Here is a 141,987-nt window from a genome sequence, read left to right on the forward strand (position 1 = left end):
TTTTAGTCTAAATGGAGCCATACGCCATGCTTCTTGTATTTTTGAACGTAATCACTATCTGTGACCTTAAATTGAATGGCCACGAAGTTGAGTTGACTACATATTATCAGTGATTTTTTTTTCTAAAGAAATGTTTTGGGGTACTCTCATTTTGACTCAAGAAAATCACCATTTTATAGTTCAAATCCGGAAAAATAAAAGCAGTAAATGGAGAAAAAGGTCGTCATCGGAGGTAGCAACGGGACTGCCGATTCACCGTGCTAGAGAAGAAATTAAATATTTTATTTTTTTTAGTTCTTCTCCCGTTAGATTCACAAAATGTTTAGGGGTATGCCTACCCCTGCGTTCCCCCCAGAAAAAAAGCACTGTATATTATTATTAATATTAATACTATGCTGTTGTAGCCACCCATTTCCCATCAGAGGAAGTATGCCCTAGCAAATCTTACTCCCTTTACAAATAAATACAGTTAAGTCTTTAAATTGCCACAGACCTTCTCATATTTTTATATACAACTTAGATAAAAAGAAGCAATGGCAAACTGATTAAAAGTGTGGGCATGGGAGAGGGTTTTCGCCAGCTAATATAAGCTTGTTCAGTGGGGCAGTTTGAGACAAAATACTACACTTTAATCCTGTGTGGATGTGGTCTATAAATGTCTGTAAATTCTGGATTGCTTGCATTGTTACATCATAAGCAGCAGGTCATCCTTAGATTAGATGTGTCAGGGGAATTAGTAGTGAAAGTACAGGTTTGCCACTGATCATACAAACAAATACAAATGCTGTGGGTTGGGGAGGGGAAGAGGATTAAGGGCAATTGGGGCTAGGGAGGAATACAGAGGTTTGGGGGCATGTGAGGAAGGGGGAGGATTCATAGGGGAGGTGGGGAGACAGGGGGCTGTTTGATTTTGTTGTAAAATTCCAAAAATAAATAACAAAAAGTTGTTTGCATTGCTAATTAAAAGTAAAAGGTTGTGTTTCTGCTGTCTGGATGTCATTTGCTAAAACCAAATGTGTTTTAAAAATTGAACCTATACAGCAGAAATACGCACCACTGTGTTCAATGGTGCTTACTCCCAACCATGCACAGAACTGCAGTCATGTGCCATAAATTTAATCATGAGATTTTATTAGTAATTTGTTTTAAATGTGTTTTTAAGGTGGATGGATTTTTTAAAGCAATGTGTTAGAAAAGCAAGATATTTTAATCCCGGTGGCCTGACTCTGGATTTTATTATGGAGCTGTCATTGATGCACTACACAGGAATTGCCTCAAATGTTGCTGGGAACTGCAAATGGGGAGGAGAGCACTGTAGTACTCAGTTGCTCCTTGAGGGCTTCTCATAGGCATCTGGTTGGCCACAGTGAGAACAGGATGTTGGATAAAATAATAAAATTGCTGTACTTGCATAATCATTACAAGTGACAGTATTCAGTTTGTCATAGTATTATTTATTTAGCTCTGGGAGGGTGAAGTACATCTATAAAGCCATTCCCTTTCACAAACAGGTAGAAAAATACATACATCTGGATGTGCTCTTATTGTCCAGAAGAAATGGAGCAGTAGTTTTCTATGCTAGTGAAACCAGCACACTTCTCCAAACTTTGGCTTGGAGAAGACCTTCAGGAGTTTCAAAGCGGACAGAGGACATGCATTTCAAGACCCGAATTCTTCTCCAGTTTGAATTAAAATGCAAATCAGATACAAGTTCCTTCCTCTTGCCCCTTCCATTCAATGCAATGCAATGGAGAAACATTACTTCACTACTTTGAATAGGAGCATAATTGAGAGGGTGGAGGAACCCAAAACAAAAAATCTGAATACAGAAGAGGAAGACCATTCTTCCTTGGTTAACTTCATAGGTGGACTTCCCCTCACCAATTTTGCCCATGCGGCCTCTGAATTTGTACTAGGGAAACATTTTTCTTTTACACTGAATGGGAACAGGGTTGAAGGAAGGCTGAGAGGAAAGAAATTCTGACAATTCTTTGAAAGTTTTCCCTCTCCAACTCCTCCTGGAGATTTTCAGTCCTCCCTTGGAGAATATTCAGTGAAATGACCTTCCTTATTTTACCACCCACAAAGTAAGTGGAGAATTTGAGGGAGGGCCATTTTGACTCTGTTCTAGATTTTTAAAGACAGTGAGAGCCTCAGTTGGGCTCAGGAGAAAAAAAAATAGTTTTCTCATCCAAGTTCATCCAAGGTGGGCTTGGGAGATCTTGCCCATCTATGCTCTGTGCATAGGCAAAAAGTGAAAGTTATTTTTAGACAGTTTGTTCTAGCACCGGGAGACTCCAAACTGAGTTTATTGGAATATCTCTCCAAATACAATTGTCCGCCTATGCTTTATTTTTAGCATTGACACATCTGCCAATCTCAGTGTACAGATTTATAGAAGGGTTACCAAAAAAGCTTATGTTGTCACTCAGTTAAACAACTTTGCTGTATCTTGGGTAGGACATGCAAGGGAATCAAAAGGTCATCTCAGACAGGGGCCTTGACCCACCCAGCTTCTACAGCCTGCAGCACTTCAACCCACCAAGTCAAGGTTGGAGAATTTGCTGCTGGACTGCAGCTCACATTATCTCCAGCCACCTAGCCAATGAAATGGGATTATGGGAGTTGTCCCAACGGAGCCCTCATGGCAAGAATGGGGAACCTGCAGCCCTTCAGATATTCCTGGACTCCAGCCCCCATCTGCCCCAGCCAACATCAGGGGTGATGGGCGCAAGAGTCCAACCACCATTGAGGGTCACCAGTTCCTCAGTGGTTGACTCAGTTCCTTCCACTCTGATTGGCTTCATTTAGCACAAAGAGTAACAAGACTTCTTCTCACCCATCACTCTCATACAGTGGAGGAGGAAGGTGGGGTGCAGGGGTGCAGTTTGCCTCAGGTGTCATCACTGAGGGTGTGTGTGTGACAAAATGAGTTTTACAAAAATTGTGCTCACGAAACTTTTTAGGAGTGAGGTGGTGGCTTAGGCACCTGCATGTTCCGCGCTGCCTGAAACAGCAGTGTGGGACTTGCGTCTGCCTACTACCTCTCCCTCAGACGCCCTACAGCTGAGGGGGAGGCAGCGAAGAGGCTCCAAGTGTTGGAGAGGCTTGCCCTGCCCACATGGGTGACTCGACACGCCCCCTAGCTACTCCGCTGCACACATATGCACATGAAGAGGCAAGAAAGATAAGAATGGTTTTTTTTGTGTGTGACTAATTTCTAAATCCTGCTATTTGCCCATTGCAATAATGTCTTCAACGTGGAAATCGTTATACAAAATACGGATTAAATATAAAGGAATATTGGAGCCCAAGATACCCCTGTGCTCGTCACCCACAGAAGCCATGGCAGTTAAAAAAGAAATATGAAAGGGGAATGGCCAACATCAGTCTTAGAAGTAGATAAGGATAAGCCAACATTGAAGCAATATGAGGAAATTAAAAACTCGCTACCAGACTGGCTACAATATTTCCAGCTACACCAAAGACTAGCTATAGATTCAAAACAAGAAATTGCAAAGGAAACATCTAGATTTGAAAGAGAATCAATACTTGACAAAAAGAAAATTATTTCACAAGTGTATGATTATCTTAAAATCATAAAACCCACTGACAAATACCCCTTCCTCTTGGTTCATGTGGGAACCAATGACACTGCAAGCAATAGCCTCCAGAAGATCAAAAGAGATTACGAGGCTCTGGGCAGGAAATTGAAGCAATTAAATGCACAAATTGTCATCTCATCTGTCCTCCCAGTTGAACGACGTGGCCCAGGGAGAGAGGGAAAAATAGTGGAAGTGAACAACTGGCTTCGCAAATGGTGTAAACAAGAACGGTTTGGATTCTTAGATCACGGACTGCAGTTTCTTGAAGATGGACTTCTGGCAAGCGATGGGCTGCACCTCACAACGGTTGGGAGGAATGTTTTTGCAAAAAATCTCAGAAACCTCATCAGGAGGGCTTTAAACTGACTAATGTGGGGGAGGGAGACAGTGCTCCTGAAGGTAGGAGTCTATCAATTGATGAAGATCATCATCCAAATGTCATAGACCGAATGGAGCAAACAGCACGCAGACCTAGTGGTGGGAGGAAAAAATCCTTAAATAAGAGACACGGGGGAATGATTAATGGACTTCAATGTCTGTACACTAATGTGCAAAGCATGGGAAATAAACAAGATGAGCTTGAGCTCTTGGTACAGCAAACTAAATATGACATAATAGGCATCACTGAAACCTGGTGGGATAAGTCCCACGATTGGAATGCAATAATGGAGGGATACAATCTATTTCAGAGAAACAGACCAGACAAGAAAGGAGGAGGAGTGGCGTTATATGTCAGGGATGTGTATACCTGTGAAGAGATCCAAGATTTAGAACCTCAAAGCCAAAGTGAGAGCATTTGGGTCAAAATTAAGGGAGAGAAGAATAACAGTGACCTCATTGTGGGAGTTTGCTATAGATCCCCAAGCCAAACAGAGGACATAGATGATGCCTTCCTGGAACAGATGGCCAAGTATGCAAAAGGAAGGGAGATAGTAGTAATGGGGGACTTCAATTACCCGGATATTTGTTGGATGTCAAACTCAGCCAAGAGCATAAGGTCAAACAGATTCCTCACTGGCCTTGCAGACAACTTCATTGTCCAGAAAGTGGGAGAAGCAACAAGAGGAACAGCCATTTTAGATCTGGTCCTAACCAATGTTGATGACCTGGTTAGTGGGGTAGAAGTGGAAGGATCATTAGGCGCGAGTGATCATGCTCTTCTGAAGTTTACTATACAGCGGAAAGGAGCAGCCAAGCATACTAGGACTCAATTTCTTGACTTTAAGAAAGCCGACTTCATAAAGCTTAGGGAAGTGCTGGGTGACATCCCATGGACAGTAATACTAAAAGGAAAGGGAGTTCATGATGGCTGGGAGTTTGTTAAGAGGGAGATAGTAAAAGCCCAACTTCAGGCAATACCAATGAGACGGAAACATGGAAGGTGCCTAAAGAAGCCAGGGTGGCTATCTAAAGAACTTTTAACTGAGTTAAGATTAAAAAAGGATGTGTACAAAAAATGGAAAAGGGGGGAAACCACCAAAGAGGAATTCAAACAAATAGCCAGCACGTGTAGACACAAAGTCAGAAAAGCTAAAGCACAGAATGAACTCAGGCTTGCTAGAGAGGTTAAAAGCAACCAAAAAGGCTTTTATGGGTATGTTCATAGCAAAAGGAAGAACAAAGAAACAGTGGGGTCACTCAGAGGAGAAGATGGTGAAATGCAAACAGGGGACACAGAAAGGGCTGAACTCCTCAATGCCTTCTTTGCCTCAGTCTTCTCTGATAAAGAAAACAATGCCCGACCTGAAGAATTTGGAGCAAATGATTCAGCAGAGGAAACACAGCCCAGAATAACTAAGGAGATAGTACAAGAATACTTGGCTAGTCTAGATGTATTCAAGTCTCCAGGGCCAGATGAACTGCATCCAAGAGTATTAAAAGAACTGGCAGATGTGATTTCAGAACCACTGGCAGTCATCTTTGAGAATTCCTGGAGAACAGGCGAAGTCCTGGCAGACTGGAGGAGGGCAAATGTTGTCCCTATTTTCAAAAAGGGGAAAAGAGAGGAGCCAAATAATTACCGCCCAGTCAGTCTGACATCAATACCAGGGAAGATTCTGGAGCAGATCATTAAGCAAACAGTCTGTGAGCACCTAGAAAGGAATGCTGTGATCACCAATAGTCAGCATGGATTTCTGAAAAATAAGTCATGTCAGACTAACCTGATCTCGTTTTTTGACAGAATTACAAGCCTGGTAGATGAAAGGAACGCAGTGGATGTAGCCTACCTTGATTTCAGCAAGGCATTTGACAAGGTGCCCCATGATATTCTTGTAAAGAAGCTGGTAAAATGCGGTCTTGACTATGCTACCACTCAGTGGATTTGTAACTGGCTGACTGACCGAACCCAAAGGGTGCTCATCAATGGTTCCTCTTCATCCTGGAGAAGAGTGACTAGTGGGGTGCCACAGGGTTCTGTCTTGGGCCCGGTCTTATTCAACATCTTTATCAACGACTTGGATGATGGACTCAAGGGCATCCTGATCAAATTTGCAGATGACACCAAACTGGGAGGGGTGGCTAACACCCCAGAGGACAGGATCACACTTCAAAACGACCTTGACAGATTAGAGAACTGGGCCAAAACAAACAAGATGAATTTTAACAGGGAGAAATGTAAAGTATTGCACTTGGGCAAAAAAAATGAGAGGCACAAATACAAGATGGGTGACACCTGGCTTGAGAGCAGTACATGTGAAAAGGATCTAGGAGTCTTGGTTGACCACAAACTTGACATGAGCCAACAGTGTGACGCGGTAGCTAAAAAAGCCAATGCAATTCTGGGCTGCATCAATAGGAGTATAGCATCTAGATCAAGGGAAGTAATAGTGCCACTGTATTCTGCTCTGGTCAGACCTCACCTGGAGTACTGTGTCCAGTTCTGGGCACCACAGTTCAAGAAGGACACTGACAAACTGGAACGTGTCCAGAGGAGGGCAACCAAAATGGGCCTGGAAACGATGCCTTATGAGGAACGGCTAAGGGAGCTGGGCATGTTTAGCCTGGAGAAGAGGAGGTTAAGGGGTGATATGATAGCCATGTTCAAATATATAAAAGGATGTCACATAGAGGAGGGAGAAAGGTTGTTTTCTGCTGCTCCAGAGAAGCGGACACGGAGCAATGGTTCCAAACTACAAGAAAGAAGATTCCACCTACAAGCCTGGTAGATGAAGGGAACGCAGTGGATGTAGCCTACCTTGATTTCAGCAAGGCATTTGACAAGGTGCCCCATGATATTCTTGTAAAGAAGCTGGTAAAATGCGGTCTTGACTATGCTACCACTCAGTGGATTTGTAACTGGCTGACTGACCGAGGCCTGGAAACGATGCCTTATGAGGAACGGCTAAGGGAGCTGGGCATGTTTAGCCTGGAGAAGAGGAGGTTAAGGGGTGATATGATAGCCATGTTCAAATATATAAAAGGATGTCACATAGAGGAGGGAGAAAGGTTGTTTTCTGCTGCTCCAGAGAAGCGGACACGGAGCAATGGATCCAAACTACAAGAAAGAAGATTCCACCTAAACATTAGGAAGAACTTCCTGACAGTAAGAGCTGTTCGACAGTGGAATTTGCTGCCAAGGAGTGTGGTGGAGTCTCCTTCTTTGGAGGTCTTTAAGCAGAGGCTTGACAACCATATGTCAGGAGTGCTCTGATGGTGTTTCCTGCTTGGCAGGGGGTTGGACTCGATGGCCCTTGTGGTCTCTTCCAACTCTATGATTCTATGATTCTATAAACATTAGGAAGAACTTCCTGACAGTAAGAGCTGTTCGACAGTGGAATTTGCTGCCAAGGAGTGTGGTGGAGTCTCCTTCTTTGGAGGTCTTTAAGCAGAGGCTTGACAACCATATGTCAGGAGTGCTCTGATGGTGTTTCCTGCTTGGCAGGGGGTTGGACTCGATGGCCCTTGTGGTCTCTTCCAACTCTATGATTCTATGATTCCTTTGCGTGAAACCTCTTGCCACTAACCTAGCTTTGTATTGCGGTTCTCCAGCTTCTTAAGACGATAAGCCCATCTGCAACTCACAGCCTGTTTGCCAGCCGGCAAATGTGTGAGGGAGAACACACCCAGAGACTCCATTGAGTTCATCTCCTTCTGCATCACCTCATGCCATTTGCTAGCTTCTTTCTGAGGCAACTTCTGAACATCCTCAAAGGATTCAGGTTCACACCTAGCCAAACCAGCCCACACACTAGTAGCTTCGTACCTGCCAGGTGGCTTTCCCTTGGTTGAGCTCACTGATCTCCTCAGTGTGAACTCTTGCACCCCCTCTGACTCACTAAGTCCAGACAAACCCATCCCCTGTGTCATAGACCTCCCCCTCTGACCTGCTGCGCCTTTTGTGCCTCACAACTGGACCTGTAGGTGAGGATGGCTCACTCTATGGCTCAGACTTAACAGAGACCTGTGGAGGGGTTTTGGGACTTCCCTTCGGAGGGGTTCGGAACCTCTCCCTTGGGCACTCCGGTGGCTGCGGACTGTGTTCCTCAGCAACAGGTTCAGTTTCGTCCTCCTCCTCTTCCTCATCTGAGTCAAACTGTTCTGAAAGAACGTCTGGGTTCCCATGCACGCGTCGCCAACCATTCTGCTCACAGAACTCGGCACTGCAGCTAATAAGCAGCCTAGACTGATTGCCATTGGGATATGCGAAACGCCACGCCTTTGAACCCAGCTCATAGCCTACAAAGATCATCTTCCTGGACCTTGGTTCACCCTTTCTGCGATTGGCCTTTGGGATTAGAACCCAAGCCTCACAGCCAAACACACACAAGAAATCCACCTTGGGCTTCTTAACATGCAGCAGAAAATAAGGTGTGTCCCCTACACTTGAATTGAACACTGTTTTGTCTGAAGCATGCAGTTCGATAGCTCTCCACCCAAAAGCGCTGTGGGAGACCTGAATCAAAAAGCAAAGCATTTGCTGCTTCCTGAAGAGTTCTATTCTTCCTCTCTGCAATCCCATTCTCTTGGGGACTATGTGGTGCTGTCAAACTGTGACAGATACCCTTCTGTTCTGAAGAAATTCTGCTGCGCAGAACCAGTGAATTCCACCCCCCAATCAGACTGAAACGAAACCATCCTGGTGGAAAAACACAGCTCTATCACTGTGATCCAATCCCTGATCAATGCAGCTGCCTCACTCTTGTGTCTAAGCATGAACAACCAGGTGTGTTTCGAAAAATCATCGATCAGCACAAGAATATGCTTCGATCCACTTAAAGAAGCCACCTGCATTGGTCCACATGAATCTGCGTGAACCAGTTCAAAGGGTCTGCTGGTCCTCCTGTCTGACCTGGGATATGTGCATGTGGTTACCTTGGCCTGCTTGCACGCTCTGCAGTCAAGGAACTTATCACAACCCTTAAATTTGCACCCAACTGTGTTCTCAGGGTCCTTCTTAACGTAAGACCATGACACATGTGAAAATCTTCGATGCCAAAGGTGAACACAACTATCATGTGGTGGTACGTTTGCACACTGCACTTGTGCCTCTTCAGGGGGATCAGCAACAGTAGCAATAGGCATCTCCACCACGAACAGTCTATCTTTGCCCTCAACGCTGTATAGCTTCTTCCCATCCCTGTAAAAAGAGCACATGTTATTAGCAAACATCACATTGAAACCGTCAGCAACAAGAGCTGATACACTTAAAAGAGAATTGGCAACCTCAGGCACCACAAAAGCCTGCACTTCAGGATCTATAAAGAAACAGTAAAGCATTCCAGTCTCAGTGAGCTGTCTTTTGGAATCATCAGCCAGTGACACGTAGCATCCATTTTTTAAAGACGTGCAGTTCCGAAGCAGGCCACCAGATGGCACTAGGCAATGTGTAGCTCCAGTATCGACCACAAGTGACAAAGTGGCTCTTTGGCTGTCTTCCAACGTTGCCATAGCGACGCTTTTCCCCCGACTGGGGCCTTTGCTGTTTCCCAGAGAAACCATCGCAGCTGTGAGGTGATAAAAAGACTTGTCCTTGATAGAATCTGGTTTATCTAAAGAAGCTTCAACAGGATAGAATTCATGTAACTCTAAAGGGTGGTCGGAATGTGGCTTATTGCTTGAGCAAATGTTTGAGAGCATAGGAACATTCTTCCTTATTTGGGTAAAGAGAAATGGGATGTTCCAGCGGGGACAGAGAGTTTAATATTTTAATTAGGCAGTTGTGATAGGTGGTGACCTCTGCGCACAGAGGAAGGACTTGCACTTGGAGACAGGTGATATATAATCGTCTTTACCTGAACTGGGTGTGCCTGCTTTGGACACCCATTTTGCAAGTATGTTTTTGTGATAACTAAATAAATTTTTGCTGCTTCACTAACTTTACTCAGAATTTATTTCAAGGGTCCCATTTGGGACCAGTGTTTTTATATCTCACAAGCTGTGTCCAATTCCAGTGAGTTTGGTGTTTCCTGCTTGGCAGGGGGTTGGACTCGATGGCCCTTGTGGTCTCTTCCAGCTCTATGATTCTATGATTCTATGATCTTCTGGAATGGGAAACAAAAGAAGAACAGTCATGGTTAAATGGGCACAGGACTTCGGGCATAATATACTTATGGAACAATGGGTGAGATTATGGACGGCAGACATTGAATTCATAGCATGCTATAATCTCAGGGAATATACCATAAAATGGCATATAGATGGCATCTTACCTGCAAAAAGCTTGCTAAAATGTATAAAGGAAAAACATCAACCTGTTGGAGATGTAAAAAAGAGGAGGGATCATACTCTCATATGTGGTGGACCTGTATAGCCATTGGCAAATACTGGAATGATATTTATAATGAGTTTAAGAAACTATTTAAAATTACTTTTTAAAAAAAAACCCCAGAGATTTTCCTACTTTGTATTTTACCATCAGAAATTTAAAAAGATATAAGATCATTGTTTATGTATGGTATAACAGCAGCTAGGACCCTTATAGCAAGGAATTGGAAAAATGAAATGCTCCCAGAGATTACAGATTGGCAGATGCTCATGTTAGAATATCTATAATTAGCAAAACTGACGGGATGAGTTAGAGGAATATCGAAACAAAAAACAACTAGAGAACGGATAATATTTAAGAATTATGTAAAACTTTATTGTACAAATAATTCCATATTAGCAGAAATTGAGTGATATTTGTAAAGAAAAAAATCAAAGGAATGTATACAAGACAGAAAGAAATGATATTATACAATGTAAACCTATGTAAGAAAGAATGTTATATCAAAGAGTATAATGAGAAGGATGGGAAGGATCGTGCCAATGAGTACTTTTACTATGTAAATAACTCTGTCTTCTTCTTTTTTTGATTTCTTTATTTCTTATCTTTGTTACTTCTTTATTTTTTATTTTTTATTTCTTTATAAATTTTATAAATTTTATATAATTTTCTTTTTTTTACCTGTTAAGAGTATAGACATGCAATTTTTTTAATCAATAAAGAGATAATTTTTTAAAAAAAATGTCTTCAATGTGCAATAGTCTCTAGCAAGATCCCCAAAGTAACAGTACCACAACTAGTCAGGTAAAAAGATAAGACTCCACACATGAAGAGATATTGTGTTATGGGTTTTTTGAACAAAGATTGGCCAGGCTGCAACTTTTCCACATGTGCAGCCCTCCTGAGGCAGGCTTTTCATCGAGGGACAATGCAGAGCTGATAGGGCCGAGGGCAGTTGGTTACGCCGCTCAACACCGGTGTGAGATCGATGTCTTTGGGGTCAATGATGGACTTCAGAGTGCAGTTCTGTAATATGGTGGTCAAAAACAAGAAGATCTCCATACGGGCCAGACCTTCCCCCACACATATCCGCTTCCCTGCAAAGGAAACCCAAAAGAAGATGCATAACAACCACTTTGGCTGTTACAGAGAAAATAACAATCATGCCAAAGGAGCAAAGGTGCTGCTCCTAAACTGCCCTTCCAGTTTAGGCTGCAGGAGGAAGGAGGTTCCCCCTCATTGCCCCGACACCAGCCGATTAGGGAGACGGGAAAGACCTGAGCTGGCCAAGACTGCAGCCTACTGAGGAAGCAGAGATCTTACCTGCTGAGAAAGGCATGAAATAGTCGCTCTTCCTGAAGGTGCCATCTTTGTGCAAGAAATGTCCTGGGTCAAATTCTTTGGGGTTTGGAAATTCTTTGCTGTCATGTAGCACAGATATCAGACTTGGATATATGGTAGTGCCCTGCAGAGAGTGCAAAGAAATGGGCTAGATGGCCATGACAACCAATTAATGGTGTGGGAAGGCACTAACAGGAAGGAAGGTACTTTGTTGATACAGAAGAAGAATGGAGCAGCTTCAGAAGGCAATAGGGTGTTTCAAATGAAGCCCAGGCTTCAAGATGCCCAGCTACGCTTTAGGAGTTGGGCTAAACTACTTCCCTTGCTTGTACATAAGAAGAGAAGAAAAGCTCTGCTGGATCAGTCCAGTGGCCCCATCTGGTCCAGCATCCTGTTTTCATGGTGTCCAACCAAATGCCCATGGGAAGCCCATCAACATAATCTAAACAAGACAGCACTCTCAATTCCTGTGGTTTCCACCCACTGGTATTCAGAAGCATGCTGCCTCTCACCATCGGGGTAGAATATAGCCATCATAGCTAGCAGCCTCCTATTACTACTTAGAGCCTTGAAAAGAGCTGACCTTTGGAATGACATATTGTCTGAATGGTGTATCTTTGAGTACTGCATGAGGGCCGCTCAGTGGGGCAATAGAGATGAACCTCTGGATCTCATGGATGACAGCATCTGTGTAAGGCATTTCCCCATGATCTGCAATGCAAGGACTTCGTGATCGGCCAATAACTCGGTCAATTTCTTCATGCACTTTCTCTGTAATGGGAAGAATGACGTTTAACGCCAGTGCAGGAAACATTACAGAAGAAACTGAAACTCGGTGGGAATGGGTGCAAGGCTCTGCACATTTTGGAGCTTTCAATTGTTTTCTGATGCCAACTTTCTACTAACTCGTCACCACAGGCAATTTATTGTAGCTTACTTTCAGCAATCCATCTGTAAACAGGGAAACATAGTATAACTGCAATTATTTATATATTAATTTAATTTCTATCCCGAAGGAGCCCAGCGGGACAAAAGCTTTAGGGATGTTATAGGAGCAAGTGATGGTCCAGCTTAGAGAGATTCCTATTGGAGGCACTGTCCTGCAGTGATTCTGATCCTACCTGAGGGCCTTTTGACCCCTGGCCCTTGTGGTTGTGCCTTTGTCTAAAGCAGTGGTGTCCAAACTTTTTTCAAAGAGGGCCAGAAAGGATGAAGTAAACCTTTTTTTAGTATTTTACCCCCAGGAAATAACCTGCTGCTGGGGTCGGATAAAACTGACCAGCAGGCCCGATTAGGTCACCAAAATGGACTTTGGACATGCTTGATCTAAAGGATCTGCACTGGCTGCCAGTACACTACTGAGCCAAATTCAAGTTGTTACTGTTTGCATATAAATCCTAGGGTTTGCAATATGGTCAGCTATAAGAGCTCATCCACACTTCTGTTTTTGCTGGAATTTCTAGGCACAGGTCTGTGGTTACTAGGCATGGATCTGAGCATTTTGTCCACCCCCCACCCCCACTGTTGTCTCCAGGAAAGCCTTCTGTTTACTCCTGATGTCAGTCAGCGATGATTAACATTCAGCGATGAACAGTGGGTTTTCCTGGGGAAAGTGGCAGAACAACAACCTCTTGGACCTGTGCCACATAAATCTAGGAGAGAACTAGAATAATAAGTACTAATAATGCATCCGTTTTACCTTGTATCTCTGGGTATTTGAGGAGGATCATGAACCCGTATCGCAGTGTGGTGCTGGTGTTCTCTGTTCCAGCCCCAAACAAGTCAACTGTGCTTATGGCCAAGTTTTCAATGGTGAAATGGGATGCACTATTACCTTTTTCCTGCAGAAACACACAACACAGTCAGTGGAGGCAACTCAATTGCTCTGAGTACAACATAACAAGAATTTAACTGCGCCACTGGGAGCAGCTCGCTTCCAAAGACACATCTTATCTCAAGTCTTTTGATAGCTCGTTCCTCTGGACATTCCTTGCCCAGAGGGCTAATCATTAGAAAGAACTTCCCACTTACTGCAGGAACAAGTCAGCAATGGGAAATGAATCTACTCCAATGGGGTGTGGGCAGGAATCTCTTTCCTTGGCATTCCCCACAAGAAGCTGGATGGAAGTCTGCTGGTTGGGAAGCTTCAGGAGTGGCAGGAGAACCCACGTGGAGAGTTCTGTGAGTTTTCATGATTACCTGATCCATTTTCATAAGGAAGCAGTCAATAAAATCCCGAGGTGAGCTGGGGTCCAGAGCAGGCTTGTGCTCTTCAACCTCCTCCAAAACAAACTCTCTCAGTGCCATGTTGTTTTTCAGCACTTTGTGGTGGGGCCCAGGGATGCATTTCATCAAAGAAGGAAAGATGTTGTAGAGCTAGAAGAAACGCCACAAGAGACCCATTGGCACCAACCTCAGTCAGGGTTTGTCCACATTCAGGCTTCAGTATAATGTTGGCCACTGTTGCCTTGTGTGCATTTCAACTCTGTGGTCCACACACCAGCATTTTCACTACCAATGCCTCCCAAATCTATATAGATGTTCCCCATCAGCTGTCTTATATTATTATTTTATATCTGCGGTTCGTAGACTAAAATCAAAATATAAAACCACAAAATTCATAATCAAAATAAAAACAACAACCCAGATACCCCCCCAAACTCCACATGTTAAAAGTATGTACTGAATGAGACCATTGTTCTCTCAAGGTCAGTACTGCCTATGCAGCAGCTCTGCTGGGTTTCATTCAGAAGTCCCATCCCTAACCAGGGATGCTACTAGGGATTGACTCTGGGACCCTATATAAACAAGCCAAATGCTCTAAAACGGAGCTATGGGATTACATATATATCTATAAATCTAGTCCCATCTGTTTCTCCTACTGAAACCAGTCCGTGTATACATCCCTGGCTTAAAATTCAGCAAGGCGCAACATTTCATAAGAAATGGCAGGTTAGATATGGATTGTGACTAACATCATGTATTCACACCTTCTCAAACCATTAGTGGAAGCACACTGGATGCAGAGGCAATGGCAGTGTGTATACATCCCAAGTGATTAGTTCCAGTTACAGTATTGAGCCTGTGGGTTTTCCTCGTTAAGCTTTACTTCCTATTCCACTGGGCTGCTGTTGAGTTAAGTCAAACCTTGGTTACTAGACCCAGGTATTGGTATTGGCTCTCCAAATTAAAAACAAGAACATAAGAAGAGCCTACTGAATCAGGCCAGTGGCCCATCGTGCTGTCACAGTGGCTAACCAGTTACTCATGGCAAGCCTGCAACTAGGACATTAACAGAAATATTAAGAGGCAGAGGCAGTATGGGCTATGAGAAGCCTGGAAGAAAGACATTTAAACAGCAGGAAAATGGCTACAGCCAGAGGCAGTATCTACATAAAATAAATATTCCACATGCAAGTAAACTTTAGACTTTGTGGAAAAGAATGCATTTAACCAGATGGCACCTACCTGTCCCCAAGGAGAGCTAAAAACCTGAAAGTTTTCACTTATTAAGCTTAGCATGGATAGCAACTTCTTGTCATTATAATCGTATCGTTTCCCAAAGATAATTGCACAAATGACATTGGAGAGAGCGCAACTGAGCAAGTAGGTTGGATCCAAGGGCTTCTCTGGAAGAACAAGAAAAAAATAATTATACCAGGTTTTAGGCAATAATCTAGTCTGGAATTTCTGAGCTGCCATTTCCTGGCTCCTGGCCTCAGTGGTCAGACAGGGAGCTGCCTTTCTCACAACAATTCTGGAGGCATGGGCATCTTCAGTGGCTATGAGTGGTTTCTTCCAAGGACTTTCCAAGGTGCTTTCTTCCAGCTTCAGCCAATATATCCTTAGATAGGAAAGAGTGACCACAGTGGTGCAGGCCTTGGTGAAGTCTAGACTAAAACTAGGGAATCTAAAGCACTTCAGATGCTGCTAGACTCTAACTTCTGGACCACTGTTGACTGTTGGGGCTGAAAGCAGCTGGAATTCAACAATATCTGCGGAGCACTCTTGCAGTTGATAGAGAAGCAGCAGCCGGGCTTTAGATGGAACTGGTCTGTGTCAGCATATTACACCCCTGCTGAAAGCTATGCATTGTTTGCTAGTACATTGACAAGGTAAGTTCAGTGCATTACTGGTGTGTATGAAGCCCTCAGTGACCTAGGACCAGGTGGTGCTTAGTAATCTGATGTAATATACCCCAGAATCTGTTGTGATGTTTAAGGGGGTCTGTTTGATAAGCCTATGTCGATGAAGGGCAGTGGCTACCCACCCTGCGTGTCCTGGAACTTTTCTAGCAGGAACTGTGCTTCCTCCTGGATCCTCTCCTCAATACTTTTCTTTCCCATGCCAAAGTTGCGCAGGGTGGTAAGGGCAAAATGTCGGAGCTGCTTCCACATCTCCCCATTGCTGAATATAATTCCTGGAAAGCAGAAGAGGAAATGGGCATGAAGGAGATGGATGGACTGAAAGGGAGAGCAGAAGAAGCAGGTTGGAAGAGCAGGAGGCTCTTATTCTTGGCTCCAGACCACCTGGAGACTTGGTACTTTGGTGCCTCCTTATTCCATAATCAGTAGCTGGCCAGTCTTCTGATACATGCCCTTACTGTAAAATATATGTGTTTAATGTGCATAAAATGCTATGTTTGTGTGTGTTGTGTATGAAACGTAGTGGAGGTTTACATTTGCAGAATGTCCATTTTTGCAGCTAAAACTTAAAAAGAGGTTTCAATGTTTCGATATTTATGTTAACTGATAATTCATCTCTTGGAGCCTGGGTCTCTCTCTGAAGCTGCCAGTATAATGAAGAAGCAATAGTCCTTGGACTATATTAACCAGAAAGAACTTAAAGAAAACTGGACTACATTGCTAATTGTTTAAGTGCAATGTGTTGATTTGTATTTATTTATTTTCTTGGTAACAAATTTATAGATAGTTTGCAGTAACTTTGAAACTCTTTCTTGGTGTGGAGAGCTTATTGATTCACAAAATCCAGGCCAGGGAATTCTGCTCACATAACTCTCACACTTACTGCCCACACCAGAATTGCCCCAGACCATTATTTTTAAAGGCTAGAGACTCATTCAATCCTGTTTTAATTTTTGGTGCTTCCTCTAAACCAGACGGTGTGGCACATCCCAGGGGGCGCCACCTGTGGCGATATCACTCCCCTCAGGGATTGCACCCAGGGCGGCCAGCACCCACCACACCCACCTTTCTCCGCTACTGCCCTTGATATTCCTTAAGTACTTTTATGAGATGGCTCATTTCTCTCTTAAATGGCAATGCCCAATATATAGCTATGACATTAAAAGGCTGCTAATTATCTATTGCTACTGTCCAGTGGGAACATTAATTAGGAAAGTTTATCTCAAGATGCAATGACTTGTCTTTGCAACATTTTTTGCTTTATTTTCATGAATAGAGGGATTTTCCTGCGTCCCCCCCTCCACTGGTCAACCAGCATAAAATACCTAATCCCTTGTTGACATCATCAGCTAATGGCAGGCGTCCCCTGGCAGCAAATTCATCTCCACGGTCGATCAGCGCTTCTTTCACTGCATCATAGCCATGCAGCACCACAACCCGTTCTGTTCCAAAATACATTGTGAACACAGAGCCATACTTCTCACCAAACTGGAAAAAAGATAGAGAAGGACACACATCTAGGTGGGTTTGCGGATTAGGAGAGAGTCATATAGCTGATGTAGAGCCCCGCTGCCCCCAGACTCACCATGGGCATCTGAACCACATGACTCTTAATAACATACAGAAGAGTTCTGCAGCTAGATCAGGCCGAAGGCCAACTAGTCCACAACTGTTATCACAGTGGCCAACACAGTTCTTCTGGGAAGCTCAAAAACATGGCCTGAGTGCAATAGCACGCTCCCCTCCTGCAGGTCCCTGGAACTGGTGGAGGTTCAGCATCATCACAAGCAGCTATGCGTAGCTTTATCTTCAATGAATTTTGTCTTAACAAAATTCCACAGTGAATTCCACAGTTTCAGTATGCACTGTATGAGGAACTACTATCTTGCGTGTGTTGTAAATCTTCCAACACTCAGCTTTAATTGAAGACTCCAAGTTTTAGCATTACAGACCCTTCAAGTGTCCCTATTTTCCAGGGACATCCCTGATTTAGAGAAGCCATCCCAGTTTGATCACAGAATGTCCTTAGGCTGTCCCTATTTTCATTGGAGAAATGTTGGAGGGTATAGAGTTATCCGACCCCCTCTGAAGGCAATCCTGAATAGGGAAGTGTTTTTTTGTTTAATTTCTAATGTTTTCATTATGTTTTTATATATGTTGGAAGCTGTCCAGAGTGGCTGGGGCAACCCAGTAAGGTGTGTGGGCTATAGTAAAATTATCGTTATGGAATGGGATGTCCCTATTTTCATTGGAGAAGTGTTGGAGGGTATGGCATTATGAGAGGGGGGTAAAAGTGTTTTCCCGTCTACTTTCTCTATACCGTGAATATGATTATACTGCTCTGTTATGTCTCCCTCACACTTATTTTTCTAAGGGAATTCTTAAAGTACCTTCCAACCAAGCACATTCTGGGGAAAATAAAGGAGCAGCTTTTCGAAATACAAGAAGACTATGAACTCCCCACTGTCCAGCAGAGGCTAAGAATGTTCAGAGGGCAAAAATGCCCAAACCATCCATGTGTGGAGGGAGAATTGGACCCGCCCCGCCCCCTGTCTCTAATATAGTATGAAAATTGCACTATTGCTTTTTAAAGTTCGTTACTCAGAAGGGGGCTTTATGCCTTTTATTTTAAGGATAAAACAATAAAATGACAATAAATTAACCCCCTTTGTGGAGTTGTGGGACCTGCTCAAAGTCCACCTCTTTTCTGTGGATCCTTTGGGACAAGTCCCTGCTCCCCATCCCTGCCAATGTAGCCAAGCGCAAGTCTGTGCCACTGAAATCACAGCGATTCTGCTATTCTTTTCCTCTGGTCTGGATGCCTCCCCTCCCTCTTTTGCTTCTCCTCTGTCAAAGTGCAGAGTCTGTTGCCTTATACTCTGCAAATGTGGCCTGCACACAGATGGTACCATCTATAAATAAACAAACTGACAATGGATAGTCCCCTTCCAAAAGAGTCAGACGGAAAGAGGCTTGCAAACAGGTAACGGTCATCAACAGACAGCTGTTGAGGAAGGTGCTCATCTTTGGCTTACCTCCTGGAGAACCTGGGCCAGGTTGTTGGTCTTCAGCTGCAGAGCGTTCCCTACGATGGGCAGTGGAGGTGGGCCAGGTGGCAGCTGCTTTGCATTCTCTGGCGTTCTGCTCCTGACTGCAAGGAAAACAAGGCAAGAGATACATATAATCATCAAAATGGTCACTGTCCCTAGAGGCTCCATGGCACCAGCTAACAGTGACTGAAATGACTCTAGATGAATTAATTTGCTTTCCAATTTTATATACTCTGAGGAGGTCACATATACATGGATTTTCACCAATAGGAATTCTAGGTTTCTCTGAGTAAATGAGATTAGCCATTAAGTAGATCAGGTTGTATAATCAAGAAATGAACTTCTCTGAACTTCTTTTTCTTCATCGATTATTAAGGCAATGATAACGGCATTACTGTACACAAGGTCTGTGATGTAAGACAACCAGGGGTTCAGTTTTTTCTGCAAAACATTGTAATGTGCCAAGAAAGAAGCAAACCAAGAATTCAGACCAATATAAGTTTTAATAATGGGGGTGGTCCCTACTCACAATTCAATAGTCAATAGAAACCAAAACCAATCCATTCAAAAGTATGTCTTCTAATAAAGATTACAAACTCAAATAGAGATTACAAACTCTAACAGAGATTACAAACTCAAACTCAAAGAGATATGCATAAAACAATAATTCGTTACAAAGATTTTCTCCTTTTCACTCGACAATAATGTTGATCCTTATAATTTATCAGCTTGCAGATGGAGACTCAGTTTCAATCGTTAAGCAGAAGTCAGTTATGGATTGGAGACCAGGACAGGGCCCTGTCTCGATGTATTCACCTTCATCAGCTGGATGTATCAAATATTACATGAAAATACATTTAAATTCTTACAGGGCCCTGTTTCGATGTATTCACATTCATCAGCTAGTATATTTAATAACAAGAACTCCAACTTATTAAACATTGTAATGTAGCCTTGTGGCAAATGGTTCTGCTTTTAAGGTTCCTGCAGGAGAGCTTCTTCTACACTCTGAGTGCTTGGTTGGATGTTTCTTGCACCTTAGATGCCCACAAATGTGACAAATTGTGTCAGAAGTGTAGAGAAAACTTGTGTTAATTTTTTTTAAAAAATCAAAGGTATGTATGCCAGCTGCAGTGATCATGGAGCCCAAGAAAGTAAAATCTCTCACTGCCTGACAGCAGCCACAAAATTAAAAGATGCCTGCTTCTTGGGAGAAAGGCAATGACAAACCTAGACAGCATCTTAAAAAGCAGAGACATCACCTTGCCAACAAAAGTTCGTATAGTTAAAGCTATGGTTTTCCCAGTAGTGATCAAACCGATCCATTCTTAAGGAAATCAGCCCTGAGTTCTCACTGGAAGGACAGATCGTGAAGCTGAGGCTCCAATACATTGGCCACCTCATGAGAAGAGAAGACTCCCTGGAAAAGACCCTGATGTTGGGAAAGATGGCGGGCACAAGGAGAAAGGGGACGACAGAGGACGAGATGGTTGGATAGTGTTCTCGAAGCTACCAGCATGAGTTTGACTAAACTGCGGGAGGCAGTGGAAGACAGGGGTGCCTGGCGTGCTCTGGTCCACGGGGTCACGAAGAGTCGGACACGACTAAGTGACTAAACAACAACAACAACAAACAATGTATGCCAGACAGGTAAACAAACAAAAAAAGACAACAGATTTCATGGCTTGGAGCAACACACATTTAAAATAAATTACTGCAATTTTGGACAAGTCTGGACTACTGGAACACACATACTTGAAATAAGCTTGAAGGCAGGTCCATAATGGAGCTCAGCCTCAGCAAAATACATCCCTGTTAGCAGACCTTGAAGCTTGGGTGAAGTAAACTGAGATGTGTATGTACAGTTTCTTTATTTCTACAGCTTTATTCATGCAGGAACAGAATTATCTTGGCAAGAACTATTTACAGGATGAGTAGAGATAAAAAGAGAGAGCAATAGCAGGCGTCTTATCAGGAGAGAACAACAAAAGGTTCAGCTTTTACAAGTGGAGTTAACTTAGAAAAAGACGACGAGCAAATGCTGGCTTGTTGCTACACAAACAGTGCTCTTGTGTGGTTTAAAGTAATACATGCATTAGCTAGAGGTTCAGGAGAAGAAAGTTTGTTTGCTTTCCCCCAACAATCCCATCTAGCACTACCCACTAATGTGGACAGGACACACCAAGATAGATTTTGGAGACATAAACCTGGAAGTGCTTTTGTATTGATAAGACACACTAATGTGCTCATCAAAACAGTGACTCACATGTGCCCTAGTGGGGACAAACCATGGTCACTAGTGTGCATGGTGACACAGAACATTAACTTCTTGTTTTCATTTAGTCTAATTTTTCCATCCACATCTGGAAATCATATTTAGTACAAGAGGGGAGCATGCAGATGATGGAAGCCTGCCAAGTTATTTATTTAAAGTATTGAGCAGTCCCCTTTTAAGGGGTAGCTCCTAAAACAGGAGTGATCATACCCTCAAGCATTTCAAAAAAAGATGTCAAAAAGAAGAGACTAAATATCCCGTTGTGTATATTAGCTGGCCTTTTTACACTGATTCACAGCTTAAACATACTCCTGGTACAGGTTATAGACATCCATAAAATTATTGTCATTAGCGGGGATAATATCTCCCTTATACCAATGTTAAATTTTCTTTCAAATTGACTTGTCAGTTCAGTTTGCATAACCTTATTTGAACTCGTGGTTCAGTTCATAAACCAAAGTGCACCAGGTGTTTTTGCCAACATCTGTTGCTGCTCTGTGTGTTTTGAGTCAAACAGATATAATCTTTGGTCTATCTTCTTAATACCTGCTCCCACCAAACCTAGCAAAAATTCTTCCAGCTTTTTGGGAAAACTATACTTAAACATCTTTTTAAACTCATTATAAATCAATTCCCAAAATTCTTTTATTTTATTTCGTGACCACCACATGTGATAGAAGTCACCGTCCTTTTCCTTGCACTTCCAACAGGTCTTACTACTTGTCCTATATATTTTTGCCAATTTGGTGGGAGTGAGGTACCAACGGTAAACCATCTTCATAACATTCTCTTTTAAGGCAGAGCAAGTGGTAAATTTTAAACTCTCATTCCAGAGTTTAGCCCATGCATCATGGTCTATGTTATGTCCTAAATCAAGAGCCCATTTTATCATGGCCTTTTTTATGAATTCGTCTTTTGTGTTCCATTCTAGTAAGAGATTGTACATTTTTGAAAGTAACTTGGACTTACTTTCTATAATATCTGTTTGGAATTTTGATTTTTTATCTTCGAATCCTAATTTTTTATCATCTTTAAAAACATCATTAACTTGATGGTATTGCAACCATCCTGTCAATTTTCCGGCAATGCAGTTATAGGGCTTCAATTTCCAACCTTTCTCTGATTTCATTAGAATCTCCTCATAAGTGGCGCCTCTCCCTTCTGTGTTCAATTTTTTGACTGTTAACATATCAATTGGTGACACCCACCACGGTGTTTTCCTTTCCAACAAATTCTTATTTCTGTCCCAGACTTCAAATAAAGCACCCCTTAGCACATGGTTTGTAAACCCTTTATGCACTTTTGCCTTACCATACCAGAGGTAGGAGTGCCATCCAAATCTATTGTTGTATCCCTCCAGATCTAACAAGTCTGGGTTCTCCTGGGTTATCCAATCCTTTGTCTAACACAAACACGCTGCTTCGTAATAGAGTTTTAGGTCAGGTACAGAGAATCCCCCTCTTTCCTTCTTATCCGTCAATATTTTGAATTTAATTCTTGGTCTTCTCCCTTGCCATATAAAGCACGAGAGAGTTTTTTGCCGCTCTTTGAATTGTCTTAGACCTTTAATTATCAGGATTGTCTGGAACAAAAATAGCATTTTTGGTAATAAATTCATTTTTATTGCTGACATTTTTCCAATCATTGACAGCTTTAATCTATCTCATATTTCTAAATCTCTTTTAATCTCCTTCCATACTGGTTGATAGTTGTCATTAAATAGATTTATGGTTTTTGCCGTCATCCAAATTCCCAAATATTTTACTTTTTTAACCACCTTAATTTCACTTTCTTGTTCCAATCTTTCTACCTCCCTCACTCTTTTCTAAGTTTTTGCCTAAGATTTTCGTCTTTCTCTTATTTAATTTAAATCCTCCCAGTTGTCCAAATTTTTCCATTTCTTCCAATGCTATTTTGACACTTTCTTGAGGTTCTTCTAAGGTTAGTACCAGATCATCTGCATGGGCCTTGAGCTTGAATTCCTTGGCACCTATTCTGACACCTTTTATCTCTGTCATTCCTCTCAGGCAATTTATTAATACTTCTAATACTATGATAAACAGTAACAGGGACAAAGGGCACCCTTGTCTGGTACCCTTTGTAATATCAAATGAGTCTGTCAAGGTGTTATTCACAATCAATTTCACCTTCTGTTCTGAACAGATTGCCTCGATACCTCTTAAAAAGGTGCCACAGATCCCCATGTTTTCCATACTTTTCTTCATAAATGACCAAGAAACGTTATCGAATGCTTTTTCAGCAATCTTTCCTCTAATCTTCCAAAAAAATCCGCCTTATTATCATTAGGGGCATATATTCCCACAAGGATTATCTTCTCACCCTGCAATGAAATTTGTACCACAATGACTCTCCCCTCATCATCTTTGCTAATCAATTTTGGGTCTAATCTCTCCTTTATATATAGCACCACCCCTCTTTTTTTGTTAACATCGGACATTACAAACTCTTTCCCCAGTCTTTTATTGATCAGTACATGTCTATGTTTTTTAGCAATGTGAGTTTCCTGTAAACAGATTACATCAACATTCTTTTTCTTCAAAACATGTTCAACTTTATTTTGTTTAGATTTTTCATTAAGCCCATGAATATTCCAAGTTAACAATTTCAACGTCATTTCGTTAATCATTTGTTACAGAGAGGGGAAATTAAATTCGGGTGGTTTTGCTAATGTCTTCTTCATCCTCTTCTTCTTCTTCCTCTTCTTCTCCTTCTGCTTCCCCTTCTTCTCCCTCTTCTTCTTCTCCCTCTTCTTCTTTGTTTTGATCTTTCTTTTTCTTCTTTTTGTTTTCCTCTTCCCCATAGAGGTCTGCTCCGATGGTTCTGGGTCCAGTAAGGCTTCCTTCTATCTTACCTAATTCTTTCTCATATCTTCTGGAGAATTTCTTTACCTCTTGTAGATCTGTTAATCTAAATCTTTTATCCTTGTAATAAAAAGAAATTCCTTCAGAGAACTCCCACCTATGTTGGATTCCGTTTTTCTTCAGTAACGTCACCAGTTGTTTGTACCCGTCTCTTTTTCGTAGGAATCTAATAGGAATCTCTTTACATATAATTGGTCTTCCATCAATTAATAACCTGTTATTATAACTCATTCTCAGAATTGCATTTCACATCTCTAGTGAATTAAAGATCATCAAACAATCTCCAGGTAGTTTTTTAGTTTTAGCTTTTACATATCTCACCTTAATTCTAAACACATTCTCAGTTGTGTACTCAATTTCTTCTTCCTTCATATCCATCCATCTTGCCAGTTCTTTAATCATTTTTGTTTTAATATCTTCATTTGGCTCTTCTGCTACCCCTCTGAATTTTAGGTTTTTCTGTTTCTGCCTCATCTCCATCAGAGCCATATTGTCCCAGATCTGCTCTTGTATTTTGCTGACCTCAACCAAGTCCTCTTTTATTCTATCTGACTCTTTTCTATTTTCCTTAACTTCCTTCTGAGTTCGTTTTGCTAGGTCTTCTGTCGTTTTAGATCTAACTGTTAAGTCTTTGATTTTACTTGACAATTCCCCCACCACTCCCTCTATTGTTGTATCCAGGGTTTCCTGCACTTCCACCAATTTTTTCTCCATGTATTGTTCATTTTGTTTGAATTCTTCCTTTATTTTCAACCAAAGAATATCTAAATCTTTAATTTCATCCTGTTTTGACTGTCTTTGGTCACCTGGAGTTCCTCCAATCCCCCCCCCCCATTTTTTCCTGACATTTTTATACAAATAAATCAATATTAACTTCTTTCACCACTGGGGGGGGTAGTTACACCAGAGAGCTGGAAAACATGTTTGTCAGAAATTGTGATTTAGATAATGGCCTCTAGGGGTCTTTCTTTCCCTTTTCCTCACATTGACTTAAAGTTCTTATCTTAACCAAACACTTTGAAATTCACCCCTTTGCACCTATATCAACTCTATGACAACTATATATCAAATATTATTCTGAAGAGAGGGGGAGAGAGATAGGGAATAGTACACATCAAAGATATATAAACATTGTCCCAAATTGTATCACAGTTTAAATGTCACCTTCCCAACTCAGTCCAAAATGTTCATTTCATCATAAAAAGCCCATCTAACAATAACTCAAATACTGTTTAGTTTGAGGGTCCTCTTCTGTCCTCTTCTTTTCTTCCACCTCTTATAAACTCAGTCCAACTTAAAAGTCCAAATAAAAGTCCAAGCAAGTCCATATAAGTCCATAAATCCAAATATAAGTGTAATCAGCTCAGGGAGTTGGAACATAAACTTCTAGCCACTTGGTGGCTTAATCCTCAAAAAATATACATATAAATATAGGATATTCCCCCAGTTAGTCTTCTTTCCTCCTTTCGTACTCCAGGGGGGATGAGGATAGTCACAGTTTAATTTCAAGCCTCTGCTATATCCATTAAATCCAGGGGAAATAAGGAAAATAAGGAACAAAGATACTTCTAACTGCTCCACTTTCCCTTGTCAGTCCCTTACGCTGTTGCAGACCTCCCCCCTTAGCTTTATACAGGGGTCTATACAAAGTAACCAAGTCTCTGGATTGAGGTTTGATCACGTTACTGTTTCTCCGACCAAGTCATCAAGTCTTCTCAGAGAAGAAGGAGATACCAAGTTCTTTTTAAGCTCTGTCCCTCTTCCAACGTTTTAAAATGATACTTGCCTCAGCGCGTTACTTCTGAGATCTTTCAGCTTACACTTACTCAGCAGGAAACTTTCACTTCCATCTTGTTCTCATGTCTTTGTTCTCTGCGCCATCTTTGACACTGCAGCAGGGACGGACTCCCTTTTTACATCTCTCAGCTGACCAAATTCCTTGAATTCCTTACGGTAGTCAGTTTTTAAACGTGTCGTATTTCTAGGAATTCAGTTTCCTCGTGGAAGTTAAGCACTTTCCATCAGAAGCTTGAGACTGCACAGCACGGTGTCCAAGGTGCTTCCCCTTTCGCGCCCGCAGCTCTATCCTGTCCCCGGATTTTTATTTAAAACCTGAGAAACAGGAGAGCACGCCTGGGCGCCCCTGGGTGCTCCACCCCCAAGGTATCCCCCTTGAGGTTTTGAGGCCCGTAGAGTCTTTACGGACCCCTAAAATAACCCCGCGCTGCTCAGAATTACCAGAGCGGTCGTTCCGCGCTTCTCTCTCTTTTTTTTAAATAAATTTTTTATTGGTTTTTCAACACATATTAAAAGACAAAACAACACAATACATAAACAAACAAACATATAAACACGTATAATTTCTTGACCTTTCTTTCCTAAAACCTTCTTTCAGCGACTTCCCCATACCTCCCCTTTCTGCATCCCTGTTTTAAATCCTTCCAGCAACCCCTAATTTCAATTTCTCATAGCACTTTCTTTAACTCTTTTTTTCATATCCAATTGTTTGTCACTGCAATTCTATTTTGCATTACCCAAGACATTTTAACATTCATTAATTTTACAACAATTCTTAAGATAAACTTTAAATTTCTTCCAATCTTCTTCCACCGTCTCTTTCCCTTGGTCACGGATTCTGCCAGTCATCTCTGCCAGTCCCATGTAGTCGATCACCTTGGTCTGCCATTCTTCCAGTGTGGGTAGTTCTTGTGTCTTCCAATACTTTGCTAAAAGTACTCTTGCTGCTGTTGTAGCATACATAAAGAACGTCCTATCTTTCCTTGACACCAATTGACCTACCATGCCCAGGAGGAAAGCTTCTGGTTTCTTCACGAAAGTGCATTTAAGCACCTTTTTCATTTCATTATAAATCATTTCCCAGAAGACCTTAATCCTAGGGCACGTCCACCAAAGGTGGTAAAAGGTACCTTCAGTTTCCTTACATTTCCAACATTTGTTATTGGGCGTATGGTAAATTTTTGCCAGCTTGACTGGGGTCATGTACCACCTATATATCATTTTCATAATGTTCTCTCTTAAGGCATTACATGCCGTGAACTTTATACCGGTGGTCCATAACTGTTCCCAGTCAGCAAACATAATGTTATGACCAATGTCTTGTGCCCATTTAATCATAGCTGATTTAACCGTCTCATCCTGTGTATTCCATTTCAACAGCAAGTTATACATTCTTGACAGATTCTTAGTATTGGGTTCCAATAGCTCTGTTTCTAATTTTGACCTCTCCACCTGGAAGCCAATTTTCCTGTCCAGTTTGAAAACTTCATTTATCTGATAGTAATGAAGCCAATCTCTTACTTTTGACTTCAATTTCTCATAGCTCTGCAATTTCACTTTTCCCTCCTCATGTTCTATAATTTCCCAATATTTTGGCCATTTGGGTTCCATATTAAGTTTTTTCACTTCCTTAGCTTCCATTGGTGACAACCACCTGGGGGTTTTGTTTTCCAACAAATCTTTATACCGAATCCAAACATTATATAATGCTTTCCTAACAATATGGTTTTTGAAACCTTGATGAATTTTAACCTTGTCATACCATATATATGCATGCCAGCCAAATCTGTTATTGAACCCTTCCAAATCCAAAATGTCTGTGTTTTCAAGAAGCAGCCAACTTTTCAGCCAGCAGAAAGCCGCTGATTCATAATATAACTTTAAGTCCGGCAGGGCAAACCCCCCTCTTTCTTTTGCATCAGTTAGTATCTTAAATTTTATTCTGGGCTTTTTGCCCTGCCAGACAAATCTAGATATATCTTTTTGCCACCTCTTGAAACAATCCATTTTGTCCAAAATCTGCAATGTTTGAAACAAAAACAACATTCTCGGCAAGACATTCATCTTAATAACAGCGATTCGGCCTAACAAGGAAAGTCTCAAATTTGACCATACTTCTAAATCTTTCTTAACTTCTGACCAACATTTCTCATAGTTATCTTTGAATAAATTCACATTCTTAGATGTCAAATTAATCCCCAGGTATTTCACCTTCTTTGCTACCATTAAACCAGTTTCACTCTGAAACCTCTCTCTTTCAACCACTGTTAGATTTTTATCCAATACTTTCGTTTTCTGTTTGTTCAACTTAAATCCTGCTACTTGACCAAATACTTGTATTAGCTCTAAAACTCTTCTCGTACTAGTGTCTGGCTCTTGTAAAGTTAATACTAGATCATCTGCAAACGCTCTCAGTTTATATTGTTTAGCTCCGACCTGAATCCCTTTAACCAGCTGGTCCCCTCTGATCATGTTTAATAAGACCTCCAAGACAGATATAAAGAGTAATGGGGATATTGGGCACCCCTGTCGTGTCCCTTTTTCAATAGCAAATTCTTCAGTAACCACATTATTTACAATCAGTTTTGCTTTTTGTTCAGAATAAATTGCACCTATACCATTCTCAAAACCTTGGCCTACCCCCATCCCTTGGAGATTTTTTTTTCATAAAACTCCAAGAAATATTGTCAAAGGCTTTCTCCGCATCCACAAATATTAATACTGCCTTAGTATTAATATTAACTTCCAGCAACTCCATAATATCTATTATGTTTCTCACATTGTCTGACAAATGTCTTCCTGGAAGAAAGCCCGCTTGGTCTTTATGAATCTCCCCCACCAAAACTCTCTTCAATCTTTTTGCCAAAATGTCTGCAAAAATTTTGTAATCCACATTAAGTAATGATATAGGGCGGTAGTTCTTAACCTGGTTCTTCTCAGTCTCTGACTTTGGTATAAGTGTAATATATGCTTCTTTCCACGTTTCAGGTGCCTTCTTCCCCTCTAAGATTTCGTTACAGACCTCCTTCAACGGTTGTATAAGCCAATCTTTCAAAGCTTTATAATATCTGGAGGTCAGTCCATCAGGTCCTGGAGATTTTCCCAATTGCATATTTTGAATGGCTCCCTCAATTTCTTGATCAGTTATCTTCTGGTTCAAAGTCACTTTACTTTGTTCAGAAATTTTTTGTAATCCATATTTTTAAAGAAATTCTTCTATTTCTTTTTCATTCACCGGCCCTTGTGCATAGAGTCTCCTGAAATAACTCTGAAAACAGTTTCTAATCTCATTTGGTTTATAAATGTTCTTTCCTTCCACTTCTAAATTTGTAACCGTATTCTGTTTTTGTCTCTTCTTCAATTGCCATGCCAAAAGTTTCCCACATTTGTCTGCCGATTCAAATATCTTTTGTCTCATTTGTTTTATTTTCCATTCTATCTCTTGATTCATCAGTTCCATATATTGTCTCTGGTAGAACTTGATTTCTCTCAAGATTTCATGTGACTTTGGTTTAGATCTCAATCTTTTTTCTCCTTCTTTTATCTTTTCCAGGATCTTATCCTTCTTCTCATTCTGTCTCTTTCTTTTTATGGCATTCTGTTGTATTAAAAATCCTCGCATGACAGCTTTACTTGCGTCCCAAATTACTCTTTTTTCCACTTCTGTTCTCAGATTTATCTCAAAGTAGTCCTTTACCACTTTCTGGGCCTTTTTATAGACCTCTTCGTCTCTAAATAGGGAGTCATTCATCCTCCATCTAAAGGAGCCAGCTGTTGTTGGGTTCATCTCCATCTTTACAGCATTATGGTCGGAGCAAGTCTTTGGGCAGATTTCCACTTTCTTAATCTTTGATGCCATCCCACTAGTTACCCATATTTGGTCGATTCTAGTCCATGTCATTTTTGCTTCAGAGAAGAAAGTTCCCTCTCTCTCAAGAGGGTTCCTTGTTCTCCAGATGTCAATCAGGTTCATATTGTCAGTCATTTCAAAAAAGGTCTTAGGTAATCTCCCATCCTTGGAGATCACCTGTTTTTGTGCTTTGTCCATATTTGTAGAAACCACTCCATTCATGTCTCCCATTAAAATTACATTATAATCCAAAAAGTCTATTAATGTCTCATGCAATTTCTTGAAAAATTCTGACTTCCCTTCATTTGGTGCATAAACTCCTATTATCAATAATTTTTCTCCTTGAACTTGAATTTCAATTGCCAAATACCTTCCTTGTTCATCTTTAAATATTAATTTAGGGGCCAACTGTTCCTTTGCATAAATCACCACTCCTCTTTTCTTCACTTTGTCCGATGAAATGAATTCTTGTCCTAATCTTTTGTTAATAAGTAATTTTCGGTGTACTCTAGTCACATGGGTTTCTTGTAAACAAATCAAGTCCAATTGTTCTTTTTTTAAGATATGAAAAACCTCTCGTCTCTTTCTAGGAAGATTGAGACCATTACAATTCCAACTTAGAAATTGCAGAGACATCTTGTTATTTATTTTGTTACCCCTCCAACAGCTCCAAGAAGATCTTCTTCTGTTGGTTTTTTAGCCCCAAAAGATAGATTTGAAATGTCTGGTAAATCTTCTAGGTCCGTAGGTTCCACCGTTTCCTTCAAAAGATCCTCCTCGTTCCTTGTCAGAAACTGTTCTTTGTCTTGCACTGTTTTTATCTTAATTTTCTTTCCTTTGTAGTTAAAAGACAGGCCTTGTGGGAACTCCCATCTGAATAGTATGTTGTTCTTTCTCAATAGAGTGACCAAATCCTTGTAATAGGTCCTCGCTTCCAAAATATATTTAGGGATATCTTTAAAGATCTGTACACGAGAATCTTCAATCTCAAGGGCTGTTTGAAAATGTAAATTCAATATCTTGTCTCTCTCCTCCTGAGATCTCAGAGTTATCAGGCAATCTCTTGGGCTCTTTCTGTTCTGTCTCCTTCCCAGTCTGAAAGCAGTTGTTATCTTAAATTCCTCCTCTTTCAAGCTGTCCTGCCAAAAGTCCAGATATTCTTTTGTAAGATAGTCTATCAAATTGTCCTTTTCATTTTCTGGAATCAATCTCAATCTCAAATTTCTACTTTTCCTCTGTAATTCCAATAAAGACAGGGCCGCATCATGTTCTTCCAGCTTTTTACAGACTGGTACTATCTTTTCCTGTGTGTTTCCTGCAGAAATTTTTGCCTCCTCTGCCGAAGTTTTTGCCTCCTCTGCGATCTTTCTAGTTATCTCATTTTCTTGAACTAATTTATTTATAGTCTCTGTATTCAGGTCCAATTTTGTTGATAATTCATTCAACTGTTTGGAGTTTTCAGTGCTCTGCTTTGTTAGCACTTCTAGAGTTTCATTTATTTTGACTAATGCCTTTGTTATTGTTACTGTATCCATGGAGGGAGTTGAAGCAGCTGCAGTTGGGTTTACAATTGAGCCTCTTCTCTTCTGTTCAACTTTGCTCTTAGCCCTTGTTAATCTCTCCTCTGTTGGACCACTCATATCCCAAGGTCGTTCCCACGAGAATCACTTTCAGCTGGGGAATTCCACAAGCCTATTCCTTACAGTAAAAAATAGTGGCTATTTTCCTACAGCCTCTAGATGGAGCAGCTCAAAGTTCCAAATACAAAGAAACAAAAGTTCCCTTCAGAGGTAAACAAAAGTAGCAACCAATTGTCCAATAATTTCCAAAATATCAAATTGTATCTTTCCAAAGTGCCAAACTTGTAACAAATAGGGTCTTTAGTTTTTATCCAAGGCAAAGCGCCTACTTTGTAGCAAATCGGATGACAGTTCTCAGTTCCGGTGACTTACTTTCCAAGCAGTCCTCCCCAAGGGTTTAAAACGGCAGAACTTTCCCCTTCTAAGCTTCTTTCATGCAGGTAAAACAGATCACAAATCTTCCCCCCCTGCCCCTGCCCGCTAAGGGGGGGATTTGAGTCCAATGTCTGAGTCCGTCAATTTTAAGGCTGCTTTCTATCAAATTGCAGCTTCCTGTTTCGTTGCTTTATTTACATGCAGTCCGAGGAAGGCAGACTTCCTTATTTTTTGCCTTCTCTGTTTTCAGCCAATTTCTAATTGTTTCCTTTTAAATTTGTTGTTCAGTCTTACTCACGGTAGTCCAATTTAAATTCCAAATGTCAGGAAGGAATCGGCGCTCTCCGTCAATGGCGACGCGGCTTCACTCCACGGGCTGGGTAGCGGCTCTCAGCACCGCGCTCCCCGATGCCACTCCGGAGCCTTTAAAAAGACTCCTTTGCAGTAAGGGGGGGCGCTTAAGGTGCCCACCAAGCCTCCTTGCTCTCAGGCTTCCACGCCTGAGATTTTAGGGGTCCCCGCTTCGCCGTAGCAGTCAGACCCGAACTCGTGAAGTAGCCTCCCTGAGCGGAGCTCAGCAGGAGGCGGCCATTAGCACTGGCGCCGACCGGAAGTCCCCTTCAGGTTACAGACACTTCAGGTTACAGACTCCACTAACCTAGAAGTAGTACCTTGGGTTAAGAACTTTGCTTCAGGATGAAAACAGAAATCGCACGGCAGTGGTGAGAGGCCCCATTAGGTAAAGTGGTACCACAGGTTAAGAACAGTTTCAGGTTAAGAACGGACCTCCAGAACAAATTAAGTACTTAACCTGAGGTACCACTGTACATTATTAATAATACTAATACTATGTTGTTGTTGTTGCCACCCATTCTGCATCTGAGGAAGTATGCCCTACAAATAAATACAGTTAAGTCTTTAAATTGCCACAGACCTTCTCCTATTTTTATATACAACTTAGATAAAAAGAAGCAATGGGGAGGTGTGGAGACTGGGGACTGTTTGATTTTGTTGTAAAATTCCATAAATAAAATACAAAAAGTTGTTTGCATTGCTAATTAAAAGTAAAATGTTGTGTTTCTGCTGTCTGGATGTCATTTGCTAAAACCAAATGTGTTTTAAAAATTGAACCTATACAGCAGAAATACGCACCACTGTGTTCAATGGTGCTTACTCCCAGCCATGCACAGAACTGCAGTCATGTGCCATAAATTTAATCGTGTGATTTTATTAGTAATTTGTTTTAAATGTCTGTGTTTTTAAGGTGGATGGATTTTTTAAAGCAATGTGTTAGAAAAGCAAGATATTTTAATCCCGGTGGCCTGACTCTGGATTTTATTATGGTTCTGTCATTGATGCACTACACAGTTAGGAATGGCCGCAAATCAGCTCTGCAAAGGATACAGTGTGGACAGAATTACATTGGAAATTAAAGTAACCTTTTGGACTGAAAATTTGATACTAAGATACTGGGATGTTATCAGGACTTTATTTGTTATAAAGCTGCAATAAGAAGTTGGAACTGTGACCCCTAGAGGTGACTATGTTGCAATGACATTCTAGTCAATAAGCACTGCTGTGGAAAATTTTCTTTTTTCTCAAAACAAACTCTCCAAGCGTGGGACCGACCTTGGGAGGGTATGTGAGTGTTATGGCAGATGATAAAAAAACAGAGTTGACACAGGAAAAAACTACCAGGTCTGGTAGACAATACAAGACTGATACTACAAGAAGGCCTTCAATAGCTGGTGCAGCAGGCACAGTAGGAGCTGCTGCCCCACAGGTAAAACCAAAAGTTATGTCAACTGATGACCTTTTGGCCCAAGCGTTGGGCAAGATTGATGCAACTTTGGAGAAATTGGCTAATAAGGTGGAAGAGACAAATAGACAAGTAGCTGAGGCTTCAGCAAAAATTGATTTGAATACTTCAAGTATCAATGAATTAGGAAAAAAGGTGAACTCCAATACACAGTCTATTGAAAAACTACTGGAGGAATCGGCCTCAACTAGAAAGTTGGCTGAAGAGGCTAAGGAAATTGCAACTGCTGCTCAGGAAAAGATTCCACCGGTATATAAAAAGTTAGAAGAGCATGACTTGACACTGTCTATGATAGTTCTACAAAGAAAGGAGAGGAATTTAAGAATCAGAGGCGTGCCAGAAAGTGAGAAAGACAATCTGGCAGAATTTCTCACAAAGGAATTGACACAATTTTGGCAAAAGGACCTGGGGGAAGAAGAATTTAAGATAGTGAGTGCTTTTAGACTTGGCAGAAGACAAGGAAAGAACAAAGCAAGAGATTGATTACTTTAAAAACAAAGGAAGAAAGAGATAAAATTTTGAACTTACATTATCAAAGAACCTTGGAAATTGAGGACACCTTTGTGGAAATCTTCAAAGATATACCTAAACATATTTTGGAGGTAAGGGCCTACTACAGAGATCTGGCTGGCTTGTTGAGAAAAAACAAAATAATCTTCAGGTGGGAATTCCCCCAAGGTCTGTCTTTTAAATATAGAGGAAAGAAAATAAGAATAAGGACAGTAAACGACAAGGACAAGTTTCTGAAAGACCACGAAGAGAACCTACAGAAGGAAGTGGAATCTGGTGAGGACCCATCGGTATCAGGAAAAGGACTTTTGGAGATAGCAAATCTATTATCTAGACGCCACGGCCCAGGGAGAGACAAGCCACCGACAGAAGAAGAACAACAACTTGGTGCAGTGGGAGGGAAAATTAATTAACTAATCATGTCTCTGCAACTTCTAAGTTGGAATTGTAATGGACTGAATTCCCCTAGAAAGAGAAAAGGTGTTTTCCATATATTAAAAAAAGAACAATTGGACTTGATTTGTTTACAGGAAACACATGTAACGAGACTACACAGGAAAATACTTGTCAATAAAAGATTAGGGCAAGAGTTTATTTCGTCTGACAAAGTTAAAAAGAGAGGAGTGGTGATATATGCAAAGGAGAAATTTTTACCGAAATTTATCCTCAAAGATGAACAAGGAAGGTATTTGGCAATTGAAATTCAGTTTCAAGGAGAGAAATTTTTGATAGTTGGCGTTTATGCACCAAATGAGGGAAAGTCGGAATTTTTCAAGAAGTTGCATGAGACTCTTATGGACTTTATGGACTACAATATAATCCTGATGGGGGACATGAATGGAGTTGTATCTACTAATATGGACAAGGCGCAAAAACAGGTAGTCACCAAAGATGGTAGACTACCAAAAACCTTATTTGAAATGACTGACAACATGGACTTGATTGATATTTGGAGAACTAAGAACCCTCTGGAGAGAGAGGGAACATTTTTCTCTGAAGCCAAGATGACATGGACCAGAATTGACCAAATTTGGATTACTAGAGGAATGGCACCAAAGATAAAAAAAAGTGGAGATCTGCCCTAAAACTTGCTCTGACCATAATGCTGTAAAGATGGAGATGAAGCAAATAACAACCGGCACCTTCAGATGGAGGATGAATGACACCTTATTTAGAGATGAAGAAGTATACAACAAGGCCCAAAAGACTTTAAGAGACTATTTTGAATTAAATTTGCCAACAAATGTGGAAAAAGGAGTAATTTGGGATGCAAGTAAAGCTGTGATGAGAGGGTTTTTGATACAACAGAATGCATTAAAAAAGAGAAGGCAAAATGAGAAAAAAAGATACAATTTTGGAGAAAATTAAAGAAGGTGAGAAAAAATTGAGAGCTAAGCCGAAGTCACAAGAGATTCTGAGAGAAATAAAGATCTATCAAACGCAATATATGGAATTGATGAATCAGGAAATAGAATGGAAAATTAAACAAATGAGACAGGACATTTGAATCGGCGGACAAATGTGGGAAATTACTGGCTTGGCAACTGAAAAAAAGACAAAAATTAAATACAATTACAAACCTGGAAGTAGAAGGAAAAGACATAAACAATCCAAATGAGATCAGAAATTGTTTCCAGAAGTACTTCAAGCAATTATATGCACAAGGGCCACAGGATGAAAGGGACATCGATGGATTTTTGAAAACAAATGGATTACAAAAAATTTCACAGGAAAGTAAAATACTGTTGAACTGTAAAATAACAGATCAGGAGATAGAAGGCACCATTTTAAATATGCAATTGGGCAAATCTCCGGGACCGGATGGATTGACTTCCAGATACTATAGATCTTTGAAGGACTGGATAATTCAACCTCCGAAGGAAGTCTCCAATGAGATCTTGGAAGGGAAAAGGGCACCAGAATCGTGGAAAGAGGCCTACATTACACTTATACCGAAAACAGAGACTGAAAAGGCTCAACTTAAAAACTACCGTCCCATATCCTTATTAAATGTGAATTACAAAATTTTTGCTGATATTTTGGCCAAGAGATTGAAAAGAGTATTGATTGAAGAGATACATAAGGACCAAGCGGGCTTTCTGCCGGGAAGACATATATCTGATAACTTGAGGAATGTAATTGACATCTTGGAAAAGTTAGATGTGAACATAAATACTAAAGCTGTTTTGATATTTGTGGACGTGGAGAAAGCCTTTGACAACATTTCTTGGAGTTTTATGAAAAAGAACTTACAGGGTATGGGGGTAGGCCAAGGTTTTGAAAATGGTATAAGTGCAATATACTCTGAACAAAAGGCTAAATTAATTGTAAATAATGTGGTTACGGAACAATTTAAGATAGAAAAAGGGACACGACAAGGGTGCCCAATTTCCCCTTTACTTTTTATATCAGTCCTGGAGGTTTTGCTGAATATGACTAGAAGGGACCGGTTGGTTAAAGGCATACAGGTCGGAGCCAAACAGTATAAATTGAGAGCATTTGCAGATGACCTAGTTTTGACGTTACAGGAGCCAGAATCTAGTACCAAAAGAGTTTTAGAATTAATTCAAGAATTTGGTCAGGTGGCAGGATTTAAACTGAACAAGTCCAAAACTAAGGTTTTAGAGAAAAATTTGACATTGTTTGAAAAAGAGAAATTTCAGAATGAAACAGGTTTGACTGTGGTGAAGAAAGTGAAATATTTGGGGATTAATATGACAGCTAAAAATGGGAATTTATTTAAAAATAATTATGAGAAATGCTGGTTAGAAGTGAAAAAAGATATTGAAATATGGTCAAATTTGAAGCTTTCCTTGATAGGTCGAATTGCAGCTATAAAGATGAATGTATTGCCTAAAATGTTATTTTTGTTTCAAACATTGCAAATTGTGGACAAGATGGATTGTTTTAAGAAGTGGCAGAAAGACATTTCTAAATTTGTCTGGCAGGGCAAGAAGCCCAGGATAAAATATAAGATTTTAACTGATGCAAAAGAAAGGGGTGGTTTTGCCCTGCCAGACTTCAAACTTTACTATGAATCAGCAGCATTCTGCTGGTTGAAAGACTGGCTGCTTCTCGAAAACACACACATTTTGGACTTAGAAGGTTTTAACAACGTTTTTGGATGGCATGCATATTTGTGGTATGACAAGGTTAAAGCACATAAAGCATTTAAAAATCACATTGTTAGGAGATCTTTGTTTAATGTCTGGATCATATATAAGGATTTATTGGAAAATAAGACCCCAAGGTGGTTGTCACCAATGGAAGCGAAAGCCCAGAAAAAGCTCAATATGGAGGCCAAATGGCCTAAATATTGGGAAATTTTGGAACAAGAAGGAGACAGATTGAAATTGCAGAGCTTTGAGAAACTAAAAAACAAAGTGCGAGACTGGCTTCATTATTTTCAGATAATGGAGGCTTACAATTTGGACAAGAAAATTGGCTTCCAGGTGGAAAAATCTAAACTAGAAACAGAAGTGCTAGAACCTAAAACTAAGATTATGTCAAAAATGTATAACTTGCTGCTGAAATGGAATACACAGGATGAAACGGTTAGGTCAGCTATGATTAAATGGGCACAAGATGTTGGACATAACATTATGTTTGCTGACTGGGAATAGTTATGGACCACCGGTATGAAATTTACGGCATGTAATGCCTTAAGAGAGAATATTATGAAAATGATATACAGGTGGTACATGACACCAGTCAAGCTTGCAAAAATATATCATTTGCCTGATAATAAATGTTGGAAATGTAAAGAGACTGAAGGTACATTCTTTCACCTTTGGTGGACGTGCCCAAAGATTAAGGCTTTCTGGGAAATGATTTATAATGAAATGAAAAAGGTATTTAAGTATACCTTCTTGAAGAAACCAGAGGCCTTTCTCTTGGGCATAGTCGGCCATTTGGTGCCAAAGAAGGACAGAACTTTCTTTATGTATGCTACAACGGCAGCAAGAATACTTATAGCAAAGCACTGGAAGACGCAAGATCTACCCACTCTGGAAGAATGGCAGATGAAGTTGATTGACTGTATGGGACTGGCAGAAATGACCGGCAGAATCAGCGACCAGGGAGAAGAGTCGGCAGAAGAAGATTGGAAGAAATTTAAGGACTATTTACAGAAATATTGCAAAATTAATGAACTTTGAAAGATGCTGGATTGAATTTATGTGGTCTCTAGCTGGGATTAATATTGTTTAAGTTATAAAATTTTTAAAAAAAAGTTGATTGGAAAAAAAGGTGTTAGTTAAAAGGAATGTTAAGAGATTAGGATTTGCTGGATTAACAATTTGAACTAGAAAACAAGAAGGGGAGGTATGAGGAAGTCAAAGAAACATGTTATTGAAAAATTGATATTGAAATTGATTTGTTTTTAATATTTTTCTTTTTCTTTTTCTTTTTGTGTTTGTATAAAATTGGAAAAATTGAATAAATATTTATATATATAAAAAAAGGAATGGCCGCAAATGTTGCTGGGAACTGCAAATGGGGAGGAGAGCACTGTAGTACTCAGTTGCTCCTTGAGGGCTTCTCATAGGCATCTGGTTGGCCACAGGGAGAACAGGATGCTGAATAAAATAATAAAATTGCTGTACTTGCATAATCATTACAAGTGACAGTTTTCAGTTTGTCATAGTATTATTTATTTAGCTCTGGGAGGGTGAAGGACATCTATAAAGCCATTCCATTTCACAAACAGGTAAAAAAATACATACATCTGGATGTGCTCTTATTCTCCAGAAGAAGTGGAGCAGTAGTTTTCTATGCTAGTGAAACCAGCACACTTCTCCAAACTTTGGTTTGGAGAAGACTTTCAGGAGTTTCAAAGGGACAGAGGACATTCATTTCAAGTCCCGAATTCTTCTCCAGTTTGAATTAAAATGCAAATCAGAGACAAGTTCCTTCCTCTTGCCCCTTCCATTCAGTGCAATGGAGAAACATTACTTCATTACTTTGAATAGGAGCATAATTGAGAGGGTGGAGAAACCCAAAACAAAAATTCTGAAGACAGAAGAGGAAGACCATTCTTCCTTGGTTAACTTCATAGGTGGACTTCCCCTCACCAATTTTGCCCATGCTGCCTCTGAATTTGTACTAGGGAAACATTTTTCTGTTACACTGAATGGGAACAGGGTTGAAGGAAGGCTGAGAGGAAAGAAATTCTGACAATTCTTTGAAAGTTCTCCCTCTCCAACTCCTCCTGGAGATTTTCAGTCCTCCCTTGGAGAATAGTCAGTGAAATGACCTTCCTTATTTTACCACCCACAAAGTAAGTGGATTACAGATTGGCATGAGAGGGATGCTCATGTTAGAATATCTACAATTAGCAAAACTGACGGGATCAGTTAGAGGAATATCAAAACAAAAAACAACTAGAGAACGGATAATATTTAAGAATTATGTAAAACTTTATTGTACAAATAACTCCATATTAGCAGAAATTGAGTGATATTTGTAAAGAAATAAATCAAAGGAATCTATACAAAACAGAAAGAAATGATATTATACAAGGTAAACCTGTGTAAAAAAGAATGTTATATCAAAGAGTATAATGAGAAGGATGGGAAGGATCGTGCCGACGAGTACTTTTACTATGTAAATAACTCTGTCTTCTTTTTTTGATTTCTTTGTTTCTGATCTTTGTTACTTCTTTATTTTTTATTATAAATTTTCTATTTTATATAATTTTCTTTTTTTACCGGTTAAGAGATAGTACATAATGTCTGTATAGACATGCAATTTTTTTAATCAATAAAGAGATGAATTTTTTAAAAAAATGTCTACTATGTGCAATAGTCTCTAGCAAGATCCCCAAAGTAACAGTTCCACAACTAGTCAGGTAAAAAGATAAGACTCCACACATGAGGAGATATTTTGTTACGGATTTTTTGAACAAAGATTTGCCAGGCTGCAACTTTTCCACATGTGCAGCCCTCCTGAGGCAGGCTTTTCATCGAGGGACAATGCAGAGCTGATAGGGCCGAGGGAAGTTGCTTATGCCACTCAACACCGGTGTCAGATCGATGTCCTTGGGGTCAATGATGGACTTCAGAGTGAAGTTCTGTAATATGGTGGTCAAGAACAAGAAGATCTCCATACGGGCCAGACCTTCCCCCGCACATATCCGCTTCCCTGCAAAGGAAACTCAAAGTGTAAGATGCATAACAACCACTTTGGCTGTTACAGAGAAAATAACAATCATGCCAAAGGAGCAAAGGTGCTGCTCCAGAACAGCTCCTGGGAGAGTCACTCTTTCCACCATTTCTTTTGTTTCAGCTGGCCACAGGAAAGGTACAAGGAGTTCTGATGGACCCAGAAGCCTCTGCACCTCCCTCACAAACTGGCAGCCCTTCCTGTTTAGGCTGCAGGAGGAAGGAGGTTCCCCCTCATTGCCCCGACACCAGCTGATTAGGGAGACAGGAAAGACCTGAGCTGGCCAAGACTGCAGCCAACTGAGGAGGCAGAGCTCTTACCTGCTGAGAAAGGCATGAAATAGTCGCTGTTCCTGAAGGTGCCATCTTTGTGCAAGAAATGTCCTGGGTCAAATTCTTTGGGGTTTGGAAATTCTTTGCTGTCATGTAGCACAGACGTCAGAATAGGATATATGGTAGTGCCCTGCAGAGAGTGCAAAGAAATGGACTGGATGGCCATGACACCCAAAGGAATGGTGTGGGAAGGCACTAACAGGAAGGAAGGTACTTTGTTGATACAGAAGAAGAATGGAGCAGCTTCAGAAGGCAATAGGGTGTTTCAAATGAAGCCCAGGCTTCAAGATGCCCAGCTACGCTTTAGGAGTTGAGCTAAACTACTTCCCTTGCTTGTACATAAGAAGAGAAGAAAAGCTCTGCTGCATGAGTCCAGTGGCCCCATCTGGTCCAGCATCCTGTTTTCATGGTGTCCAACCAAACGCCCATGGGAAGCCCATCAACATAATCTAAACAAGACAGCACTCTCAATTCCTGTGGTTTCCACCCACTGGTATTCAGAAGCATGCCGCCTCTCACCATGGAGGTAGAATATAGCCATCATGGCTAGCAGCCTCCTATTACTACTTAGAGCCTTGAAAAGAGCTGACCTTTGGAATGACATATTGTCTGAACGGTGTGTCTTTTAGTACTGCATGTGGAGCGCTCAGTGGGACAAGAGAGATGAACCTCTGGATCTCATGGATGACAGCATCTGTGTAAGGCATTTCCCCACGATCTGCCATGCAAGGACTTCGTGATCGACCAATAACTCGGTCAATTTCTTCATGCACTTTCTCTGTAATGGGAAGAATGAGGTTTAACACCAGTGCAGGAAACATTACAGAAGAAATTGAAACTCAGTGGGAATGGTTGCAAGGCCCTGCACATTTTGGAGCTTTCAATTGTTTTCTGATTCCAACTTTCTACTAACTCGTCACCACAGGCAAGTTATTGTAGCTCACCTTCAGCAATCCATCTGTAAACAGGAGCCCAGCGGGACAAAAGCTTTAGGGATGTTACAGGAGTAAGTGATGGTCCAGCTTAGAGAGATTCCTATTGGAGGCACTGTCCTGCAGTGATTCTGATCCTTCCTGAGGGCCCTTTGGCCCCTGGCCCTTGTGTTGTGCCTTTGTCTAAAGCAGTGGTGTCCAAACGTTTTTCAAAGAGGGCCAGATTGGATGAAGTAAAGGGGCCGACCAAAGGGCCAACCAAAGTCATGGACTTTTTTTTAGGATTCTACCCCAGGAAATAAACTGCCACTGGGGCAGCAGGCCGGATTAGGTCCCCAAAATGGACTTTGGACATGCTTGGTCTAAAGGATCTGCACTGGCTGCCAGTACAATACTGAGCCAAATTCAAGTTGTTACTGTTTGCATATAAATCCTAGGGTTTGCAATTTGGTCAGCTATAAGAGCTCATCCACACTGCTGTTTTTGCTGGGATTTCTAGGCACGGGTCTGTGGTTACTAGGCACGGATCTGAGCATTTTGTCCACCCCCACTGTTGTCTCCAGGAAAGCCTTCTGTCTACTGCTGATGTCAGTCAGCAATGATTAACATTCAGCGATGAACAGTGGGTTTTCCTGGGGAAAGTGGCAGAACAACCACCTCTTGGACCTGTGACACATAAATCTGGGAAAGAACTAGAATAATAAGTACTAATAACGTATCTGTTTTACCTTGTATCTCTGGGTATTTGAGGAGGATCAGGAACCCGTATCGCATTGTGGTGCTGCTGGTCTCTGTTCCAGCCCCAAACAAGTCAACTGTGCTTATGGTCAAGTTTTCAATGGTGAAATGGGATGCACTATTACCTTTTTCCTGCAGAAACACACAACACAGTCAGTGGAGTCAACTCAATTGTTCTGAGTACAACATAACAAGAATTTAACTGTGCCACTGGGACCAGCTCCCTTCCCAAGACACATCTTATCTCAAGTCTTTTTATAGCTCGTTCCTCTGGACATTCCTTGCCCAGAGGGCTAATCATTAGAAAGAACTTCCCACTTACTGGAGGAAGAAGTCAGCAATGGGAAATGAATCTACTCCAATGGGGTGTGAGCAGGAATCTCTTGCCTTGGCATTCCCCACAAGAAGCTGGATGGAAGTCTGCTGGTTGGGAAGCTTCAGGAGTGGCAGGAGAACCCACGTGGAGAGTTCTGTGAGTTTTCATGATTACCTGATCCATTTTCATAAGGAAGCAGTCGATAAAATCCCGAGGTGAGCTGGGGTCCAGAGTGGGCTTGTGTTCTTCAACCTCCTCCAAAACAAACTCTCTGAGTGCCAAGTTGTTTTTCAGCAGTTTGCGGTGGGGCCCAGGGATGCATTTCATCAAAGAAGGAAAGATGTTGTAGAGCTAGAAGAAACACCACAAAAGACCCGTTGGCACCAACCTCAGTCAGGGTTTGTCCACACTCGGGCTTCAGTATAACATTGGCCACTGTTGCCTTGTGTGCATTTCAACTCTGTGGTCCACACACCAGCATTTTCACTACCAATGCCTCCCAAATCTATGTAGATGTTCCCCATCTGCATTACTGGGTGGTGCTTCATTGAGTGTACTGCATTGTATTATCTTCCCTTCCCCTCAATTAGTGCTTTCCTACCCTCTACCTAATGTTTGTTGAGGTCATATTCAGATTTTTTTTTTTTAATTTCACCTATGTGTACCTTTAGAAAAATCTGAAAAATCATGCAACATTCCCCCCACCCCCGCTGCCAAAACCGCAACAGCTGGGTAGGAAGCTGTCTTATATTATTATTATTATTTTATTATTATCATTTATTGAATTTATACCCACAGGTCTCAGGGCGGTTCACAGACTAAAATCAAAATATAAAACCACAAAATGCATAATCAAAATAAGAACAACAACCCAATTACCCCCCCCCCCAAAAAAAAACCTCCACATGTTAAAAGTTATATACTGAATGAGACCATTGTTCTCTCAAGGTCAGTACTGCCTATGGAGCTGCTCTGCTGGGTATCATTCAGGAGTCCCATTCCTAACTAGGGATGCTACTAGGAATTGACTCTGGGACCCTATATAAATAAGCCAAATGGTGTAAAGCTGAGCTATGGGGTTACATACATATCTCTGAATTTAGTCCCATCTGCTCCTCCTGATGAAACCAGGCTGTGTACACATCGCTGGCTAAAAATGTAGCAAGGCAGGATAGATATGGATTGTGGCTAACATCATGTATTCAGTTACAGATAGGTAGCCGTGTTGGTCTGCCATAGTCAAAACAAAAAAATTTTTTTCCTTCCAGTAGCACCTTAAAGACCAACTAAGTTAGTTCTTGGTATGAGCTTTCGTGTGCATGCACACTTCTTCAGATATCTGAAGAAGTGTGCATGCACACGAAAGCTCATACCAAGAACTAACTTAGTTGGTCTTTAAGGTGCTACTGGAAGGAAATTTTTTTTTTTGTTTTGATCATGTATTCACACCTTCTCAAACCAGTAGTGGAAGCACACTGGATGCAGAGGCAATGGCAGTGTATATACATCCCAAGTGATTAGTTCCAGTTATAAACTTGAGCCTGTGGGTTTTACTGGTTAAGCTTTACTTCCTACTCCACTGGGCTGCTGTTAAGTCAAACCTTGGTTACTAGACCCAGGTGCATTGTGTGCCTTGACTGGATCTCCACATTAAAAACATAAGAACATAAGAAGAGCCTATTGAATCAGGCCAGTGGCCCATCGTGCTGTCACAGTGGCTAACCAGTTACCTGTGGCAAGCCTGCAACTAGGACATTAACAGAAATATTAAGAGGCAGAGGCAGTATGGGCCATGAAGAAAGATATTTAAACAGCAGGAAAGTGGCCACACCCAGAGGCAGTATCTACATAAAATAAATATTCCACATGCAAGTAAACTTTAGACTTTGTGGAAAAGAATGCATTTAACCAGATGGCACCTACCTGTCCCCAAGGAGAGCTAAAAACCTGAAAGTTTTCATTTACTAAGCTTAGCATGGATAGCAACTTCTTGTCATTATAATCGTATCGTTTCCCAAAGATAATTGCACAAATGACATTGGAGATGGCGCAACTGAGTGAGAAGGTTGGATCCAAGGGCTTCTCTGGAAGAACAAGAAAAAAATAATTTATTTTTTTTATAATAATATTTATTAACATTTCAAGAAATTACAAACATAAGAAAGAAAATAATAAAACAAAAAATTACAAAAAACTGAAAAATTAAAAATTAAAAACAAATCAATTTTTCCATAACTTATCTTTCATTTACTTGTTTCCTTGACTTCCTCACACCTCCCTTTTTTGTATTCTAGTTCAATTAGATAATTCAGCAAATCCTTTCCATCTTTGTTTTTATCTTAATCATTTATCTTAATATGTTGTGCCTTTACATTCTCACCTGTTAACAACCATATTTACATACTCCTTTATAACATTACTGCTAACACCACATAACTTCATTCCAGCATCCTTCTAAAATTCCTTAATTTTGCAATGTTTCTGTAGGTAGTCTTTAAACTTCTTCCAACCTTCTTCTACCGATTCTTCTCCCTGGTCTCGGATTCTGACAGTCATTTCCGGCAATTCCATGTAGTCCATCACCTTCATCTGCCATTCTTCCTTGGTGGGTAAATCTTGTGTCTTCCAATACTTTGCGATGAGTATTCTTGCTGCTGCTGTAGCGTACATAAAGAAAGTTCTGTCCTTCTTTAGCACCAATTGGCCAACCATGCCCAGGAGAAAGGCCTCTGGTTTCTTCAAAAAGGTATATTTAAATACCTTCTTTATTTCATTATAGATCATCTCCCAGAAAGCCTTAATGTCGGAGCCAGCCGTCACAAATGGTGCACAGCATAGAAAAAAGACACAGTGAGACAGCAGTATTTTCATGGATGGAGGGCAGCTCCTTCGACTTCTCTCCTGTCCGGTATTTTTTATTACCCTTTGTTCTCTCCTCTCTCCTGTCGCATGGCCGTTTGCCAGTGTCTCACGTTACCTACATCCCGTCATGGCTTTTACCCACCCATCACCATATAGGGTCATCACTGCCCAGAGGAAACACAACTCCATTAAAAGTCAATACATTCCAATACATTGTAAAGCTTGGAGTGCTGGTCACGAGGTCAGGGGGCCCTGCAATATTAGAAGCCTCTGGTATGGCTCTGCATGACTCCCACACCTTAATCCTTGGGCACGTCCACCAAAGATGAAAGAATGGACCAACAATCTCTTTACATTTCCAACATTTGTTATCAGGCAAATGATATATTTTTGCAAGCTTGACTGGTGTCTTGTACCACCTGTATATCATTTTCATAATATTCTCTCTTAAGGCATTACATGCCGTAAATTTCATACCTGTGGTCCATAACTGTTCCCAGTCAGCCAACATGATGTTATGTCCAACATCTTGTGCCCATTTAATCATAGCAGATTTCACCGTTTCATCCTGAGTGTTCCATTTCAACAGCAAGTTATACATTCTTGATAAAATCTTAGTTTTGGGATCTAACAGTTCTGTTTCCAATTTTGATTTTTCCACCTGGAAGCCAATTTTCTTGTCCAAATTGTAAGCCTCCATTATTTGATAATAATGAAGCCAATCTCGCACTTTGTCTTTTAGTTTCTCAAAGCTCTGCGATTTCAATTTGTCTCCCTCTTGTTCCAAAATTTCCCAATATTTCGGCCATTTGGCCTCCATATTGAGCTTTTTCTGAGCCTTCGCTTCCATCGGTGACAACCACCTTGGGGTTTTATTTTCAAGCAAGTCTTTATATCTTGTCCAAACATTAAACAATGCTTTCCTGACAATATGGTTTTTAAATGCTTTATGTGCTTTGACCTTATCATACCACAAATATGCATGCCACCCAAATACATTGTTGAAACCTTCCAAGTCCAAAATGTCTGTGTTTTCAAGAAGCAGCCATTCTCTCAGCCAGCAAAATGCGGCTGATTCATAGTAAAGTTTAAGGTCTGGCAGGGCAAATCCACCTCTTTCTTTTGCATCAGTTAGTATTTTAAATTTTATTCTGGGTTTCTTGCCCTGCCAGACGAATCTAGAAATATCTCTCTGCCACTTCTTGAAACAATCCATTTTATCCAAAATTTGCAGTGTTTGAAACAAAAACAAAATTCTTGGCAATACATTCATTTTTATCACAGTGATTAAGGACATAACATAGGACTTCCGGGTTGGCGCCTCTGGCAATTGCGGAGCTCCTCCGATCGGGAGGAACTTGCTCCGTGAAAAGCAGGGTCTAACCGCCACGGCGAAGGCGGAGACCCATAGAAATCACAGGCGGGAGAAGCCTGTGAACTTGGGATTCGGCTGGCACCTCTTGCGCCTCCCCTACTCGCGGGGAAACCCTGTGTTGGGGATCCAGAGCGACGTGGGGTGAGTGGCGCGGTGCTTTGAATCGACTGCTTCTTTCACAGGTTTTAGGCAATAATCTAGTCTGGAATTTCTGAGTTGTCATTTCCTGGCTCCTGGCCTCAGTGGTCAGACAGGGAGCTGCCTTTCTCACAACAATTCTGGAGGCACGGGCATCTTCAGTGGCTATGAGTGGTTTCTTCCAAGGACTTTCCAAGGTGCTTTCTTCCAGCTTCAGCCAATATATCCTTAGATAGGAAAGAGTGACCACAGTGGTGCAGGCCTTGGTGAAGTCTAGACTAAAACTAGGGAATCTAAAGCACTTCAGATGCTGCTAGACTCTAACTTCTGGACCACTGTTGACTGTTGGGGCTGAAAGCAGGTGGAATTCAACAATATCTGCGGAGCACTCTTGCAGTTGATAGAGAAGCAGCAGCCGGGCTTTAGATGGAACTGGTCTGTGTCAGCATATTACACCCCTGCTGAAAGCTATGCATTGTTTGCCAGTACATTGACAAGGTAAGTTCAGTGCATTACTGGTGTGTATGAAGCCCTCAGTGACCTAGGACCAGGTGGTGGTTAATAATCTGTTGTAATATACCCCAGAATCTGTTGTGATGTTTAAGGGGGCTGCTTGATAAGCCTATGTCGATGAAGGGCAGTGGCTACCCACCCTGCGTGTCCTGGAACTTTTCTAGCAGGAACTGAGCTTCCTCCTGGATCCTCTCCTCAATACTTTTCTTTCCCATGCCAAAGTTGCGCAGGGTGGTAAGGATAAAACGTCGGAGCTGCTTCCACATCTCCCCATTGCTGAATATAATTCCTGGAAAGCAGAAGAGCAAATGGGCATGAAGGAGATGGATGGACCGAAAGGGAGAGCAGAAGAAGCAGGTTGGAAGAGCAGGAGGCTCTTATTCTTGGCTCCAGACCACCTGGAGACTTGGTACTTTGGTGCCTCCTTATTCCATAATCAGTAGCTGGCCAGTCTTCTGATACATGCCCTTACTGTAAAATATATGTGTTTAATGTGCATAAAATGCTATGTTTGTGTGTGTTGTGTATGAAACGTAGTGGAGGTTTGCATTTGCAGAATGTCCATTTTTGCAGTTAAAGCTTAAAAAGAGGTTTCAATGATTTGATATTTATGTTAACTGATAATTCATCTCTTGGAGTCTGGGTCTCTCTCTGAAGCTGCCAGTATAATTAAGAAGCAATAGTTCTTGGACTATATTAACCAGAAAGAACTTAAAGAAAACTGGACTACATTGCTAGTTGTTTAAGTGCAATGTGTTGATTTGTATTTATTTGTTTTCTTGATAACAAATTTATAGATAGTTTGCAGTAACTTTGAAACACTTACTGCCCACACCAGAATTACCCCAGACCATTATTTTTAAAGGCTAGAGACTCATTCAATCCTTCTTTAATTTTTGGTGCTTGCTCTAAACCAGAGGCGGAGCTAGCTGCTCCAGCATATATATAGCTATGTCATTAAAAGGCTGCTAATTATCTATTGCTACTGTCCAGTGGGAACATTAATTAGGAATGTTTATCTCAAGATGCAATGACTTGTCTTTGCAACCTTTCTTGCTTTATTTTCATGAATAGAGGGATTTTCCTGTGCCCCCCCTCCATTGGTCAACCAGCATAAAATACCTAATCCCTTGCTGACATCATCAGCTAATGGCAGGCTTCCCCTGGCAGCAAATTCATCTCCACGGTCGATCAGTGCTTCTTTCACTGCATCATAGCCATGCAGCACCACAACCCGTTCTGTTCCAAAATACACTGTGAACACAGAGCCATACTTCTCACCAAACTGGAAAAAAGATAGAGAAGGACACACATCTAGGTGGGTTTGCGGATTAGGAGAGAGTCATATAGCTGATGTAGAGCCCCGCTGCCCCCAGACTCACTATGGGGATCTGAACCACTGACTCTTAATAACATACAGAAGAGTTCTGCAGCTAGATCAGGCCGAAGGCCAACTAGTCCACAACTGTTATCACAGTGGCCAACACAGTTCTTCTGGGAAGCTTAAAAACAAGACCTGAGTGCAATAGCACGCTCCCCTCCTGCAGGTCCCTGGAACTGGTGGAGGTTCAGCATCATCACTAGCAGCTATGGGTAGCTTTATCTTCAATGAATTTTGTCTTAACAAAATTCCACAGTGAATTCCACAGTTTCAATATGCACTGTATGAGGAACTACTATCTTGCGTGTGTTGTAAATCTTCCAACACTCAGCTTTAATTGAAGACTCCAAGTTTTAGCATTACAGACCCTTCAAGTGTCCCTATTTTCCAGGGACATCCCTGATTTAGAGAAGCCATCCCAGTTTGATCACAGAATGTCCTTAGGCTGTCCCTATTTTCATTGGAGAAATGTTGGAGGGTATAGAGTTATCTGACCCCCTCTGAAGGCAATCCTGAATAGGGAAGTGTTTTTTTGTTTAATTTCTAATGTTTTCATTACGTTTTTATATATGTTGGAAGCTGTCCAGAGTGGCTGGGGCAACCCAGTAAGGTGTGTGGGCTATAGTAAAATTATCATTATGGAATGGGATATCCCTATTTTCACTGGAGAAATGTTGGAGGGTATGGCATTATGAGAGGGGGGTAAAAGTGTTCTCCCGTCTACTTTCTCTATACCGTGAATATGATTATACTGCTCTGTTATGTCTCCCTCACACTTATTTTTCTAAGGGAATTCTTAAAGTACCTTCCAACCAAGCACATTCTGGGGGAAATAAAGGAGCAGCTTTTCGAAATACAAGAAGACTATGAACTCCCCACTGTCCAGCAGAGGCTAAGAATGTTCAGAGGGCAAAAATGCCCAAACCATCCATGTGCGGAGGGAGAATTGGACCCGCCCCGCCCCCTGTCTCTAATATAGTATGAAAATTGCACTATTGCTTTTTAAAGTTCGTTACTCAGAAGGGGGCTTTATGCCTTTTATTTTAAGGATAAAACAATAAAATGCAATAAATCAACCCCCTTTGTGGAGTTGTGGGACCTGCTCAAAGTCCACCTCTTTTCTGTGGATCCTTTGGGACAAGTCCCTGCTCCCCATCCCTGCCAATGTAGCCAAGCACAAGTCCGTGCCACTGAAATCACAGCGATTCTGCTATTCTTTTCCTCTGGTCTGGATGCCTCCCCTCCCTCTTTTGCTTCTCCTCTGTCAAAGTGCAGAGTCTGTTGCCTTATACTCTGCAAATGTGGCCTGCACACAGATGGTACCATCTATAAATAAACAAACTGACAATGGATAGTCCCCTTCCAAAAGAGTCAGACGGAAAGAGGCTTGCAAACAGGTAACGGTCATCAACAGACAGCTGTTGAAGAAGGTGCTCATCTTTGGCTTACCTCCTGGAGAACCTGGGCCAGGTTGTTGGTCTTCAGCTGCAGAGCGTTCCCTACGATGGGCAGTGGAGGTGGGCCAGGTGGCAGCTGCTTTGCATTCTCTGGCGTTCTGCTCCTGACTGCAAGGAAAACAAGGCAAGAGATACATATGATCATCAAAATGGTCACTGTCCCTAGAGGCTCCATGACACCAGCTAACAGTGACTGAAATGACTCTAGATGAATTAATTTGCTTTCCAATTTTATATACTCTGAGGAGGTCACATATACATGGATTTTCACCAATAGGAATTCTAGGTTTCTCTGAGTAAATGAGATTAGCCATTAAGTAGATCAGGTTGTATAATCAAGAAATGAACTTCTCTGAACTTCAGTCTGTATCCTTTTTCTTCATTGATTAGTAAGGCAATGATAACGGCATTACTGAGCACAAGGTCTGTGATGTAAGACAACCAGCGGTCAGGTTTTTTTCTGCCAAACATTGTAATGTAGCCTTGAGGCAAATGGTTCTGCTTCTAAGGTGCTTTCAGGACCAGGTCCCTCAGGAGAGCTTCTTGTATACTCTGAGTGCTTGGTTGGAGGTTTCTTGCACCTCAGATGCCCACAAATGTGAAATAAAATTGAAATAAACTTGAAGGCAGGTCCATAATGGAGCTCAGCCTTAGCACAAATACATCCCTGTTAGGAGAACTTGCAGCTTGGGTGAATTAGACTGAGAAGTTTACACACAGTTTCTGGATTTCTACAGCTTTATTCATGCAGGAACAAAATTATCTTGGCAAGAACGATTTACAGGATGAGTAGAGATAAAAAGAGAGAGCAATAGCAGGCATCTTATCAGGAGAGAACAACAAAATGCTTTTACAGGTGGAGTTAACTTAGAAAAAGACTACGAGCAAATGCTGCCTTGCTTGCTACACAAACAGTGCTCTTGTGTGGTTTAAAGTAATACATGCATTAGCTAGCGGTTCAGGAGAAGGATGTTTATTTGCTTTCCCCCAACAATCCCATCTAGCACTACCCACTAATGTGGACAGGACACACCAAGATAGACACACCTACACTATACTGAACAGAAATCGCGTGGCGGCAGTGAGAGGCCCAGTTAGGTAAAGTGGTACCTCAGGTTAAGAACAGTTTCAGGTTAAGAACGGACCTCCAGAACGAATTAAGTTCTTAACCCGAGGTACCACTGTATGTTGAATTCTTCCCTGCTTTGCACCATAAGGTCCCATGGCAGGTTACAGCAATCTAAAATATCAATATGAAGCAGTATGGTGTAGGTGTACTCTCATTTTGACTCAAGAAAATCACCATTTTATGGTTCAAATTGGGAAAAATAAATGCAGTAAATGGACCAAAGGCTGCCATCAGAGGTAGCAACAGAACTGCCGATTCACAACGCTCAGAAGAAATTAAATATTTTAATTTTTTTAGTTTCTTCTCCCGTTAGATTCACAAAATGTTTAGGGGTATGCGTACCCCTGCGTTCCTCCAGAAAAAGCACTGTACAGTGGTACCTTGGGTTACAGACGCTTCAGGTTACACACTCCGCTAACCCAGAAATATTACCTCGGGTTAAGAAGTTTGCTTCAGGATGAGAACAGAAATCGTGCTCCGACGACCCGGCAACAGCAGGAGGCCCCATTAGCTAAAGTGATTCTTCAGGTTAGGAACAGTTTCAGGTTAAGAACGGACCTCCAGAACGAATTAAGTACTTAACCTGAGGTACCACTGTACATTATTAATAATATTAATACTATGTTGTTGTTGTTGCCACCCATTCTGCATCTGAGAAAGTATGCCCTAGCAAATCTTACTCCCTTTACAAATAAATACAGTTAAGTCTTTAAATTGCCACAGACCTCCTCCTATTTTTATATACAACTTAGATAAAAAGAAGCAATGGCAAACTGCTTAAAAGTGTGGGCATGGGAGAGGGTTTTCGTCAGCTAATATAAGAAGAAGAAGAGTTTGGATTTGATATCCCGCCTTTCATTCCCCTTCAGGAGTCTCAAAGCGGCTAACATTCTCCTTTCCCTTCCTCCCCCACAACAAACACTCTGTGAGGTGAGTGGGGCTGAGAGACTTCAAAGAAGTGTGACTGGCCCAAGGTCACCCAGCAGCTGCATGTGGAGGAGCGGAGACACGAACCCGGTTCCCCAGATTACGTGACTACCGCTCTTAACCACTACACCACACTGGCTCTCATAAGCTTGTTCAGTGGGGCAGTTTGAGACAAAATACTACACTTTAATCCTGTGTGGACGTGGTCTATAAATGTCTGTAAGTTCTGGATTTACATCATAAGCAGCAGGTCATCCTTAGATTAGATGTGTCAGGGGAATCAGTAGTGAAAGTACAGGTTTGCCACTGATCATACAAACAAATACAAATGCTGTGGGTTGGGGAGGGGAAGAGGATTAAGGGCAATTGGGGCTAGGGAGGAATACAGAGGTTTGGGGGCATGTGAGGAAGGGGGAGGATTCATAGGGGAGGTGGGGAGACGGGGCTGTTTGATTTTGTTGTAAAATTCCAAAAATAAATAACAAAAAGTTGTTTGCATTGCTAATTAAAAGTAAAAGGTTGTGTTTCTGCTGTCTGGATGTCATTTGCTAAAACCAAACGTGTTTTAAAAATAGAACCTATACAGCAGAAATACGCAGCACTGTGTTCAATGGTGCTTACTCCCAACCATGCACAGAACTGCAGTCATGTGCCATAAATTTAATCATGAGATTTTATTAGTAATTTGTTGTGAATGTCTGTGTTTTTAAGGTGGAGGGATTTTTTAAAGCAATGTGTTAGTGAAGGGAGAAGATAGGGTTAAACTCAATAATATCTGCACCTAAGTTAATTTCTGCAGTTGTGGTTAAGCAGCTAACAAAAACCACAATTGCTTTAGCTCTGCAGGCCAGGAGCTGCTTCCTGTTTGCAATTGTTTTAGCTCTGCAAGCCAGGAGCTGCTTCCTGTTTGCAATTGCTTGCACTCTGCAAACCGGGAGCTGCTTTCTGCACATGCTCTCTAATGCAGTAACGCAAGAGAAGAACACACGAACAAGGCAAGGAGGGGCGTTTAGCTAACCATATAGCCATATGCCATATAAGGAAATAAGCTTAACCTTGCCAGCTGATTGGAGGGAATTGGGGAGATGGACATGCTCTCAGGTATAAAAATGCTTGTTTACTTGTATCGTTGTAGCCAGTCTTTGGAGAGGACTCCACTGGCTGCCTCTGCGCAGATCTCAATAAATCTCTTTTCTCTGACCAAGAAGTCTCTGGAATTGTTTTTCCCTTCTGGCCACGGGGTTGGCGGACCGCTGGACCTCCGGGTACTGCTAATCTAAGGCTTCATTTTGGGGGCTCGTCCGGGATGGGTCCCCACCCCACGAAAGGTGGACCGAGGGGCCAGACTCGACCGGGTGAGCAACCAGGACTAGCGCTCGCAATCTCCAGCGCGCACCCTGCCAGTTCGTAGGGGGAGATCGCCACGCCGTGCCTGAGCCGAGAAACCTGGTCGGGGGAGAAAAGAGGACGGCCGAAGGAGGGGTCCGCAGCGGAACAGGTAAGCCCTAAAGGGAAAGGGCGTGGTAAGAGGCTTGATCAACCTCACCTGGCCGTGAGCAGTAGAGTGCCGCCAGGAAAGGGTCTGGCTGTGAGCAGTAGAGTGCCGCCAGAAAAGGGACAAAGGGAAAACTGGTTGTGAGCAGTAGAGTGCCGCCAGTTAGGAAAAGGGGAAAAGGAAAAGTGGCAATAAGGTGCCGCTAGACAGGGATGGGAAAAGGGGAAAAGAAAAAGTGGCAATAAGGTGCCGCCAGACAGGGACGGGATAGGAGGAAAGGGGAAAAAAAAGAAAGAAAGGGGGGGCTTGGGTGTGTGTTGTGTGTTGTATGTGGTATAAGGATACTCCAGTGGAAGGATGAGTGTATGAGAGGTCGGGGCTTAGCGTTCCCCTTGGCCAAGCGTGTGTAGGTCCGTGCGGTTCTTGGCAGCGCGAGCTCATCCAAGCCACGGTCTGCAGTGAGAGCAGTGTGTGTGTATAAAACCTGGTATAGGAGCGGAGTATTCCTGTTAGAAAATGGGGTCTGGAGGTAGTAAATGTACCCCTTTGCAATGTTTCTTGAATAATTGGAAAGCAGCTACGAAGCATGATGATTGGGGGTTCAAATTGAGAAGAGAGAGGATGAGGACATTATGTGAGGTTGATTGGCCCACCCAAGGAACTAATTGGCCATCGGAGGGCAGTTTTAATTTGCAACTAATCAACCCACTATATCAAAATATCTTGGACGTCACCCAGACCAGATCCCCTATATTTCTACCTGGAAAACCAATGTAGAAAAGAATCCACCGTGGCTGAAAGCCTGCCGAGGCGACGCCCCACAAAATACAATATGTGCAGTCCGACCGGCAGGGAAGTCAGAAAGGCCCCCGGTGATACCAGACCCGGAAGGAGAAGAGGGGGAAGTCGTTAAACCGCCGCCACCCTATGCTCCACCAACTGCCCCTCTAGTGAATCCCCTGGGCCCAGGGCCCCAGGACCAGGGAGGAGCCGGCCCTCAGCCTGAACCCTCCAAGGTTGATGAATTAGAGAGCGAAGAGGAAGAGGATGATGAGGAGTTTATGAAGGGACTAATTGAGTTAGCAAAGAAAGGAAAAAGGTGGACTCAGTATCAGACGTTGAGGTTGCAACAGTATGTACAACCCTATGCGGAAGAAGTGGATGTTAGTTCCCATTTGTTGGCAGCAGCAGGATGTTCCCAACACAAGGGAAGAAATGGCAGAAGGAATGGATAGAAGCAGCAACCAGGGCGTCCCTCTATAAGTCCCATAAGGCACAGAAAAAGGGTGGGACTGCAATCATGCCTCTACGCAGAGTGTATGACCCACCAGGCCCCCCCCCCCCAGGACAGGGTGGGGAAGCACCACCACGCACTTATACAGTCCAACATGTGCCTTTTTCAAGTGCTGATGTGTGCAATTGGAGAAATTAGAACCCTACCTTTGAGGAGAACCCAGATGATATTGCCAACGCCCCATTATAAAGGCTGCCTTTGTAGCTCAGGCAGCGTCCGATATTCGCCGAAAGAAAAAATCCAGAAGCCTGAGGGGTTCATCGGCCATGGGCTGGAATGGATGTTGGAGTTAGCTCAAACCACTTACAATCAGAGAGATGAGGAGGCCCAGAGAAAAAAGGAGAAGTATCAAACAAAGAAGTTGATGGCATTACAGGCTACCACACCCACCCCTCAGGAAAGAGGAAGTGCCCGGGGAGGAGGGCGAAGCCGCCTGGGGAGGAATCAGTGCGCCATCTGCCGACAGGAAGGGCACTGGAAGAGAGAATGCCCTATTCTATTATTAGGAAGAGATTTGTTGGTAAAGTTGCAAGCCCAAATTACCTTTAAGCCATCGGGAGAAGCCACAATGTCCACTATGTCACTTGGGGAACTGGTTGTGGAGGCACCCCTGAGGGAGTACTGGTGCCTCATGATGGTAAAAGAAGAGGAGGGACCCATCCCCACCAGTATTCTGGAACAAGTGAACCCCGCGGTATGGGCTGAAGGCAACCCCCTAGGAATGGCAAAGAATATCCCACCAATAATCGTGAAGCCCAAGCCATTTGTCAATCCTGTTGCAGTAAATAAGTATCCCATCCCACGAAGGGCGGCTGAAGGAGTGTGGGTGCATCTAGAGCGACTGCTCCAACATAGGATCTTGAGGCAATGCCAATCACAGTGAAACACCCCTTTGTTACCAGTGAAGAAAGGAAGCAGGCTATTATCCTGATACCAGAACCAAAGAACCGCCGGGAACTCCGTGGCTTTCTGGGGTCTGCAGGATTTTGTAGGATATGGATACCTAATTACAGCATCATTGCCAAGCCTCTACATGAGTCAACCAGAGGAACTGAGAGAGACCCCTTTGTTTGGAGCACAGAACAACAGCAAGCCTTCGTGGATTTGAAGAGGGCACTGCAGCAAGCACCAGCGCTTGGCATCCCAAATCCTGAGAAACCCTTTACTCTATTCGTGGATGAGGACCAAGGGACGGCGAAAGGGGTTTTGTGCCAAAAATTGGGAAGCTGGCAACAGCCGGTGGCATACCTATCTGAGCGCCTGACGCCTACAGAGCAAGGTTTACCGCCGTGTATGAGAGCAGTTGTGGCAGTAGCCACCCTACTAAACAAAGCAGACAAATTCACCTTTGGCCAAGACACCATTTGTGTGACCCCGCATGCAGTCCCAGCTTTGCTTGACATGAAGGGTACCTATTTTCTCTCCCAGGCTAAAATGAGAAAATGTCAAATGTTATTGCTGCACCCGTGTTTGAAGTTCCAGGTTACCACCGCCCTCAACCCAGCTACCCTGTTGCCGGTAGGAGAAGGTGAGGAGCCAGCACACGATTGCATTGAGGTTATGGACAAAGTATATTCTAGCAGGCCTGACCTTAAAGATGAAGCAGACCCCCATTGGCCTTTGTGGTTTGTGGATGGAAGCAGCTTTGTTGAGGCTGGGCAGCGGAAGGCAGGCTATGCAGTGGTAGCCTTGGAAGACCTTGTGCTTGGCAAAGGGGCAGAAGATAAACATTTATACTGACTCCAAGTATGCATTCCTAACCTTACATGCCCACGGGGCCTTGTGGAAAGAGAGAGGTTTGCTTACCTCCAAAGGCAGTCAGGTGGCGCACCCGCAAGCATTATTGCGCCTCCTGGACGCAGTCTGGGAACCCGAGGCAGTAGCAGTGATACACTGTTATGGACACAAGACTGGACCAGGAGAAGTGGCCAGGGGAAATCGACTGGCAGACAGAGTGGCCAAGGAAGCAGCCCGGGAACCGGCCCCAGCATCGGTTATTGGAGCACTGGTCCCTGGAAGGATCTTGAGCACCGATGACAAGCCAATATACACCAAGCAGGAAAGGGACACTGCAGATGCTCAGGAGCTGACATTGTCCGAAGAAGAATGGTACCTTATTCCTGATGACAGAATATGGATCCCAGAGTCCCTGTCCCGGCAGATAACTTAAAGATATCATGAGTCCACCCACATGGGACCAGATGCTGCAACCAGGCAGCTGAAGCAGTGCTTCTACATAGCCCACCTTTATCAACTGGCAGCCCAGATTTCCAGGAAGTGCCTGCTATGTCAAAAGAATAACCCCAGAACCGGACCCTTGGCTCCCCCGGGGATCCAGCATATTGGAACTGCACCCATGGAAGACCTTGTTGTGGATTTCACTGAATTGCCCCGCTGTGGACTATACCGCTACCTGCTTGTGGTGGTCTGCACGTATACAGGATGGGTTGAAGCTTGGCCTACCAGAACTGAGAGGGCGTCCGAGGTAACCAGGTGCCTGTTACGGGAGATCATTCCCCGCTATGGACTACCTAGGTCAATAGGATCTGACAATGGACCAGCCTTTGTCCACTCAGTTTTGCAAGAGCTGGCCAAGGCATTGCAGATCACTTGGAAATTACACACGGCATATAGGCCTCAGAGTTCTGGAAAAGTTGAGAGAATGAACAGAACTCTAAAGAACCAGCTGTCCAAATTGAGCTCAGGAGTGTCCGAATGATAACCCCCCCCATGCTAGTCGAGATGTGCAGTTTGATAATTATGTGCAGTCACTCTCCCGAGATTTTCTCTCTTTCTTAACAGGTGGACCCAGGCCCACTGCTGTTAAAGTTGCTGACATCACCCCTTGGGTCCACCACACTCAAGTGAAGAAGGCTATTTTAAATTGGACAGTTACACCAAATCCTGATGATCCTCTGAAGCTAACCATCTCCAGAAGAGCGCCAGACGACCGCCCTGCTCGTGTCACTCCGGACGCTGACACTTCTACGCACGGCTGGACAAGTGGATGGGAGGGACGCCCGCGGGCAGCGTCCCCAACATAGAGACTTTTTTCCCCAGCAAATTCTAAGGCACCGCCAGGACTTTTGATATTGGGGCCAGAACTCTTTGATATGGTCACTCCGTGTGTCAGGCCTCTGCAAGGGTGGATATATATTCCTGTGGGTGTATGTTAATATATGTAGAGGGAGAAGCCCCTTTCGGATACAGTATGTTGGGAGGAAATCATGAGAGTATTAAGCATCCACAAGGACAGGTGGGAAAATTGGTTAAGGTAATAGGCTCCTCCTTAGGGAGGTGGGACACAACCTCCCAAGAAGCAAGGCAGCTGATAGAATACGAATATCAGTGGGCCCTTCAGCAATAAAACAAATATGTCCCAGATAATAATGTGAGCATTTCAGCCACCATTGACCACATGGAAACAATGATAGCTGGAAATCCGCTGAAGACTACAGGAGGTGATCCATGGGGTTGGGTATATTCCTGGCTGCCTCATGGCAGTTGGCTCAGGCATATTGTGGTATTATTAGCAGGGCCGCTATTAATCCTTCTGCTTCTTTGCCTCTGTATACCCTGCTTCGTGCAATGCTTACAAGGTGTGATGCAAAAAAAAATCATGGCCCTTATTGATCTTCCCCAGGATTATAAACCCGAGAGACCAGGACGAACCTAGGAGATAGGTTGTCCCAAAAGAAGACGAGGGAGTGAAGGGAGAAGATAGGGTTAAACTCAATAATATCTGCACCTAAGTTAATTTCTGCAGTTGTGGTTAAGCAGCTAACAAAAACCACAATTGCTTTAGCTCTGCAGGCCAGGAGCTGCTTCCTGTTTGCAATTGTTTTAGCTCTGCAAGCCAGGAGCTGCTTCCTGTTTGCAATTGCTTGCACTCTGCAAACCAGGAGCTGCTTTCTGCACATGCTCTCTAATGCAGTAACGCAAGAGAAGAACACACGAACAAGGCAAGGAGGGGCGTTTAGCTAACCATATAGCCATATGCCATATAAGGAAATAAGCTTAACCTTGCCAGCTGATTGGAGGGAATTGGGGAGATGGACATGCTCTCAGGTATAAAAATGCTTGTTTACTTGTATCGTTGTAGCCAGTCTTTGGAGAGGACTCCACTGGCTGCCTCTGCGCAGATCTCAATAAATCTCTTTTCTCCGACCAAGAAGTCTCTGGAATTGTTTTTCCCTTCTGGCCACGGGGTTGGCAGACCGCTGGACCTCCGGGTACTGCTAATCTAAGGCTTCATTAGAAAAGCAAGATATTTAAATCCCAGTGGCCTGACTCTGGATTTTATTATGGAGCTGTCATTGATGCACTACACAGTTAGGAATTGCCTCAAATGTTGCTGGGAACTGCAAATGGGGAGGAGAGCACTGTAGTGCTCAGTTGCTCCTTGAGGGCTTCTCATAGGCATCTGGTAGGCCACAGGGAGAGCAGGATGCTGGACTAGATAGGCCTCTGACCTGCTCCAGCAGAGTTCTCTTATGTTCTCTCTCCCAGGGCCAGGTGAGACTGCCAGAATCTTCTGAGAGCAGCCATTCAAACCACCCTAAAAAGCAACCTACTGCGCATGCTCCTGCAGCTATCTCTTGGAAGAGAAGGGGGAACAATAATTGCCACATCTTACTCTAGTAAATGAAGGTGTGCTGGATTGCTACTAATACAATGAATGGCAGTAGCTTGTGTTACATTACAAACCAAGGCTAAGCTCCGAAGTGCATAAGCAATGCCTGGTAGAAACTAGAAGGAGCTTGGGATTTCAGGGGGTGAAGGTATCAGTGGCTTGCAAAGCAACTCTTTCCTCCTGAAGCCTTGCAGAGTCAGAATAAATTATGCAAAGCAAATGTAGTTTACTGCATTAGGAATCCTCTGTATTTTACTGTACACAGCTGCAGTAATGTTTGGTTGTGAAGCAGTTTATAAATCTGCAAATAAAATTGCTATACTTGCATAATCTTTACAAGTGACAGCATTCACTTTGTCATAGTATTATTTATTTAGCTCTGGGAGGGTGAAGGACATCTATAAAGCCATTCCATTTCACCAACAGGTAAAAAAACACATACATCTGGATGTGCTCTTATTCTCCAGAAGAAGTGGAACAGTAGTTTTCTATGCTAGTGAAACCATCACAATTCTCCAAACTTTGGTTTGGAGAAGACCTTCAGGAGTTTCAGTGGGGACAGAGGACATGCATTTCAAGCCCCGAATTCTTCTCCAGCTTGAATTAAAATCAGAGACAAGTTCCTTCCTCTAGCCCCTTCCACTCAATGCAATGCAATGGAGAAACATTACTTCACTACTTTGAATAGGAGCATAATTGAGAGGATGCAGGAACCAAAAAGAAAAATTCTGAAGACAGAAGAGGAAGACCATTCTTCCTTGGTTAACTTCATAGGTGGACTTCCCCTCACCAATTTTGCCCATGCTGCCTCTGAATTTGTACTAGGGAAACATTTTTCTGTTTCACTGAATGGGAGCAGGGTTGAAGGAAGGCTGAGAGGAAAGAAATTCTGACAATTCTTTGAAAGTTTTCCCTCTCCAACTCCTCCTGGAGATTTTCAGTCCTCCCTTGGAGAATATTCAGTGAAATGACTGTGGTTCCCGGACGTTTGACGATCTATTGATCCCTGCGCCACCACTGTGCTCGCTTCCCCGCTGCCACCAACCCGTTACTCTCGGCTACACACTGAGTCCAGACAGTTGTTAAAATTAAATCAAATAAACAAGTTTATTTTGTAAGCATTAACAAATATGGTTTCTCAGTTAATTTTCTTGTCAGTTTCTTAATCTTAGTTTCTTTACCGGCCTATACCTTTCTAATACCTTCTAACTGATTATCCCAACTGTTTAACTGACTCCTCTTAACTGATTCTCTCACGTTCTCACATCAAACTAGCCCAACCCACAGACTTATCCTCCCTCTCCCTTCTCTAACTCTCAACTGACTTCTTAACAACTCTAACACTAACTCTAACTTCTCCCCTTGGGTTCCTATAGGTTAGTCATTTTACAATTAGTTAACCCTTTCCTTATGAACCCAGTATGATGTCACACACCTCGGAGGGCAAACGCCACAATGACCTTCCTTATTTTGCCACCCACAAAGTAAGTGGAGAATTTGAGGGAGGGCTATTTTCTCAGTTCTAGATTTTTAAAGACAGTGAGAGCCTCAGTTGGGCTCAGGAGAAAAAAAAATAGTTTTCTTATCCTGGAAGATCTTGGATGATTTCCAAGTTCATCCAAGGTAGGCTTGGGAGATCTTGCCCATCTATGCTCTGTGCCTTTCTTGAAGATATGCTTCCTAGGACTAGTAGATTTCTGGATCCAACTTAGTTCATTTCCCATACTTACTCAGAAGTTCAGTTGCATCCAGTATTGCTATCTGTTCTTTAGAACATGGTTACCCTTAAAGGAATTATTGGCAAACATTTGTAAATGTCAAGTCTCAAGGATGTTCTACTAGTTGAAAGGGGTAAAGATTTTAAAAGCTATTGATTTCTGCAGCACCCTCCAAAGACTTTCCTTCTTAGCTCAGGCTGAAAGTGAAAGACATTTTGTTCTAGCACCGGGAAACTCCAAACTGAGTTTATTGGAATATCTTTCCAAATAAAATTGTCTGCCTGTGCTTTATTATTAGCATTGACATACCTGCCAATCTCAGTGTACAGATCTATAGAAGGGTTACCAAAAAAGCTTATGTTGTCACTCAGTTAAACAACTTTGCTGTATCTCAGGTACGACATGCGAGGGAATGAAAAGGTCATCTCAGACAGGGGTCTCAACCCACCCAGCTTCTACAGCCTGCAGCACTTCAACCCACCAAGTCAAGGTTGGAGATTTTGTTGCTGGACTGCAGCTCCCATTATCTCCAGCCACCTAGCCAATGAAATGGGATTATGGGAATTGTCCCAACTGAGCCCTCATGGCAAGAATGGGGAACCTGCAGCCCTTCAGATATTCCTGGACTCCAGCCCCCATCTGCCCCAGCCAACATCAGGGGTGATGGGTGCAAGACTCCAACCACCATTGAGGGTCGCCAGTTCCTCAGTGGTTGACTCAGTTCCTTCCACTCTGATTGGCTTCATTTAGCACAAAGAGTAACAAGACTCAGTGGCTAAAAAGCTTACATCTTGGCAGATTTTGCCCATCACACAAATACAGTGGTGGAGGAAGGGGGTGGGGGGGTACAGTCTGCCCCGGATGTCATCATTGAGAGGTGTGTGACAAAATGAGTTTTTAAAAAATTGGGCTCATGAAATTTTTTGGAGTGACATGGTGGCTTAGGCACGTGCAAGTTTCGCGCTGCAATGTGGGATTTGTGTCTGCCTACTGCCTCTCCCTCAGATGCCCTACAGCTGAGGGGGAGGCGGCGGAGAGGCTCCAAGCATTGGAGAGGTTTGCCCCGCCCCCATGGGTGGCTCGACACACCCCTGGCTGCAGGACACGCCCATGCACCAGTCACTCCAGCGGCTAGCTACGCTGCTGCACACATATGCATATGAAGGGGCAAGAAAGATAAGAATGGGATTTTTTTGTGTGGGACTAATTTCTAAATCCTGCTATTTGTCCTTTGCAATAATGTCTTCAACATGAAATAGTCTCTAGCACGATCCCCAAAGTAACATTTCAACAAATAGTCAGGTAAGAAGATAGGGCTCCACACATGAGGAGATATTGTGTTATGGGTTTTTTGAACAAAGATTGGCCAGGCTGCGACTTTTCCACATGTGCAGCCCTCCTGAGGCAGGCTTTTCAGCGAGGGACAATGCAGAGCTGATAGGGCCGAGGGAAGTTGCCTATGCTGCTCAACACCGGTGTGAGATCGATGTCCTTGGGGTCAATGATGGACTTCAGAGTGAAGTTCTGTAATATGGTGGTCAAGAACAAGAAGATCTCCATACGGGCCAGACCTTCCCCCACACATATCCGCTTCCCTGCAAAGGAAACCCAAAGTGTAAGATGCATAACAACCACTTTGGCTGTTACAGAGAAAATAACAATCATGCCAAAGGAGCAAAGGTGCTGCTCCAGAACAGCTCTTGGGAGAGTCACTCTTTCCACCATTTCTTTTGTTTCAGCTGGCCACAGGAAAGGTACAAGGAGTTCTGATGGACCCAGAAGCCTCTGCCCCTCCCTCACAAACTGGCAGCCCTTCCTGTTTAGGCTGCAGGAGGAAGGAGGTTCCCCCTCATTGCCCCGACACCAGCCAATTAGGGAGACTGGAAAGAGCTGAGCTGGCCAAGACTGCAGCCTACTGAGGAAGCAGAGATCTTACCTGCTGAGAAAGGCATGAAATAGTCGCTCTTCCTGAAGGTGCCATCTTTGTGCAAGAAATGTCCCGGGTCAAATTCTTTGGGGTTTGGAAATTCTTTGCTGTCATGTAGCACAGACGTCAGAATAGGATATATGGTAGTGCCCTGCAGAGAGTGCAAAGAAATGGGCTGGATGGCCATGACAACCAATTAATGGTGTGGGAAGGCACTAACAGGAAGGAAGGTACTTTGTTGATACAGAGAAGAATGGGGCAGCTTCTGAAGGCAATAGGGTGTTTAAAATGAAGTCCAGGTCTGAAGATGCCCAGCTACACTTTAGGAGTTGGGCAAAACTACTTCCCTTGCTTGTACATACGAAGAGAAGAAAAGCTCTGCTGGATCAGTCCAGTGGCCCCATCTGGTCCAGCATCCTGTTTTCATGGTGTCCAACCAAACGCCCATGGGAAGCCCTTAAACATAATCTAAACAAGACAGCACTCTCAATTCCTGTGGTTTCCACCCACTGGTATTCAGAAGCATGCTGCCTCTCACCATCGGGGTAGAATATAGCCATCATAGCTAGCAGCCTCCTATTACTACTTAGAGCCTTGAAAAGAGCTGACCTTTGGAATGACATATTGTCTGAACGGTGTGTCTTTGAGTACTGCATGAGGGACGCTCAGTGGGAGGAGAGAGATGAACCTCTGGATCTCATGGATGACCGCATCTGTGTAAGGCATTTCCCCACGATCTCCCATGCAAGGACTTCGTGATCGGCCAATAACTCTGTCAATTTCTTCATGCACTTTCTCTGTAATGGGAAGAATGAGGTTTAACACCACTGCAGGAAATATCATAGAAGCAATTGAAATTCCATGGGAGTGCCTGCCAGCCCCTGCACATTTTTGGAGTTTTCAATGTTTTCTGATGCCAACTTTCTATTGACTCATCACATTAACTCAGACAAATTATTGTAGCTCACCTTCAGTAATCCATCTGTAAACAGGGAAACATAGTATAACTGCAATTATTTATATATTAATTCAATTTCTATCCAAAAGGAGCCCAGAGGGACAAAAGGCTCCTCTTTAGGGAAGTTTTAGGAGCAAGTGATGGTCCAGCTTAGAGGGATTCCTATTGGAGGCACTGTCCTGCAGTGATTCTGATCCCACCTGAGGGCCTTTTGACCCCTGGCCCTTGTGGTTGTGCCTTTGTGGGCTACCCTTCAGGCTGGCACAGAAAGTTCAGCTGGTGCAGGATGTGATGCCTTTGTCTATAGAATCTGCACTGGCTGCCACTATACTACTGGGCCAAATTCAAGTTGATACTGTTTGTATATAAAATCCTGGGGTTTGCAATAAGAGCTCATCCACACTTCTGTTTTTGCTGGGATTTCTAGGCATGGGTATGAGCATTTTGTCCACACACACATCCCCACTGTGGTCTCCAGGAAAGCCTTCTGTTTACTGCTGATGTCAGTCAGCAATGGTTAACATTCAGCAATGAACAGTGGGTTTTCCTGGGGAAAGTGGCAGAACAACCACCTCTTGGACCTGTGACACATAAATCTGGGAAAGAACTAGAATAATAAGTACTAATAACGCATCTGTTTTACCTTGTATCTCTGGGTATTTGAGGAGGATCATGAACCCGTATCGCAGTGTGGTGCTGGTGGTCTCTGTTCCAGCCGCAAACAAGTCAACTGTGCTTATGGCCAGGTTTTCAATGGTGAAATGGGATGCACTATAACCTTTTTCCTGCAGAAACACACAACACAGTCAGTGGAGTCAACTCAATTGTTCTGAGTACAGCATAACAAGAATTTAGCAGTGCCACTGGGACCAGCTCCCTTCCCAAGACACATCTTATCTCAAGTCTTTTTATAGCTCGTTCCTCTAGACATTCCTTGCCCAGAGGGCTAATCATTAGAAAGAACTTCCCACTTACTGCAGGAACAGGTCAGCAATGGGAAATGAATCTACAATGGGGTGTGGGCAGGAATCTCTTTCCTTGGCATTCCCCACAAGAAGCTGGATGGAAGTCTGCTGGTTGGGAAGCTTCAGGAGTGGCAGGAGAACCCACTTGGAGAGTTCTGTGAGTTTGCATGATTACCTGATCCATTTTCATAAGGAAGCAGTCGATAAAATCCCGAGGTGAGCTGGGGTCCAGAGTGGGCTTGTGTTCTTCAACCTCCTCCAAAACAAACTGTCTGAGTGCCAAGTTGTTTTTCAGCACTTTGTGGTGGGGCCCAGGGATGCATTTCATCAAAGAAGGAAAGAGGTTGTAGAGCTAGAAGAAACACAAGAGACCCGTTGGCACCAACCTCAGTCAGGGTTTGTCCACACTCGGGCTTCAGCATAACATTGGCCACTGTTGCCTTGTGTGCATTTCAACTCTGTGGTCCACACACCAGCATTTTCACTGCCAATGCCTCGAAAATCTGTGTAGATGTTCCCCATCTGCATTACTGGGTGGTGCTTCATTGAGTGTACTGCATTGTATTATCTTCCCTTCCTCTCAGTTAGTGCTTTCCCATCCTCTGCCTAATGGTTGTAGAGGTCATAAGCAGATTTTTTTATTTTTTTATTTCTCCTATGTGTACCTTTACAAAAAACTGAGAAATCATGCAACAATCCCCCACCCCCACTGCCAAAACTGCTTAAGCTTTACTTCCTGCTCCACTGGGCTGCTGTTAAGTCAAACCGTGGTTACTAGATCCAGGTATTGGCATTGTATGCACGGACCTTGACTGGATCTCCAAATTAAAAACATAAGAACGTAAGAAGAGACTATTGAATCAGGCCAGTGGCCCATCGTGCTGTCACAGTGGCTAACCAGTTACCCATGGCAAACCTGCAGCTAGGACATTAACAGAAATATTAAGAGGCAGAGGCAGTATGGGTCATGAGAAGCCTGGAAGAAAGAATTTAAACAGCAGGAAAATTTAGACTTTGTGGGAAAGGGCCTTTAAAAAGATGGCACCTACCTGTCCCCAAGAAGAGCTAAAAACCTGAAAGTTTTCATTCATTAAGCTCATCATGGATAGGAACTTCTTGTCATTATAATCGTATCGTTTCCCAAAGACAATTGCACAAATGACATTTGAGAGAGCACAACTGAGCGAGTAGGTTGGATCCAAGGGCTTCTCTGGAAGGATAACAAAAAAATAATTATACAACCCCACTTCAGGTTTTAGGCAATGATCTAGTCTGGAATTTCTGAGCTGCCATTTCCTGGCTCCTGGCCTCAGTGGTCAGACAGGGAGCTGCCTTTCTCACAACAATTCTGGAGGCATGGGCATCTTCAGTGGCTATGAGTGGTTTCTTCCAAGGACTTTCCAAGCTGCTTTCTTCCAGCTTCAGCCAATATATCCTTAGATAGGAAAGAGTGACCACAGTGGTGCAGGACTTGGTGAAGTCTAGACTAAAACTAGGGAATCTAAAGCACTTCAGATGCGGCTAGACTCTAACTTCTGGACCACTGTTGACTGTTGGGGCTGAAAGCAGCTGGAATTCAACAATATCTGCGGAGCACTCTTGCAGTTGATAGAGACGCAGCAGCCGGGCTTTAGATGGAACTGGTCTGTGTCAGCATATTACACCCCTGCTGAAAGCTATGCATTGTTTGCCAGTACATTGACAAGGTAAGTTCAGTGCATTACTGGTGTGTATGAAGCCCTCAGTGACCTAGGACCAGGTGGTGGTTAGTAATCTGTTGTAATATACCCCAGAATCTGTTGTGATGTTTAAGGGGGTCTGTTTGATAAGCCTATGTCGATGAAGGGCAGTGGCTACCCACCCTGCGTGTCCTGGAACTTTTCTAGCAGGAACTGTGCTTCCTCCTGGATCCTCTCCTCAATACTTTTCTTTCCCATGCCAAAGTTGCGCAGGGTGGTAAGGGCAAAACGCCGGAGCTGCTTCCACCCCTCCCCATTGCTGAATCCAATTCCTGGAAAGCAGAAGAGGAAATGGGCATGAAGGAGATGGATGGACTGAAAGGGAGAGCAGAAGAAGCAGGTTGGAAGAGCAGGAGGCTCTTATTCTTGGCTCCAGACCACCTGGAGACTTGGTACTTTGGTGCCTCCTTATTCCATAACCAGTAGCTGGCCAGTCTTCTGATACATGCCCTTACTGTAAAATATATGTGTTTAATGTGCATAAAATCCTATGTTTGTGTGTGTTGTGGATGAAACGTAGTGGAGGTTTGCATTTGCAGAATGTCCATTTTTGCAGCTAAAGCTTAAAAAGAGGTTTCAATGTTTTGATATTTATGTTAACTGATAATTTATCTCTTGGAGCCTGGGTCTCTCTCTGAAGCTGCCAGTATAATGAAGAAGCAATAGTTCTTGGACTTTATTAACCAGAAAGAACTTAAAGAAACTGGACTACATTGCTAGTTGTTTAAGTGCAATGTGTTGATTTGTATTTATTTATTTTCTTGATAACAAATTTAACGATAGCTTGCAGTAACTTTGAAACTCTTTCTTGGTGTGGAGAGCTTATTGATTCACAAAATCCAGGCCAGGGAATTCTGGTCACATAACTCTCACACTTACTGTCCACACCAGAATTGCCCCAGACCATTATTTTTAAAGGCTAGAGACTCATTCAATCCTGTTTTAATTTTTGGTGCTTCCTCTAAACCAGAGGCGGAGCTAGCTGCTCCGGCACCTGGAGTGGCCTGTGTGGGCAGGGGTAAGCACCCTTGGGTGTAAGGCGGCGCGCAGCGGCGGGGACCTTCCGGCAGGTGCCAGCGGCAACGCACATCCCAGTGGGGCGCCACCTGTGGTGATATCACTCCCCTCAGGGATTGCACCCAGGGCGGCCAGCACCCACCACACCCACCTTTCTCCGCTACTGCCCTAGATATTCCTTAAGTACTTTTATGAGATGGCTCATTTCTCTCTTAAACGGCAATGGCCAATATATAGCTCCGCTATTAAAAGGCTGCTAATTATCTATTGCTACAGTCCAGTGGGAACATTAATTAGGAAAGTTTATCTCAAGATGCAATGACTTGTCTTTGCAACATTTTTTGCTTTATTTTCATGAATAGAGGGATTTTCCTGCGTCCCCCCCTCCACTGGTCAACCAGCATAAAATACCTAATCCCTTGTTGACATCATCAGCTAATGGCAGGCGTCCCCTGGCAGCAAATTCCTCTCCACGGTCGATCAGCGCTTCTTTCACTGCATCATAGCCATGCAGCACCACAACCCGTTCTGTTCCAAAATACATTGTGAACACAGAGCCATACTTCTCACCAAACTGGAAAAAAGATAGAGAAGGACACACATCTAGGTGGGTTTGAGGATTAGGAGAGAGTCATATAGCTGATGTAGAGCCCCGCTGCCCCCAGACTCACTATGGGGATCTGAACCACATGACTCTTAATAACATACAGAAGAGTTCTGCAGCTAGATCAGGCCGAAGGCCAACTAGTCCACAACTGTTATCACAGTGGCCAACACAGTTCTTCTGGGAAGCTCAAAAACATGGCCTGAGTGCAATAGCACGCTCCCCTCCTGCAGGTCCCTGGAACTGGTGGAGGTTCAGCATCATCACAAGCAGCTATGCGTAGCTTTATCTTCAATGAATTTTGTCTTAACAAAATTCCACAGTGAATTCCACAGTTTCAATATGCACTGTATGAAGAACTACTATCTTGCGTGTGTTGTAAATCTTCCAACACTCAGCTTTAATTGAAGACTCCAAGTTTTAGCATTACAGACCCTTCAAGTGTCCCTATTTTCCAGGGACATCCCTGATTTAGAGAAGCCATCCCAGTTTGATCACAGAATGTCCTTAGGCTGTCCCTATTTTCATTGGAGAAATGTTGGAGGGTATAGAGTTATCCGACCCCCTCTGAAGGCAATCCTGAATAGGGAAGTGTTTTTTTGTTTAATTTCTAATGTTTTCATTATGTTTTTATATATGTTGGAAGCTGCCCAGAGTGGCTGGGGCAACCCAGTAAGGTTTGTGGGCTATAGTAAAATTATCGTTATGGAATGGGATGTCCCTATTTTCATTGGAGAAGTGTTGGAGGGTATGGCATTATGAGAGGGGGGTAAAAGTGTTCTCCCGTCTACTTTCTCTATACCGGGAATATGATTATACTGCTCTGTTATGTCCCCCTCACACTTATTTTTCTAAGGGAATTCTTAAAGTACCTTCCAACCAAGCACATTCTGGGGAAAATAAAGGAGCAGCTTTTCGAAATACAAGAAGACTATGAACTCCCCACTGTCCAGCAGAGGCTAAAAATGTTCAGAGGGCAAAAATGGCCAAACCATCCATGTGCGGAGGGAGAATTGGACCCGCCCCCGCCCCCTGTCTCTAATATAGTATGAAAATTGCACTATTGCTTTTTAAAGTTCGTTACTCAGAAGGGGGCTTTATGCCTTTTATTTTAAGGATAAAACAATAAAATGACAATAAATCAACCCCCTTTGTGGAGTTGTGGGACCTGCTCAAAGTCCACCTCTTTTCTGAGGAGCCTTTGGGACAAGTCCCTGCTCCCCATCCCTGCCAATGTAGCCAAGCGCAAGTCTGTGCCACTGAAATCACAGCGATTCTGCTATTCTTTTCCTCTGGTCTGGATGCCTCCCCTCCCTCTTTTGCTTCTCCTCTGTCAAAGTGCAGAGTCTGTTGCCTTATACTCTGCAAATGTGGCCTGCACACAGATGGTACCATCTATAAATAAACAAACTGACAATGGATAGTCCCCTTCCAAAAGAGTCAGACGGAAAGAGGCTTGCAAACAGGTAACGGTCATCAACAGACAGCTGTTGAGGAAGGTGCTCATCTTTGGCTTACCTCCTGGAGAACCTGGGCCAGGTTGTTGGTCTTCAGCTGCAGAGCGTTCCCTACGATGGGCAGTGGAGGTGGGCCAGGTGGCAGCTGCTTTGCATTCTCTGGCGTTCTGCTCCTGACTGCAAGGAAAACAAGGCAAGAGATACATATGATCATCAAAATGGTCACTGTCCCTAGAGGCTCCATGGCACCAGCTAACAGTGACTGAAATGACTCTAGATGAATTAATTTGCTTTCCAATTTTATATACTCTGAGGAGGTCACATATACATGGATTTTCACCAATAGGAATTCTAGGTTTCTCTGAGTAAATGAGATTAGCCATTAAGTAGATCAGGTTGTATAATCAAGAAATGAACTTCTCTGAACTTCTTTTTCTTCATCGATTATTAAGGCAATGATAACGGCATTACTGTACACAAGGTCTGTGATGTAAGACAACCAGGGGTTCAGTTTTTCAAATTCAAATTCAAAATCCTTTATTAGGCATAGCACACCACACATTATCAAACAAACATCATATACAGACTGTGTAAAATACGGGCTCAGCGAACACAATTTATCCCAGTCCTATTCTTAACTCCAAAAAATAAATCGATGTACATAGATAATATAATACAACACAGCAACATCACCTACCATTAAGAACCACTAAGTCTCTCTATCATGGCCCATTCTTTCTTCATGGACAGCCCTCAAAAATTCAGCCACTATAACAGTAATTTGATCATCGCTGTCCGCCAGCAGGTCCTGAACAGTTGGTTTTGTAAAAATCTGTCTATTAAATTTTAGGGCCTCAAACAATTGTCTTCTGGCATAACTGCCAAAATCACAGGAAAAGAACACATGCTCCAGAGTATCGGGTTCCTGTTTTCCGCATTTGCAGAGACGCTCTGATTCTGGGATAGCAAAGTATCTTCCTCTCACTACCACCGAGGGAAACATGTTAAATCTGGCCAACATAAACAGCCTACACGATTCATGTTTCTTCAGATTTGTCATGTATCCCTTTTGAAAATCTCTACACAAAGGGAGATTTAAGTGGATAGGAGAGCAGGTGCTGCGCTTTGCAACCTCAAGCATGGCGAGGACACTTTTTTCTGTAAGAGTCTTCCTGATAATTTCCCATGTATCTTTGGGATCAGAAATTTCAAAATCAGTTAGAGTGAGCCCTATCGAATCCAATTTTCTCCTGCAAGTCAGTGATAGATTGTGAATTGCACTATCACTTAAAAGATCAAAACAAAAAAAAAATTTTCCTTCCAGTAGCACCTTAAAGACCAACTAAGTTAGTTCTTGGTATGAGCTTTCGTGTGCATGCACACGAAAGCTCATACCAAGAACTAACTTAGTTGATCTTTAAGGTGCTACTGGAAGGAAAAAATTTTTTTTGTTTTGACTATGGCAGACCAACACGGCTACCTATCTGTAACTGGAACTTAAAAGATCGTAAAGTAGAGAATTAGGGGATAGGGCTCTATAATGGAGGAAGATCCAATATTTCAAGGTCCTCAGCCATGCTCTTACTGATAAAGGCAATGTTCCCAGCTCACAACATATTGTTTCATATTTTACAGAGTTTGCAAGTCCTAATAATGACCTCAGAAGGGATGCGTGAAATTTATCCAACCTCTTGAGGTCACCTGAAATCCACACTGGTGTGCCATATAGAAGTTGGGCACAAAGTTTCATGTCAATCACTTGCAATACAGCTGGAATAAATCTGTTTCCTACTGGAGAAAAAAAAATAGGATTTAATATGGTGGGCTGTCACTTTGGTCTTAACTATTGCAGCACATATATGTGTATTCCAATTCATATTATTTTTGAATGTAATTCCCAGATAATTGAAGTGCTTAACTTCCTGTATTAGATGTCCATTAATTATACAGCCTTTTGGGTTCCCTCTCTTTCTGAATTGCATAATCTTTGTCTTATCATAATTAATTTTGAGATTATTGAGAGAGCAATAGTTTGAGAAACTCTTAAATAATTTTTTTAAACCCAAAACAGAGAGTGAAATAATTACAGCATCATCTGCATAAAGTAATAGAAAGAGTGGGCTATTGTTTAAATAAGGAGTATGAGTGGTTGCGTTTTGAAGAAATAATGGTAGGTCAGATAAAAATAGATTAAATAGGGTAGGGGCCAAGATACAGCCTTGCCTAACTCCTCGATTATTCAGAATAGGACCTGCTAGTCTACCATCTTTTGATACTTTAACATATATTTGGTTATTAGAATGTAAACTTTGAATCAGTGTAAGTAGATATGGGTCGATACCAAGGTGTTCTAGTTTAGTCCATAGTTTATTGCGGTCGACCGAATCAAAGGCACTTTTTAAATCTACAAATGCCACAAAGAGTTTTCGTTTATTTCTTATGACATATTTATCCACAAGATGACTTAACACTAGACACTGGTCAAGAGTTGACGAGCCTGCCTTAAAACCAGCCTGCTCTTTACCAGGTAGACCTTTTGTCAGCATCCATTCTTCCAATTTAATAAGCAGAGATTTGGCATATATTTTACTTATGCATGGTAACAAACTTATAGGCCTGTAATTCTCTTGGCAATTCCTATCACCTTTTTTAAAGATCGGCACCACTATTGAGTTGTTCCACGACTTAGGTACAAGGGCTGAGTGATAGATAGAATTAAAAAGCGGCACAAGTTTAATGGCCCACCATTCTACATCTAATCTCAACAGGTCTATTGGAATGCCATCCATACCAGGTGATTTCCCTTGCTTAAACGAAACAATTATCCTTTTCATCTCCTCAACAGTAATTTGAAATTGTGTGGTTTTTGCCAGAGAAAATTTAAAATTTTCCTTTTTACATACTTGGTGATCATAAAAAACAGCAGTAAAATGTGAAATCCAGGCCTCATCGCTTATATTAGGGAAATCAGTGATATCTTTTATTGAGAGAAGTGACCAAAAAGTTTTAGTATCTTTAATTTCTAATGCAGTAACAATTTTAGACCATTTGGCTAGTGCGAACTCAGATTTTTTTTCCAGGAGCATGTTCTTAAAAGCATTTTTCATTTCAAAATAAGTCTTCCAGAGACCTTGGGAGTTGTTAATAGAGGCTTCTTTTAGACAAGTTCTAAGTTCTTTCTTATAGTTAATACAATCTTTATCAAACTAGTTATAATTATTTAAAGGTTTGTTGCTGAACTGAGGGTCTAAAAAAGAAGAAAATAATTCCTGGATAGTCTTATAATAACAATCATTGTTCTCCAAGGACATCAAATTTTGGTTAGCCACAGGTTCGAGAATAACTGGGTTATTTTCAAATACTGCTAATAGATCCTCCCTATTTTTATCACTTATATAAATTCTTTTGGCATAAATAGTCTTATCAATACTATTAGGAGGACAAATATCATTATTTCTAGGATTCCTGTACATCTCTAAAACTATTGGGAAGTGGTCACTCTCTGAGCGAGGTACAACTGTAAAAGAGGCAACTTCATTTAACATTTCAACGGAAACTAGAGAATAGTCGATTACGCTCCTACCCCTTTTGGAGCTGAAGGTAAAATTTCCTGGAATATCCGGCCACACTGAGCCATTCAAAAATGAAAGATTAAATTCTAAAACCAATTGTAAAAGTTTTCCTCCCGCTTTGTTAATAATGATGTCCTTTGAATTCCTCCCTATTCTCAATGGAAGTGGGGCATCTTCAGCTAGATTTGAGACATAGCGTTTATAGAGAGCTGTATTATCTGATCCAATTCGAGCATTGGTGTCTCCCATTACAATCAGGGGGATGTTTGGAGATTTACTGCGTATTAAATACAACTCTTCAGAGACTATATTCCAACCATAATCTGGTCTAATTTCCAACTCTATGGGAGGAAAGTATATATTTAAAAGAAGAATTTCCCTGTAAACAATGGAAAATGATAACAATTGTGCATACTGTCCAATATTTCTGATATAATTAATTTTAAGGTTAGAAGACTGTTTAATACCACAAATCAAACCGGCTTTAGGGCGTCCTTTTGTTGACATTTTAGTAGCGGGTAAATTATAAGTAATAAAATTAGGAATATTTAAAGGTTTAAGAGACCAGGTTTCCTGCAAAAGTATTATATCATAAGACACAAGAAAATTTATAAAATCAGAATCAGCTAATTTACATGAGAGTCCAGCTACATTCCAGGACATAATAGAAAGAGTTTGGAGAGATCTTTGACTTAAGGGTGCTAGTGAGGTATGCGTGGTGCATTCCGGATGTCACACCAAGTTCCTCTGGTTCTTACTATTAGCCCTTTCAGCGGGTTCAGATAGTTCAGATGCTAATTCAATGATGTTTAAAGATGTATTCAGTATGCTCACATTTGAGGAGGGGGGAATGCTAGGGTTGCAACCTGGTGCACCCATGCTGGGCACTTTATTTGGGGAGCCCAATTCAGTCTCATTTAATTCTCTCATTTTATCCCATGCTAATGTAGTGATCAGGTTTGCCTCTGGGATGGATTGCATGCGAGCTGGGTTATAGGAGGGGCGTTTCAGCTCCAAGATCTGAGAGGATGGATTCATCTCCGCAGCAACCAATTGGCCTGGGGTAACGGAGGGCTTCCTGACCCATAAATCCAGCTCGTGACGATAGAAGCATGGAGCCTGATCTGGGACATAATCAGATATGTTTTGGTTGTGTGGTCCCGGTTGGTCCTTCATCAGATTCGTCAGACAAGAACAAAGGTTATTCAGTCTATAAAGTATTTTGTTCTGACTTTCTTGGGGGAGAGCGCAGTAGGAGTGAACTAAGTTATTTTCAAAACTTTCGAACCCGTTACCTTGGCTCGCCTCATATAAAGTCCCGGGAGAGTCTGGTCTTTGTAGATCATTAGTAAGTAACTCTGGGTGGTGATTAGGCGAGTCCTCAGTGGATTTTATATCAATTAAAGTGTGGTATTCAGCCTTTTGATGAGGTGCTGCAGTCGAAGTTGCAGAACTGGGGAATAGTGGGATAGGAGAGGCCTCATTTTTAAAGTACCTTGATATTTTTACACCACTTGTCTTTAGGTATTCTCTGTGTTTATATATCAGTTTTGCCAATCTCCAATCATGGAATGTAGCCACCGCCCTGGCAAGCAAGCCATCAAAATATAGATATTCCACTTGGTCCAACTCCGAGGGATTACTCAAAATACCTGGCATATATGCCTTAAGGAAGTTCAGTAGATGGACTTTGCGATCCTCTTGAGATAAGAATCCTGGAGGCTTAGGATAGCTTGAAAAAACAAGCTTGTTTTGAAGCAACACCAGCTTCCAGTTCTTATTTGTTGGAATGCTCTCCTTATTGGATTTGGAGTTGTCTATGGTTAAAACGTAGGACCATGGATCTTGGGGCAATAAATCTTGCTTAGAGCTTGGTGGTGGAGCAAGCACTGAAGGTTTTAGACAATCCAGAGCTTTATCAGCACAGACGTTTGGGGGCAAATCCTGTTTAACTGACTTCTTGGCTAAAGACTTCACCAGGTTCCCTCTAGTCCCAGAGGCTGATGTGCTCTCGAGTAGGTTAAAAAGCTTTTTAAAAACCATTTTTTTATAATGCACTATCTTAAAATTTTTTATGTTTTTACTTTTTTTAACATTTTTTACAACTATGGATCTCCTTTTACAAGCATTAGCTCTGCGGGCTTTCTTACCCTTCCTTAATGGGCCACTCCTACAGAGGGTGGAGGCGAGGCCATGATTACTTTCCGATTCTGCAGGCATTCCAACAGGTTTTCTCCAGAGAGTTTTACAGGAGTCAGCCATGATGGTAAGAATTTTTGTGCAAATGTCCAAGTAGGACTTTATGGATTCAATGTCCTCAGTAAGCAGGACTAGCCATTTGATGATTGAGAGACCCTCTTCATTTGTCTTGTGGGAATGAGGATACGAGTCTTTCGAAGGTTTAATATTTCCCGAGGCCAATTCCGAAATTTGTTTTAAAATTAGTTACCAAAATGGCTGCCGGCTACTATCCTGCCAGCAGCTCCGCGTTAGTATTGTGTTATTTGTGCTATTTTATTAGTGTTTTATTATTGTTTTAAGTGATAAGGAGGATTAATAGCTGAAGGAAACCTGCTGTGAACTTTTACTGCAGCTGAGTGAGTATAACTCCCTAAAGGAAAAGAACGTGACTAGAGAGAAATCCTCGGGAGGAAAGAAAAATCGCTTACCTGATAAGGGCCTGGGGAGGCCTTGGAACCTCTCCCTTTTTACCCAAAACTGCCTTGCGGAGAGCCCAGCGACGGAGCTAATGATCCTAGTTTAGCTTAATTAAGTTTTTAACTCAAAGTTTTAAGGTACGGAGACCCTGAAAGAAGATATATATATATATATTTTAAAATCCTTTTTAAGCCTCTTGATTATTACCGGGGGAGTACCAGAGCCTCTGCGGTAATCACTCTGTAGCAATTGAAGAAGTAAACTCACCCCTGCTTCTTCACCACGTTGTCTTTCTTCTCTTTTACAAATACCTCCTATCCATTTATCTCAGTCAATGCATTGTAGCGTGTTTATTACAACAATAAAGAAATAATTTACAACTTTAAAGAAACAATGGTGACGACCAGGAGTGGCTGCAAAACCTCAGGCTTTTCTCTGAAGGCTGTAAGACCCACCTTTAAAAGAGCCACTCTAAAGAAAACACAAACAAAAATCACTCGCTTCTACATGAACAGAGCAAAATGTGGAACAAATGAGGAAACGACTGAAATGAATGAGAACAAGAACAAGAAGGGAAGAGAAATCCTACTCTCTCCTACCAATCTCTCTTACAGCCATAGTGAAGGACTGGCTATGCAAAGAAAGGAGTGTACTAAAAGCAGCGATAAAAGCCTGAATATATTGGAAACAACACAAAATATCCTCGATACAGCCGATGAAGCATCCCCGAAACTGAAAGCCAAATCCCAAGTTCCCCCCGAACCATCGTTAGATCAAAAATGGGGTTCAGTTTTTTCTGCCAAACATTGTAATGTGCCAAGAAAGAAGCAAACCAAGAATTCAGATCAATATAAGTTTTAATAGTGGGGGTGGTCCCTACTCACAATTCAATAGTCAATAGAAACCAAAACCAATCCATTCAAAAGTATGTCTTCTAATAAAGATTACAAACTGAAATAGAGATTACAAACTCTAACAGAGATAACAAACCCAAACTCAAAGATTTATGTATAAAACAATAATTCGTTACAAAGATTTTCTCCTTTTCACTCGACAATAATGTTGATCCTTATAATTTATCAGCTTGCAGATGGAGACTCAGTTTCAATCGTTAAGCAGAAGTCAGTTATGGATTGGAGACCAGGACAGGGCCCTGTCTCGATGTATTCACCTTCATCAGCTGGATGTATCAAATATTACATGAAAATACATTTAAATTCTTACAGGGCCCTGTTTCGATGTATTCACATTCATCAGCTAGTATATTTAATAACAAGAACTCCAACTTATTAAACATTGTAATGTAGCCTTGTGGCAAATGGTTCTGCTTTTAAGGTTCCTGCAGGAGAGCTTCTTCTACACTCTGAGTGCTTAGTTGGATGTTTCTTGCACCTTAGATGCCCACAAATGTGACAAATTGTGTCAGAAGTGTAGAGAAAACTTGTGTTAATTTTTTTAAAAAAATCAAAGGTATGTATGCCAGCTGCAGTGATCATGGAGCCCAAGAAAGTAAAATCTCTCACTGCCTGACAGCAGCCACGAAATTAAAAGATGCCTGCTTCTTGGGAGAAAGGCAATGACAAACCTAGACAGCATCTTAAAAAGCAGAGACATCACCTTGCCAACAAAGGTCCGTATAGTTAAAGCTATGGTTTTCCCAGTAGTGATGTATGGAAGTGAGAAATGGACCATAAAGAAAGCTGATCGCCGAAGAATTGATGCTTTTGAATTATGGTGCTGGAGGAGACTCTTGAGAGTCCAATGGACTGCAAGAAGATCAAACCGATCCATTCTTAAGGAAATACAGCCCTGAGTTCTCACTGGAAGGACAGATCGTGAAGCTGAGGCTCCAATACTTTGGCCACCTCATGAGAAGAGAAGACTCCCTAGAAAAGACCCTGATGTTGGGAAAGATGGAGGGCACAAAGAGAAGGGGACGACAGAGGACGAGATGGTTGGATAGTGTTCTCGAAGCTACCAGCATGAGTTTGACTAAACTGCGGGAGGCAGTGGAAGACAGGAGTGCCTGGTGTGCACTGGTCCATGGGGTCACGAAGAGTCGGACACGACTAAGTGACTAAACAACAACAACAACAAACAATGTATGCCAGACAGGTAAACAAACAAAAAAAGACAACAGATTTCATGGCTTGGATTTCATGGCTTGGAGCAACACACATTTAAAATAAATTACTGCAATTTTGGACAAGTCTGGACTATTGGAACACACATATTTGAAATAAGCTTGAAGGCAGGTCCATAATGGAGCTCAGCCTCAGCAAAATACATCCCTGTTAGCAGACCTTGAAGCTTGGGTGAAGTAAACTGAGAAGTGTATGTACAGTTTCTTTATTTCTACAGCTTTATTCATGCAGGAACAGAATTATCTTGGCAAGAACAGGATGAGTAGAGATAAAAAGAGAGAGCAATAGCAGGCATCTTATCAGGAGAGAACAACAAAAGGTTCAGCTTTTACAAGTGGAGTTAACTTAGAAAAAGACTACGAGCAAATGCTGGCTTGTTGCTACACAAACAGTGCTCTTGTGTGGTTTAAAGTAATACATGCATTAGCTAGAGGTTCAGGAGAAGAAAGTTTATTTGCCGTCCTTTTCCTTGCACTTCCAACAGGTCTTACTACTTGTCCTATATATTTTTGCCAATTTGGTGGGAGTGAGGTACCAACGGTAAACCATCTTCATAACATTCTCTTTTAAGGCAGAGCAAGTGGTAAATTTTAAACTCTCATTCCAGAGTTTAGCCCATGCATCATGGTCTATGTTATGTCCTAAATCAAGAGCCCATTTTATCATGGCCTGTTTTATGAATTCGTCTTTTGTGTTCCATTCTAGTAAGAGATTGTACATTTTTGAAAGTAACTTGGACTTACTTTCTATAATATCTGTTTGGAATTTTGATTTTTTATCTTCGAATCCTAATTTTTTATCATCTTTAAAAACATCGTTAACTTGATGGTATTGCAACCATCCTGTCAATTTTCCGGCAATGCAGTTATAGGGCTTCAATTTCCAACCTTTCTCTGATTTCATTAGAATCTCCTCATAAGTGGCGCCTCTCCCTTCTGTGTTCAATTTTTTGACTGTTAACATATCAATTGGTGACACCCACCACGGTGTTTTCCTTTCCAACAAATTCTTATTTCTGTCCCAGACTTCAAATAAAGCACCCCTTAGCACATGGTTTGTAAACCCTTTATGCACTTTTGCCTTACCATACCAGAGGTAGGAGTGCCATCCAAATCTATTGTTGTATCCCTCCAGATCTAACAAGTCTGGGTTCTCCTGGGTTATCCAATCCTTTGTCCAACACAAACACGCTGCTTCGTAATAGAGTTTTAGGTCAGGTACAGAGAATCCCCCTCTTTCCTTCTTATCCGTCAATATTTTGAATTTAATTCTTGGTCTTCTCCCTTGCCATATAAAGCACGAGAGAGTTTTTTGCCGCTCTTTGAATTGTCTTAGACCTTTAATTATCGGGATTGTCTGGAACAAAAATAGCATTTTTGGTAATAAATTCATTTTTATTGCTGACATTTTTCCAATCATTGACAGCTTTAATCTATCTCATATTTCTAAATCTCTTTTAATCTCCTTCCATACTGGTTGATAGTTGTCATTAAATAGACTTATGGTTTTTGCCGTCATCCAAATTCCCAAATATTTTACTTTTTTGACCACCTTAATTTCACTTTCTTGTTCCAATCTTTCTACCTCCCTCACTCTTTTCTAAGTTTTTGCCTAAGATTTTCGTCTTTCTCTTATTTAATTTAAATCCTCCCAGTTGTCCAAATTTTTCCATTTCTTCCAATGCTATTTTGACACTTTCTTGAGGTTCTTCTAAGGTTAGTACCAGATCATCTGCATGGGCCTTGAGCTTGAATTCCTTGGCACCTATTCTGACACCTTTTATCTCTGTCATTCCTCTCAGGCAATTTATTAATACTTCTAATACTATGATAAACAGTAACAGGGACAAAGGGCACCCTTGTCTGGTACCCTTTGTAATATCAAATGAGTCTGTCAAGGTGTTATTCACAATCAATTTCACCTTCTGTTCTGAACAGATTGCCTCGATACCTCTTAAAAAGGTGCCACAGATCCCCATGTTTTCCATACTTTTCTTCATAAATGACCAAGAAACGTTATCGAATGCTTTTTCTTTTTTTAAAAAAGATATTTATTGAAATTTTCAAAAAATAAGGAAAAAAATAAAATAAAAATAAAAATAAAAAACACACATATAATTACATTCCTTTCTTTCAATAACATATTTCCTTGACTTCCCCACACCTCCCCTTCTTGTATTCCAATTCAATTTTTAGTTCAGCAAGTTCTTATCCCCAAATTTTACCTTATTATATTTAAATCCTTTAGGTTAACCAATTTTAACATAAACCTCAGTCTTTATGCATCAGTACTTATTCTTAATATCTTTTTATAAGATCGCCCCAATTCCCTATCACGAGTTCCCCATTTTAATATAAGTAACAAAACAAAGTATATAAAAACAAAGTATAATTGTACAGCCTTTGGATACCCAAAACCCCACTCCCCGCCTTTCCCGGTTTCAAGCTCCAACAAATGTCCATCAGTCTATCTGCTGTCAGCCTGGTGACCTCACATCCGAGGCTCTTAAGTCTCTCTCATTTCCTCTCTGCCGGTTTTTTTGGTAGTCCTTTATATTAAACACCAAATCTCGGAGAAGCTCTGTCCCAATAAGGTCCATGTTTCTTCCAGCCAGACCTCCATATTTAAAATTGTAGTCCAAATCTTGTTTCTTACTTCTTTTAAGTCCAAATGTCCCAGAAACTCCAGCTTCCACTTTAGTCAGGTTTGTAATCCATAAGTCTTCAGATCTCCACATGAGGAGATCTCTCCATTCCTCATTCTTCCATTCAAACCAGATTTTCATAATCTCATTCTTCTTTTCCTTTATATCCATCTTAGCAGGCCTCTGGCTCTCCTTAATCATCTGCGGCATTATAGCTCCTCCTTCCTTTCCCTCTGAATTATCATGTATCTCTTTCCCCACTTTCTCAAATTTCTCGGATTTCTTTTCTTGTTCAGCTGCAAAAAATTTTAGCTCAGATACAAAATCTTTTTGTTCTGATACAAAGACTTGAGTCAAGTCCCTTCCAGTTTCAGCAAGTTTATTTACTGTTTCATTCAATGTTGTAACATTCATAGCCAAAACATTGCTTTGTTCTTGAAATTTTCCCAGAAGAAGAAAAGTCTTTTCCAGTTCAATCTGTATTTTTCCACTTACAGCCATTCTTGTAATGTCCCAGAGCCCCCTCTAGAGGAGTTCTGGTTACTTAGTATTCCTTCCAGTTCCAATCCAAAAGTCAAAATAACTTTTTCTTTTTCTTTTCAACAATTTATTACCTGAATGTAACAAATATAACCAGCCGAGGCAACAGAAACAAAGTTCTCTTTTTTCCCCCAGCTTTGACAGCTAGTTTGACAGCTGTCAAAATCTTCTATGTCTCTTCAACAGGCTCTCTCACGGATCGCTCCCGGGTCCTGGGGGGGGGGTGGCAGTTCCACTCTCAAAATTAGCTCTTATCCTCCAGCAAAGTCACTTATACTGCCAAAACGTGAAATTAATTACTTTTATCCTCTCAAGAAGAAGGTGTTCTCTCAACCTTAGTTATCTAGTCCTTGCTTTAAGATGTTTACAAGATGGGGAGACGGACTTCCTCTTTGCGCCTTCCCCGCTCGTGCCAAATCCAAAAAAGAAATTTTAGATCCAATTTCCGTATTACTCACGGGTTGTTACTTTTAGTCCAAATGTTCAAAGGAAGAAGTCAGCGCTCACCGACCATGGCATGCGGCTTCACTCCGTAGGGGGAGCAGTCGACTCACAGCACCGCGCCTCTCCCTGTCCCCCGTTCCGAAGCCTTTAAAAAGGCTCCTTCGCGGGTCGGGGGGGGGGCGCAAATGGTGCCCGCTGAGTCACCAGGTCCACAGGCTTCAGCGCCTGTGGTTTCTGAGGGTCCCCGCGTCGCCGCAGCGGCAGGACCCGTCCCCTACTGAGCAGTTTCCCTCCGGAGCTCGGAGGGAATCCGCCATTAGTCGATCGCGCTGAACCCGGAAGTCGTTATCGAATGCTTTTTCAGCATCAATGAACATCGATATGGCTGGCTTATCGTTTCTTACCTCCAGGTATTCCAAAACATTAATAATATGTCTCACATTATCTTTTAATTGCCTGCCTGGTAAGAAACCTCCTTGGTCTTTATGAATTAAATCATTTAATATTGTCTTCAATCTGTTGGCCATGATATTCGCAAAAAGTGTATAATCATTGTTTAACAATAATATTGGTCTGAAATTTTTGACACTCTGGTGGTCTGTGTCCTGTTTGGGGATCAGCGTTATATACGCCTCCTTCCAGGAGTTTGGTACTTTCCCTTTTCCTTGTAAAATAGCGTTCATTACTTCCCCTAGGACTGGTATCAGCTGCTCACCAAGTGATTTGTAATACTTAGCGGTTAAACCATCCGATCCTGGGGTTTTGCCTTGTTTCATTCTCTTTTTTGACCTTTGGATTTCTTGGTTTGCTATTGGGGCATTTAATAGTTCTCTTTCCTCTAATGATATCTGCTTCCCTTTATGAATTTCCAGATATCTTTCTATCTTTTTTATGTCTTCTTTTTCTTTCCAGTAAAGCTCCTTATAAAATCCTTGAAAAGCTCTTCTTATTTCTTTTGGGTCTTCCATTAACTGTTCCCATATCCTGATTTTGTTGATTATGTTTTGACTTTGACGCTTTCTCAGCTGCTATGCCAAAAGTTTCCCGGTTTTATTTGCTGATTCAAAAAATTTGTGTCTCATTAGTTTTAATTTCCATTCCACTTCTTGATTCACCAACATGGAATACTGAGTTTGAAACATTTTAATAGTCTGTTTAATTTGTTCATCTTTTGGTCTTATTGTCAATTTTTTCTCATTGTCCATGAGTTGAACCAGGATTTCCTCTTTTTTCCTTTCTCTTTCTTTTTTTTATGACTGTTTTGCTGAATTAGAAAACCTCTCATGACAGCTTTACTCGCGTCCCACACAGTGTCCAAACTAGTTTCTTTGTGTAAATTCCAATCAAAATAATCCTTTATTGTCTCTTTTGCTTTCTCTGCTATTTTTGGATTTTCAAACAAAGTGTCATTCATCCTCCATCTAAATGAGGGTTGTTCTTCACCTTTTAATTCCAAATAGATCGAATTATGGTCCAATAGAGTTCGTGGAGTGATCTCAATTTCATTTACTCTGGAGACCAATTCTTTGGAGGCCCAAACATAGTCTATCCGACTCGAGCTTTGGTGGGGCTCCGAGAAAAAGTGAACTGTTTTGTAATTGGGTATTTCCACCTCCAAATATCTATTAGACCAAAATTCTCAACCAATTCAAAGAAATTCCTGGGGAGTTTACCCTCATTTATGTTTTTTCTCTTTGACATTCTATCAATTTCTGGCATTACCACTCCATTACAATCTCCCATCAGAATTATCTTCTGGTTCATAAATGCCACCAATCTTTCCTCTAATCTTCCAAAAAAATCCGCCTTATTATCATTAGGGGCATATATTCCCACAAGGATTATCTTCTCACCCTGCAATGAAATTTGTACCACAATGACTCTCCCCTCATCATCTTTGCTAATCAATTTTGGGTCTAATCTCTCCTTTATATATAGCACCACCCCTCTTTTTTTGTTAACATCGGACGTTACAAACTCTTTTCCCAGTCTTTTATTGATCAGTACATGTCTATGTTTTTTAGCAATGTGAGTTTCCTGTAAACAGATTACATCAACATTCTTTTTCTTCAAAACATGTTCAACTTTATTTTGTTTAGATTTTTCATTAAGCCCATGAATATTCCAAGTTATCAATTTCAACGTCATTTCTTTAATCATTTGTTACAGAGAGGGGAAATTAAATTCGGGTGGTTTTGCTAATGTCTTCTTCATCCTCTTCTTCTTCTTCCTCTTCTTCTCCTTCTGCTTCCCCTTCTTCTCCCTCTTCTTCTTCTTCCTCTTCTTCTTTGTTTTGATCTTTCTTTTTCTTCTTTTTGTTTTCCTCTTCCCCATAGAGGTCTGCTCCGATGGTTCTGGGTCCAGTAAGGCTTCCTTCTATCTTACCTAATTCTTTCTCATATCTTCTGGAGAATTTCTTTACCTCTTGTAGATCTGTTAATCTAAATCTTTTATCCTTGTAATAAAAAGAAATTCCTTCAGAGAACTCCCACCTATGTTGGATTCCGTTTTTCTTCAGTAACGTCACCAGTTGTTTGTACCCGTCTCTTTTTCGTAGGAATCTAATAGGAATCTCTTTACATATAATTGGTCTTCCATCAATTAATAACCTGTTATTATAACTCATTCTCAGAATTGCATTTCACATCTCTAGTGAATTAAAGATCATCAAACAATCTCCAGGTAGTTTTTTAGTTTCAGCTTTTACATATCTCACCTTAATTCTAAACACATTCTCAATTGTGTACTCAATTTCTTCTTCCTTCATATCCATCCATCTTGCCAGTTCTTTAATCATTTTTGTTTTAATATCTTCATTTGGCTCTTCTGCTACCCCTCTGAATTTTAGGTTTTTCTGTTTCTGCCACATCTCCATCAGAGCCATATTGTCCCAGATCTGCTCTTGTATTTTGCTGACCTCAACCAAGTCCTCTTTTATTCTATCTGTCTCTTTTCTATTTTCCTTAACTTCCTTCTGAGTTCGTTTCGCTAGGTCTTCTGTCGTTTTAGATCTAACTGTTAAGTCTTTGATTTTACTTGACAATTCCCCCACCACTCCCTCTATTGTTGTATCCAGGGTTTCCTGCACTTCCACCAATTTTTTCTCCATGTATTGTTCATTTTGTTTGAATTCTTCCTTTATTTTCAACCAAAGAATATCTAAATCTTTAATTTCATCCTGTTTTGACTGTCTTCGGTCACCTGGAGTTCCTCCAATTCCCCCCCCCCATTTTTTCCTGACATTTTTATACAAATAAATCAATATTAACTTCTTTCACCACTGGGGGGGGGTAGTTACACCAGAGAGCTGGAAATCATGTTTGTCAGAAATTGTGATTTAGATAATGGCCTCTAGGGGTCTTTCTTTCCCTTTTCCTCACATTGACTTAAAGTTCTTATCTTAACCAAACACTTTGAAATTCACCCCTTTGCACCTATATCAACTCTATGACAACTATATATCAAATATTATTCTGAAGAGAGGGGGAGAGAGATAGGGAATAGTACACATCAAAGATATATAAACATTGTCCCAAATTGTATCACAGTTTAAATGTCACCTTCCCAACTCAGTCCAAAATGTTCATTTCATCATAAAAAGCCCATCTAACAATAACTCAAATACTGTTTAGTTTGAGGGTCCTCTTCTGTCCTCTTCTGTCCTCTTCTTTTCTTCCACCTCTTATAAACTCAGTCCAACTTAAAAGTCCAAATAAAAGTCCAAGCAAGTCCATATAAGTCCATAAATCCAAATATAACTGTAATCAGCTCAGGGAGTTGGAACATAAACTTCTAGCCACTTGGTGGCTTAATCCTCAAAAAATATATATATAAATATAGGATATTCCCCCAGTTAGTCTTCTTTCCTCCTTTCGTACTCCAGGGGGGATGAGGATAGTCGCAGTTTAATTTCAAGCCTCTGCTATATCCATTAAATCCAGGGGAAATAAGGAAAATAAGGAACAAAGATACTTCTAACTGCTCCACTTTCCCTTGTCAGTCCCTTACGCTGTTGCACACCTTCCCCCTTAGCTTTATACAGGGGTCTATACAAAGTAACCAAGTCTCTGGATTGAGGTTTGATCACGTTACTGTTTCTCCGACCAAGTCATCAAGTCTTCTCAGAGAAGAAGGAGATACCAAGTTCTTTTTAAGCTCTGTCCCTCTTCCAACGTTTTAAAATGATACTTGCCTCAGCGCGTTACTTCTGAGATCTTTCAGCTTACACTTACTCAGCAGGAAACTTTCACTTCCGTCTTGTTCTCATGTCTTTGTTCTCTGCGCCATCTTTGACACTGCAGCAGGGACGAACTCCCTTTTTACATCTCTCAGCTGACCAAATTCCTTGAATTCCTTACGGTAGTCAGTTTTTAAACGTGTCGTATTTCTAGGAATTCAGTTTCCTCGTGGAAGTTAAGCACTTTCCATCAGAAGCTTGAGACTGCACAGCACGGTGTCCAAGGTGCTTCCCCTTTCGCGCCCGCAGCTCTATTCTGTCCCCGGATTTTTATTTAAAACCTGAGAAACAGGAGAGCACGCCTGGGCGCCCCTGGGTGCTCCACCCCCAAGGTATCCCCCTTGAGGTTTTGAGGTCCGTAGAGTCTTTACGGACCCCTAAAAAAACCCCGTGCTGCTCAGAATTACCAGAGCGGTCGTTCCGCGCTTCTCTTTGATGTCCGTGCTAGACCGGAAGTCCCTGTGTTTTGAGTCAATCTCCTGTCAGTGCAGATCAAAGAAGTTCAGCCCATTCTAGCCACAGCTGGGACACTTTATGGCTGCTCTGCAGAGAGAGGCCAACTCAGTTCACCAGAGTTCAGATTGCATAATCCTCGGGTTACAGATGCTTCAGGTTGCAGACACTTCAGGTTACAGACTCCACTAACCTAGAAGTAGTACCTTGGGTTAAGAACTTTGCTTCAGGATGAAAACAGAAATCGCACGGCAGTGGTGAGAGGCCCCATTAGGTAAAGTGGTACCACAGGTTAAGAACAGTTTCAGGTTAAGAACGGACCTCCAGAACGAATTAAGTACTTAACCTGAGGTACCACTGTACATTATTAATAATACTAATACTATGTTGTTGTTGTTGCCACCCATTCTGCATCTGAGGAAGTATGCCCTACAAATAAATACAGTTAAGTCTTTAAATTGCTACAGACCTTCTCCTATTTTTATATACAACTTAGATAAAAAGAAGCAATGGGGAGGTGCGGAGACTGGGGACTGTTTGATTTTGTTGTAAAATTCCATAAATAAATAACAAAAAGTTGTTTGCATTGCTAATTAAAAGTAAAATGTTGCGTTTCTGCTGTCTGGATGTCATTTGCTAAAACCAAATGTGTTTTAAAAATTGAACCTATACAGCAGAAATACGCACCACTGTGTTCAATGGTGCTTACTCCCAGCCATGCACAGAACTGCAGTCATGTGCCATAAATTTAATCGTGTGATTTTATTAGTAATTTGTTTTAAATGTCTGTGTTTTTAAGGTGGATGGATTTTTTAAAGCAATGGGTTAGAAAAGCAAGATATTTTAATCCCGGTGGCCTGACTTTGGATTTTATTATGGTTCTGTCATTGATGCACTACACAGTTAGGAATGGCCGCAAATGTTGCTGGGAACTGCAAATGGGGAGGAGAGCACTGTAGTGCTCAGTTGCTCCTTGAGGGCTTCTCATAGGCATCTGGTTGGCCACAGGGAGAACAGGATGCTGAATAAAATAATAAAATTGCTGTACTTGCATAATCATTACAAGTGACAGTTTTCAGTTTGTCATAGTATTATTTATTTAGCTCTGGGAAGGTGAAGGACATCTATAAAGCCATTCCATTTCACAAACAGGTAAAAAAATACATACATCTGGATGTGCTCTTATTCTCCAGAAGAAGTGGAGCAGTAGTTTTCTATGCTAGTGAAACCAGCACACTTCTCCAAACTTTGGTTTGGAGAAGACTTTCAGGAGTTTCAAAGGGACAGAGGACATTCATTTCAAGTCCCGAATTCTTCTCCAGTTTGAATTAAAATGCAAATCAGAGACAAGTTCCTTCCTCTTGCCCCTTCCATTCAGTGCAATGGAGAAACATTACTTCATTACTTTGAATAGGAGCATAATTGAGAGGGTGGAGAAACCAAAAAGAAAAATTCTGAAGACAGAAGAGGAAGGCCATTCTTCCTTGGTTAACTTCATAGGTGGACTTCCCCTCACCAATTTTGCCCATGCTGCCTCTGAATTTGTACTAGGGAAACATTTTTCTGTTACACTGAATGGGAACAGGGTTGAAGGAAGGCTGAGAGGAAAGAAATTCTGACAATTCTTTGAAAGTTCTCCCTCTCCAACTCCTCCTGGAGATTTTCAGTCCTCCCTTGGAGAATATTCAGTGAAATGACCTTCTTTATTTTGCCACCCACAAAGTAAGTGGATTACAGATTGGCATGAGCAGATGCTCATGTTAGAATATCTACAATTAGCAAAACTGACGGGATCAGTTAGAGGAATATCAAAACAAAAAACAACTAGAGAACGGATAATATTTAAGAATTATGTAAAACTTTATTGTACAAATAACTCCATATTAGCAGAAATTGAGTGATATTTGTAAAGAAATAAATCAAAGGAATCTATACAAAACAGAAAGAAATGATATTATACAAGGTAAACCTGTGTAAAAAAGAATGTTATATCAAAGAGTATAATGAGAAGGATGGGAAGGATCGTGCCGACGAGTACTTTTACTATGTAAATAACTCTGTCTTCTTCTTTTTTTGATTTCTTTGTTTCTGATCTTTGTTACTTCTTTATTTTTTATTATAAATTTTCTATTTTATATAATTTTCTTTTTTTACCTGTTAAGAGATAGTACATAATGTCTGTATAGACATGCAATTTTTTTAATCAATAAAGAGATGAATTTTTTTAAAAAATGTCTACTATGTGCAATAGTCTCTAGCAAGATCCCCAAAGTAACAGTTCCACAACTAGTCAGGTAAAAAGATAAGACTCCACACATGAGGAGATATTTTGTTACGGATTTTTTGAACAAAGATTTGCCAGGCTGCAACTTTTCCACATGTGCAGCCCTCCTGAGGCAGGCTTTTCATCGAGGGACAATGCAGAGCTGATAGGGCCGAGGGAAGTTGCTTATGCCACTCAACACCGGTGTCAGATCGATGTCCTTGGGGTCAATGATGGACTTCAGAGTGAAGTTCTGTAATATGGTGGTCAAGAACAAGAAGATCTCCATACGGGCCAGACCTTCCCCCGCACATATCCGCTTCCCTGCAAAGGAAACTCAAAGTGTAAGATGCATAACAACCACTTTGGCTGTTACAGAGAAAATAACAATCATGCCAAAGGAGCAAAGGTGCTGCTCCAGAACAGCTCCTGGGAGAGTCACTCTTTCCACCATTTCTTTTGCTTCAGCTGGCCACAGGAAAGGTGCAAGGAGTTCTGATGGACCCAGAAGCCTCTGCCCCTCCCTCACAAACTGGCAGCCCTTCCAGTTTAGGCTGCAGGAGGAAGGAGGTTCCCCCTCATTGCCCCAACGCCAGCCGATTAGGGAGACGGGAAAGACCTGAGCTGGCCAAGACTGCAGCCTACTGAGGAAGCAGAGCTCTTACCTGCTGAGAAAGGCATGAAATAGTCGCTCTTCCTGAAGGTGCCATCTTTGTGCAAGAAATGTCCTGGGTCAAATTCTTTGGGGTTTGGAAATTCTTTGCTGTCATGTAGCACAGATATCAGACTAGGATATATGGTAGTGCCCTGCAGAGAGTGCAAAGAAATGGGCTAGATGGCCATGACAACCAATTAATGGTGTGGGAAGGCACTAACAGGAAGGAAGGTACTTTGTTGATACAGAAGAAGAATGGAGCAGCTTCAGAAGGCAATAGGGTGTTTAAAACGAAGTCCAGGCTTCAAGATGCCCAGCTACGCTTTAGGAGTTGAGCTAAACTACTTCCCTTGCTTGTACATAAGAAGAGAAGAAAAGCTCTGCTGGATCAGTCCAGTGGCCCCATCTGGTCCAGCATCCTGTTTTCATGGTGTCCAACCAAACGCCCATGGGAAGCCCTTAAACATAATCTAAACAAGGCAGCACTCTCAATTCCTGTGGTTTTCACCCACTGGTATTCAGAAGCATGCCGCCTCTCACCATGGAGGTAGAATATAGCCATCATGGCTAGCAGCCTCCTATTACTACTTAGAGCCTTGAAAAGAGCTGACCTTTGGAATGACATATTGTCTGAACGGTGTGTCTTTGAGTACTGCATGAGGGCCGCTCAGTGGGGCAATAGAGATGAACCTCTGGATCTCATGGATGACAGCATCTGTGTAAGGCATTTCCCCATGATCTGCAATGCAAGGACTTCGTGATCGGCCAATAACTCGGTCAATTTCTTCATGCACTTTCTCTGCAATGGGAAGAATGAGGTTTAACACCAGTGCAGGAAACATTACAGAAGAAATTGAAACTCAGTTGGAATGGTTGCAAGGCCCTGCACATTTTGGAGCTTTGAATTGTTTTCTGATTCCAACTTTCTACTAACTCGTCACCACAGGCAAGTTATTGTAGCTCACCTTCAGCAATCCATCTGTAAACAGGGAAACATAATAACTGCAATTATTTATATATTAATTTAATTTCTATCCCAAAGGAGCCCAGCGGGACAAAAGCTTTAGGGATGTTACAGGAGCAAGTGATGGTCCAGCTTAGAGAGATTCCTATTGGAGGCACTGTCCTGCAGTGATTCTGATCCTTCCTGAGGGCCCTTTGGCCCCTGGCCCTTGTGTTGTGCCTTTGTCTAAAGCAGTGGTGTCCAAACGTTTTCCAAAGAGGGCCAGATTGGATGAAGTAAAGGGGCCGACCAAAGGGCCAACCAAAGTCATGGACCTTTTTTTAGGATTTTACCCCAGGAAATAAACTGCCACTGGGGCAGCAGGCCGGATTAGGTCCCCAAAATGGACTTTGGACATGCTTGGTCTAAAGGATCTGCACTGGCTGCCAGTACAATACTGAGCCAAATTCAAGTTGTTACTGTTTGCATATAAATCCTAGGGTTTGCAATTTGGTCAGCTATAAGAGCTCATCCACACTGCTGTTTTTGCTGGGATTTCTAGGCACGGGTCTGTGGTTACTAGGCACGGATCTGAGCATTTTGTCCACCCCCACTGTTGTCTCCAGGAAAGCCTTCTGTCTACTGCTGATGTCAGTCAGCGATGATTAACATTCAGCGATGAACAGTGGGTTTTCCTGGGGAAAGTGGCAGAACAACCACCTCTTGGACCTGTGACACATAAATCTGGGAAAGAACTAGAATAATAAGTACTAATAACGTATCTGTTTTACCTTGTATCTCTGGGTATTTGAGGAGGATCAGGAACCCGTATCGCAGTGTGGTGCTGGTGGTCTCTGTTCCAGCCCCAAACAAGTCAACTGTGCTTATGGTCAAGTTTTCAATGGTGAAATGGGATGCACTATTACCTTTTTCCTGCAGAAACACACAACACAGTCAGTGGAGTCAACTCAATTGTTCTGAGTACAACATAACAAGAATTTAACTGTGCCACTGGGACCAGCTCCCTTCCCAAGACACATCTTATCTCAAGTCTTTTTATAGCTCGTTCCTCTGGACATTCCTTGCCCAGAGGGCTAATCATTAGAAAGAACTTCCCACTTACTGGAGGAAGAAGTCAGCAATGGGAAATGAATCTACTCCAATGGGGTGTGAGCAGGAATCTCTTGCCTTGGCATTCCCCACAAGAAGCTGGATGGAAGTCTGCTGGTTGGGAAGCTTCAGGAGTGGCAGGAGAACCCACTTGGAGAGTTCTGTGAGTTTTCATGATTACCTGATCCATTTTCATAAGGAAGCAGTCGATAAAATCCCGAGGTGAGCTGGGGTCCAGAGTGGGCTTGTGTTCTTCAACCTCCTCCAAAACAAACTGTCTGAGTGCCAAGTTGTTTTTCAGCACTTTGTGGTGGGGCCCAGGGATGCATTTCATCAAAGAAGGAAAGATGTTGTAGAGCTAGAAGAAACACCACAAAAGACCCGTTGGCACCAACCTCAGTCAGGGTTTGTCCACACTCGGGCTTCAGTATAACATTGGCCACTGTTGCCTTGTGTGCATTTCAACTCTGTGGTCCACACACCAGCATTTTCACTACCAATGCCTCCCAAATCTATGTAGATGTTCCCCATCTGCATTACTGGGTGGTGCTTCATTGAGTGTACTGCATTGTATTATCTTCCCTTCCCCTCAATTAGTGCTTTCCTACCCTCTACCTAATGTTTGTTGAGGTCATATTCAGATTTTTTTTTTTAATTTCACCTATGTGTACCTTTAGAAAAATCTGAAAAATCATGCAACATTCCCCCCACCCCCGCTGCCAAAACCGCAACAGCTGGGTAGGAAGCTGTCTTATATTATTATTATTATTTTATTATTATCATTTATTGAATTTATACCCACAGGTCTCAGGGCGGTTCACAGACTAAAATCAAAATATAAAACCACAAAATGCATAATCAAAATAAGAACAACAACCCAATTACCCCCCCCCCCAAAAAAAACTCCACATGTTAAAAGTTATATACTGAATGAGACCATTGTTCTCTCAAGGTCAGTACTGCCTATGGAGCTGCTCTGCTGGGTATCATTCAGGAGTCCCATTCCTAACTAGGGATGCTACTAGGAATTGACTCTGGGACCCTATATAAATAAGCCAAATGGTGTAAAGCTGAGCTATGGGGTTACATACATATCTCTGAATTTAGTCCCATCTGCTCCTCCTGATGAAACCAGGCTGTGTACACATCGCTGGCTAAAAATGTAGCAAGGCAGGATAGATATGGATTGTGGCTAACATCATGTATTCAGTTACAGATAGGTAGCCGTGTTGGTCTGCCATAGTCAAAACAAAAAAAATTTTTTCCTTCCAGTAGCATCTTAAAGACCAACTAAGTTAGTTCTTGGTATGAGCTTTCATGTGCATGCACACTTCTTAAGATATCTGAAGAAGTGTGCATGCACACGAAAGCTCATACCAAGAACTAACTTAGTTGGTCTTTAAGGTGCTACTGGAAGGAAAAAAATTTTTTTGTTTTGATCATGTATTCACACCTTCTCAAACCAGTAGTGGAAGCACACTGGATGCAGAGGCAATGGCAGTGTATATACATCCCAAGTGATTAGTTCCAGTTATAAACTTGAGCCTGTGGGTTTTACTGGTTAAGCTTTACTTCCTACTCCACTGGGCTGCTGTTAAGTCAAACCTTGGTTACTAGACCCAGGTGCATTGTGTGCCTTGACTGGATCTCCACATTAAAAACATAAGAACATAAGAAGAGCCTATTGAATCAGGCCAGTGGCCCATCGTGCTGTCACAGTGGCTAACCAGTTACCTGTGGCAAGCCTGCAACTAGGACATTAACAGAAATATTAAGAGGCAGAGGCAGTATGGGCCATGAAGAAAGATATTTAAACAGCAGGAAAGTGGCCACACCCAGAGGCAGAATCTACATAAAATAAATATTCCACATGCAAGTAAACTTTAGACTTTGTGGAAAAGAATGCATTTAACCAGATGGCACCTACCTGTCCCCAAGGAGAGCTAAAAACCAGAAAGTTTTCATTTACTAAGCTTAGCATGGATAGGAACTTCTTGTCATTATAATCGTATCGTTTCCCAAAGATAATTGCACAAATGACATTGGAGATGGCGCAACTGAGTGAGAAGGTTGGATCCAAGGGCTTCTCTGGAAGAACAAGAAAAAAATAATTTATTTTTTTTATAATAATATTTATTAACATTTCAAGAAATTACAAACATAAGAAAGAAAATAATAAAACAAAAAAATTACAAAAAACTGAAAAATTAAAAATTAAAAACAAATCAATTTTTCCATAACTTATCTTTCATTTACTTGTTTCCTTGACTTCCTCACACCTCCCTTTTTTGTATTCTAGTTCAATTAGTTAATTCAGCAAATCCTTTCCATCTTTGTTTTTATCTTAATCATTTATCTTAATATGTTGTGCCTTTATATTCTCACCTGTTAACAACCATATTTACATACTCCTTTATAACATTACTGCTAACACCACATAACTTCATTCCAGCATCCTTCTAACATTCCTTAATTTTGCAATGTTTCTGTAGGTAGTCTTTAAACTTCTTCCAACCTTCTTCTACCGATTCTTCTCCCTGGTCTCGGATTCTGCCAGTCATTTCCGCCAATTCCGTGTAGTCCATCACCTTCATCTGCCATTCTTCCTTGGTGGGTAAATCTTGTGTCTTCCAATACTTTGCGATGAGTATTCTTGCTGCTGCTGTAGCGTACATAAAGAAAGTTCTGTCCTTCTTTAGCACCAATTGGCCAACCATGCCCAGGAGAAAGGCCTCTGGTTTCTTCAAAAAGGTATATTTAAATACCTTCTTCATTTCATTATAGATCATCTCCCAGAAAGCCTTAATCCTTGGGCACATCCACCAAAGATGAAAGAATGTACCAACAATCTCTTTACATTTCCAACATTTGTTATCAGGCAAATGATATATTTTTGCAAGCTTGACTGGTGTCATGTACCACCTGTATATCATTATCATAATATTCTCTCTTAAGGCATTACATGCCGTAAATTTCATACCTGTGGTCCATAACTGTTCCCAGTCAGCCAACATGATGTTATGTCCAACATCTTGTGCCCATTTAATCATAGCAGATTTCACCGTTTCATCCTGAGTGTTCCATTTCAACAGCAAGTTATACATTCTTGATAAAATCTTAGTTTTGGGATCTAACAGTTCTGTTTCCAATTTTGATTTTTCCACCTGGAAGCCAATTTTCTTGTCCAAATTGTATGCCTCCATTATTTGATAATAATGAAGCCAATCTCGCACTTTGTCTTTTAGTTTCTCAAAGCTCTGCAATTTCAATTTGTCTCCCTCTTGTTCCAAAATTTCCCAATATTTCGGCCATTTGGCCTCCACATTGAGCTTTTTCTGAGCCTTCGCTTCCATCGGTGACAACCACCTTGGGGTTTTATTTTCAAGCAAGTCTTTATATCTTGTCCAAACATTAAACAATGCTTTCCTGACAATATGGTTTTTAAATGCTTTATGTGCTTTGACCTTATCATACCACAAATATGCATGCCACCCAAATACATTGTTGAAACCTTCCAACTCCAAAATGTCTGTGTTTTCAAGAAGCAGCCATTCTCCCAGCCAGCAAAATGCGGCTGATTCATAGTAAAGTTTAAGGTCTGGCAGGGCAAATCCACCTCTTTCTTTTGCATCAGTTAGTATTTTAAATTTTATTCTGGGTTTCTTGCCCTGCCAGACAAATCTAGAAATATCTCTCTGCCACTTCTTGAAACAATCCATTTTATCCAAAATTTGCAGTGTTTGAAACAAAAACAAAATTCTTGGCAATACATTCATTTTTATCACAGTGATTAAGGACATAACATAGGACTTCCGGGTTGGCGCCTCTGGCAATTGCGGAGCTCCTCCGATCGGGAGGAACTTGCTCCGTGAAAAGCAGGGTCTAACCGCCACGGCGAAGGCGGAGACCCATAGAAATCACAGGCGGGAGAAGCCTGTGAACTTGGGATTCGGCTGGCACCTCTTGCGCCTCCCCTACTCGCGGGGAAACCCTGTTTTGGGGATCCAGAGCGACGTGGGGTGAGTGGCGCGGTGCTTTGAATCGACTGCTTCTTTCACAGGTTTTAGGCAATAATCTAGTCTGGAATTTCTGAGTTGTCATTTCCTGGCTCCTGGCCTCAGTGGTCAGACAGGGAGCTGCCTTTCTCACAACAATTCTGGAGGCACGGGCATCTTCAGTGGCTATGAGTGGTTTCTTCCAAGGACTTTCCAAGGTGCTTTCTTCCAGCTTCAGCCAATATATCCTTAGATAGGAAAGAGTGACCACAGTGGTGCAGGCCTTGGTGAAGTCTAGACTAAAACTAGGGAATCTAAAGCACTTCAGATGCTGCTAGACTCTAACTTCTGGACCACTGTTGACTGTTGGGGCTGAAAGCAGGTGGAATTCAACAATATCTGCGGAGCACTCTTGCAGTTGATAGAGAAGCAGCAGCCGGGCTTTAGATGGAACTGGTCTGTGTCAGCATATTACACCCCTGCTGAAAGCTATGCATTGTTTGCCAGTACATTGACAAGGTAAGTTCAGTGCATTACTGGTGTGTATGAAGCCCTCAGTGACCTAGGACCAGGTGGTGGTTAATAATCTGTTGTAATATACCCCAGAATCTGTTGTGATGTTTAAGGGGGTCTGCTTGATAAGCCTATGTCGATGAAGGGCAGTGGCTACCCACCCTGCGTGTCCTGGAACTTTTCTAGCAGGAACTGTGCTTCCTCCTGGATCCTCTCCTCAATACTTTTCTTTCCCATGCCAAAGTTGCGCAGGGTGGTAAGGATAAAACGTCGGAGCTGCTTCCACATCTCCCCATTGCTGAATATAATTCCTGGAAAGCAGAAGAGCAAATGGGCATGAAGGAGATGGATGGACTGAAAGGGAGAGCAGAAGAAGCAGGTTGGAAGAGCAGGAGGCTCTTATTCTTGGCTCCAGACCACCTGGAGACTTGGTACTTTGGTGCCTCCTTATTCCATAATCAGTAGCTGGCCAGTCTTCTGATACATGCCCTTACTGTAAAATATATGTGTTTAATGTGCATAACATGCTATGTTTGTGTGTGTTGTGTATGAAACGTAGTAGAGGTTTGCATTTGCAGAATGTCCATTTTTGCAGCTAAAGCTTAAAAAGAGGTTTCAATGTTTTGATATTTATGTTAACTGATAATTCATCTCTTGGAGCCTGGGTCTCTCTCTGAAGCTGCCAGTATAATTAAGAAGCAATAGTTCTTGGACTATATTAACCAGAAAGAACTTAAAGAAAACTGGACTACATTGCTAGTTGTTTAAGTGAAATGTGTTGATTTGTATTTATTTGTTTTCTTGATAACAAATTTATAGATAGTTTGCAGTAACTTTGAAACACTTACTGCCCACACCAGAATTACCCCAGACCATTATTTTTAAAGGCTAGAGACTCATTCAATCCTTCTTTAATTTTTGGTGCTTGCTCTAAACCAAAGGTGGAGCTAGCTGCTCCAGCATATATATAGCTATGCCATTAAAAGGCTGCTAATTATCTATTGCTACTGTCCAGTGGGAACATTAATTAGGAATGTTTATCTCAAGATGCAATGACTTGTCTTTGCAACCTTTTTTCAACAAATCTATAACAAATCTATAACAAATTTATAGATAGTTTGCAGTAACTTTGAAACTCTTTCTTGGTGTGGAGAGCTTATTGATTCACAAAATCCAGGCCAGGGAATTCTGCTCACATAACTCTCACACTTACTGCCCACACCAGAATTGCCCCAGACCATTATTTTTAAAGGCTAGAGACTCATTCAATCCTGTTTTAATTTTTGGTGCTTCCTCTAAACCAGAGGCGGAGCTAGCTGCTCCGGCACCTGGAGTGGCCTGTGTGGGCAGGGGTAAGCACCCTTGGGTGTAAGGCGGCGCACGGCGCCGGGGACCTTCCGGCGGGTGCCAGCGGCAACGCACATCCCAGTGGGGTGCCACCTGTGGCGATATCACTCCCCTCAGGGATTGCACCCAGGGCGGCCAGCACCCACCACACCCACCTTTCTCCGCTACTGCCCTAGATATTGCTTAAGTACTTTTATGAGATGGCTCATTTCTCTCTTAAATGGCAATGCCCAATATATAGCTATGTCATTAAAAGGCTGCTAATTATCTATTGCTACTGTCCTTTGGGAACATTAATTAGGAATGTTTATCTCAAGATTCAATGACTTGTCTTTGCAAACTTTTTTGCTTTATTTTCATGAATAGAGGGATTTTCCTGTGTCCCCCCCTCCACTGGTCAACCAGCATAAAATACCTAATCCCTTGTTGACATCATCAGCTAATGGCAGGCTTCCCCTGGCAGCAAATTCATCTCCACGGTCGATCAGCGCTTCTTTCACTGCATCATAGCCATGCAGCACCACAACCCGTTCTGTTCCAAAATACATTGTGAACACAGAGCCATACTTCTCACCAAACTGGAAAAAAGATAGAGAAGGACACACATCTAGGTGGGTTTGCGGATTAGGAGAGAGTCATATAGCTGATGTAGAGCCCCGCTGCCCCCAGACTCACTATGGGGATCTGAACCACTGACTCTTAATAACATACAGAAGAGTTCTGCAGCTAGATCAGGCCGAAGGCCAACTAGTCCACAACTGTTATCACAGTGGCCAACACAGTTCTTCTGGGAAGCTCAAAAACAAGACCTGAGTGCAATAGCACGCTCCCCTCCTGCAGGTCCCTGGAACTGGTGGAGGTTCAGCATCATCACTAGCAGCTATGGGTAGCTTTATCTTCAATGAATTTTGTCTTAACAAAATTCCACAGTGAATTCCACAGTTTCAATATGCACTGTATGAGGAACTACTATCTTGCGTGTGTTGTAAATCTTCCAACACTCAGCTTTAATTGAAGACTCCAAGTTTTAGCATTACAGACCCTTCAAGTGTCCCTATTTTCCAGGGACATCCCTGATTTAGAGAAGCCATCCCAGTTTGATCACAGAATGTCCTTAGGCTGTCCCTATTTTCATTGGAGAAATGTTGGAGGGTATAGAGTTATCCGACCCCCTCTGAAGGCAATCCTGAATAGGGAAGTGTTTTTTTGTTTAATTTCTAATGTTTTCATTATGTTTTTATATATGTTGGAAGCTGTCCAGAGTGGCTGGGGCAACCCAGTAAGGTTTGTGGGCTATAGTAAAATTATCGTTATGGAATGGGATATCCCTATTTTCACTGGAGAAATGTTGGAGGGTATGGCATTATGAGAGGGGGGTAAAAGTGTTTTCCCGTCTACTTTCTCTATACCGTGAATATGATTATACTGCTCTGTTATGTCTCCCTCACACTTATTTTTCTAAGGGAATTCTTAAAGTACCTTCCAACCAAGCACATTCTGGGGAAAATAAAGGAGCAGCTTTTCGAAATACAAGAAGACTATGAACTCCCCACTGTCCAGCAGAGGCTAAGAATGTTCAGAGGGCAAAAATGCCCAAACCATCCATGTGTGGAGGGAGAATTGGACCCGCCCCGCCCCCTGTCTCTAATATAGTATGAAAATTGCACTATTGCTTTTTAAAGTTCGTTACTCAGAAGGGGGCTTTATGCCTTTTATTTTAAGGATAAAACAATAAAATGCAATAAATCAACCCCCTTTGTGGAGTTGTGGGACCTGCTCAAAGTCCACCTCTTTTCTGTGGATCCTTTGGGACAAGTCCCTGCTCCCCATCCCTGCCAATGTAGCCAAGCGCAAGTCCATGCCACTGAAATCACAGCGATTCTGCTATTCTTTTCCTCTGGTCTGGATGCCTCCCCTCCCTCTTTTGCCTCTCCTCTGTCAAAGTGCAGAGTCTGTTGCCTTATACTCTGCAAATGTGCCCTGCACACAGATGGTACCATCTATAAATAAACAAACTGACAATGGATAGTCCCCTTCCAAAAGAGTCAGACGGAAAGAGGCTTGCAAACAGGTAACGGTCATCAACAGACAGCTGTTGAGGAAGGTGCTCATCTTTGGCGTACCTCCTGGAGAACCTGGGCCAGGTTGTTGGTCTTCAACTGCAGAGCGTTCCCTACGATGGGCAGTGGAGGTGGGCCAGGTGGCAGCTGCTTTGCATTCTCTGGCGTTCTGCTCCTGACTGCAAGGAAAACAAGGCAAGAGATACATATGATCATCAAAATCGTCACTGTCCCTAGAGGCTCCATGGCACCAGCTAACAGTGACTGAAATGACTCTAGACGAATTTATTTGCTTTCCAATTTTATATACTCTGAGGAGGTCACATATACATGGATTTTCACCAATAGGAATTCTAGGTTTCTCTGAGTAAATGAGATTAGCCATTAAGTAGATAAGGTTGTATAATCAAGAAATGAACTTCTCTGAACTTCAGTCTGTATCCTTTTTCTTCATTGATTAGTAAGGCAATGATAACGGCATTACTGAGCACAAGGTCTGCAATGTAAGGCAAACCAGGAGTCAGGTTTTTTTCTGCCAAACATGGTAATGTAGCCTTGAGGCAAATGGTTCTGCTTCTAAGGTGCTTTCAGGACCAGGTTCCTGCAGGAGAGCTTCTTGTATAGTCTGAGTGCTTGGTTGGAGGTTTCTTGCACCTCAGATGCCCACATATGTGAAATAAAATTGAAATAAACTTGAAGGCAGGTCCATAATGGAACTCAGCCTTAGCACAAATACATCCCTGTTAGGAGACCTTGCAGCTTGGGTGAATTAGACTGAGAAGTTTACACACAGTTTCTGGATTTCTACAGCTTTATTCATGCAGGAACAAAATTATCTTGGCAAGAACGATTTACAGGATGAGTAGAGATAAAAAGAGAGAGCAATAGCAGGCATCTTATCAGGAGAGAACAACAAAATGCTTTTACAGGTGGAGTTAACTTAGAAAAAGACTACGAACAAATGCTGGCTTGCTTGCTACACAAACAGTGCTCTTGTGTGGTTTAAAGTAATACATGCATTAGCTAGAGGTTCAGGAGAAGGATGTTTATTTGCTTTCCCCCAACAATCCCATCTAGCACTACCCACTAATGTGGACAGGACACACCAAGATAGATTTTGGAAACATAAACCTGGAAGTGCTTTTGTATTGATGAGACACACTAATGTGCTCATCAATACAGTGACTCACATGTGCCCTAGTGCGGACAAAACCATGGTCACTAGTGTACATGGTGACACAGAACATTAACTTCTTGTTTTCATTTAGTCCAGTTCTTCCATCCACCTCTGGAAATAATAATATAATAATAATAATAATTTATTATTTATACCCCGCCCATCTGGCTGGGCTTCCCCAGCCACTCTGGGCGGCTTCCAAAAGAATATTAAAATACATCAAGCATTAAAAGCTTTCCTTAACAGGGCTGCCTTCAGATGTCTTCTAAAAGCCTGGTAGTTGTTGTTCTCTTTGACATCTGGTGGGAGGGTGTTCCACAGGGAAGGCGCCACTACCGAGAAGGCCCTCTGCCTGGTTCCCTGTAACTTGGCTTCTCGCAGTGAGGGAACTGCCAGAAGGCCCTCGGTGCTGGACCTCAGTGTCCGGGTAGAACGATGTACAAGTATTTAGTACAAGAGGGGAGCATGCAGATGATGGAAGCCTGCCAAGTTATTTATTTAAAGTATTGAGTGGTCCCCTTTTAAGGGGTAGCTCCGAAAACAGGAGTGATCATATCCTCAAGCATTTCAAAAAAACGATGTCAAAAAGAAGAGAGTAAATATCCCGTTGTGTATATTAGCTGGCCTTTTTACACTGATTCACAGCTTAAAAATACTCCTGGAACAAGTTATAGACATCCATAAAATTATTGTAATTAGCGGGGATAATATCTCCCTTATACCAATGTTAAATTCTCTTTCAAACTGACTTGTCAGTTCAGTTTGCATAAACTTATTTGAACTCATGGTTCAGTTCATAAACCAAAGTGCACCAGGTTTTCTTGCCAACAACTGTTGCTGCTCTGTGTGTTTTGTGTCTGTTGTGACGTGGGGTTTGTGATTTCAGCTCTCTTGACATAATATGCTGGAGACAGTTCTGTAGTAACACTTCTTTATTAAAGCAAACAAGACTGAGAACTGAGGAGGGGAGAGCTACATTTATAGGGACAGGGAACTAGCTAGAAGGGATACATTTTGGAGGGAACAATATCAGGCAATCACAGTCCTGCCTTTTGGAGGAAACCAATAAGACAGAGGATCCAAATACAGCAGCTTAAATGAACCAATAGTAGCTGTACCCTCTGGAACCAAAAGGCAGTTACTTTACCCTAATGCACATACAGACAATAATAATACAGATATAAAATCCTTTGACTCAATACACAACAGTGTCAATCTCCTGTCAGTGCAGATCACAGAAGTTCAGCCCATTCTAGCCACAGCTGGGACACTTTATGGCTGCTCTGCAGAAAGAGGCCTACTCAGTTCACCAGAGTTCAGATTGCATAAACAGTTTCTTTGCCAGAGCAACTGGTGAGGCGGTAAAGCTTCTGCCTTACAAGCACATGGTCCCAGGTTCAAGACCCGTTATCTCTCGGTAGGGGCCTGAAGAGCCCTGTGACTCGGGATAAGCCAGCTTCTTACATTCCTGTGTCAGGGTAAGGCACCACGATCTGATTATTATAAAGGCAGTACAGGGGTACCTCGGGTTAAGTACGTAATTCGTTCTGGAGGTCCGTTCTTAACCTGGAGGGACGCAGGGGTACACATACCCCTAAACATTTTGTGAATCTAACGGGAGAAGAAACTAAAAAAATTAAAATATTTAATTTCTTCTCAGCGTGGTGAATCGGCAGTTCCGTTGCTACCCCTGATGGCAGCCTTTGGTCCATTTACTGCATTTATTTTTCCCAATTTGAACCATAAAATGGTGATTTTCTTGAGTCAAAATGAGAGTACACCTACACTATACTGAACAGAAATCGCGTGGCGGCGGCGAGAGGCCCCGTTAGATAAAGTGGTACCTCAGGTTAAGAACAGTTTCAGGTTAAGAACAGACCTTCAGAACGAACTAAGTTCTTAACCCGAGGTACCACTGTATATTGAATTCTTCCCTGCTTTGCACCATAAGGTCCCATGGCAGGTTACAGCAATCTAAAATATCAATATTAAGCAGTATAGTGTGGGTGTACTCTCATTTATACTCAAGAATTTTTTTTTAGTTTCTTCTCCCGTTAGATTCACAAAATGTTTAGGGGTATGCGTATCCCTGCGTTCCTCCAGAAAAAGCACTGTACAGTGGTACCTTGGGTTACAGACGCTTCAGGATACAGACTCTGCTAACCCAGAAATATTACCTCGGGTTAAGAAGTTTGCTTCAGGATGAGAACAGAAATCGTGCTCCGACGACCCGGCAACAGCAGGAGGCCCCATTAGCTAAAGTGATTCTTCAGGTTAGGAACAGTTTCAGGTTAAGAACGGACCTCCAGAACGAATTAAGTTCTTAACCCGAGGTACCACCGTACATTACTAATAATACTAATACTATGTTGTTGTTGTTGCCACCCATTCTGCATCTGAGGAAGTATGCCCTAGCAAATCTTATGTGGAGAGAGGCTCAGAACTCACAGGGTTAAGAAGTTCTGAGTGACGTCTCACATTCTGAGGTGGGGTTTTAGAATACTGAGGGGAGGGTTTTACTGCGTCTATCTGTGTGTGTTCTGCTCCTTGCGAGAGAGCAGCGATGAGTGAACTGTCGCCAGGATTTATAGCTGTTATGTTTTGCTAAGGAATAAAGACTTTAAAGATAAGGAGACAGCCTGCGTTTCAGACTGAGTTATTGCCCTCACACGACGTTCCTGCTTCTGTTCCGCTGTGTTTACGTGCTGCTGGAGTCGGAGGTCTCTGGGGGAAGAATCAGCGAGCCGCGCAGAAGAAGTGTGCCGGACCCCCCGGACTGGCTCAGGTTATGGGTCATCAGCAATTAAGATAAGCAACGTTCGTGCGTGTGAGAGACTGCAGCCAAAGGCCAGCTGATCAGACGCTGGGAAGGAAGACTGCAGTCAGAGTCGGCTGAGGAGCAGCCAAAGGCCAGCTAAGGAGTAGCTGGAGCCAGCTAGAGCGAAGGGAGCTCGCTGGGAAGGATCTGCTGGACCGGGAGGTGCTACTGTACCGTAAGTAGGCCGGGCCCCGGGGCAAGATGGCAGACAGCCATGAATCATACTCCGTCCCTTTTGAGAGGCTGGACGGCAAGAACTGGGAGGAGTGGAGTAGGAAGCTAAAGGCCTGGCTACAAGCCAAGGGTCTGTGGGAGGCGGTGCAACAGGCCCCATTGCCCCAGCCAGGAGCCGGAGCAATGGCAGCGGAAATCGCAGAAGCTCATGCCTCGCGCAGAAGGAACCAGAAGGCCCTGGGAGCTATAGTGCTCAGCCTGGAGGGTTCGCAACTGCCATTTGTTGAGGGGCTTGAGACTGCTGTAGAGGCCTACCGTGTGCTGGAGAGAGTGCACCACAGAACAACAGCTGGGGCAAAGATACACACCACCAGGCGCTTGTTTGAGATGAAGCTGCGTCCTGGGGACAGCATCAGGAAGCATGTAACTGAGATGCTTTCTGTGTTCAACCAGCTGAGATTGCTGCAGGTGAACTTCTCAGAGGAGCTGAAAGTTTATATCTTGCTCAGCTCTCTGGACAAGAGTTATGACAATTTGTGTCTAACTCTGGAGTCAATGGATCCGCAACAGCTGACGCTGGAATATGTGACCGGCCGTCTTGGGGATGAAGAAGAACGGCGTATCAGAGAGGGCAAGGCTGGCTTGGGCGGCTCCTCCAGTTGCAGAGGGGCCAGACCAGCGGAGTGCTCTGTTCAGGCTTTTTCCGTTCGCCGCTGCTTTGTCTGTAACTCCCCGGACCATTTGTGTCGCAGCTGCCCACAGAGAGCAAGGGAGACAGGGCAGGATGTTTCCAAGGTTGCTTCCCATGGGAACCAGCCAGGTTTCCATGGCAACAAGCCCTGCAGAGGAGGCAGGCATGGGAAACCGCAGATAGTACGCGCTCCAGAAGGGGAAGAAAATGCTTATCAGCTGTCTGCGTCTATGGCAGTGTTGGACAACAACACCTGCAGCGAAGGCCCCAAGGTCGGGGGCAGCAGGAAGTCGGTTGCTAAGGCAACAAAGAAGGTCAACTCCAGAGTGCTACGTTGGGTTGTGGACTCGGCTGCTAATGCCCATCTGGTAACAGCGCCACCTGATGGACAAATGTGGAACTGCAAGGCTGTTTCAACTGGGAAAACAGTTGAATTTGCTACTGGTTCACAGGGACATGTGACTCATGTTGCTAACCTGTTTGTCTCTTTCTTACAGGCTGAACTGAAGGTCTATTTCATACCTGAGATAAAACATTGCCTGTTATCTGTACCTTGTCTTTTACAGGAGGGATTTGAAGTGAGTTTTGAGAAAAATGTTTGTACAATTTCCAGAGGGGGGAAACGGCTAATAAGTGTTGAGAAGGATCAGAACAACCTCTTTGTTCTGGAAACACCTCTGGAGGGTGAGGGGAATGCTGGGAAAGCCACTGATCACACTCATGTGTCGTGTGCTTGCGTGTGGCACAAGAGAATGTCACATGGTTCCTGTGAGGACATTCAGATGTTATCAGAGTGCACCAAAGGGTGCCGGGTAAAAGAATGTGGTCAACCTTTGAATTGCAGAGCTTGCAGAAAAGCAAGGAACAAGGGATTTAATCATCCCAGGGTGGAGAAAGTAACCACAAAGCCTTTTGAGCTTGTGCATGCAGACCTTTTTGATATGCCACAGCCAAGTCTGGGCAAGGCCAAGGTTCTGATGGTGCTGACAGATGATTTTACGCAGAACGCATGGGCGTACACGCTGAGAACAAAGGAGGAGGCAACACAACTGATCAAAGATTGGGTTGCTGAGGTGGAACTAAGGTTCTCCACCAAGGTGCAGGGGTTCAAGTGTGACCGAGGTTCAGAGGTCACTGGGTCTGCTCTAAAGGGTTTCTTTCGCCAGAGGGGGATACGTCACAAGGTGACTTCTCCTCAGGAGAATGGCGTGGCAGAGCTTAGGAGTAAAGCTCTGGTTCAAGCATCAGAGATTCTACTGGATGACTCTGGTTTGCCTCACAGTTTTTGGGGGGAGGCGGTAAAGACAGCCAATTTCACGATGAACAGGTGCTACAATTCAGTGGTAGTTGACACCCCGTATTTCCTGCTTCATCGACAGAAGCCGCTTGTGCATTTCTTTCGCACTTTTGGTAGCAGAGCCATGGTGCCTGTACCAAAGTTTCTGCAGCAGGAGGGTGGCCCAAGGTACCAGGAAATGATCTTCTGTGGATATGAGCCTGCGACAAAAGGATGGAGGTTTGCATATCCAGAAGGTGATCAGACCAAGCTTCTGGTCAGTAAACAGGCTGAGTTCTTTGAGCAGGATGGTTGGGCAAGGCGCAAAGCGCGCTCTGACGTTCACTCAGATTGTCTGTCTGACTCTGAGGAGGAGGGAGAGCCAGAGCCTGAACCTGCTGGTGGAGACCAGGTCCCTGAACAGAGTAGGGCGTCTCCACAGGTTGTTAAGAGAGTGTCCAAGAGTGAGCCCTCATCTCCTGTGCGCATAATGGAGAAGGCGCACAGACGTGTCAAGTCAGAGGGGGAATCTTCTGATGAGGAAGACGCACATGCTGGCTCCAGTGGGTCGGAAGGGGCACCCCAGTTTGTGCCCAGGCGGTCATCTCGGGCTACAAAGGGAATTCCACCTGAGAGGTTTCAGGTCACAAATGCGTGGGTTGGTTTCGCACAGTGCGAACCTGAGATTTGTGAGGAAGTTCAACAGGTGCCTAACAACGATGCCAGAAAGGGGCGGAAGGCAATGGGGAAGGTGTTGAACACTCAGAAGTCCTCTCAGAACGTGATTCGAGAGGGGGTGTGGAGAGAGGCTCAGAACTCACAGGGTTAAGAAGTTCTGAGTGACGTCTCACATTCTGAGGCGGGGTTTTAGAATACTGAGGGGAGGGTTTTACTGCGTCTCTCTGTGTGTGTTCTGCTCCTTGCGAGAGAGCAGCGATGAGTGAACTGTCGCCAGGATTTATAGCTGTTATGTTTTGCTAAGGAATAAAGACTTTAAAGATAAGGAGACAGCCTGCGTTTCAGACTGAGTTATTGCCCTCACACGACGTTCCTGCTTCTGTTCCGCTGTGTTTACGTGCTGCTGGAGTCGGAGGTCTCTGGGGGAAGAATCAGCGAGCCGCGCAGAAGAAGTGTGCCGGACCCCCCGGACTGGCTCATCTTACTCCCTTTACAAATTGCCACAGACCTTCTCCTATTTTTATATACAACTTAGATAAAAAGAAGCAATGGCAAACTGCTTAAAAGTGTGGGCATGGGAGAGGGTTTTCGTCAGCTAATATAAGCTTGTTCAGTGGGGCAGTTTGAGACAAAATACTACACTTTAATCCTGTGTGGACGTGGTCTATAAATGTCTGTAAATTCTGGATTGCTTGCATTGTTACATCATAAGCAGCAGGTCATCCTTACATTAGATGTGTCAGGGAAATCAGTAGTGAAAGTACAGGTTTGCCACTGATCATACAAACAAATACAAATGCTGTGGGTTGGGGAGGGGAAGAGGATTAAGGGCAATTGGGGCTAGGGAGGAATACAGAGGTTTGGGGGCATGTGAGGAAGGGGGAGGATGCGTAGGGGAGGTGGGGAGACAGGGGGCTGTTTGATTTTGTTGTAAAATCCCAAAAATAAATAACAAAAAGTTGTTTGCATTGCTAATTAAAAGTAAAAGGTTGCATTTCTGCTGTCTGGATGTCATTTGCTAAAACCAAATGTGTTTTAAAAATTGAACCTATACAGCAGAAATACGCAGCACTGTGTTCAATGGTGCTTACTCCCAACCATGCACAGTCATGTGCCATAAATTTAATCATGAGATTTTATTAGTAATTTGTTGTGAATGTCTGTGTTTTTAAGGTGGAGGGATTTTTTAAAGCAATGTGTTAGAAAAGCAAGATATTTAAATCCCAGTGGCCTGACTCTGGATTTTATTATGGAGCTGTCATTGATGCACTACACAGTTAGGAATAGCCCTCAAATGTTGCTGGGAACTGCAAATGAGGAGGAGAGCACTGTAGCGCTCAGTTGCTCCTTGAGGGCTTCTCATAGGCATCTGGTTGGCCACGGGGAGAACAGGATGCTGGACTAGATAGGCCTTTGACCTGCTCCAGCAGAGTTCTCTTATGTTCTCTCTCCCAGGGCCAGGTTAGACTGCCAGAATCTTCTGAGAGCAGCCATTCAAATCACCCTAAAAAGCAACCTACTGCGCATGCTCCTGCAGCTATCTCTTGGAAGAGAAGGGGGAACAATAACTGCCACATCTTACTCTAGTAAATGAAGGTGTGCTGGATTGCTACTAATACAATGAATGGCAGTAGCTTGGGTTACATTAGAAACAAAGGCTAAGCTCCGAAGTGCATAAGCAATGCCAGGTAGAAACTAGAAGGAGCTTAGGATTTCAGGGGGTGAAGGTTTCAGTGGCCTGCAAAGCAACTCTTTCCTCCTGAAGCCTTGCAGAGTCAGAATAAATTATGCAAAGCAAATGTAGTTTACTGCATTAGGAATCCTCTGTATTTTACTGTACACAGCTGCAGTAATGTTTGATTGTGAAGCAGTTTATAAATCTGCAAATAAAATTGCTATACTTGCATAATCTTTACAAGGGACAGCATTCACTTTGTCATAGTATTATTTATTTAGCTCTGGGAGGGTGAAGGACATCTATAAAGCCATTCCATTTCACCAACAGGTAAAAAAATACATACATCTGGATGTGCTCTTATTCTCCAGAAGAAGTGGAGCAGTGGTTTTCTATGCAAGTGAAACCAGCACACTTCTCCAAACTTTGGTTTGGAGAAGACCTTCAGGAGTTTCAAAGTGGACAGAGGACATGCATTTCAAGCCCCGAATTCTTCTCCAGTTTGAATTAAAATGCAAATCAGATACTAGTTCCTTCCTCTTGCCCCTTCCATTCAGTGCAATGGAGAAACATTACTTAACTACTTGAGCATAATTGAGAGGGTGGAGGAACCCAAAACAAAAAATCTGAAGACAGAAGAGGAAGACCATTCTTCCTTGGTTAACTTCATAGGTGGACTTCCCCTCACCAATTTTGCCCATGCTGCCTCTGAATTTGTACTAGGGAAACATTTTTCTGTTTCACTGAATGGGAGCAGGGTTGAAGGAAGGCTGAGAGGAAAGAAATTCTGACAATTCTTTGAAAGTTTTCCCTCTCAAACTCCTGGAGATTTTCAGTCCTCCCTTGGAGAATATTCAGTGAAATGACTGTGGCGATCACACAGGGTTCCCGGACGTTTGACGATCTATTGATCCCTGCGCCACCACTGTGCTCGCTTCCCCGCTGCCACCAACCCGTTACTCTCGGGTACACACTGAGTCCAGTCAGTTATTAAATCAAATAAACAAGTTTATTTTGTAAGCATTAACAAATATGGTTTCTCAGTTAATTTTCTTGTCAGTTTCTTAATCTTACTTTTTTCCAGCCTATACCTTTCTAATACCTTCTAACTGATTATCCCAACTGTATAACTGACTCCTCTTAACTGATTCTCTCACGTTCTCACATCAAACTAGCCCAACCCACACACTTATCCTCCCTCTCCCTTCTCTAACTCTCAACTGACTTCTTAACAACTCTAACACCAACTCTAACTTCTCCCCTTGGGTTCCTATAGGTTAGTCATTTTACAATTAGTTAACCCTTTCCTTATGAACCCAGTATGATGTCACACACCTAGGAGGGCAAACGCCACAATGACCTTCCTTATTTTGCCACCCACAAAGTAAGTGGAGAATTTGAGGGAGAGCTATTTTCTCAGTTCTAGATTTTTAAAGACAGTGAGAGCCTCAGTTGGGCTCAGGAGGAAAAAAAATAGTTTTCTTATCCTGGAAGAGCTTGGATGATTTCCAAGTTCATCCAAGGTAGGCTTGGGAGATCTTGCCCATCTATGCTCTGTGCCTTTCTTGAAGATATGCTTCCTAGGACTAGTAGATTTCTGGATCCAACTTAGTTCATTTCCCATACTTACTCAGAAGTTCAGTTGCATCCAGTATTGCTATCTGTTCTTTAGAACATGGTTACCCTTAAAGGAATTATTGGCAAACATTTGTAAATGTCAAGTCTCAAGGATGTTCTACTAGTTGAAAGGGGTAAAGATTTTAAAAGCTATTGATTTCTGCAGCACCCTCCAAAGACTTTCCTTCTTAGCTCAGGCTGAAAGTGAAATACATTTTGTTCTAGCACCAGGAAACTCCAAACTGAGTTTATTGGACTATCTTTCCAAATAAAATTGTCTGCCTGTGCTTTATTATTAGCATCGACATACCTGCCAATCTCAGTGTACAGATCTATAGAAGGGTCACCAAAAAAGCTTATGTTGTCACTCAGTTAAACAACTTTGCTGTATCTCAGGTACGACATGCGAGGGAATGAAAAGGTCATCTCAGACAGGGGTCTCAACCCACCCAGCTTCTACAGCCTGCAGCACTTCAACCCACCAAGTCAAGGTTGGAGATTTTGTTGCTGGACTGCAGCTCCCATTATCTCCAGCCACCTAGCCAATGAAATGGGATTATGGGAGTTGTCCCAACTGAGCCCTCATGGCAAGAATGGGGAACCTGCAGCCCTTCAGATATTCCTGGACTCCAGCCCCCATCTGCCCCAGCCAACATCAGGGGTGATGGGTGCAAGACTCCAACCACCGTTGAGGGTTGCCAGTTCCTCAGTGGTTGACTCAGTTCCTTCCACTCTGATTGGCTTCATTTAGCCCAAAGAGTAACAAGACTCAGTGGCTAAAAAGCTTACATCTTGGCAGATTTTGCCCATCACACAAATACAGTGGTGGAGGAAGGGGGTGGGGGGTACAGTCTGCCCCGGATGTCATCATGGAGGGGTGTGTGACAAAATGAGTTTTTAAAAAATTGGGCTCATGAAATTTTTTGGAGTGACATGGTGGCTTAGGCACCTGCAAGTTTCGCGCTGCAATGTGGGATTTGTGTCTGCCTACTGCCTCTCCCTCAGACGCCCTACAGCTGAGGGGGAGGCGGCAGAGAGGCTCCAAGCATTGGAGAGGTTCGCCCCACCCCCATGGGTGGCTCGACACACCCCTGGCTGCAGGACACGCCCATGCACCAGTCACTCCAGCGGCTAGCTACGCTGCTGCACACATATGCATATGAAGGGGCAAGAAAGATAAAAATGGGATTTTTTTGTGTGGGACTAATTTCTAAATCCTGCTATTTGTCCTTTGCAATAATGTCTTCAACATGAAATAGTCTCTAGCAAGATCCCCAAAGAAACATTTCAACAAATAGTCAGGTAAGAAGATAGGGCTCCACACGTGAGGAGATATTGTGTTATGGGTTTTTTGAACAAAGATTTGCCAAGCTGCGACTTTTCCACATGTGCAGCCCTCCTGAGGCAGGCTTTTCAGCGAGGGACAATGCAGAGCTGATAGGGCCGAGGGAAGTTGCCTATGCTGCTCAACACAGGTGTGAGATCGATGTCCTTGGGGTCAATGATGGACTTCAGAGTGAAGTTCTGTAATATGGTGGTCAAGAACAAGAAGATCTCCATACGGGCCAGACCTTCCCCCGCACATATCCGCTTCCCTGCAAAGGAAACCCAAAGTGTAAGATGCACAACAACCACTTTGGCTGTTACGGAGAAAATAGCAATCATGGCAAAGGAGCAAAGGTGCTGCTCCAGAACAGCTCCTGGGAGAGTCTCTCTTTCCACCATTTCTTTTGCCTCAGCTGGCCACAGGAAAGGTGCAAGGAGTTCTGATGGACCCAGAAGCCTCTGCCCCTCTCTCACAAACTGGGAGCCCTTCCAGTTTAGGCTGCAGGAGGAAGGAGGTTCCCCCTCATTGCCCCGACACCAGCCGATTAGGGAGACGGAAAAGACCTGAGCTGGCCAAGACTGCAGCCAACTGAGGAAGCAGAGATCTTACCTGCTGAGAAAGGCATGAAATAGTCGCTCTTCCTGAAGGTGCCATCTTTGTGCAAGAAATGTCCCGGGTCAAATTCTTTGGGGTTTGGAAATTCTTTGCTGTCATGTAGCACAGATGTCAGACTTGGATATATGGTAGTGCCCTGCAGAGAGTGCAAAGAAATGGGCTGGATGGCCATGACACCCAACAAAAGCATAAAATTGACACTCACAAAGGAATGGTGTGGGAAGACACTAACAGGAAGGAAGGTTCTTTGTTGATACAGAGAAGAATGGGGCAGCTTCAGAAGGCAATAGGGTGTTTAAAATGAAGTCCAGGCTTCAAGATGCCCAGCTACACTTTAGGAGTTGGGCTAAACTACTTCCCTTGCTTGTACATACGAAGAGAAGAAAAGCTCTGCTGGATCAGTCCAGTGGCCCCATCTGGTCCAGCATCCTGTGTTCATGGTGTCCAACCAAACGCCCATGGGAAGCCCTTAAACATAATCTAAACAAGACAGCACTCTCAATTCCTGTGGTTTCCACCCTCTGGTATTCAGAAGCATGCTGCCTCTCACCATGGAGGTAGAATATAGCCATCATGGCTAGCAGCCTCCTATTACTACTTAGAGCCTTGAAAAGAGCTGACCTTTGGAATGACATATTGTCTGAACGGTGTGTCTTTGAGTACTGCATGAGGGACGCTCAGTGGGAGGAGAGAGATGAACCTCTGGATCTCATGGATGACAGCATCTGTGTAAGGCATTTCCCCACGATCTGCCATGCAAGGACTTCGTGATCGGCCAATAACTCGGTCAATTTCTTCATGCACTTTCTCTGTAATGGGAAGAATGAGGTTTAACACCACTGCAGGAAATATCATAGAAGCAATTGAAATTCCATGGGAGTGCCTGCCAGCCCCTGCACATTTTTGGAGTTTTCAATGTTTTCTGATGCCAACTTTCTATTGACTCATCACATTAACTCAGACAAATTATTGTAGCTCACCTTCAGTAATCCATCTGTAAACAGGGAAACATAGTATAACTGCAATTATTTATATATTAATTCAATTTCTATCCAAAAGGAGCCCAGAGGGACAAAAGCCTCCTCTTTAGGGAAGTTTTAGGAGCAAGTGATGGTCCAGCTTAGAGGGATTCCTATTGGAGGCACTGTCCTGCAGTGATTCTGATCCTACCTGAGGGCCTTTTGACCCCTGGCCCTTGTGGTTGTGCCTTTGTGGGCTACCCTTCAGACTGGCACAGAAAGTTCAGCTGTGCAGGATGTGATGCCTTTGTCTAAAGGATCTGCACTGGCTGCCACTATACTACTAGGCCAAATTCAAGTTGTTACTGTTTGTATATAAAATCCTGGGGTTTGCAATAAGGTCAGTTATAAGAGCTCATCCACATTTCTGTTTTTGCTGGGATTTCTAGGCATGGGTATGAGCATTTTGTCCACACACACATCCCCACTGTGGTCTCAAGGAAAGCCTTCTGTTTACTGCTGATGTCAGTCAGCGATGGTTAACATTCAGCAATGAACAGTGGGTTTTCCTGGGGAAAGTGGCAGAACAACAACCTCTTGGACCTGTGACACATAAATCTAGGAGAGAACAAGAATAATAAGTACTAATAAGGCATCAGTTTTACCTTGTATCTCTGGGTATTTGAGGAGGATCATGAACCCGTATCGCAGTGTGGTGCTGGTGGTCTCTGTTCCAGCCGCAAACAAGTCAACTGTGCTTATGGCCAAGTTTTCAATGGTGAAATGGGATGCACTATAACCTTTTTCCTGCAAAAACACACAACACAGTCAGTGGAGTCAACTCAATTGTTCAGAGTACAGCATAACAAGAATTTAGCAGCGCCACTGGGACCAGCTCCCTTCCCAAGACACATCTTATCTCAAGTCTTTTTATAGCTCGTTCCTCTAGACATTCCTTGCCCAGAGAGCTAATCATTAGAAAGAACTTCCCACTTACTGCAGGAACAGGTCAGCAATGGGAAATGAATCTACTCCAATGGGGTGTGGGCAGGAATCTCTTTCCTTGGCATTCCCCACAAGAAGCTGGATGGAAGTCTGCTGGTTGGGAAGCTTCAGGAGTGGCAGGAGAACCCACTTGGAGAGTTCTGTGAGTTTTCATGATTACCTGATCCATTTTCATAAGGAAGCAGTCGATAAAATCCCGAGGTGAGCTGGGGTCCAGAGTGGGCTTGTGCTCTTCAACCTCCTCCAAAACAAACTCTCTGAGTGCCAAGTTGTTTTTCAGCGGTTTGCGGTGGGGCCCAGGGATGCATTTCATCAAAGAAGGAAAGAGGTTGTAGAGCTAGAAGAAACACAAGAGACCCATTGGCACCAACCTCAGTCAGGGTTTGTCCACACTCGGGCTTCAGTATAACGTTGGCCACTGTTGCCTTGTGTGCATTTCAACTCTGTGGTCCACACACCAGCATTTTCACTGCCAATGCCTCGAAAATCTGTGTAGATGTTCCCCATCTGCATTACTGGGTGGTGCTTCATTGAGTGTACTGCATTGTATTATCTTCCCTTCCTCTCAGTTAGTGCTTTCCCACCCTCTGCCTAATGGTTGTAGAGGTCATAAGCAGATTTTTTGATTTTTTTATTTCTCCTATGAAATCAGGCCAGTGGCCCATCGTGCTGTCACAGTGGCTAACCAGTTACCCATGGCAAACCTGCAACTAGGACATTAACAGAAATATTAAGAGGCAGAGGCAGTATGGGTCATGAGAAGCCTGGAAGAAAGAATTTAAACAGCAGGAAAATTTAGACTTTGTGGGAAAGGGCCTTTAAAAAGATGGCACCTACCTGTCCCCAAGAAGAGCTAAAAACCTGAAAGTTTTCATTCATTAAGCTCATCATGGATAGGAACTTCTTGTCATTATAATCGTATCGTTTCCCAAAGACAATTGCACAAATGACATTGGAGAGAGCGCAACTGAGCGAGTAGGTTGGATCCAAGGGCTTCTCTGGAAGGATAACAAAAAAATAATTATACAACCCCACTACAGGTTTTAGGCAATGATCTAGTCTGGAATTTCTGAGCTGCCATTTCCTGGCTCCTGGCCTCAGTGGTCAGACAGGGAGCTGCCTTTCTCACAACAATGCTGGAGGCACGGGCATCTTCAGTGGCTATGAGTGGTTTCTTCCAAGGACTTTCCAAGGTGCTTTCCTCCAGCTTCAGCCAATATATCCTTAGATAGGAAAGAGTGACCACAGTGGTGCAGGCCTTGGTGAAGTCTAGACTAAAACTAGGGAATCTAAAGCACTTCAGATGCTGCTAGACTCTAACTTCTGGACCACTGATGACTGTTGGGGCTAAAAGCAGTTGGAATTCAACAATATCTGCAGAGCACTCTTGCAGTTGATAGAGAAGCAGCAGCTGGGCTTTAGTTGGAACTGGTCTGTGTCAGCATATTACACCCCTGCTGAAAGCTATGCATTGTTTGCCAGTACGTTGACAAGGTAAGTTCAGTGCATTACTGGTGTGTATGAAGCTCTCAGTGACCTAGGACCAGGTGACTTAAGGACCACCTTGTCCCATACACACTGCTCAGATCACTATGACCATCAGGAGAAGCCTTCCAAATTGCCACACACTCATCACATGTTTGTTTCATATCAATGCAGATATCTATTATATCTATTAAAACTTTGAGCACAATGGCACCTGTGTTTTGGAATGTGGTTGCTATTGAAACCAGCTAGAATTTTGGCATTTCATCACCTGATGAAAATGTTTGTATTTCACGTGTTTTTAGGCAATTTATTTGATTCAGTGTTGGCCACTAGTTCTGTGTTTTACGATTTTAAATTTTTTAATAATTTGCTTGTACCCACCATGATATTTCTTTATGAGTTGGTGGTTAATAATCTGTTGTAATGTACCCCAGAATCTGTTGTGATGTTTAAGGGGGTCTGCTTGATAAGCCTATGTCGATGAAGGGCAGTGGCTACCCACCCTGCGTCTCCTGGAACTTTTCTAGCAGGAACTGTGCTTCCTCCTGGATCCTCTCCTCAATACTTTTCTTTCCCATGCCAAAGTTGCGCAGGGTGGTAAGGGCAAAACGTCGGAGCTGCTTCCACATCTCCCCATTGCTGAATACAATTCCTGGAAAGCAGAAGAGGAAATGGGCATGAAGGAGATGGATGGACTGAAAGAGAGAGCAGAAGAAGCAGGTTGGAAGAGCAGGAGGCTCTTATTCTTGGCTCCAGACCACCTGGAGACTTGGTACTTTGGTGCCTCCTTATTCCATGAGCAGTAGCTGGCCAGTCTTCTGATACATGCCCTTACTGTAAAATATATGTGTATAATGTGCATAAAATCCTATGTTTGTGTGTGTTGTGTATGAAACGTAGTGGAGGTTTGCATTTGCAGAATGTCCATTTTTGCAGCTAAAGCTTAAAAAGAGGTTTCAATGTTTTGATATTTATGTTAACTGATAATTTATCTCTTGGAGCCTGGGTCTCTCTCTGAAGCTGCCAGTATAATGGAGAAGCAATAGTTCTTGGACTATATTAACCAGAAAGAACTTAAAGAAACTGGACTACATTGCTAGTTGTATAAGTGCAATGTGTTGATTTGTATTTATTTATTTTCTTGGTAACAAATTTAACGATAGCTTGCAGTAACTTTGAAACTCTTTCTTGGTGTGGAGAGCTTATTGATTCACAAAATCCAGGCCAGGGAATTCTGCTCACATAACTCTCACACTTACTGCCCACACCAGAATTGCCCCAGACCATTATTTTTAAAGGCTAGAGACTCATTCAATCCTGTTTTAATTTTTGGTGCTTCCTCTAAACCAGAGGCGGAGCTAGCTGCTCCGGCACCTGGAGTAGCCTGCGTGGGCAGGGGTAAGCACCCGTGGGTGTAAGGCGGCGCGTGGCGGCGGGGACCTTCCGGCGGGTGCCAGCGGCAACGCACATCCCAGGGGGGCGCCACCTGTGGCGATATCACTCCCCTCAGGGATTGCACCCAGGGCGGCCAGCACCCACCACACCTACCTTTCTCTGCTACTGCCCTAGATATTGCTTAAGTACTTTTATGAGATGGCTCATTTCTCTCTTAAATGGCAATGCCCAATATATAGCTCTGCTATTGCTACAGTCCAGTGGGAACATTAATTAGGAAAGTTTATCTCAAGATGCAATGACTTGTCTTTGCAACATTTTTTGCTTTATTTTCATGAATAGAGGGATTTTCCTGCGTCCCCCCCTCCACTGGTCAAACCACCATAAAATACCTAATCCCTTGTTGACATCATCAGCTAATGGCAGGCGTCCCCTGGCAGCAAATTCCTCTCCACGGTCGATCAGTGCTTCTTTCACTGCATCATAGCCATGCAGCACCACAACCCGTTCTGTTCCAAAATACATTGTGAACACAGAGCCATACTTCTCACTAAACTGGAAAAAAGATAGAGAAAGACACACATCTAGGTGGGTTTACGGGTTAGGAGAAAGTCGTAAAGCTGATGTAGAGCCTCGCTGCCCCCAGACTCACTATGGGCATCTGAACCACATGACTCTTAATAACATACAGAAGAGTTCTGCAGCTAGATCAGGCCAAAGGCCAACTAGTCCACGACTGTTATCACAGTGGTCAACACAGTTCTTCTGGGAAGCTCCAAATCAAGACCTGAGTGCAATAGCACGCTCCCCTCCTGCAGGTCCCTGGAACTGGTGGAGGTTCAGCATCATCGCTAGCAGCTATGGGTAGCTTTATCTTCAATGAACTTTGTCTGAACATTTCTTTGTCCCCCCTTTTCCTTAGGATGTCCCTATTTTCATTGGAAAAATGTTGGAGGGTATAGAGTTATCCGACCCCCTCTGAAGGCAATCCTGAATAGGGAAGTGTTTTTTTGTTTAATTTTTAATGTTTTATTATGTTTTTATATATGTTGGAAGCCGTCCAGAGTGGCTGGGGCAACCCAGTAAGTTGTGTGGGCTATAAAAAGTAAAATTATCATTATGGAATGGGATGTCCCTATTTTCATTGAAGAAATGTTGGAGGGTATGGCATTATGAGAGGGGGGGTAAAAGTGTTTCCCCATCCACTTTCTCTATATCGTGAATATAGTTATGTCCCCCTCACACTCATTTTTCTAAGGGAATTATTACAGTACCTTCCCACCGAGCACATTCTGGGGAAAATAAAGGAGCAGCTTTTCAAAATACAAGAAGACTATGAACTCCACACTGTCCAGCAGAGGCTAAAAATGTTCAGAGGGCAAAAATGCGCAAACCATCTATGTGTGGAGGGAGGATTGGACCCGCCCCCTGTCTCTAAAATAGTATGAAAATTGCACTATTGCTTTTTAAAGTTCGTTACTCAGAAGGGGGCTTTATGGCTTTTATTTTAAGCATAAGACAATAAAATGACAATAAAACAACCCCCTTTGTGGAGTTGTGGGACCTGCTCAAAGTCCACCTCTTTTCTGTGGAGCCTTTGGGACAAGTCCCTGCTCCCCATCCCTGCCGATGTAGCCAAGCGCAAGTCCATGCCACTGAAATCACAGCGATTCTGCTATTCTTTTCTTCTGGTCTGGATGCCTCCCCTCCCTCTTTTGCCTCTCCTCTGTCAAAGTGCAGAGTCTGTTGCCTTATACTCTGCAAATGTGCCCTGCACACAGATGGTACCATCTATAAATAAACAAACTGACAATGGATTTTCCCCTTCCAAAAGAGTCAGGTGGAAAGAGGCTTGCAAACAGGTAACGGTCATCAACAGACAGCTGTTGAAGAAGGTGCTCATCTTTGGCTTACCTCCTGGAGAACCTGGGCCAGGTTGTTGGTCTTCAGCTGCAGAGCGTTCCCTACGATGGGCAGTGGAGGTGGGCCAGGTGGCAGCTGCTTTGCATTCTCTGGCGTTCTGCTTCTGGCTGCAAGGAAAACAAGGCAAGAGATACATATGATCATCAAAATCGTCACTGTCCCTAGAGGCTCCATGGCACCAGCTAACAGTGACTGAAATGACTCTAGACGAATTAATTTGCTTTCCAGTTTTATATACTCTGAGGAGGTCACATAGACATGGACTTTCACCAATAGGAATTCTAGGTTTCTCTGAGTAAATGAGATTAGCCATTAAGTAGATAAGGTTGTATAATCAAGAAATGAACTCTGAACTTCAGTCTGTATTCTTTTTCTTCATTGATTAGTAAGGCAATGATAACGGCATTACTGAGCACAAGGTCTGCGATGTAAGACAACCAGGGGTTCAGGTTTTTTCCTGCCAAACATTGTAATGTAGCCTTGAGGCAAATGGTTCTGCTTCTAAGGTGCATTCAGGACCGGGTTCCTGCATGAGAGCTTCTTGTATACTATGAGTGCTTGGTTGGAGGTTTCTTGCACCTCAGATGCCCACAAATGTGAAATAAAATTGAAATAAAATTGAAGGCACGTCCATAATGGAACTCAGCCTTAACACAAATACATCCCTGTCTTGGCAGGGTGAGTAGCCTTGTGGCAAATGGTTCTGCTTTTAACGTTCCTGCAGGAGACCTTCTTCTACACTCTGAGTGCTTGGTTGGAAGCTTCTTGCACCTTAGATGCCCACAAATGTGACAAATTGTGTCAGAAGTGTAGAGAAAACTTGCATTGTTTTTTTTAAAAAAAACATCAAAGGTATGTATGCCAGACAGGTAAACAAAAAAAACAAAAAAAGCAAAAAAAGACAATAGATTTCATGGCTTGGAGCAACACACATTTAAAATAAATTACTGCAATTTTGGGCAAGTCTGGACTATTGGAACACACATATTTGAAATAAACTTGAAGGCAGGTCCATAATGGAGCTCAGCCTTAGCACAAATACATCGCTGTTAGGAGACCTTGCAGCTTTGGTGAAGTAAACTGAGAAGTTTATGTACAGTTTCTGGATTTCTACAGCTTTATTCATGCAGGAACAAAATTATCTTGGCAAGAACGATTTACAGGATGAGTAGAGATAAAAAGAGAGAGCAATAGCAGGCATCTTATCAGGAGAGAACAACAAAATGCTTTTACAGGTGGAGTTAACTTAGAAAAAGACTACGAGCAAATGCTGGCTTGTTGCTACACAAACAGTGCTCTTGTGTGGTTTAAAGTAATACATGCATTAGCTAGAGGTTCAGGAGAAGGAAGTTTATTTGCTTTCCCCCAACAACCCCATCTAGCACTACCCACTAATGTGGACAGGACACACCAAGATAGATTTTGGAGACATAAACCTGGAAGTGCTTTTGTATTGATAAGACACACTAATGTGCTCATCAATACAGTGACTCACATGTGCCCTAGTGCGGACAAAACCATGGTCACTAGTGTTGTGACGTGGGGTTTGTGATTTCAGCTCTCTTGACATAATATGCGGGAGACAGTTCTGTAGTAACACTTCTTTATTAAAGCAAACCAGACTGAGAACTGAGGAGGGGAGAGCTACATTTATAGGGACAGGGAACTAGCTAGAAGGGATACATTTTGGAGGGAACAATATCAGGCAATCACAGTCCTGCCTTTTGGAGGAAACCAATAAGACAGAGGATCCAAATACAGCAGCTTAAATGAACCAATAGTAGCTGTACCCTCTGGAACCAAAAGGCAGTTACTTTACCCTAATGCACATACAGACAATAATAATACAGATATAAAATCCTTTGACTCAATACACAACAACTAGTGTACATGGTGACACAGAACATTAACTTCTTGTTTTCATTTAGTCCAATTTTTCCATCCACATCTGGAAATCATATTTAGTACAAGAGGGGAGCATGCAGATGATGGAAGCCTGCCAAGTTATTTATTTAAAGTATTGAGCGGTCCCCTTTTAAGGGGTAGCTCCTAAAACAGGAGTGATCATATCCTCAAGCATTTCAAAAAAAGATGTCAAAAAGAAGAGAGTAAATATCCCGTTGTGTATATTAGCAGGCCTTTTTACACTGATTCACAGCTTAAACATATCCTGGAACAGGTTATAGACATCCATAAAATTATTGTCATTAGCGGGGATAATATCTCCCTTATACCAGTGTTAAATTCTCTTTCAAACTGACTTGTCAGTTCAGTTTGCATAAACTTATTTGAATTCGTGGTTCAGTTCATAAACCAAAGTGCACCAGGTGTTCTTGCCAACAACTGTTGCTGCTCTGTGTGTTTTGAGTCAATCTCCTGTCAGTGCAGATCACAGAAGTTCAGCCCATTCTAGCCACGGCTAGGACACTTTATGGCTGCTCTGCATAGAGAGGCCTACTCAGTTCACCAGAGTTCAGATTGCATAAACAGTTTCTTTGCCAGAGCAACTGGTGAGGCGGTAAAGCTTCTGCCTTACAAGCACATGGTCCCAGGTTCAAGACCCGTTATCTCTCGGTAGGGGCCTGAAGAGCCCTGTGACTCGGGATAAGCCAGCTTCTTACATCCCTGTGTCAGGGTAAGGCACCATGATCTGATTATTATAAACACAGTACACAGGACAGGGGTACCTCAGATTAAGTACACCTACACTATACTGAACAGAAATCGTGTGGCGGCGGCGAGAGGCCCCATTGGGTAAAGTGGTACCTCAGGTTAAGAACAGTTTCAGGTTAAGAACGGACCTCAAGAACGAATTAAGTTCTTAACCCGAGGTACCACTGTATATTGAATTCTTCCCTGCTTTGCACCATAAGGTCCCATGGCAGGTTACAGCAATCTAAAATATCAATATTAAGCAGTATGGTGTAGGTGTACTCTCATTTATACTCAAGAAAATCACCATTTTATAGTTCAAATTGGGAAAAATAAATGCAGTAAATGGACCAAAGGCTGCCATCAGAAGTATCAACAGAACTGCCGATTCACAACGCTGAGAAGAAATCAAATATTTTAATTTTTTTAGTTTCTTCTCCCGTTAGATTCACAAAATGTTTAGGGGTATGCGTATCCCTGCGTTCCTCCAGGAAAAGCACTGTACAGTGGTACCTTGGGTTACAGACGCTTCAGGTTACAGACTCTGCTAACCCAGAAATATTACCTCGGGTTAAGAAGTTTGCTTCAGGATGAGAACAGAAATCGTGCTCCGATGACCCGGCAACAGCAGGAGGCCCCATTAGCTAAAGTGATTCTTCAGGTTAGGAACAGTTTCAGGTTAAGAATGGACCTCCAGAACGAATTAAGTTCTTAACCCGAGGTACCACTGTACATTACTAATAATACTAATACTATGTTGTTGTTGTTGCCACCCATTCTGCATCTGAGGAAGTATGCCCTAGCAAATCTTACTCCCTTTACAAATTGCCACAGACCTTCTCCTATTTTTATATACAACTTAGATAAAAAGAAGCAATGGCAAACTGCTTAAAAGTGTGGGCATGGGAGAGGGTTTTCGTCAGCTAATATAAGCTTGTTCAGTGGGGCAGTTTGAGACAAAATACTACACTTTAATCCTGTGTGGACGTGGTCTATAAATGTCTGTAAATTCTGGATTGCTTGCATTGTTACATCATAAGCAGCAGGTCATCCTTACATTAGATGTGTCAGGGAAATCAGTAGTGAAAGTACAGGTTTGCCACTGATCATACAAACAAATACAAATGCTGTGGGTTGGGGAGGGGAAGAGGATTAAGGGCAATTGGGGCTAGGGAGGAATACAGAGGTTTGGGGGCATGTGAGGAAGGGGGAGGATGCATAGGGGAGGTGGGGAGACGGGGCTGTTTGATTTTGTTGTAAAATTCCAAAAATAAATAACAAAAAGTTGTTTGCATTGCTAATTAAAAGTAAAAGGTTGTGTTTCTGCTGTCTGGATGTCATTTGCTAAAACCAAATGTGTTTTAAAAATTGAACCTATACAGCAGAAATACGCACCACTGTGTTCAATGGTGCTTACTCCCAACCATGCACAGAACTGCAGTCATGTGCCATAAATTTAATCATGAGATTTTATTAGTAATTTGTTGTGAATGTCTGTGTTTTTAAGGTGGAGGGATTTTTTAAAGCAATGTGTTAGAAAAGCAAGATATTTAAATCCCAGTGGGCTGACTCTGGATTTTATTATGGAGCTGTCATTGATGCACTACACAGTTAGGAATAGCCCTCAAATGTTGCTGGGAACTGCAAATGAGGAGGAGAGCACTGTAGCGCTCAGTTGCTCCTTGAGGGCTTCTCATAGGCATCTGGTTGGCCACAGGGAGAACAGGATGCTGGACTAGATAGGCCTTTGACCTGCTCCAGCAGAGTTCTCTTATGTTCTCTCTCCCAGGGCCAGGTTAGACTGCCAGAATCTTCTGAGAGCAGCCATTCAAACCACCCTAAAAAGCAACCTACTGCGCATGCTCCTGCAGCTATCTCTTGGAAGAGAAGGGGGAACAATAATTGCCACATCTTACTCTAGTAAATGAAGGTGTGCTGGATTGCTACTAATACAATGGATGGCAGTAGCTTGTGTTACATTACAAACCAAGGCTAAGCTCCGAAGTGCATAAGCAATGCCAGGTAGAAACTAGAAGGAGCTTAGGATTTCAGGGGGTGAAGGTATCCGTGGCCTGCAAAGCAACTCTTTCCTCCTGAAGCCTTGCAGAGTCAGAATAAATTATGCAAAGCAAATGTAGTTTACTGCATTAGGAATCCTCTGTATTTTACTGTACACAGCTGCAGTAATGTTTGATTGTGAAGAAGTTTATAAATCTGCAAATAAAATTGCTATAGTTGCATAATCTTTACAAGGGACAGCATTCACTTTGTCATAGTATTATTTATTTAGCTCTGGGAGGGTGAAGGACATCTATAAAGCCATTCCATTTCACCAACAGGTAAAAAAATACATACATCTGGATGTGCTCTTATTCTCCAGAAGAAGTGGAGCAGTGGTTTTCTATGCAAGTGAAACCAGCACACTTCTCCAAACTTTGGTTTGGAGAAGACCTTCAGGAGTTTCAAAGTGGACAGAGGACATGCATTTCAAGCCCCGAATTCTTCTCCAGTTTGAATTAAAATGCAAATCAGATACAAGTTCCTTCCTCTTGCCCCTTCCATTCAGTGCAATGGAGAAACATTACTTCACTAAAGGTAAAGGTACCCCTGCCCGTACGGGCCAGTCTTGCCAGACTCTAGGGTTGTGCGCCCATCTCACTCTATAGGCCGGGGGGCCAGCGCTGTCCGCAGACTCTTCCGGGTCACGTGGCCAGTGTGACAAGCTGCATCTGGCGAGCCAGCGCAGCACACGGAACGCCGTTTACCTTCCCGCTAGTAAGCGGTCCCTATTTATCTACTTGCACCCGGGGGTGCTTTCGAACTGCTAGGTTGGCAGGCGCTGGGACCGAGCAACGGGAGCGCACCCCGCCGCGGGGATTTGAACCACCGTCCTTTCGATCGGCAAGTCCTAGGCGCTGAGGCTTTAACCCACAGCGCCACCCGCGCCCCATTACTTCACTACTTGAGCATAATTGAGAGGGTGGAGGAACCCAAAACAAAAAATCTGAAGACAGAAGAGGAAGACCATTCTTCCTTGGTTAGCCTCATAGGTGGACTTCCCCTCACCAATTTTGCCCATGCTGCCTCTGAATTTGTACTAGGGAAACATTTTTCTGTTTCACTGAATGGGAGCAGGGTTGAAGGAAGGCTGAGAGGAAAGAAATTCTGACAATTCTTTGAAAGTTTTCCCTCTCAAACTCCTGGAGATTTTCAGTCCTCCCTTGGAGAATATTCAGTGAAATGACTGTGGCGATCACACAGGGTTCCCGGACGTTTGACGATCTATTGATCCCTGCGCCACAATTGCGTGGCGATACCCGCCCCCTCCCACAGATGGAGTAAATAAAGACACCGGACACAAGAATTTAGGTTAATGGGCGAAAATGGCCACAACTTTATTGATTAGAGGTAAGAGCGGTATTGGCTTTAGGCATTGGCCCTAACAGACTATCCGGACTAACCGGGAAGGGTTAAACACCAACAGGGGGAGCCCCCCGTGATGCACATCCGTAGGCGCTCCCCAAGGGGTTACCGCTCGGGAGCGCGCTTTAGGCCCTAGCCTCCGTAGGTTTCGGACGAGGCGACGCCCCTCGGAGTCCTTTAACAGACCACCCTTCAAGATTTGGGGGAGGTGATGGCATTCCTCCCCCCCGACTTCATTTGCATGACAATGCCCCCTGCCAATGCCTAACCGCCAAAACCAAGGAGTTGTGACGTTTTGCTACGAGGTAGGCGAAAAAACCAAGTGGCTTCAAAATACAGCCAATTAGCCAAATGGAAAAACTCCTACCAGGCCCCTTGCGGCGACCAGCCGAAGCCCATAGCAAAGTCAGAAAGCAAACCTAGAGGGTGGGTGGGTGGGAAACCGCAGCAGCTGTAAGAGAGAAAAGGGGCGAGCCAGGGCTGCCCCGACCCTAAATGCTCCCTGGTGGGCCCGCCCCCAGCGCCAGCCGATTGGCTGACGCTGTGGGCGATGAATATTAATGCTAAGGGAATCCCTGCGACCCGCGGGACTGGCCCCAGCCCCGCGAGAAGTAGATGGGGGCGTGCGACCGCAACCCCACCCCCTCTTTAGGTCGGGAGTGGCTCTGTGCTCGCTTCCCCGCTGCCACAAACCCGTTACTCTCGGGTACACACTGAGTCCAGTCAGTTGTTAAAATTAAATCAAATAAACAAGTTTATTTTGTAAGCATTAACAAATATGGTTTCTCAGTTAATTTTCTTGTCAGTTTCTTAATCTTAGTTTCTTTACCGGCCTATACCTTTCTAATACCTTCTAACTGATTATCCCAACTGTATAACTGACTCCTCTTAACTGATTCTCTCACGTTCTCACATCAAACTAGCCCAACCCTCAGACTTATCCTCCCTCTCCCTTCTCTAACTCTCAACTGACTTCTTAACAACTCTAACACTAACTCTAACTTCTCCCCTTGGGTTCCTATAGGTTAGTCATTTTACAATTAGTTAACCCTTTCCTTATGAACCCAGTATGATGTCACACACCTAGAAGGGCAAACGCCGCAATGACCTTCCTTATTTTGCCACCCACAAAGTAAGTGGAGAATTTGAGGGAGGGCTATTTTCTCAGTTCTAGATTTTTAAAGACAGTGAGAGCCTCAGTTGGGCTCAGGAGGAAAAAAAATAGTTTTCTTATCTTGGAAGAGCTTGGATGATTTCCAAGTTCATCCAAGGTAGGCTTGGGAGATCTTGCCCATCTATGCTCTGTGCCTTTCTTGAAGATATGCTTCCTAGGACTAGTAGATTTCTGGATCCAACTTAGTTCATTTCCCATACTTACTCAGAAGTTCAGTTGCATCCAGTGTTGCTATCTGTTCTTTAGAACATGGTTACCCTTAAAGGAATTATTGGCAAACATTTGTAAATGTCAAGTCTCAAGGATGTTCTACTAGTTGAAAGGGGTAAAGATTTTAAAAGCTATTGATTTCTGCAGCACCCTCCAAAGACTTTCCTTCTTAGCTCAGGCTGAAAGTGAAAGACATTTTGTTCTAGCACTGGGAAACTCCAAACTGAGTTTATTGGAATATCTTTCCAAATAAAAATGTCTGCCTGTGCTTTATTATTAGCATTGACATACCTGCCAATCTCAGTGTACAGATCTATAGAAGGGTTACCAAAAAAGCTTATGTTGTCACTCAGTTAAACAACCTTGCTGTATCTCAGGTACGACATGCGAGGGAATGAAAAGGTCATCTCAGACAGGGGTCTCAACCCACCCAGCTTCTACAGCCTGCAGCAGTTCAACCCACCAAGTCAAGGTTGGAGATTTTGTTGCTGGACTGCAGCTCCCATTATCTCCAGCCACCTAGCCAATGAAATGGGATTATGGGAGTTGTCCCAACTGAGCCCTCATGGCAAGAATGGGGAACCTGCAGCCCTTCAGATATTCCTGGACTCCAGCCCCCATCTGCCCCAGCCAACATCAGGGGTGATGGGTGCAAGACTCCAACCACCGTTGAGGGTCGCCAGTTCCTCAGTGGTTGACTCAGATCCTTCCACTCTGATTGGCTTCATTTAGCCCAAAGAGTAACAAGACTCAGTGGCTAAAAAGCTTACATCTTGGCAGATTTTGCCCATCACACTCATACAGTGGCAGAGGAAGGGGGTGGGGGGTACAGTCTGCCCCGGATGTCATCATTGAGAGGTGTGTGACAAAATGAGTTTTTAAAAAATTGGGCTCATGAAATTTTTTGGAGTGACATGGTGGCTTAGGCACCTGCAAGTTTCGCGCTGCAATGTGGGATTTGTGTCTGCCTACTGCCTCTCCCTCAGACGCCCTACAGCTGAGGGGGAGGCGGCGGAGAGGCTCCTAGCATTGGAGAGGTTCGCCCCGCCCCCATGGGTGGCTCGACACACCCCTGGCTGCAGGACACGCCCATGCACCAGTCACTCCAGCAGCTAGCTACGCTGCTGCACACATATGCATATGAAGGGGCAAGAAAGATAAGAATGGGATTTTTTTGTGTGGGACTAATTTCTAAATCCTGCTATTTGTCCTTTGCAATAATGTCTTCAACATGGAATAGTCCCTAGCACGATCCCCAAAGTAACATTTCAACAAATAGTCAGGTAAGAAGATAGGGCTCCACACGTGAGGAGATATTGTGTTATGGGTTTTTTGAACAAAGATTTGCCAGGCTGCGACTTTTCCACATGTGCAGCCCTCCTGAGGCAGGCTTTTCAGCGAGGGACAATGCAGAGCTGATAGGGCCGAGGGAAGTTGCCTATGCTGCTCAACACAGGTGTGAGATCGATGTCCTTGGGGTCAATGATGGACTTCAGAGTGAAGTTCTGTAATATGGTGGTCAAGAACAAGAAGATCTCCATACGGGCCAGACCTTCCCCCGCACATATCCGCTTCCCTGCAAAGGAAACCCAAAGTGTAAGATACATAACAACCACTTTGGCTGTTACGGAGAAAATAGCAATCATGGCAAAGGAGCAAAGGTGCTGCTCCAGAACAGCTCCTGGGAGAGTCACTCTTTCCACCATTTCTTTTGCTTCAGCTGGCCACAGGAAAGGTGCAAGGAGTTCTGATGGACCCAGAAGCCTCTGCCCCTCCCTCACAAACTGGCAGCCCTTCCAGTTTAGGCTGCAGGAGGAAGGAGGTTCCCCCTCATTGCCCCAACGCCAGCCGATTAGGGAGACGGGAAAGACCTGAGCTGGCCAAGACTGCAGCCAACTGAGGAAGCAGAGATCTTACCTGCTGAGAAAGGCATGAAATAGTCGCTCTTCCTGAAGGTGCCATCTTTGTGCAAGAAATGTCCCGGGTCAAATTCTTTGGGGTTTGGAAATTCTTTGCTGTCATGTAGCACAGACGTCAGAATAGGATATATGGTAGTGCCCTGCAGAGAGTGCAAAGAAATGGGCTGGATGGCCATGACAACCAATTAATGGTGTGGGAAGGCACTAACAGGAAGGAAGGTACTTTGTTGATACAGAAGAAGAATGGAGCAGCTTCAGAAGGCAATAGGGTGTTTCAAATGAAGCCCAGGCTTCAAGATGCCCAGCTACGCTTTAGGAGTTGGGCTAAACTACTTCCCTTGCTTGTACATAAGAAGAGAAGAAAAGCTCTGCTGGATCAGTCCAGTGGCCCCATCTGGTCCAGCATCCTGTGTTCATGGTGTCCAACCAAATGCCCATGGGAAGCCCTTCAACATAATCTAAACAAGACAGCACTCTCAATTCCTGTGGTTTCCACCCACTGGTATTCAGAAGCATGCTGCCTCTCACCATCGGGGTAGAATATAGCCATCATAGCTAGCAGCCTCCTATTACTACTTAGAGCCTTGAAAAGAGCTGACCTTTGGAATGACATATTGTCTGAACGGTGTGTCTTTGAGTACTGCATGAGGGACGCTCAGTGGGAGGAGAGAGATGAACCTCTGGATCTCATGGATGACAGCATCTGTGTAAGGCATTTCCCCACGATCTCCCATGCAAGGACTTCGTGATCGGCCAATAACTCGGTCAATTTCTTCATGCACTTTCTCTGTAATGGGAAGAATGAGGTTTAATACCAGTGCAGGAAATATCATAGAAGCAATTGAAATTCCATGGGAGTGCCTGCCAGCCCCTGCACATTTTGGAGCTTTCAATGTTTTCTGATGCCAACTTTCTATTGACTCATCACATTAACTCAGACAAATTATTGTAGCTCACCTTCAGTAATCCATCTGTAAAACAGGGAAACATAGTATAACTGCAATTATTTATATATTAATTCAATTTCTATCCAAAAGGAGCCCAGAGGGACAAAAGGCTCCTCTTTAGGGAAGTTTTAGGAGCAAGTGATGGTCCAGCTTACAGGGATTCCTATTGGAGGCACTGTCCTGCAGTGATTCTGATCCTACCTGAAGGCCTTTTGACCCCTGGCCCTTGTGGTTGTGCCTTTGTGGGCTACCCTTCAGGCTGGCACAGAAAGTTCAGCTGGTGCAGGATGTGATGCCTTTGTCTAAAGGATCTGCACTGGCTGCCACTATACTACTAGGCCAAATTCAAGTTGTTACTGTTTGTATATAAAATCCTGGGGTTTGCAATATGGTCAGCTATAAGAGCTCATCCACACTTCTGTTTTTGCTGGGATTTCTAGGCATGGGTATGAGCATTTTGTCCACACACACATCCCCACTGTGGTTTCCAGGAAAAGCCACACATGAATCTGGGAAAGAACAAGAATAATAAGTACCAATAACGCATCTGTTTTACCTTGTATCTCTGGGTATTTGAGGAGGATCATGAACCCGTATCGCAGTGTGGTGCTGGTGGTCTCTGTTCCAGCCGCAAACAAGTCAACTGTGCTTATGGCCAAGTTTTCAATGGTGAAATGGGATGCACTATTACCTTTTTCCTGCAAAAACACACAACACAGTCAGTGGAGTCAACTCAATTGTTCTGAGTACAGCATAACAAGAATTTAGCAGCGCCACTGGGACCAGCTCCCTTCCCAAGACACATCTTATCTCAAGTCTTTTTATAGCTCGTTCCTCTAGACATTCCTTGCCCAGAGAGCTAACCATTAGAAAGAACTTCCCACTTACTGCAGGAACAGGTCAGCAATGGGAAATGAATCTACTCCAATGGGGTGTGGGCAGGAATCTCTTTCCTTGGCATTCCCCACAAGAAGCTGGATGGAAGTCTGCTGGTTGGGAAGCTTCAGGAATGGCAGGAGAACCCACTTGGAGAGTTCTGTGAGTTTCCATGATTACCTGATCCATTTTCATAAGGAAGCAGTCGATAAAATCCCGAGGTGAGCTGGGGTCCAGAGTGGGCTTGTGTTCTTCAACCTCCTCCAAAACAAACTCTCTGAGTGCCAAGTTGTTTTTCAGCACTTTGTGGTGGGGCCCAGGGATGCATTTCATCAAAGAAGGAAAGAGGTTGTAGAGCTAGAAGAAACACAAGAGACCCATTGGCACCAACCTCAGTCAGGGTTTGTCCACACTCGGGCTTCAGTATAATGTTGGCCACTATTGCCTTGTGTGCATTTCAACTCTGTGGTCCACACACCAGCATTTTCACTGCCAATGCCTCGAAAATCTGTGTAGATGTTCCCCATCTGCATTACTGGGTGGTGCTTCTTTGAGTGTACTGCATTGTATTATCTTCCCTTTCCCGTCAGTTAGTGCTTTCCCATCCTCTGCCTAATGGTTGTAGAGGTCATAAGCAGATTTTTTTATTTTTTTATTTCTCCTATGTGTACCTTTACAAAAAACTTAGAAATCATGCAACAATCCCCCACCCCCACTGCCAAAACTGCTTAAGCTTTACTTCCTGCTCCACTGGGCTGCTGTTAAGTCAAACCGTGGTTACTAGACCCAGGTATTGGCATTGTATGCACGGACCTTGACTGGATCTCCAAATTAAAAACATAAGAACGTAAGAAGAGACTATTGAATCAGGCCAGTGTCCCATCGTGCTGTCACAGTGGCTAACCAGTTACCCATGGCAAACCTGCAACTAGGACATTAACAGAAATATTAAGAGGCAGAGGCAGTATGGGTCATGAGAAGCCTGGAAGAAAGAATTTAAACAGCAGGAAAATTTAGACTTTGTGGAAAAGGGCCTTTTAGAAGATGGCACCTACCTGTCCCCAAGAAGAGCTAAAAACCTGAAAGTTTTCATTCATTAAGCTCATCATGGATAGGAACTTCTTGTCATTATAATCGTATCGTTTCCCAAAGACAATTGCACAAATGACATTGGAGAGAGCGCAACTGAGCGAGTAGGTTGGATCCAAGGGCTTCTCTGGAAGGATAACAAAAAAATAATTATACAACCCCACTACAGGTTTTAGGCAATGATCTAGTCTGGAATTTCTGAGCTGCCATTTCCTGGCTCCTGGCCTCAGTGGTCAGACAGGGAGCTGCCTTTCTCACAACAATGCTGGAGGCATGGGCATCTTCAGTGGCTATGACTGGTTTCTTCCAAGGACTTTCCAAGGTGCTTTCCTCCAGCTTCAGCCAATATATCCTTAGATAGGAAAGAGTGACCACAGAGGTGCAGGCCTTGGTGAAGTCTAGACTAAAACTAGGGAATCTAAAGCACTTCAGATGCTGCTAGACTCTAACTTCTGGACCACTGATGACTGTTGGGGATGAAAGCAGCTGGAATTCAACAATATCTGCGGAGCACTCTTGCAGTTGATAGAGAAGCAGCAGCTGGGCTTTAGTTGGAACTGGTCTGTGTCAGCATATTACACCCCTGCTGAAAGCTATGCATTGTTTGCCAGTACATTGGCAAGGTAAGTTCAGTGCATTACTGGTGTGTATGAAGCTCTCAGTGACCTAGGACCAGGTGACTTAAGGACCACCTTGTCCCATACACACTGCTCAGATCACTATGACCATCAGGAGAAGCCTTCCAAATTGCCACACACTCATCACATGTTTGTTTCATATCAATGCAGATATCTATTATATCTATTAAAACTTTGAGCACAATGGCAATTGTGTTTTGGAATGTGGTTGCTATTGAAACCAGCTAGAATTTTGGCATTTCATCACCTGATGAAAATGTTTGTATTTCACGTGTTTTTAGGCAATTTATTTGATTCAGTGTTGGCCACCAGTTCTGTGTTTTACGATTTTAAATTTTTTAATAATTTGCTTGTACCCACCATGATATTTCTTTATGAGTTGGTGGTTAATAATCCGTTGTAATGTACCCCAGAATCTGTTGTGATGTTTAAGGGGGTCTGCTTGATAAGCCTATGTCGATGAAGGGCAGTGGCTACCCACCCTGCGTGTCCTGGAACTTTTCTAGCAGGAACTGTGCTTCCTCCTGGATCCTCTCCTCAATACTTTTCTTTCCCATGCCAAAGTTGCGCAGGGTGGTAAGGGCAAAACGTCGGAGCTGCTTCCACATCTCCCCATTGCTGAATATAATTCCTGGAAAGCAGAAGAGGAAATGGGCATGAAGGAGATGGATGGACTGAAAGAGAGAGCAGAAGAAGCAGGTTGGAAGAGCAGGAGGCTCTTATTCTTGGCTCCAGACCACCTGGAGACTTGGTACTTTGGTGCCTCCTTATTCCATGAGCAGTAGCTGGCCAGTCTTCTGATACATGCCCTTACTGTAAAATATATGTGTTTAATGTGCATAACATGCTATGTTTGTGTGTGTTGTGTATGAAACGTAGTAGAGGTTTGCATTTGCAGAATGTCCATTTTTGCAGCTAAAGCTTAAAAAGAGGTTTCAATGTTTTGATATTTATGTTAACTGATAATTTATCTCTTGGAGCCTGGGTCTCTCTCTGAAGCTGCCAGTATAATGAAGAAGCAATAGTTCTTGGACTATATTAACCAGAAAGAACTTAAAGAAACTGGACTACATTGCTAGTTGTATAAGTGCAATGTGTTGATTTGTATTTATTTATTTTCTTGGTAACAAATTTATAGATAGCTTGCAGTAACTTTGAAACTCTTTCTTGGTGTGGAGAGCTTATTGATTCACAAAATCCAGGCCAGGGAATTCTGCTCACATAACTCTCACACTTACTGCCACCAGAATTGTCCCAGACCATTATTTTTAAAGGCTAGAGACTCATTCAATCCTGTTTTAATTTTTGGTGCTTCCTCTAAACCAGAGGATGTGGCACATCCCAGGGGGGCGCCACCTGTGGCGATATCGCTCCCCTCAGGGATTGCACCCAGGGCGGCCAGCACCCACCACACCCACCTTTCTCCGCTACTGCCCTAGATATTGCTTAAGTACTTTTATGAGATGGCTCATTTCTCTCTTAAATGGCAATGCCCAATATATAGCTATGCCATTAAAAGGCTGCTAATTATCTATTTCTACTGTCCAGTGGGAACATTAATTAGGAAAGTTTATCTCAAGATGCAATGACTTGTCTTTGCAACATTTTTTGCTTTATTTTCAAGAATAAAGGGATTTTCCCGCGTCCCCCCCCCCACTGGTCAAACCAGCATAAAATACCTAATACCTTGTTGACATCATCAGCTAATGGCAGGCGTCCCCTGGGAGCAAATTCATCTCCACGGTCGATCAGCGCTTCTTTCACTGCATCATAGCCATGCAGCACCACAATACGTTCTGCTCCAAAATACATTGTGAACACAGAGCCATACTTCTCACTAAACTGGAAAAAAGATAGAGAAAGACACACATCTAGGTGGGTTTGTGGGTTAGGAGAAAGTCATATAGCTGATGTAGAGCCTCGCTGCCCCCAGACTCACTATGAGCATCTGAACCACATGACTCTTAATAACATACAGAAGAGTTCTGCAGCTAGATCAGGCCAAAGGCCAACTAGTCCATGACTGTTATCACAGTGGTCAACACAGTTCTTCTGGGAAGCTCAAAAACAGACTTCCGGGTTGGCGCCATTGTTTAATGGCGGATTCCCTCCGAGCTCCGGAGGGAATCAGCTCCGTAGCGTCTGGGTCTGGCCGTTGCGGCGAAGCGGGGACCCTTAAAATCACAGGTGCGGATGCCTGTGAACACAGAGACTCGGCGGGCACCATTTGCGCCCCCCCAATCCGCGACGGAGCCTTTTTAAAGGCTTCGGAACGGAGGCAGGGTGAGGCGTGGTGCTGAGAGTACTCCCTCGCCTACGGAGTGAAGCCGCAAGCCATTGACAGAGAGCGCCAACTTCTTCCAAGACCGATTGGACTCTAAAATATAAACCCGTGAGTAATACGGAGATTGGAACCTTAAAAATTCTTAATTTTGGATTTGGAACAAGCGGGAAGGGGCTAAAAAGGAAGTTCACCCCCCCTCTTTGTAAACAATTTAAAGCAAAGGACTGGGCAGCTAAGGTCGAGAGAATCTGTTTTTTGTTTTTTAATGAAAGATCCTGACTTCACGGTTTTGACACTATAAGAAGACTTACTGGAGGATAAAAAGAATTTTGGGAGCTGAAATTTCACACACCCCCCCCGAGACCCGGGAACGTCCTATGAGAAAGCCTGTTGCATTGAAGATTTTGACAGCTGTCAAGTGAGCTGCTAGTCAGCTAGTTGTCAGCTGGAAAAAGAGAACATTGTTTCTGCTGTTTTTGCTGGTTTACTTGGTATAACTTGTTGAAAATAAGGAGGGCTGATACAAAATAACTGGACTTTTGGTTTTGAGCTAAAAGGAACATCAAGGAACTAAAATCCCCCTAGAGGGGTAATAGGGACATTACATCACAAAAATGGCTGGAGTATGTAAAATCCAAGCAGAATTGGACAGAGCACTCGTTCTCTTGGGAAACTTGCAAGATGAGTACAATGCTTTGTCTACAAAGGTATCACTACTACACTGGACAGTAAACAACAGTTTTGAGCCTGATAAGGACTTGAAACAGGAAGCCCATTTAACTGAATAAATGAAACTGAAAGTGTAGATACGATGGAGCAATATGTTGTTTTTGAAGAAAATGAAGGAGGAGCAGGAGATTTGCAGGAGTCAAAGGAGAGTTACAATATGAGGCCTGACATGATGATAAAAAAGGACAATAAAAATTGGATGTGGAAAGCCTGGTCTGAATGGGAGTCTGGAAAATGGAGAGATCCTTTTTGGAGGAGATCTGAAGACCTGAGGATTACAAATTTGTTGGTGAAAGCTGGAGCTTTGGGGACATCTGGATCTGAAAGAAATTTGAAACAAGAGTTGGAGCACCCCATAGGCTTTGCCTTTAAGTATGGAGGACTGGCTGGAAGCATCATGGATTCTGTTGGGCCGGAGCCCCTCCGAGACTTGGGGTTTAACATCAAGGACTATCAAAGAGACCGGCAGAAAGGAACTGAGAGAGATATAAGGGCCTCGGATGTGAGATCTCCAGGCTAAATAAATAACATAAAGACTGATGGATATTGGTTGGGGACTGGAACCGGGAAAAGGGTGGGTGGAGGTTGGGAATCCAAAGGGTACATAAGGATAATTTGCTTTTTATATTTTTTGTTAGTGGTAAGGAAATTGGGTAAATCGTGGAAGGGAAATTTTGGTCGACTTTAGGAAAAAGGTTTAAGAATAATTAATGAGGTATAAGTATTGATGTGTAATTTTAATAAGGTAAAATTGATTTCTTTTCTTTTTAAATTAATTGAAAATAAGGCTGTTAAAAATAAATTGAAGAAATGGAAAAAAGAAGTAAAGTAAAGCAATAGTATGTTAGAACAAATGTTTAAGCTAAGGTAAAGAAATAAGTTAAGGACTTGCTGAACTGACAATTTAAATTGGAATACAAGAAGGGGAGGTGTGAGGAAGTCTGAGAAATAAGGTTAAGAATAATAAGTATTAGAAACTTTATGTGTTTTTTCTATTTTTTCATTTTTTTGTTTAGTTTTGAATGTTATGTATTTTTGTGATTTTTGTTTTGTTTATTTTTTGTCTTTGTTTGTTGTGTGTTATTTGAAAATGCTAATAAATATTTAATAAAAAAACAAAAAAAAACACAAAAACAAGACCTGAGTGCAATAGCACGCTCCTCTCCTGCAGGTCCCTGGAACTGGTGGAGGTTCAGCATCATCGCTAGCAGCTATGGGTAGCTTTATCTTCAATGAACTTTGTCTGAACATTTCTTTTAAATCATCCAAGTTGGAGGCTATCATTGCTACTTCTTTGGGAGTGAATTCCACAGTTTCAATATGCACTGTATGAAAAACTAATATCTTGCGTGTGCTGTAAATCTTCCAACACTCAACTTTAATTGAAGGCTCCAAGTTTTAGCATTACAGACCCTTCATTTGTCCCTATTTTCCAGGGACATCCCTGATTTAGAGAAGCCATCCCAGTTTGATCACAGAATGTCCTTAGGCTGTCCCTATTTTCATTGGAGAAATGTTGGAGGGTATAGAGTTATCCGACCCCCTCTGAAGGCAATCCTGAATAGGGAAGTGTTTTTTTGTTTAATTTCTAATGTTTTCATTATATTTTTATATATGTTGGAAGCTGTCCAGAGTGGCTGGGGCAACCCAGTAAGGTGTGTGGGCTATAGTAAAAATTATCGTTATGGAATGGGATGTCCCTATTTTCATTGGAGAAATGTTGGAGGGTATGGCATTATGAGAGGGGGGTAAAAGTGTTTTCCCATCCACTTTCTCTATATCGTGAATATGATTATATGTTATATTTCACCTCACACTCATGTTTCTAAGGGAATTCTTAAAGTACCTTCCAACCAAGCACATTCTGGGGAAAATAAAGGAGCAGCTTTTCAATATACAAGAAGACTATGAACTCCCCGCTGTCCAGCAGAGGCTAAAAATGTTCAGAGGGCAAAAATGCCCAAACCATCTATGTGTGGAGGGAGAATTGGACCCGCCCCTGCCCCCTGTCTCTAATATAGTATGAAAATTGCATTATTGCTTTTTAAAGTTATTTACTCAGAAGGGGGCTTTATCACTTTTATTTTAAGGATAAAACAATAAAATGACAATAAATCAACCCCCTTTGTGGAGTTGTGGGACCTGCTCAAAGTCCACCTCTTTTCTGTGGAGCCTTTGGGACAAGTCCCTGCTCCCCATCCCTGCTGATGTAGCCAAGCGCAAGTCTGTGCCACTGAAATCACAGCGATTCTGCTATTCTTTTCCTCTGGTCTGGATGCCTCCCCTCCCTCTTTTGCCTCTCCTCTGTCAAAGTGCAGAGTCTGTTGCCTTATACTCTGCAAATGTGCCCTGCACACAGATGGTACCATCTATAAATAAACAAACTGACAATGGATTGTCCCCTTCCAAAAGAGTCAGACGGAAAGAGGCTTGCAAACAGGTAACGGTCATCAACAGACAGCTGTTGAGGAAGGTGCTCATCTTTGGCGTACCTCCTGGAGAACCTGGGCCAGGTTGTTGGTCTTCAGCTGCAGAGCGTTCCCTACGATGGGCAGTGGAGGTGGGCCAGGTGGCAGCTGCTTTGCATTCTCTGGCGTTCTGCTCCTGACTGCAAGGAAAACAAGGCAAGAGATACATATGATCATCAAAATGGTCACTGTCCCTAGAGGCTCCATGGCACCAGCTAACAGTGACTCTAGACGAATTAATTTGCTTTCCAGTTTTATATACTCTGAGGAGGTCACATAGACATGGACTTTCACCAATAGGAATTCTAGGTTTCTCTGAGTAAATGAGATTAGCCATTAAGTAGATAAGGTTGTATAATCAAGAAATGAACTTCTCTGAACTTCAGTCTGTATCCTTTTTCTTCATTGATTAGTAAGGCAATGATAACGGCATTACTGTGCACAAGGTCTGTGATGTAAGACAACCAGGGGTTCAGGTTTTTTTCTGCCAAACATGGTAATATAGCCTTGAGGCAAATGGTTCTGCTTCTAAGGTGGTTTCAGGACCAGGTTCCTGCAGGAGAGCTTCTTGTATAGTCTGAGTGCTTGGTTGGAGGTTTCCTGCACCTCAGATGCTTGGAGCAACACACATTTAAAATAAATTACTGCAATTTTGGGCAAGTCTGGACTATTGGAACACACATATTTGAAATAAACTTGAAGGCAGGTCCATAATGGAACTCAGCCTTAGCACAAATACATCCCTGTTAGGAGACCTTGCAGCTTGGGTGAATTAGACTGAGAAGTTTACACACAGTTTCTGGATTTTTACTGCTTTATTCATGCAGGAACAAAATTATCTTGGCAAGAACTGTTTACAGGATGAGTAGAGATAAAAAGAGAGAGCAATAGCAGGCGTCTTATCAGGAGAGAACAACAAAATGGTTCAGCTTTTACAGGTGGAGTTAACTTAGAAAAAGACTACGAGCAAATGCTGGCTTGTTGCTACACAAATAGTGCTCTTGTGTGGTTTAAAGTAATACATGCATTAGCTAGAGGTTGAGGAGAAGGAAATTTATTTGCTTTCCCCCAACAATCCCATCTAGCACTACCCACTAATGTGGACAGGACACACCAAGATAGATTTTGGAGACATAAACCTGGAAGTGCTTTTGTATTGATAAGACACACCATCATCGAAACAATGTGCCCTAGAGAGGACAAAACCATGGTCACTAGTGTACATGGTGACACAGAACATTAACTTCTTGTTTTCAATTGAACTTGTGGTTCAGTTCATAAACCAAAGTGCACCAGGTGTTCTTGCCAACAACTGTTGCTGCTCTGTGTGTGTGTGTTTTTTTTAATATTTTATTTAGGATTTTCTTGTTGTACAGCAATCTCCTGTCAGTGCAGATCACAGAAGTTCAGCCCATTCTAGCCACAGCTGGGACACTTTATGGCTGCTCTGCAGAGAGAGGCCAACTCAGTTCACCAGAGTTCAGATTGCATAAACAGTTTCTTTGCCAGAGCAACTGGTGAGGCGGTAAAGTCTCTGCCTTACAAGCACATGGTCCCAGGTTCAAGACCCGTTATCTCTCGGTAGGGGCCTGAAGAGCCCTGTGACTCGGGATAAGCCAGCTTCATACATTCCTGTGTCAGGGTAAGGCACCATGATCTGATTATTATAAAGGCAGTACAGTGGTACCTCGGGTTAAGTACTTAATTCGTTCCAGAGGTCCCTTCTTAACCTGAAACCGTTCTTAACCTGAAGCACCACTTTAGCTAATGGGGCCTCCTGTTGCTGCCGGAGCATGATTTCTGTTCTCATCCTGAAGCAAAGTTCTTAACCCGAGGTAATATTTCTGGGTTAGCACCATAAGGTCCCATGTCAGGTTACGCAATCAAAAATTTCAATATTAAGCAGTATAATGTTGTACCCCATTTACACCGCTTGATTCTATTTGTTGTCCTCACATGTGCAGGAGCCACACCACGGGATAGCCAGGCATCAAGTAGCCTCTGTGTGGTCATGGCTTGTCCTGTTGCAGAAGGAGAAGCCCATAGATTGGCCTATTCTCTAGCACCCATTCATCTGCACCTATCTAGCGTCAGTCAGCATGAGGTTCCAATTATTTTTATTCAATCAATTCCATTGATGAACTACTTCCTAAAACACCTCAAAGCAATTTAACAACAACAAACAATCAACAAGAATATATATATATATATGCATATATTTTATATGGGAAAACAATTCATATTAAGTAGGCTCCTGGCCTTCGTCTGCTATTCTTAAACTTTAAAAAAGAGGATGTCTTTGCCTTTGGAGAGCTGAGGGTTGAGGCTTCAGATATAGTGCTCTGATCATTGAAGGAGGATTGTACCACTCTACCTTTCTGTTTTCTTTTTGTTTTGTCTTCCTAGATCCTCTTCTTCTGTTGTCTTCCCTTCTTCTGGCTGTCTACCACAGACACCAATCACTAATCAACATGGACTGAAGCAGACTGACTGGCACCCAACCATAAATTCACTCCTGCTCCCCACCACCCAGTAGTCTTAACTCCATCCAACCACATTATCCAAATTATTCTAAACCTGCACTCACCAATTGAATATGTGCCTATTATCCTTACTTTGCATACTGAGAATTGTAACTCATAGCTGTCAAAGTTCCACAATACAGTTAAGCTAATTTTCACCAGACCAGATGGAAAACTTCCCTGTTTCATTATGGTACAAAGGTCAAAACGCAATACTGATTAAAACACATTACACTGGCTAGGCGTTGTTAATATGTGATAAGAAATTAAGGTTTTTAACTTATAAAACACGACAATGCAAAAAAGCCCAAGGGAATGTCTCCAAACCTTAAACCCTACAAGAGAGGAAGAAATTCTTCAACTCCTAAATAAACCCAAGAAGAACAGGAGGGTATAGGCTTCAGCCTCCATAACTATTCCATTTATTTTCTTAACAAGATCTGTTTGCAACTTTCCCAGAGCCCCAAACCTCAAATCTGTTACAGAATGATTTTGTTCCAGGAAGTGACTGGGTTTCTTGTACCACAGATTCCATCCTATTGTTGCACACCATCCCATCCCTTCCAGCAGACAACTCCTCAACCGGCATGCTGACATTTCAACTTCAGCTATCAATGATTGAAACCTAACTGTTGAGAAGCTGTACTGGGGAAGGGGGTGGGGAGAACAGAAACCAAGGCAGAGCAGAGAAGCCCAGCAAAAATGGGCTTATTCACAGTAAAGGAGAAGAGATGCCCCCAAAACCAACTAGGGAAAGAGTGGTCTGCAGTACCCAATGGCCTCCCAGCTCCTGTTCTTTGGAGTCTGGGACTGTTCCCTTCATATTATATAGTTCCCTCCCCCCCCCCTTTTTAAAATCCCACCTTCTTACAGTGAGCTGAAGGTGAGGCATATGGTCTCCCCATTATATCCTCACAAGGCTGAGATACTGTCACTAGGTGCAAGGTCAACTTGTGAATTATGTGGTTGAGGGGGGATCTGAGCTCTGCTCCCCCAGGTCCTACATCCACCACACCAGTCTGGTATATGTATTAAATGCATTCCTGTAAAGCAAATGGTTAAAAAATATTGAGGTTGAGTGAAGTCCAGCACCAACAAAAACAGAAATAAACTTACTAAATACTAATCTTATTGTTCCATATGTACTCTATCACCAAAAGTACATCCTAAAATATCATTTTACTCTAAAAAAATCAAGTAAATCTTTACCTAATACTTTCTTAATTACATCAATGTAAATAAATAAATAGCAGTACTGTAAATAAATTATAGCATTTTGTATCAAAATTGTACTTATCTTGGTTGGCTTTTCCATATTTCAGTTCTTTGTCTGCGACTTGACAGCTATGATTCAAAATGTGGCATAAAATGAACATTATCCTACTTACCTTGCATACATGCATGCATGCATGCATGCATGCATGCATGTACCAGTATTTATTAGATTCCTTATTCACCCATTACCACAAGCTCCCGGGTCAGGTTACAACAATCAAATATATAATGCTAAAACAAATAAAGCATTTACAATCCAGGAGGTTTGCAGACAAGCAATATTTCCCTGCAATATTTGGGAAATGAAAAAAAAGTGCATTTAATTTACATTACTTATGCTCCTTATGATAGAATAAAAACAAGATGGGTTTTAAAAAACTCTACAATACTGTGTGTCTTAGTTTTCCCCAAGTGAAATGGGTGTATGGGACAATTGTTCATGGAGCTTACCTTCATCCACTTTGCCACATTCAGCACCCCTTCATAATCCCATTCTTCTTACAAATTGGAAGTGCTGCATGTATCTGTATGGCTGCCTTGGGATTATATCTGGGTGGAAAAATGACCTCACTACACTGCACACCAAGTATAAACTATAGAAGATCAATCTCATGAGCTTGCTCCAAGGCTTAAAACAATAAATGTTGCAATTTCTTTTTTTAAAAGTAATTCCAAAATTGATTACTTTATATTACTACTGCTGTTCATTAGGTTTGTCATTTATCCACCACTTCCTGTGATATAAATGAGTGAATTTATTAAGTGTGCCACCTTGGGGAATGTCAGAGGCCATTTTATATAAGCACAGAGTAATCAGCTCCCTGGCTGTGATTTTTCTCTGTGACATTTGGGCCGTTGACCCTGAGAATCTTGCAGGAGCCTGCTTTCATTTCCAGTGCTGAGAAATAGTATTGATGCTTCCATTAGCAAAGCTGTTCTGTTAGTTTTCAGGCGGTATTGATTAAAAGCAGACATTATTTTTAATCTGATGCATTAGGGCCAAGCACAAGAGTTATTAGCATTCTAAATGGTATTGGATCATTATTTAATTTCATGTACAGGCTGACATTTATGTTACATTTTCAAGGTAGTTGCCCTTTCCAAGGTAGTTGCCCTTTCTCTGTAACAAGAACCCGGTAACATTATTTACCGTCTCACATTGTCTTGTTCCAGATAGTTCTAGGTAGAGATGCTTGAGAAACTTTCTTTTTCTTTTTTAAATTAGATTTTATTAAGGCTTTTCATAATACATTCCAATAAAAGACAAACTAATGTAAACCAAAAGAAAAAGAGAGAAAAAAGAAAAATGCAAAGTCCTCTCTCACTGGTAACTCTTAACTCTTGTCTCACACAGAAATGAGGAGATTTCACCCCTTCCATA

The 141,987-nt window shown here is 42.6% G+C and overlaps 6 protein-coding genes and 1 long non-coding RNA gene across 11 annotated transcripts; all 7 read right to left on the bottom strand.

The window, feature by feature from the left end:
• Positions 1–10,959: 10,959 nt before the first annotated feature.
• On the bottom strand, positions 10,960–19,419 carry LOC128407555 (cytochrome P450 2C19-like). The gene is made up of 9 exons (XM_053376058.1): positions 18,833–19,419; positions 17,123–17,285; positions 15,923–16,072; positions 15,121–15,281; positions 13,852–14,028; positions 13,352–13,493; positions 12,236–12,423; positions 11,635–11,776; positions 10,960–11,408 (listed from the first exon to the last, which is right to left on the bottom strand). The coding sequence occupies exons 1-9, from the start codon at positions 19,013–19,015 to the stop codon at positions 11,227–11,229; spliced, it is 1,488 nt and encodes a 495-aa protein (XP_053232033.1). The 5' UTR covers positions 19,016–19,419; the 3' UTR covers positions 10,960–11,226.
• On the bottom strand, positions 10,960–50,327 carry LOC128407562 (cytochrome P450 2C19-like). Its single transcript, XM_053376070.1, has 10 exons — positions 50,134–50,327; positions 48,426–48,588; positions 47,443–47,592; positions 44,339–44,499; positions 42,590–42,766; positions 42,090–42,231; positions 41,020–41,207; positions 40,418–40,559; positions 39,644–40,076; positions 10,960–10,992 (listed from the first exon to the last, which is right to left on the bottom strand). Exons 1-9 carry the CDS (start codon positions 50,314–50,316, stop codon positions 39,895–39,897), a joined length of 1,488 nt encoding a protein of 495 aa, XP_053232045.1. The 5' UTR covers positions 50,317–50,327; the 3' UTR covers positions 10,960–10,992; positions 39,644–39,894.
• Positions 50,328–60,698: 10,371 nt separating this feature from the next.
• On the bottom strand, positions 60,699–70,335 carry LOC128407548 (cytochrome P450 2C19-like). 2 transcript variants are annotated; one of them, XR_008328833.1, is made up of 10 exons: positions 70,066–70,335; positions 68,355–68,517; positions 67,049–67,198; positions 66,237–66,397; positions 65,363–65,539; positions 64,866–65,007; positions 63,874–64,061; positions 63,274–63,415; positions 61,328–62,932; positions 60,699–61,279 (listed from the first exon to the last, which is right to left on the bottom strand). XR_008328833.1 is itself a non-coding variant. In XM_053376044.1 (9 exons), exons 1-9 carry the CDS (start codon positions 70,246–70,248, stop codon positions 62,751–62,753), a joined length of 1,488 nt encoding a protein of 495 aa, XP_053232019.1. In that variant the 5' UTR covers positions 70,249–70,335; the 3' UTR covers positions 60,699–62,750. The 2 variants fall into 2 exon arrangements, 1 of the variants encoding a protein (XP_053232019.1); XM_053376044.1 differs by having other exon boundaries at positions 60,699–62,932.
• Positions 70,336–77,073: 6,738 nt separating this feature from the next.
• Positions 77,074–78,257, bottom strand: LOC128407570 (uncharacterized). Its single transcript, XR_008328835.1, has 2 exons — positions 77,483–78,257; positions 77,074–77,405 (listed from the first exon to the last, which is right to left on the bottom strand). It is a non-coding gene; the product is annotated as an uncharacterized LOC128407570 (long non-coding RNA).
• A 10,576-nt stretch (positions 78,258–88,833) lies between these two features.
• Positions 88,834–100,061, bottom strand: LOC128407593 (cytochrome P450 2C19-like). The gene is made up of 9 exons (XM_053376135.1): positions 99,646–100,061; positions 97,938–98,100; positions 96,337–96,486; positions 93,595–93,755; positions 91,849–92,025; positions 91,349–91,490; positions 90,226–90,413; positions 89,625–89,766; positions 88,834–89,283 (listed from the first exon to the last, which is right to left on the bottom strand). Exons 1-9 carry the CDS (start codon positions 99,826–99,828, stop codon positions 89,102–89,104), a joined length of 1,488 nt encoding a protein of 495 aa, XP_053232110.1. The 5' UTR covers positions 99,829–100,061; the 3' UTR covers positions 88,834–89,101.
• A 9,122-nt stretch (positions 100,062–109,183) lies between these two features.
• LOC128407585 (cytochrome P450 2C19-like) lies at positions 109,184–118,949 on the bottom strand. Of its 3 annotated transcripts, XR_008328837.1 has the most exons (10): positions 118,392–118,640; positions 116,870–117,032; positions 115,585–115,734; positions 114,432–114,592; positions 113,755–113,931; positions 113,255–113,396; positions 112,252–112,439; positions 111,625–111,766; positions 109,680–111,283; positions 109,184–109,631 (listed from the first exon to the last, which is right to left on the bottom strand). XR_008328837.1 is itself a non-coding variant. In XM_053376119.1 (9 exons), the coding sequence occupies exons 1-9, from the start codon at positions 118,572–118,574 to the stop codon at positions 111,102–111,104; spliced, it is 1,488 nt and encodes a 495-aa protein (XP_053232094.1). In that variant the 5' UTR covers positions 118,575–118,640; the 3' UTR covers positions 109,184–111,101. The 3 variants fall into 3 exon arrangements, 1 of the variants encoding a protein (XP_053232094.1); XR_008328838.1 differs by lacking the exon at positions 116,870–117,032 and having other exon boundaries at positions 118,392–118,949; XM_053376119.1 differs by having other exon boundaries at positions 109,184–111,283.
• Positions 118,950–126,299: 7,350 nt separating this feature from the next.
• LOC128407576 (cytochrome P450 2C19-like) lies at positions 126,300–137,030 on the bottom strand. 2 transcript variants are annotated; one of them, XM_053376089.1, is made up of 9 exons: positions 136,834–137,030; positions 133,008–133,170; positions 131,810–131,959; positions 130,657–130,817; positions 129,782–129,958; positions 129,282–129,423; positions 128,378–128,565; positions 127,777–127,918; positions 126,300–127,435 (listed from the first exon to the last, which is right to left on the bottom strand). In XM_053376089.1, the coding sequence occupies exons 1-9, from the start codon at positions 137,014–137,016 to the stop codon at positions 127,254–127,256; spliced, it is 1,488 nt and encodes a 495-aa protein (XP_053232064.1). In that variant the 5' UTR covers positions 137,017–137,030; the 3' UTR covers positions 126,300–127,253. The 2 variants fall into 2 exon arrangements, with proteins under 2 accessions (XP_053232064.1, XP_053232074.1); XM_053376099.1 differs by lacking the exon at positions 133,008–133,170.
• Positions 137,031–141,987: the final 4,957 nt, after the last annotated feature.

This window comes from Podarcis raffonei, chromosome 1 (assembly GCF_027172205.1).
Source record: "Podarcis raffonei isolate rPodRaf1 chromosome 1, rPodRaf1.pri, whole genome shotgun sequence".
Classification (NCBI taxonomy): domain Eukaryota; kingdom Metazoa; phylum Chordata; class Lepidosauria; order Squamata; family Lacertidae; genus Podarcis; species Podarcis raffonei.

What these genes read in the sequence shown, in the direction of transcription:
- LOC128407555 (XM_053376058.1), bottom strand. Translation starts at nt 19,015, where the DNA reads ATGGAGCCTCTAGGGACAGTGACCATTTTGATGATTATATGTATCTCT. An exon ending in CAAATACCCAGAGATACAAG is followed by an intron (nt 12,424 to 13,351) that starts GTAAAACGGATG and finishes TTCCCATTACAG; the next exon opens with AGAAAGTGCATGAAGAAATT. An exon ending in GACAATATGTCATTCCAAAG is followed by an intron (nt 11,777 to 12,235) that starts GTCAGCTCTTTT and finishes CACTCTCTGCAG; the next exon opens with GGCACTACCATATATCCAAG.
- LOC128407562 (XM_053376070.1), bottom strand. Translation starts at nt 50,316, where the DNA reads ATGGAGCCTCTAGGGACAGTGACCATTTTGATGATCATATGTATCTCT. An exon ending in TGGCCCAGGTTCTCCAGGAG is followed by an intron (nt 48,589 to 50,133) that starts GTAAGCCAAAGA and finishes TCTTTTTTCCAG; the next exon opens with TTTGGTGAGAAGTATGGCTC. An exon ending in GACAATATGTCATTCCAAAG is followed by an intron (nt 40,560 to 41,019) that starts GTCAGCTCTTTT and finishes CACTCTCTGCAG; the next exon opens with GGCACTACCATATATCCTAT.
- LOC128407548 (XM_053376044.1), bottom strand. Translation starts at nt 70,248, where the DNA reads ATGGAGCCTCTAGGGACAGTGACCATTTTGATGATCATATGTATCTCT. An exon ending in TTAGCTCTTCTTGGGGACAG is followed by an intron (nt 65,540 to 66,236) that starts GTAGGTGCCATC and finishes TGTTTCTTCTAG; the next exon opens with CTCTACAACCTCTTTCCTTC. An exon ending in TCCTTATGAAAATGGATCAG is followed by an intron (nt 65,008 to 65,362) that starts GTAATCATGCAA and finishes GTGTTTCTGCAG; the next exon opens with GAAAAAGGTTATAGTGCATC.
- LOC128407593 (XM_053376135.1), bottom strand. Translation starts at nt 99,828, where the DNA reads ATGGAGCCTCTAGGGACAGTGACGATTTTGATGATCATATGTATCTCT. An exon ending in TTAGCTCTCCTTGGGGACAG is followed by an intron (nt 92,026 to 93,594) that starts GTAGGTGCCATC and finishes TGTTTCTTCTAG; the next exon opens with CTCTACAACATCTTTCCTTC. An exon ending in GACAATATGTCATTCCAAAG is followed by an intron (nt 89,767 to 90,225) that starts GTCAGCTCTTTT and finishes CACTCTCTGCAG; the next exon opens with GGCACTACCATATATCCTAG.
- LOC128407585 (XM_053376119.1), bottom strand. Translation starts at nt 118,574, where the DNA reads ATGGAGCCTCTAGGGACAGTGACGATTTTGATGATCATATGTATCTCT. An exon ending in TCCTTATGAAAATGGATCAG is followed by an intron (nt 113,397 to 113,754) that starts GTAATCATGAAA and finishes GTGTTTTTGCAG; the next exon opens with GAAAAAGGTTATAGTGCATC. An exon ending in GACAATATGTCATTCCAAAG is followed by an intron (nt 111,767 to 112,251) that starts GTCAGCTCTTTT and finishes CACTCTCTGCAG; the next exon opens with GGCACTACCATATATCCAAG.
- LOC128407576 (XM_053376089.1), bottom strand. Translation starts at nt 137,016, where the DNA reads ATGGAGCCTCTAGGGACAGTGACCATTTTGATGATCATATGTATCTCT. An exon ending in TTAGCTCTTCTTGGGGACAG is followed by an intron (nt 129,959 to 130,656) that starts GTAGGTGCCATC and finishes TGTTTCTTCTAG; the next exon opens with CTCTACAACCTCTTTCCTTC. An exon ending in TCCTTATGAAAATGGATCAG is followed by an intron (nt 129,424 to 129,781) that starts GTAATCATGGAA and finishes GTGTTTTTGCAG; the next exon opens with GAAAAAGGTAATAGTGCATC.